Genomic DNA, 144,179 nt, shown 5'->3' with positions numbered 1-144,179 from the left:
TGTTAGGATCTCTGGTACTTGTTGCTTTTTATATCTCCCAACTAATATTAAAATAATGGGATGAAATTTCTCATGTGGCAGAATCATGCAATGCACAGATGCCTGCACCCATGACAACTAGAAATTAATAATTATATCTATAAGGAAACTTCCATTAATAGTATTTACTTTGAAAGGTAAACATGTTTCAGAACACATTTCTGGATCAAAAATAATTTTATTGTGTCAAAGAGAGAAGAAAATATAGTGAAAATACATCATTATCTTGGGAAATTGATCCCAAATATAAGGTGAAATTTCTATTTGGGGTTTTTCAGAGCATGAAAATAGATTTGAAAGAAATAGCCATTTCCTGGAATGTTTGCAGGTTTGATGGATGCTGTGTCTACTCCATGGGAGTGAAAGGATTTAATCCCTTACTGTGTGAAGGAAAATGTTCTTGCCTTGGAAGTTTAAGAATTTAAATGTGTTCATTAACAGTTGGATGAATCTCTAAGTAAAAGACCCACACAGTCAGTCACTTCTTTGGTGGGAAATGAGCCTTTTCATTAAGAAGAGCAGGAAGACTAGTTCTAGCTCTGCATTAGATCAGATGGAAGAAATTTGACATGGCATTGTGTATCATTCCCCTTCGGGTTTGTAACAAAACAGGCATGCCCAGAAAAGACAACAGTATGACATGTGTATATTTGAAATTTATGAACTAATAAAATCAGTCAGTGACTACATTTTTGCCTGAGTGCTGAGCTGCTGGGCTGTAAGAATTTTCAGAGGATAAGAATGTGACCAAAATCTGATCAAAATCTTGGCCTATTAAAGACTTAATATATAATCTACCCATCTTGATTAAGGTCTCTGACATGCCTTTGGAAGATTCTGTCTCTTCAGAAAACCAACATCACATAAATGTGAGAGGAATCAATATGAATTCTGAGAATTTTCTCTCTTTTACTCTATGGGACAAGGAGAAGTAGGTTTTCATTTACTTTGGGGTTTTTCTAGTGAACAGAGGAGTGCAGTCACTACAAGGAAAATTCTGTCTTATCTTCAGGACTTCTAGACCAGGGCTATTCAGTTGCTGGAATAATTGTCTTAAGAAATCACAGTTGTAGCACGAGTGCAGTGAAACTGCATATGCAAAATTAAAACCAATTAATTATTACAGAAGCAGTGATACTGCTTAAAAAAAAATGGATAGCTGCTTAGAAGAAAAAGACACAAATTAGTCTCTACTGAGACAGAGCTGAAGCTTGAGGTCAAAACTCAGATTAGACACCAGACCATCAATCACAGGAGAGAGCCATGGGGAACAGGCCTTCCAAAGTTTCAGCTGTTCACAAAGTGCTTGTTTAAAGAGAGAATAAAACTGAGCTAGTAGTATAATTTTCAAATCTGCAGGCTGCATGACACACCACTACTTTTGGCTCTGAGGGGGCCATGTGCCAAGTTAGGAAGACTGAGATGAAACAAGAGCCCACATTGACTTCTGGTGAAAAACTGTTCTTTAATTCCTTTCATCAAGGCCAATCCCAACAATACTCTACCATCCATCTGGACTCTCAAGGCTGAAAAACTGAAATCACGAATAGATGTAAACATAGATTGAAAATAGAATCCATGAGCTCCCATTTAATATCTGTATACATTGATGTTGAGAGCATTGCTACATCTGTAGCCAGTGATGTTTAGTCATTAACACAGACTCCTGCATCCCCAGTTGAGAATACAGCACACTGCTTTAAGTGGCAACTTGTCTTCCTGAGCTTCTGTAGGAGTGTTTAAACTAATCCACGTCTCAGGAATCAGTTCAACAGCTAATAAAAACACTCTTACATTCCTGATATCTTTATATAGCATTTTTCTTTTCCCTCCTACTTGAAATTCTGATTAGTAAGTGGATGGGACTTAAATATTTCTAACTATATACAAATTGTTCAGAAGTTTCAGAACTGTCAGATTTTAATTCCTTTTTCTTTTACCTCCATTTTATCTTTGGAAGCAATCTCACAACTTCCACATTTTCCCCTGCTGTGATTCTCTGGTTTGTGACCTGGGTCCTCACAACTCCTCTGGTACACTTAGTCTTTTGTGGGAATTGGATGAATTTACAGGAGGTGTGCAGAATCTATCTGCTGTTGTTTTCTCAACTCAAGAGATACTTTCACAAAAATGGCCACCAGAAAACCCTTCCTTTGGTGGTCACTGTCAAGTCACTGTCACTGTCACTGTATCATGAATTCACTGTCTCTTGACAGTCACTATTTGGTTACTATCTGCACATGAATGCAAACAGAAAGATTTCCCAGCTAAACAAGCCATTGTGATCATTTAGTCTATCTGTAACTCAAAACTGGTATTCATCAGAAGGCTCTGAAACATAAACCAGTCACTATCAGGGAGTTAAAGCATCTGTTTAACCCAGTAATCTTTATTTAAATAAAGCTTCACAGGTTTTGCAATTTACACTGGAAAATTATCTGGAGCAGAGGCTTATGCTCTTACCACACAGACTTCCTAATAATTTTTTCTGTGTTCTGTCACAATGAGCACTGCAGTGCCCTACACAGTGGCACACTCTGCAAAAGTATTTTGACCCAGGCAATCTTTGTACCCATTGTCACCAAACCTGCAGGTAAGAAATTCTGCTCATCTCCTTGTCTAGAAATATTCCCTTCTGTAAAGGACTTATCATAGGCACCTAAGAATTGACAAGTGGTATTTGTTGAAGCCTTTTTTATTAGTATTTTTCTTCTTTTCTGTACAGTTGCACTGATGGCAGATTCCCACTGTTAAATTTTGAGAGAGTCAGAGAAATGACCAGATTTCAAAATTGATTCAAATTAGTTATTACCACTTTCAGATTTCTGTCATTGGAGACTTCCTGCCCAGTATAGTTGTTCCTCTGTTGCTCTTCACATATTTAATTTATACATATGGATCTTCAGGTTAGAGTGTTTCCACTAAACAATGTGGAAAAACACACAGAGTGCACAAAAAGTGTAAATTATTTCCCAATTTAAAAACACATCAAATTTAACTTATTGAACATCAGCTGGAACTCAAAGCTTGAGTCCATATTTATTTTTTTAAGCAGGGCAAAGTTTTGAATAACTAAAACTAAGCATTTCAGTTTGGAGAAAATTTTACACCCAATTTATAGGTTTTTGAAACTGGAGGCTTGCCACAGAAGTGCTAGCAGCCAGTTAATTTTTGTGCCATGAGCAGCACTACAATTAATTCAGGCAAAATCACAAATGTAAGCCACAGCAGAGAAACAGGTGTTTACTAAAACTCACTGTGCTAGACTGCTTAATAACCTCATGTTTCATTCTCTACAACTCCTCTTAGAAGGGCTAGCAAACATAAAAGCTGCAGAAAGTGTGTTCAATTACATCCCAGCATCCCATCATATAACAGCCACCCCAGGAAGATCAAAAAATAAAATGGGCAGCTAGCATCCCAGAACAAATTACATTTCTAATTAACCCCATAGATGGAAAAAGTATCTCTGTGGTAGTTTATTGTATTAATTATCTCTCTCTTACCTACAGGATATAGACAACTATGGAGGGTCATGCTAAAAACAAGTAATCAAACCAGCCTTCAGCTCTTAACCATGCTTGCAATGTGATATCTAGAAATTTGTTTCAACTCCTGTAAGCGTATTTCCTAAACTTTAGGACCATCAAAATTTTTAGACTGGATCAAAAAGAAGAGATCAAAAGGAAACTAGGTTTTCTATCCGTTGTATATGTGTCTTCTGTCTTTCCATTTATTATTTTCTTGTAGTCAAAATTTTATTTTTCTTGTCTTTGTTTTGAATTGTGGCAATGTCCTTGCTGTTTTATGCTTTCTCCCTCTTCCTTATCTTATTGGAAAGAAATTTTGCACCCATAAAATGATTCTAATGATTGGCACATGTGTTACTATGTAAAAAGCTAAAGTATCAGAACTTCTATTTTCTTTTATTATATATAAACCAGGTCTTTCCTTAATAAAATGAAACAAAGAAAAAAAAGAAAATAAAAGAAAAATAAAAGAAAAAAGAAAAAAGAAAAAAAAAAAAAAAAAAAGAAAAAAGAAAAAAGAAAAAAGAAAAAAGAAAAAAGAAAAAAGAAAAAAGAAAGGAAAAAAGTGAAACTCCCCAACTATATATTAGTTGACAATATTTCCCTTGTATTTTTTTTCTGTAGTCTTTCAACATTAATAGATTATCATTTCCACAGAATGAAATCTCTGAATCAGAGTCTGAAATAATTATTCTTGTGGATTTCTGTGTAATGTTCACTTTTTGAGAATTATACTCACAGCCAACAAAATACACATTACCTGACTTATGCTGCCAAATCAAAACTACTCACCTGCAGATTAGGTAGGATGTACCAAGATTATTTATGTGTTTTGCAATCCACAGGGAAAAACCACAAACTGAGTAGCTGGACAGTCTTGAATAGCAACTCTAAGAAAATTGTTTTAATTCTTCTTTAAGCATTATGCAAGGAGGAAGAAAACACCCAACCCTGAGGTCTAAAACCTCAGCCAGCATTCAACTCATGTTGCTTCAATCATTGCTGTGGAGCTGTGAGGATTAACTTTGAAATGGATTGCCAGCCTGAGGATAGACTTGCTGGGGGTGGGAAATGTCAGCAGTACAAACATGCAAAAGAACTATTGTGAAGGTGTTACTGCACAAATTATAGCATCATCATATTATAGAAAGTTGAATTTCCCTTTCTGGCTTGTATTTATTTTTTAAAGTGTGAAACAATGAAGATTTTAAAAGTACAGTTCTTTCCCCATAAACAGACTGTTTGTGATTAAGTAACTTGGACTAACTCCTGTTTCCTTTACTAATGAGATTAGTCATATTTCTTTACTGGCCTTGGTTCAGAAAAGCACTTAAATATGTGCCTAAATCCTACTGATTTTGGTAAGATTTACACATGTGCTTAAAATTAAGCACATGCTTAATTTAACTGTTAAATTGGGAATATGAAAAATTGAAGTAATTTACTCATCCAATACTGTGATTTCAGTAACATTTTGCCATGTTAACCTGCAACATCAAGTAAACCTGATATTTTATGATGAGCAACATGGGACCAGATGCTTGCAAACCAATTCCTTTAAGAACACTTTTCTCCTGAGACTGTGGACTTTCCTCCAGGTAGCACGGAGCACTTCTCAGACTGTACTGGAAAAAAAATTCAATGTATGTATTGTACTGGTCTTACTGAAAGCCATGTTTCCATTGAAGAGGATGACTGTAGATAACATATATTACTCATTGTGTCTTTTCCTTCCTACACCAAGATTTCGTGCTGCTTCTCTGAATTCTACAGTTTGCTGTGCATAAATATTCCCCCTAGCAGACTCTTCTGGAGATAAGTAGACAGTTCATTAGATTTTATGTCATACTTACAGTATCTGAAATCTTACATCTTCAAAACATTTTAGTAAAATTTAATTAATTAATATCTCTGCAATTATGAGTGCTCATGAGAAAAGGTCACTGACGACACACTGCCAAGGTTCCAAGTGGTTATCACAGCTTCAAAGAGTCATAAATGCATGTTTTCAAAACTCTCTTTTCTCCTCAGACTACTTTGCATGATGTTAGGAACACTTAGCCTCACCTTGGGAAAGGCATACAACCTTTTAAAAGCTTGACATTTTTGCGCATCAAAATTATCAGTAGTGCAGGAGAAAAATATAAGTAAAGCTGTCTGAAAAATTATGGCTATGTAAAGTTCCTTCCTCAGAGAAACTTTTTGGAAGAATATCTGTTCATATACTATTTCAAGATACTTAGGTAAAAAACATATTTTTAAATAAGCTCACAAAAGTAATCTTTAGATTAAGAATTCTGACTAGGTTCTAAAAAGCTGTTAGAATCGCAGTGTATTTTTTTTTTTTGTTTGCCATATCATTCTTAAATGTATTCTCTTCAACTGATGTAAAGACTCAAGTAATTTTTTTGTGCCAGAATTTATCCCATACACTTGTTCCTTTTATAAAAACCTAACTGTGAGTATAGTTATGTAATAAATTTTATTATGTAAGCTCTGTTATGTCAATGAGTTGAAGTGTGGCATTTTGACCACGACCAGTCCCAAAGACCAATTGTTACTTTGCCAGAGAATCAGAAGGACTTCACTTTCTTATACACAAACACAAACACACACAAACAAGCTAAAGACAAGAATCTTTCTAGTTTGGTCCTCCTGTACAGAAGCTCCCAGTAAGTTTCCTGGTCTCATGGCACATCTCATCACAATTTTCCTGCTGTGAGGTTTTCCTTGGAGCAGAGGTGTTACTTGACATTACCACGACCACAGGGTACCCACCTGTGATTCTCTTTCCACAGCTGTGAGATATAACTTCATCTTCTCTCATTTCCCACCAGCAGCAAGCTGTAAGTACAGAGAGAGCCTTCTGAATCTCAAATTAGACATCTCTTATGACTGCATTATCTGGCAATGTATGTAATGGATTTTCAAGAATAAAATAGCATGGAAACTGAGCATTGTGAAGTAATGCTGCAGAGCTGTAACCTAAATATCTTATGAACTTCAGGTGTCTTTTGTAAATCAGCTAGCCCCACAAGGCTGAGTAGAAGGGGTGGAAAGCCATATCGAATTGCATTAAAAAGTTTCAGAAGTCTCATTTAACGTAAACAATGTCAGTTTGTTTCTTTTCCTAGGTACCTCATCCTTTCAGTGGATCTAATGAAGTTTGGGGTAATTTTTTTGTTCCATTCCTAGGAAGTAATCTTGCACAAGCTAAGGTAACACTACCCCCTTCTGTTCACACTGGAGCTAAACTCAGTCAGCCACACATCCAGCATAGCAAAACACAGGTACTCCAGTATTATTTACAGAGCAAATAGAAAGAATGGATCTTACAGATACAGCTTAATCGTGTAATTTGAACCATATATTTTTGATTAAACTATTTGGGCCATTCTCAGAACTAGCTTATTACAAGAATTTTTGAGTAACAACTTGTTAAAGTATCTGAAAGAATTGCAATTTTGTTTTAACTCTTCAGCATGAATAAATTCAAAACTTAATTAACAAAGCATTCATTTGGATATTTGAGAGCAATTTTTGTTATCTGCAATCATTTTCATTTCAGTATACCTCTTCTGAACCTCTGTCAGTGCAGTATCTCTCATGATTTGGCACTGAAGGTTTCTCTGCTTGTGAGGAGGAAAGAATCTTACTTTTACACCTTCTGCTTTACAGGCTCACTGTGATACACAGAAAATTCCTATTACTAATACATTATACTCAGGAAGGTTCCTCCACATTAATTGATTTGTGCTTTAGATTGATTAGCAGTCTGGTGCACCAATGTCACTTCAAATTACTCTTTGACACAATTGAATCTGATGCCGGGGTTGGTTTTATGATGACTTCTCTCATTGAAAGCAAGAGCATTGAGCAGTATGGCTCCCTCCATCCGTGGATGTTCATTTCCATGTAATGAGCTAAAGCAATGAGCTGAACTGGGGCTGAGCCAGGTTAAATATAATTTAGCTAAAACCAACTCTGTGGCTGTCAGCTTAGGGAAGTGAAAAAGGTCACAGTGCAGCTGTGTGAGCACAAATTGGAGGAGAAGCCCAGGGGCAGGGTTGAAGAAGAAGATGGGTGTGGGGTGCTTGCAGTTTTTGCTGCAGAAACTTCAACAAAGTACTTCTTTGAATAAAAGTTTTCTTGGTATTGCTCACATGCCTTTTTTTCCCATGCAGAATATAAATATCTCAAATGCTAAAGGAAAATTAAGAACATTTTGGGAATTTTAAGGAAATCACAGATAAAAATAGCCTGTGTGGATATTTCTAATGTTATTTTTTGAGTGCTCACACTGTTGTGATTTCACTCCTTAGGTCTGTTTTTCAGATACCATGAAACCTGCTGGTATCCACCACCCTGTGTGACAAGGGATGGAGCACAGCAGAGTGTAAGTGCAAATTAAATGTGTGTTCTGCCATGGCTTCTAGCACCACAGCAAAAGAAGAGCCCAGATCAACAAAACAAAACAGGCTGTTACAAATGAACACAAAGAGGAGGGATGGTGCTAGGAAAGGGAGCAGCTACTATTTCAATGAAGAGTTCAGATTATCTCTGCTTGCCATGCTGATTTTGGGGCACTTCCTCACCCACCAACACCCCCCAGAGGAGTTTCTCTGCTCTGTAGCTGTACATGACATGTGAAATCAGAGTCACTCTCTTCTTGCTTCTATAAGGTGAATCATTTGTGCTGCCATGGGATTTCTATACTTACTGGAAATAAGTCAAGCCATGTCCCTCCATGAAATTTAAAGGATTTTAGGCAAGACCCAGCCTGAACTTTTTTTCCACTGCTTGAAGGTAAAACATCTCAGACTTCACACTGATTCTATGTCTGGTTTTTAAAGGATACACTTTTCCATCCTTAAATTTGCATTTTAAAAATCTAAAGGCACTGATTTTTCAAGTGTTCAAAACCTCCAGCTAATGCAGACAGATTTCTGGGTTATTCATGCACCTGATAGAAAAGCAGACTTTCTCTTATGGTTCAATATCCAGAAGCTCTTCAACTGACAGATTTTCAGAGCTATTGTGAGGGCCATGTTGAGCATTCTTCAAAATTACCATTTTTGCAATGAATGGGATATGAGTTTGGATTTTTAGAAATGTTTTTAGCATGTTTTTTCTGTTATAGCTCCTGAGCTCAGTAATAACACTCTTAAGTGTCATTTGTCTGCCTTTTAGTTGTACACTGTGCTGAACAATTGCTTCTGAAGGCCCAAAGGTGACCTCAGGTTTTGATTTCTTGGCTTTCTGCTATGTCCAGCTGCTGCAGACTTTGTGAGTGAATGGTAAAGCACCTCAGAGGATGTGCCAGGGATTGCTGTCTGGGTTCTGTATACTTGCAATCCATATAGTCAATATATTCCTCAAAACCACATGTGCCCCATGCTGACACACCTGTTTGCTCTATGCCTCTATTATTATACACCTGGACCATGTAAGTGGCATAAAGAAGTTACAAATAACTCAAAATGAATAAATGCACTCCTGTATGGTGTCTGCTTTCCTACTGAAAGCAGACAGTAAGGAAAACTTTCCAAAGAGCATCACCATGTTTTTATCAGGTTCTGGAAGTAGAAACTGTGCACAGAGGTTTCTGCCAACCTACTCTCCACCCTCACCAAAGACCAACGAAGACATGGTTTCACAGGTTAGGGAAGTGAACTTCTTCTCAGGCTAGGCTGTCAAAAAAGTATTGAAGACAGAATGACCCACGAAGTCCTCATTAGGGCAACCCCTCACTGTGCATCAACAAGTATAGTTGACATATATATACAGAAGTTGAAGTATGTAAAGAAGACTACTCAGAAAGCCAAGCACACTGAAGAAATTATTTCACTTCATTTCTATCACTTCTTTAAGCAACTAGAAAACTTGCCTAAAAGTAATGAAGAAGAAAAAAAAATAAGTCCTGAAGTGTTTCCAGATTACATATTTTTTTTTTAATTTAAATATGCTGTATTGGATACTCAAATTAATTTTCAAAGAAAATTCTATTATCCACCAGAAAGTATTTAAATAGCATGAGAGATTATTTGTTTAAAGCAGAGCAAAAGAGGTGTTTCAAATTAAAAAATATAAAGATCTTAAAAATGTAGAAATGTGTCAAAACAGAAAATCTATTCCCTTTTAATACCCAAGCAGCTTTTGACATGGTTCCTTACTGAAGATTCTTTGAAGTAATTACACTGTCATGGGCTTGTATAGATTAAGCATTAACTGAAAGATAGAAAACAGAACAAAAATAGTTGGTCAGAGGAAAATGTTATCAGCACAGACCCATAGGGTTCCTGTGGTATGGCCTGTGCTGCATGACAATGATAAATGTGCAGGAAAAGTGCATGGTTACAAGGTTCTCCTGAAGTCACTCTTGTAGCCACATCAGTTCTGAACTGGCAGACATCAAGCTGCTATGTCATGTCATGAATCAGAGTGCCATGGGCAACGTGCCCAGCTTTGCAGATGGTGTGGCTGAGAAACAGTAGCCAATTTTTCAAAATATATTGGCATACAGTTTCCTGGTATAGGCAAACAAAAGTTATCTTTAAACTTGAATTTTACATCTGACTAAATGAATCTGTACAAGAACATATTCTTACATCTGTGGAGTTAATCTTCTCACAAATAGGAATAACTGCAACTTTACAGTTCCTCATGTTGAAGACTCTACAAAATCTAGATGCATGCTTTGTGTCCTGTGTCCAAACTTAAGCATGATAGAGATCAGGTCTCAACCTGCACACATGTGAGTGAACCAGCCAATATAAGCAACTGTGCAAGCAGCCAATGTCAGCTGGCATGCAGCCATTGCAAACAGTCAAAAAAATCATTTCTGAAATTTGCTGCAGACACAAGCCAGTTTCTTCTCGCCAATACTTATTGGAATCAGATGTGGCTTTAGCTTGAAAAACTTATTTTGCAGGTCAGTTACAAATAATTCCTGTGGATTCAAAAACATTTCTTCCCGTTAGATTTTCCTTACATACCGCTATCATATAAATGTACCGCACTTTCAGTTTGGACCAAAACAACCATTGAATACATAGATTTTCTGTTGAGGATTTCAGAAAAAGAAAGGAAAATAAGTAAGTTCTTGTGACTTCATCTCAAAATTTTACCCAAAGGGTTAACTAGCTGTCTTTCAACAATGCCTTCCTTCTTTTTCGCTATGGACAGTTTATTTTCAGACGAATGAAGATGGTGAAATGAATGTATACAAAAGAGAATTCTGAAGCTTTAGTGTGCCATTTTGTTACTTAAATTAAGTAAAGCTCTAATAAATTATTGTCAAGTTCAAAAAGAATTGCATTTATTCCTTTGTGACCTCTTGTCAAACTGTGTATAATTCTGCTTCCTGTACAAGAGCCACCTGCAAAGATAAGCCTTTTTGCATGTCTATATTCATTTGGAACAAAATAATTCAAACTGGTTTTTGAAGCATAGTTCTAGCTTTTCTGCTTTTTGGTGCTTGCAATGTTAAATTTTAAAAAAGTTATCTAAGAAGATAGATTAGAGTTTCTAGACTTTATTGTTGCTCTGAGTCATTAGTTGCACTTTTAAAAGGACATGCATATTTATAAATTGGTTTACAGATACAATTATCAAAAAATATTATGTTCCCAATAAAAAGGAAAAAAAAGCAAACCAGGCAATGCAGAAAGGCAAGAAAACTGTGAATGATCATATATCACAGTTGATATTATTACTGTGATGTTTGCAACCATCATCATAGTAGGAAGCATGTAAAAGTTTGCAGAGATATCTATTGAGTGGGTTGACACAATTTTATCTGATGATCTGAGAGACCTACATGGTTTTTCATGACCCTCAATATTAAGGGTGATTTAAACGCTGAGGAGACAAATCCAGTGATATTATCTATATGAGCTGGACCTCCTCAAAACACACTCAGGATTCTGACCTGATGAATCAAGTGCATTTTGATTCATTTTTCCCTCTTTACTGCACCCAATTCCATAGACAGCATAATAGGGTTGTAGTATGAAGAGATATCAGATTCTAATGGAAAATTTAATACCTAAAATTTTACACTTTAATGCACTTCAGCATTAAAATGTGTTATGATATCATATAGGCTCACAACTAAAGAGCAAGAATTCCTCTAGGACTTTTTCATGAAAATCTTTAGGTTTCCTCTTTATTGTTGATCTTTTTAGATGCTTATGAATAAGGATATTTTGGCCAGAAAAAGAAACTGCTGTAGGATTTTATAGCTCAATCATTCAGAAAATTCTAAAAAACAGAATATGATTATATGTAAGTTTTAAGGCCAATCTTTAAGACCACTTAAAGCAAGGGCTCTTCATTACAGTATGTTGGAAATCAAACAAGGGCAGAAAACATAATGGCTGAATAAAGCCTGCTCCTCAAAGTGAGAAGCAAGAAGGAAATGCATAGCCAGACTTTAGTTTTGTGTAATAGTTAGCCTGCATAAGAATGTAAAAAATTTGCTCCCAAAACTTGATGTTATAATCAGAAGTTTTGTGCTCTTGTCCCATTTTCCAGTTGGAAGAAAAAAAAGTATTTTGTTTCAAAATTCTCTGTGTAAGAAAAGGAGGGAATTTTTAAAATGGAATCAATTACATGCAGTTGAAAATACTGAAAAATTATACTCAAAGCTTCTTACAACACCTTTCAAGATTTCAGGTGGATATTTCAGTGCAGTTGCAACAGGACAAAAATGAAAATCTGGATGAAGCCTCTTGTTATCTTTATGTGTCAAGCAGTTCATTTTTTAGTTCCCAAATACAGCTTCAAAAAGGTCTTTTCTGTCAAAGGCCTGTATTTATGCTTTATTTGTTGCAATATCTTTTAATAGCCTACTATTCATCATTTCCCTCTCCATAACTTTCTGAAGCTTCTCCCAGCTCTCTGTCTCACTCCGTGAGAGGTTTGAAAGGCAAGATGAGATAAGACACGTTCACAGGCTGTTGGGTAGGTGGGACCACCATCCACCCAGTCAAGCAGCACCCAGCTGTTTACAGTGGTTATCATTAGTCAGGAGTTAATCTTTCATGGGGCAGCAATGCTCGTGGTTCCTGCCCTAACACGTTCGGCACCGCGCCGCTCTGAAGGGGCTCCTGCTTTTGGCACACTGGGGAGAGCAGCACTTTTCCAAAGGGAGGAAAGGTTGTGGGATAAGATTCTAGCCCTGTTTTTGGAAAATTACAGGTCTCACAAAAGTACCTATGAGACAATCCATGATTCCTTTGTTGGCCTTTGACCGGAGTGCATTGTGGCCACAGTGTCATTCTGCATGCTTGCCATGACATGGTTTTGCTTCAAAACTGGCAGTCCTTTGAGGATTTTGCTGGTGGCACAGATTCTGCCTGTGTTTTTGTCACGGAATATGCAGAAGAGACAATGAGAAGCGCAGTTTTAAAAAAAATTGAAATATATCTAACCATAAAAATAACGTTCTGAATTTAGAACAAAATGAACATGACTGTTGCAGAACATTTCATCTTATTTAGTTGGTTCTGTTTAATGCTGATGTCACTAAACCATAGCTAAATTCTCATCTGTCTCATTTAAAGTGATTTATTTTTTCCTAAATTTGTTTGATTCAATATATCATTTTCTCTCTGTAAGTACTGTTACTTGAACAATTTTTTTCATAAACTGCCTGGCATGATACTGGTTGTTTCAAATACTCTAAAGATTTTCAATAAGAAATGAAAAAAGAAAAATTGCTAAAGAACCTTCAAATGTATTGATAATATTATTTCCAAATATATAGGATTATTGCAGTATTGGCCCAAATAAGAAAATTTTATTGAAGTACTAATTCACTTTAAGTACTAAGAAATTTTAAGATCAACACCGTGCTCATCTATATGGGATTGTACTAGACACTGAAAAGCTGAATATTTTTCTGAGATACATCTTTAATATTTCAGTTTTCTGGATGTTCTCCAAGAAATTGCCATCTTTTTAGGACAAATCACTTTTCCTCCTGGCTGCAGAATACGCCTTTTTTTTTTTCTTGTGAAGGATCTGTTTATACCTATGGGTTAAACATTTCACAATTAATTAATGGGGGATTTTTGCTGTTGTGCATACACTGTATATTTTACTCACACTTTCTTAGAAGCATTGGGTAGAAACATCCTCTTCCAGGCTAGTGATCAATTCTTCTTTCCTTCAACAGCATTACATAAAATAGGTATCTATCTCAAGAAACTGTGGTTAAATTAGAAGGATAATGAGTCATGATTTAGAACGAGATCTAATGAAGATTTTAAATACCTGGAAGTTCATACTGCAATACTTAATATTTAAGTACAGTTAAACATCTTATTAAATTGAGACTAGGCAGGTGAATGCTTATTACTTTTGCTACATATCTCTTTCAAGCTCACTACCTAAATCATAGGTTTATTTCAGAAAACGTAAGTATATTTATCATATTTAGAGAAGGTTCAGATTCCAGTGAAGTGTAGGACACAGAATATTATATAGGATCTGCCTGGAGCAATCTGTGCCTGATGGTAGATCCACTTGTTTTCAGAGGTGATGTGTGCATCTCTTCCTGCTTTGATCCATACCCCAGAGACCTGCCTGATAGATGACAACAGCATTTCCTTCTGAGAAATTAGTAGGTTCTTTGTCTTTTAAGGCAGAGATATTCTGTTCAGGCATGATCAGTATTTGCCACAGAACCAACATGCTCATGCCTCACTGTCATCTATACATTACCACAGATATTATACCAGATGAGCTGACTAACTGAAATTCATGTGACACTTATGGGCCCACTAATAGGGCTTGTCCGGATCCCCATGGATGGCACCCCATCCTTCAAATAAAAATACTGTAATTTGTATTGAAAAATTGCAAGCAAGGGTAAATCTGAAAAGTGTGAGTTCAAAGATTAAAAATAGGTGTGATTTGGTAAAAGTAAGGTAGGAAGCAAAGGAACTTTATATTTTTCCATTTATTTTCCTTCCAATTATTGCCAAATTCCTAATTTGATGATGGAGAGTAACTCATAGAAAATCTATTTCATTAATAAAAGGGTTGATGTTCTTCTATAACAAAAAATTTCTTTCCTTGTGAAAGATCACTGCTGTGAAAAGTCATCACTGAATGTGTATGCACGGTTTATCATCCACGGGTTTCACTCTCACCTAGTCCTCTAAGTTCTACAGAGAAAAACAAATGCAAACCAAGTACAACAGACAAAAATATATTGGTTGTACTTATTTCACATGTACCAGAATTTCTACCTCCTTCTAAAAAGGTGCTCCCTAACTCATAGAGTCACAGCATTAGATGAGTTGGAAGGAACCCATTAATGCCATCATAGTCTAACTCTTGGCCTTGCACAAGACTTCCCAAGAGTCACACCATATGCCTGAGAGAGTTTTTCAAATGCTTTTTTGAGCTCTATCAGGCTTCATGCTTTGGCCACTGCCCTGGGGAGCCAAACATCCTCTGGGAGAAGAACTTTTTCATGGTATCCAGCCTAAATCTCTCTGAACTTAGCTTTAAGCCATTTCCTTTCACTACTCACATGAGTGAAGAAATCAGTACCTGCCTCTTTTCTTCCTATCCCAAGGAAGTTGGAGACTTCAATGAAGTCTCTCCTCAGTCTCCTCTATCCCAGACTGGACAGAATCAAATGCTCTCAGCTGCTCCTCATATGTCTTCCCCTTCACCATCCTCATTGCCATCCTTTGGACACTAATTGCTCCTGTGGCACCCAAAACTGCCTCCAGCACTGGAGGTGAGGCTGCCCCAGTGCAGAGCACAGCAGGACAATCCCCTCCCTTGCCTGGCTGGTGATGCTGTCCCTGATGCCCCCAGGACACTCTTGGCCCTCCTGGCTGCCAGGGCACTGCTGGCTCATGTTCAACTTGCCATGGACCAGAACCCCAGGGCCCTTTCCATGGCACTGCTCTGCAGCCTCTCTTTCCCCAGTCTATACACTAAACCAGCATTGTCCCATCCCAGGTGCAGAATCTGCCATTTGCTCTTGCTAAACCTCATGCAGTTGGTGATTGTTCATCTCTTTGATCTGCCAATGTCTCTCTGCAGGGCCTCCCTGTCCTTGAGGAAGATGACAGCTCAGAGTGCACATATGCTGTGCACAGGATATAACTCCATGAAAGCCATTTCTGTAACCACCAGTCAATACTTTCAAGGCACATTAACCTGCACTCCAGCAGTTACATCCAGGCTGAGATTTCCTTGACATTTGATGGTGCTCTGTGAATGCAAATTTCTCACATAAGGGTATATCATAGCTATGGCTTTATTATTCTTTAGTTGTTAACAGCTAGTTCATTTTTCCCAGGACTTTTCAAGACACACAAGCTAAGTTGATAGTTCCATTCATCTCTTCTGTTAATCTATAGAGTTTCTTTTTGCAGTTCTTCCGATGTTGGTTGTGTTTTATGAGCTCTCGAAGGTATCTAATAAGAGAATGAGGTTGTTTCAGACAGTGTTTCAATTAACTCAGGATATTTCTAAAAAGCACTTTCTTCTGTGCTCTTTTTCTCTGTATCAGAAAATTTACTCTCAGAATTTCTATAAAATTAAGGGTGTAAAAAAAGTATGCTTGTTGAAGCACAAGAAACTACTGATACCACCTTGGAAATTTTGAATATTGCCAACTACAGCTACTGACTGTTGTGGTTGCTAGTTAAAACTATTTTTTTATTGTTAAACAGCATCACTGCTGTGATATAGTAATGGGGTAACAGCATTAAACCAACAAATTGTCTTTTGCCTCACCAACCCCTTCCAAAGGACTTACGGGAAGGCAGTCAGCCTGAACACAGGTAATTAGCAGCATGCAAAAATCCATATTTGGATTTTTAAAAGATTCTGAGACATCTTTTCACAGATCCATAGCAATTCCAGTGGAAAAACAGTAAAACTGCATCCAACTTATGGATTTTAAACTAAAGTATTTGTTTTAAGTTAAATTTCACAGCTTTTGAAATTCTTTCCCTGTGGAAATGGTGGCACATTGATCTGTCCATTTTCAGGGCTCTGAAAGGTGCTCATTGCTATTCCCAGGCTCCTGACTCAGACAGTGGCAAAAAAAAAGCATTTCTAATTTATCCTAGAGTAAAGAATTTTGCTTAAGGCAGATTTTGGTCACTCATATGTAAGCTGTCTTGCAACTATGTTTAATTTACATAAAGGTCCCCTGGAGACTTATCTAAATATACCTCCTTTACTTCAGAATATAAGATAAACATATGCTTAATATCTTTTGGCCCATATATGGCCCAAAATATTACTTCCATTATGTTCATGTAAATCAAATGCAATGAAAATATGTTTTACCTGGACATACAATAAATATTTAGTGATCAACAGACTGTATCTATCAAAAATGTCAGAAGAAAATGTTATCCAAAAAGTAGCAACACATCATGAGACCACTTCACAGTGACGCAGGGGCTGACCTGTCAGTCAAAAAGCATATTTTTCCTATGAGTTCTGCAAATTTTTCCCTTGCACAGTATGCGCATTAGCATGCACCTGTATCACTGCTCAATAACCTTTTTTGACAACATTTCAAAAAATATTTTTTTTAAAAAAAATTGAAATATATTTCTCAGTATTCTTGGAATAGTGGGAAAGGATAGACTGAATAAATGGTTAGTTGTTGATACTTGTGGAGCTCTACACTGACATACGTAGGAATTATTTTTTCAGTTGAATCTCAGGAAGACTTTTGAGTATACAGGAAATATTGTAGCAAAATAACAAATTTACAGAAAGTCTAAGATTTTTAGAAAATCTCAAAGAAGTTAATAGAAAAAAGGCCTAATAAACTGACATTATTCTGCAGGCAGTGGATCTCCAGAAATGAAGGAGAGTGGAAAAAAGACAGATCACAAAAAATACTATTTAGAAAACAAAAAAAGCAGAATCCAAAATTCAGCAATACTAGTCTATACTTTGATGCACAAAAGCACAATCTGTATAAAATCTCCTCACTTATGAATGGAAATCCAGAACATTCAGACTTACACAGTAGTGAAATTAAGCTCTGTGTATGTAATTGTGTGCATTGCAAATGAAAGTCACTTGTAAATTATCCTCCCATGCTTTTGGGAGACTTAAGCTCAACTTTATAGCCAAACTTCAAAGCAGAAAAGTTATTTATGGATGGTCTAATACACTTACAAAACTACTGAGGAGAGTTTAAAAGTTTTATCAATTTTATTATAATTAGATAATTGCAGGAAACCCAGCTTTACTTCTTATCCAAAATCAGACTTGAAAGCCTGTGCAGGGCATTGTGAATCAATCAAGATATTTGGGAGTTTACCAGCTACTCAATAATTTTAAACCCATTATTCTTGTGATGTACACACTCATTTTCTTAAAAGATAGTAAAAAAAAAGTTGTGACAAAGATTTCTTGAGCATAGAAAGCAAGAAAATACATTTCTCAGGGGCAAAAAGAAACCCTTTTAATATCTTTCCTCTGCCCTTTGTAGTTCTTTTATAGTGACCTTAACTTTGTGCACATTTCTTTGTGAACATTTCTCTGTTCTCTGGATTAGATTTGGTGGTATGAACCCATTGCTTTGTTCTATTACTGTTTTACTTAAACCCCATGGAGAGTTATCTAGTCATAATATTCTCTAATTAAAGTAGCTCACATTTACTAGGTCTTAAAAACAGGCTTTAAAAATCCAGTATTTGAAAATACTTTTTCAGAGCCAAAATTGACAAATGTTTTTTCCCAAATGGAACCTTGTAAATATTAAAAGATTCAGTTTCTACTGGAAAACATGATGTGTGTAAAATTAGCCAAGTTACTTCAGTTGCTAGGAATATAAGCAGTACTAAAGATTATGTTTAGTGTGGAGATAGTCTTAGAAATCAAGACAGATAATATTTGAAAGGTATTTTGAACATGTAAGTGAATGCCCATACACTTTTGCAATCTTTGCACATGTATCTACACAGACATAAGCATGAAAAAATCATGCATAAAGATGATACTTTCCAGTTTGTATTGTGGATATACAGAAGGATCATAGAATCACCTCTTTGGAATAGAGCTCCCAGATCAAATCTAGCAGTTAGCCCAGCACAGCCAAGTCTACTGCTAAATTGTCTTCCAGTGTCACATCTACACATCTTTTAAATACCTCCGGGTTATCACTAGTGAATCTGGCATGATCCCTTTCCTCCTTCAAATAAATGAGCCTTGATCAAAAATCCCTTTCCCCCTTTGAAACTGGTGTTTCTTGTCTGTTGCCAGCAGGCTTGTGACAAGTAAGCTGAGTCATAATGAAAGAACCTCAAATTCTGCCAGTGACACCAGGCTCAGAGGCAAGTAATGATTTGCTGGGTCTCTGCTTCCTCCCTAATCATTCCCTGTGACAGGAAGTAGAACACTACTCTCCTTTAACCAGTTGTACCAAGCCCCTGAAATCTCTTCACTTCATCACTGCCTACCTGATAAAAAAATAATGAACAATAATCTGAGGGCTGAACCATGGTAGGAAGGTTTCTCTTCACATCTTTAACCAGGCCCCAGGGAGTCAGCACACTTCCCTAAGAAATGGATCCACTCAGCATATTGGGCCTTCTGTCCTCTTGAGAAGGCAGTCTCCTGGTATTCTGAAAGTAATTTTTCCATTCTCTTTTTTTAAGGGGCTCTTTTTTTCTGTGCAGTCACTCGTCCTTTTTCTACCAGTCACTTCTCAAAGGTCGTTCAGACTCAGGTGGGGCATAATAAACAGGAAGGTGAGGGATTCTAATAAACACATTTTTGTTGGGTCTAGAAACACCTGCTGGGCTGCTAATCTTTTTCTTTCAAATTTTAAAGAAATGTGTAAGCTAGTACAAATCAAGATTAGAAATGCCTCATTTTAACCACTCATATTCTTTCAGTCATATTGTTCTGGGTTGTTTGGGTTTTTTTGTCTGCTTGGTTATGTTTGATTCCACCCTGCATGCCTTGAGAAAAGATTTATGGCTGAAACTTTCACCAGTGTCCTGTCAGGAGTGACAGCAGGATGTCTTTTGTACGTCTGTAAAAGCGAGCATTCCACGGTACTAAGTGCTCTTTGACTTCACCAACTGGACAGGACTAAAGAACATTCTATCTTATAACCTTCTACCTCCTGGTTGAGCACACCCTGATTCACAACTGCTCTAGGCTGCAATACAGGATGTGGCTGAAATGTGTATTCCATCACCATCTGTTGAAGCTGGGTGGGTTAGTGATTTCTTATCTCTGTGGCATATATTATCTGCTAATGGGCCATCTTTAAAACAATATGGGGCAATCATCTTTATCTTTTCCACAACCCATCCTCCCTCCAGGAAGAATTCATCTGCTGCTGGGTCATTAAGTCCCACTGTATGACTGATAAAATTACATCATCCCCTTGGGAGATGCTCCAGCCAGGGAGAGGAGCCAACCCTTTCCTACCTAGATAAAAACTGAGATTTTGGACAGCAAGTTACCTTCTTTCCACTGGATTCCAGAGGAAAGCCAGACCTTTCCACATCATCCCTGGATCTTCAGAGGAAAACTGCACCTTCTACAGCAGCACTGCTTCAGCTGAACCACATCTGCCACTGCAGGAGGACTATAACCACCATTTAATGGGACTGCTACCAGTACCCTGACTGACAGGGTGTCAGGTTGTATTCTGACTCTGTCAGTGTTTTTGGGTTTGTTCTTTGTAATACTGTATTTCTATTTTAATTTTCCTAGTAAAGAACTGTTATTTCTAATTCCCATATTTTTGCCTGAGACCCCCTAATTTCAAATTTATAATGATTTGGAGAGACGGTGTTTTATATTCTCCATTTCAAAGAGAAGCTTCTGCCTTTATTGGCAGACACCTGTCCTTCAAACCAGGACAACAACACAGAAGGACTTTCTCTGAAGTGGCTCACATAATATATGATAGCTGCACACAGCAAAGGTTGTTGGGCAAACTTGTTTTTGACAGTCAGGGAGATCCAGGCACTGCACAGGTTACTGAGCACAGACCTAGAGCCCTCAGCTTTTGGACCACTTAGCTGGACACATTCAAGCAATGGGTGATGCAGCAGTATACATGTAGGAGAGTGAACAATTTTATGATTATCTCCTTCTTTTGGCATGAACTTTGTAAGATTAATAATAAAAGAATATTAGACTCCTGAAAGGGCTTTTTTTTGGTACTGAGCTCTCTGTTATCGAATAAGCATTTCAAAGAGAGTTATATTTATTTTGTTTCAGCTCAAAATAACTTTTATATCCACAACAATTTTGGTGCTTTCATTGAGTTTGGGAGGGGAAAATGTGCCTCTCCTGGTGAGCCACAGGAAGCAACATAAGTTAAGTGGGCCAGGAGTTTAAACAGAAGGAACCCCTCTAAAGACCTGTCCATGGAGGACTTCCTGTCTCACATCAAATCTCATCCTCTGGAACTTGATTTAAAGGCTTTTATGTCTTCTGCTCCTTCTGATACTCTCCCAGCTATCTTAAAGTGAAAGTGAGGGGAAGACTCACACACGTGGAATGTTGTTTGAAGGGTAAGGTAATTTGAGGAATTTAATTTCCTTCCTCATTCACTTAAATTGAAGTTCTTCAGCTCACTGTTTTCCAAGAACCCCAGTTCCTGAGTTGCCATAAAGAGCGTATCACAGCACATCTCTGTCACAGAAATGTCAAAAAAGCACTATTAGTTAATAATTAGATTTTGCCTTTGTTAAATTGATTGGTATTCAACAAAATATTTCTTGGCCAGTGACCACTGCAATCAGTACTTTTTCAAGTTACTTTTCTACTCAAGACTCACTCTCTTCATTCAGTCATGAAATCCTATGTTAACTTTTACAGTTTTAAAAAACAAGGTATATTTTTCTAATCAGTGCCATTGCAATCTTACTCTCTGAGCATATTTCTTCCCAGGTATTAGAAGCATCCAAAATGTTCCTTCTTCCAGTTCCAGTGCCATGATCTGATATTAAAATATCTCTCTTCCCAGTCCAGACAGTGTCTCAAGACAGATTTTAAAGAATTAAAATAACCACACCAAGAATTAATAACATAACATAACATAACATAACATAACATAACATAACATAACATAACATAACATAACATAACATAACATAACATAACATAACATAATTAATAATTTCCTTTTTCTGCTGTTCCCAGCCTCTCTATAGGAAATAATCTTTCTTTGAACATCTTTGTATAGCAAAAAACATCTTATGTTAATCATCTTAAAACATCTTAATGTGCCCATTAGGCAAGAAGAAAGAGAAGATAAATTCCATGTCTTCTTGCAAGATAATAACTGAGATTTTATTTTCATTTCCAGAGTATATACCTAAATGTCATGTTCCTAAATCTTTTTATACAAATACTTGTTGTAAGGAGGAGATCTTCAGATATTTCAGGTTCTTCATATATCAAGTGGGTAATGGAGAAGGTGAATGTGGGTGTGGAATATCCATGTGGATGTATTCCCTGGGCACAAATAAAGGCACTATATCAGGCTAATGAGTGTGGGAGGGAAGTTTAACATTTCTCTGATTTCTTCATAAATTCACATCTGAAGCTTTTTTAATGTTGTTTTATTTCTTTTAATTATGTTATCTACAAATAAAACAAGGTATACATTAATCTAATAATTTATTGGATAAGAGTTTCGTTATCCATACATTATTCTACATATAGGTGTGGGGAAGGAAAGTACTTTTTTCTACTGATGTATAAGCAGAATAGTGAATTGTAAATTTTTTCCTATATTAAAGTTATAGGGGAGAAAATAACCTGAAAACTTATATTTACATGAAATTCAACAATCCACAATGATATGGGACTTAAGAAGGTTATTTGGACCTTCAAGACAGGTCAAAATGCACATGCCACGAGGAGAAAAATTCTGGTTGAAAAATGGGGTTTAACATCATTCTGTACTGTGTGCAAACTTGAAAGTATTTGTTAGAAACAAGAAAAATATATTTTTATCATGGGAATAATTTCAGTTTAGGAAATAGCAGATCTATTGGGTGATAAGTATCTTGCCCTAAAATACCAGTAAGTTTGTTAAATTTACATTCAACTGTTACTCATAAATAGCAAGAGAGACTGAACAAGTCTTTCAATGTTTTTGATAATGTATTCCCAGTGGAGGAGTGTAATCATTGTGCAATGAAAACTAATGCAAGAGAAAAAAACCTACATCTGACAGTCTGAATAATATGCTTATTCACAGAAAGCATCTTTAAGATATCCTTCACAGATCATTAGCTTCATGGGATTAGGAATGAGCCTGCAGAGATCTGGCGATGATCCCCCTCCTCAGGATGCTGTAGCAGGTATGAAACCCTTCCCAGGCCATATGGTGACAGAGGGCAGCACTCCTTCCCAGGGGCCTTGTCAGACCTAGCCACAATCCATTGTCAGGCACAGTTGGTGAAACCTGACTCTCACTTAGTTTAGTGAAACAGAAGTCCCCTTAAAGATAGTATCAAGAGAACAGCGATCACACCAAATGACTTCCATTCTGTCAGTCTGACACTTTTCTCACATAATCCCATATGTGGTTACCACACCATATATATGCTTCATTTTTTTCCTTCTAAAAATTTTTCATATTTATGTATAAATATATGTGCAAACTGGTATCTATGATAAAATTCTTCATCCTTTTCACAATTCATTACTCCATACATACAATTTCAGTAAACTAAGCGACGGGAAAAACAAAATCTTAATATGATCCTGTATTATTTCTGTGTTTCAGCAGAAAGTCTAGTAAAAATTCCTCTAATTTTTCCATCAGATATTTGGATTATTCCATCCTGTAAAATTAATTTAAAATTAATTATGAGAATATATACATTCCATATATCCCATATGACATGCAGTCATATAGAAAATACATTTATGATTTTTTAAAAGCAAATACAATGGCTGAATGTATACATCATAACATTTAAAATAATTCATATAATAGATTCTTCATAAATTGTGGGGGGATTGGTGTCGCACAAGAGTTTTATTCAAGAGAATACTCATTTTTCTCCAGGAAAACTGCTGATAGCCTTGTGTAATACTGAGACCTCAGTCAAGTGAAGCATTTAAGGCTGTGTTTTGTCTGCTGCTTACAAGTCCAACACAAACTGACTTTCATAATCCCCATGTGCTGCCCTGAGGTATTGTTCATGTTCAGGATATAGCTGACAAAACTTTCTCTCACCAGTGGTTCACTCCACCATACTGACAGCAGCAAAAAAATACAGAAAGGCATGACAAATACTTAAATCCAGCTAAAATTAATCAGGAGCTCAATTAGGCAGAAAGTAATTACTGAACCTGTAATTTGACTAGCACACAGTAGCAGATGTTCCTACTCTTGCATATAGTGCCATGGGACCTTTAATTAGCTGAAAATAGCCTCGTATTTGGAATTCCCTTCCCATCCTATTGGTCAATAATACTTTTAGTTTATTGAACTGTGGGGCCCATGTGTTTTCCTCTCACTGCAAGATATTGGGGAAACTCTAGTGCATGATGCTAAACACATTTTACTTCAGTTACCACATTTTTTGCAGAATTAGGCTTACAGGTAGGATTTACTGTGGCATAGTTTTTATGAGTTATCAAAAGGCTAGACACAAAAATGATCATTTTGAAAAAGACATCATTCCTATTTTTGTAAAACCACAGTTTTAAATGTCGTGCTGGAGAGTGCACATCTTCCACCATATCCTACATATCTTCTGGCAGAGGCAGAAATTCGGTGAAGACTCACAAATACCAGTTGCTGAATCACTAATCCTTCCTTTTTTTCAGCACGATAGTTTCCCACTGAAAATTTCTCTATCTTCTTTCTGAAGAAACAAGTTGTTATTTTTCTGTGTCCAACAAGCTCTCATACTGCAATGATGTAGCTTAAAGCCTCATATCAAACTAAATACCTTAAAATAAAATAAAATACTATTTGAATAAGGATGGGTGGGGTTTTTTTTCTTATTTACCTGATTTTCTCTAGAAAACAAAGTCCTGTGTTCACTAAATCATATCTCTGTTGCCATGGAAATCGTGAAGATTTTACACCTTGGCATTTTGACTTCATTTCTGGATCATATAGGAAAAGGAGATAGAACAGGACAAGTTGGGCTAAGAGGGCAACACAATGATTTAAACAAAAACATCTCTCATAATTAAACCAAGATGTCAAGGATATTCATGGCAAACACAGAAAAAAGTGAGCTGATTTCAATGGAAATATGAAGCACTATAATATAAGAAGGTTTCTATTTCTATCTTAGGCCTTGAAATTATTATAAATTGCACAAAAGAAACCGCCACTTTTTTCTGATTAAAAGCTTAGTAATATTATCTAATCATATTTTATCATATTGACAGGCCATGGAAGAGTTGCCAAAGCAGGTTAAACCCATCTTTCAGTGGATTAATACTCAGGCCAGTTTTAGCCCAACAGCATTAACACTTAAATTATTTTGTAGAGTGGAATTCTATTCTTAAGATCTACCTTAGAAAACTAAGCAAATTTTAAATTTGTGTTAAGTTTTGATTTGTATTCAGCCATAATACAAGCAAATAACATTGATTATCATAGTAATCTGCTGTTCTAATACTAAAAACAACATGAAATAGAAATGTGTTCAAAATCATCAGCAGTTATTTAAATTAGCAAATATGGAAATAATTCCCATGAAATCTCTTTTATTCCTTCATTTAAAATAGATTTTGGCAAATGAAGACAGCAAATTTCTTTCAAAAAATAAGAATGCATGGGAGCCATTGGCAAAGATAATATGAAACTGTGATTATAAATAGGGAGAAGATCATTTCATCTGGGTTAATCACTTGTGTTATAAAAGAACTTCTATACAATGGATTACTGACTTGAAAAGACATTGAGCAGACCACAAAGAATTATTCTACTGAGGTTTATTTCTCACACTGACTATATGCTCATTAGTGGACATGTATTTCAGTAGCACTGTCCTACTTTTCTCAAGAGTTGCCTCAATGTACAAAGTATGGAAAATAGGGATCTTATTTCAAGTTCTTGAGCCAAGTCCCACATGGGGCAGAAGGAGGGAAGCTAGATGTGTATGATTGAAATGTGGTGCCTAAAGAAGACATGGGGAATTGCAGATGACATTGGAAATTAGACTGTATTGTGAACCACAGGATGTGTGGCCTGGGGGTTGTATTACTTAAGAATCAGTAGCAATATTTATGCTGGGGCAGAATATCATGAGCTTTCTTGATGGCATTTTATCCTAAATGTCAAGCTGAAATATGTGGCATTGCTCACCATATTGCATGGAAAGAGATTTCAGTTGTGATGAAGAGTCTATGGTAGGTCCACGGGAGTTGTTTTGATCTTTATAAAGCGGAAAAAAATGAAGACTATCAGAAACTGTTTTAAATACAAAGGACAACACAAGATACAGCATCAAAGAAAGGAGTAAGTCATCACCCACACTAAAGTCATCTTCCAGTTGTCCACTGGACAGGGAAAAGGGTAAAATATCTACTTACTTAGCGGAGGTCTACGTTATGTCCAAAAGAGGGAAGAGCCTCCAGACCCAGTGGCCTACAACAGCATTACAAAAAGGAGGTATGTATTCTGGTTTACAATCTGAAATACATAAATCCACTTCTCATAAGGTTGTACAATGTCATGAGTGAATGCATGGCAATACTCCTCAGTGCAGTCCTGCCAGCTACCTCTGTGCAATTGGATTGGATGTGATCTATGGAGGTTATCCAGTCTAATAAGAGAATAATATCCAATTAGAAGCAGTAATAGATTAATTTATTAAGCCAGACCTTTTGAGCAAATCCTAGAAGCAGAAGCTCCTCTAAAATCCTGGAAGCTAATTCCAGTAATACTAAGCACAAGAAAATTTTCAGGAGTAGTCAGCATGGCTCACACTTGACCAATTGGTCATACTTGACCAATTGACAAACCTCTATGATAAAGAAACTGCCCTTTTGAAAAACAGTGGACTGCTGAGATATTTCTTGACACTGTCTCACATAAGATCCTCATAGTGAAGCTGTTATTGTAGAGACTAGTTAAGTCAAGAGGGAGGTGGGTTGAAAACTGATTGCATGTTTGGGCCCAGAGACTCATGACCAGTGTCTCAAAGTCCAGCTGAAGGTCCTGTACTCCAGGATTCAAAACTGGTTCAGTCCTGTTTAGTATCTTCATTAATGATCTGGATGAGGGAACAAAGTATATCCTGAGTAAATGTGCAGATGACACAAACTGAAAGGAAAGGAGCAGCTTATGCTCCAGAGATCTGTGCTTCCAACCAGAGGGACCTTAGCAGGGGGAGAAATGGGCTGCTAGAAACCTAATGTGGCTTAATGAGGAGAAGTGTAAAGTCCTGCACCAAGAGAAGAACATACCCCATCACCAGGGTACGCTGGGGGGCACCCAGCTGGAAAACAGAAAATGACATGGAATTGCTGGTAGACACCAAGGTGAACACGAGCAAGCAATGTGCCTTTGCTGCATAAAAGGCCAATAGCTGAGCTGGACTAAGCAGAGTATTGTCAGCAGACTGAGGAAGGTGATCCTTTTTCCCTACTCAGAGCTGGAGAGCCCACATCTGGAGTACTGTGTCCTGTCCTGATCTCCTCAGTATAAGAGAGAGATGGAGCTGCTGGAAAGAGTCACAGAAATGACCACAAAGATGATAAAAGGGTTAGAATACCTCCTACAGGAGGAAAGACTGAGAGGTCTAAGACTGCTTAGCCTGAAGAACAAGAGCTACAGGGAGATCTGACCATTGTGTATAAGTACTCAAAGAAATAGAAGGAGCCAGGCTCTTTTCAGTAATGTGGTGTAATCAGACAAGGGACACTGTGCATAAACTGAAGCACAGGGGCTCCCTCTAAACATCAGGAGACACATTTTAACTTTTGGGATGGACAAGCACTGGAACAGGTATCTCAGAGAAGTTGCAGAGTCTCCAGTCTTGGAGGTATTAAAATATCATTTGAACTCAGTCCTGAGTAATATTCTGTAGGGCGGGGACTTGCTAGAGCAAGGAGTTTGGAACAGATAATCTCCAGTGGTCCCTTCCAACCTGTGATTCTCTGAAACCCAGATATTTCAAGCTCTCTTTATATGCCATATAGTCCAGCTCCTCAATTATCCTCGTGTCTCTTCTCTGGACTCACTCCATTCTGTCAGTACCTATACACAATATAGTCTTGCCAACAAAAATAGAGTGTGTTTGCCAAAGGTATCTTCCTTGGAAATTTGATTTCTTCCTCCTCCATTCTGTGTGAACATAAAATAGCATGGTCGAAGAAATTTTATGGTAGTGTATAGAAATTAAAGTTCCCAAATATCAAGGCCCAAATTATCCTTATGTGATAGAAAAAAAATATTAAATATTTGGAATGGTCAATTTTCAAATATAACAAGGAAGTTGTATTTCATGAAGAAAAGAGGATCTCTCAACATGTGGTTTTATCAAGGTTCTTTTAATAATTCCATTTTTAACCCTCCTGTGTGGAATTATTTTATTTTTGCCTACAAAAATGAGCCCAAATAGTAGTAACTCAATAAGCTTGTCTTACAAGGCGTGATCTCTAGTTTTTAGAAATCTGGCATTTCTGATACTACTTAAAGGTGAAAGAGGAAAGGTCATCACTGGCATTACTGCAGAAATAATCTTACCAGTGGGAATAAAGAGAATCTGCCTGCCCCTCTCTTGGTAATGTTCACCACTGCACTACAGAGCCTGAAGAAGTGTTACCACCTCAGCCCCGTCCTTTTCATTCACAGAACCCTGAAAGCAGAAAATGAACACAAGAGCAGCCTAAGCTGCTGCTGATTTGTCCTCCTCAGATTGGATAAGCAATCCAATACCAGGGAAAGCCAGGACATGGAGAAAATAGGCTGTAGACCAAGTGTGCATGTGATGTACCTCAAGCCTCATAGTTAAGCTTGCTCTAGCAACCACAAATAAGCATTTAAACAGTCACTTAAAGCTGACAGGCAGCAGATGTTATCCTTTAAATATGAACTTTCTTTTAACAGCAAGATTTCCTCTGAAAGATGATTTGAGATAACATCAGAGACCATTCAAATTATTTTCAGTATGTTGCCACAGCATATCACCAGAAGTACTTTTAAGATATTTGTGCTGCCACAAAGAAGTAGCAGTTTATCATATGTTACTATCCAAACTGTAGCAATTAAATTATCAAGCATTCATGCACATCCAAATTTACAATTCATCTATCATTAAAAAGATACAATCATCCAAAAGCCATTTAATGGACTTATTCCTTCTTTGATTTGTGAACTTGCATTATGTCTTATGAGATGTTCATAGCCAATAAGCAATGAGGATTTCAGGTCACAGTATCATTTTTTCATAAAATTAATTTCTTACATGTCTTCCTTAAGCACAAGAACAGTCTGATTCTATTATTGAAATCTCTCCCTTCTGCTGTTTTTCTAACAAATGGAATCATGAAGGCAAGGATAGATTTGTGTGATTTTATGAAAAAAATTTTACAACATAAATGTTTTACATTTTATGGCGTATATAAAACAATTAAAAGTTTACAGGTCCAACCTTGATCCTGCGGTCAAGACATTCTGAACCTTATTTAATAGTGCCAAATCAAGCTGTATTTTTCAAAGCATCTGTATATAAGCAGATACATATAGGAAAAAATTCACCACATGACCAACTGAATGAAAATACATATACTGAGAAATATGGTAAATATTTGGTTCATATTGAACTATTCAATTGTCTCCACTTACTAAGTCTGACAAATGTATTTATTTTGTGGATCCATGGTAGATATATCCTCATCTGATTCTTATAAGTCTGCTTAAGTCTCTTGAGTTTGTGAAATATCATTTAGGTCAATTAGATGAAGTGGAATCAAAATAAGTGTTCAGTGGATAAGACAAGATACACAGAATAAATGTGTGCACAGATTGTAAAAAAAAAAAGGAAAAAAAAAAAAAGAAAGAAAAAAGAAGAGGAAGACAAAATAGACTATTTTATTCTAGACATTAAATCCTTGCTGCTCACCTGGATCCTCAATTTTGGTCCTTAACTCAGAAACTGATTAGGGGAATATGATAATTCAGGAAATTAAGCAACACATGCCGACTAGATTCACAGCAGGCATTTTTTCCAATACAGCAACTGGCACAGCTGGTCTCCAAGTGCAAGTAGTGGCACAGCACTAGGTCCTCCACTTCAAAATCACTCCCCAGTATATCAGGCATTTCATGCACTCCAGCCATGAAAAGAAAAAAAACAACCAACAAAAAAACAGGAGTCTTGCACATGATGTACTTTTTTCAGTTGTCTGCTCAAGTGGATGAAAAACTGCTGAAAAAGACATGTTTTTACAATAATGTTTTTAACAAGCTGCTCAAAAGATATAGGCAGAGTGCATTCTGACCAAGGTGACCTACAGTCTGGATCTTGAACACATAAAAATTGTCCAAAGAGTATAACACGAGTTATAAAACTTGTGAGGATAAACAGGTTAATATAGAAAAGTGGATGTATGGGTATTTATACCAAGTTTAGCTTCTGTCTGATGTCATGGATGACATATATGTCAGTATAATTCAAAAGGCTCTTTGTGTAAGTAACAAAAACATGTGTCTTCTCCAAATGACAGGGAGAATTTTCAAATGTTATTTTACATTCCACCACTTACACAGCATCCCAGCCAGTGCCAGAAGATGGAATTGTTATGAATAATTCTTTGCAGAAATGGTTACATAAACTTCTCAGTGGTGTACAGATGAGGGCTATGACAAGCTTTACTTCTGTAGACATACAATTTACTTGGAAACCACTCATTGAATCAATTGCACTAATTTTTTGCTTCACTTTTCTAAGGGTATCAGCATAACCAATAACCTCAAGGGATGCTGCAGTTATCTGGGAAGTCCAATGTCTTCAAAGAGAAAATGCTAAATTTTGCATATTGCTTTAATTTTCTCCGAAAGGATGATCCTGGCTCTTCAGACATAATGTGAAATGTGAAGAGTTCTGTGCTGGATTACCTCTTTTTCTACACATTTAAATTTCGTTATATTTGAAGAACGTAGTCATAGTCTGGAATATCAGCATATCCCTATGAAATTTATAAATTTACAAAATCTACTATCACCTCCATTTGTCTTGACTCTGGCAATGGAATGGCAGAATTTATGAATGATTTATCATTATGAATGATTTTTTGGATCTCCTTCATATCAAAAATCCCATGTCTTATTGAACTGTGCTACCTTGCTTAGAAATATTTCCTGTTCTAACACTATAATTCAGAAAATGGCATCTTTCCCTAAAAATATTTTTAGGTGCTTAGAAAAAACCAAAGTGTTTCCTTGCCATTACATGTAATAATGACTATGCAGAGTATTAAATGAGCACTCAGAGCTTAACGATTTCTGTGGCTGTTGTATAAAAATGAAAACTAGTATAACAGCACTCAAAAATATGGCATTTGCTTTTCTTTACACGTGAAGTGTGCTTTAGAGAACACCTACAGAAGGTATAGGCATTCAGTACCCGTGTGTGCTGAGCTGAGCTATATGAATTGAGCTGAAAGTTGTTTAGATCTTCCTATGAAAAATGAAAGTCAGTGTAGGTACAGGTCTCCTGTTCTCATGTAGGTCCTTGCTCTCTGGGACAAGGGGAAGGTGGTGGCCACAGAGCCAGTGCAAAGCCACGTTTCTAAAAAAGTGTTGCAGGCTGGAGTTTGCCTCCCAAAAATGGAGGTGAGAGACAGGTCTCATTGCAGGCACTGTGCCTTCATCTTTCTTCTCCATAGGAACAAAAACAGATGGAGAAACACCTGGAAAGCCACATGCTGGCATGTGCCAAACTGCTTGGTTCACTGCAATTATGGGAAGACTTATAAAACTCTAGACTACGTGGGAAATTTGAAAATTAAAGCACAGAAGCAACTTATGAAATTAGATATACACAGGGTTTTGCAAGAGGAATAAGAGAGCATTTTGAGTAGTCGTTTTGGAGAGACAAACCAACAGATGAGACAACTCTTCTGTCTTTCCTTAGTCCAGGTTCTGGAGAGGTAATTGGTGTATTGTTACAGCTTTTGGAAAATAGGTAACAGACATCACCCAAATTTTCCTTCAGCATAGTTTACATACTTCCCTTGACCACAGCTTCAACAGAACACAATATGAAGTTCATTATTGAATGTGGTATTTGTACTTCCTAGTTACTCTCCATGTTTCAGTATCCAGCCTTAACGAAAAACAGTTTATTTAATGTAGTTTAGGATTAGGCTTAGTCTTTTTTTTAATATTACTCCATAAAAATACATACACATTGAGAAAAACTGAAGATTTTCAGCATTGGAATTTTAGATAAATTAGCTGCTAGTGGCAAATTAAGGTTGCAAACTTGATGTCACTGAATCAATGACAGCTTTTGGGAATTTTCAGTGAGAAGAGGATAAGACTCCTACACTTATTTTAGTAGTTGCTTAGGACGATTAGAGACTTAAAAAGACTTTTAGTTTTACTTTCAATATTCATCTGTGTTCTACATAAACATCCTTTAAAAAGTCTACTTTTAAAGCCTAAGTAAGTATCATTCCTTCAAATGATGTGAATTAGTTTAATTTATATACTTGTACTTCTTTTTCTTACACAAGCATATTACAATCCTGGCTACCCAGAATTAATTTTTTTATCCAGAATTTATTTTTTACTAGATTTATGAATGAAAAGTAAGGTTTTTTTCTTTGTCTAAAATGTCATCATAAATATGTGTGTGTGGTAAAAAAAAAAAGTGATTTTCATTCACTTCTTCTTTCCTTGCCTTTAGAAAGAATGACTGGGAAAAAAAGTCATAGGAAGCATGCCCTGATTTTATATAAGGTTATAATAAATCTGGGTTATTTGCAGCATTTGGTTTTGCCATATAATATCATCTACCCACAAAAAGCTTGTCACAGAACCCAGACTTTAGTCTCAGAACTTATTTTCATGCATTTTCTAGTTTTTTTTTTGTAAAGGGAGAAGCTCACCAGAAAGAGGTATGACCTCTGAAAAATACAGCATGTGGATAACTGACCCAAAAATCACAGTACATTTCTGATTGAGAAATCAATAACTGCTTGTCAACAGACTTTTGATCTGGATAAGGGGTTTTTTTGTTTTTTAAGAGAGAAAAAGCTGATTTGTGAAAGAAACGCCTTTCATCTGAGAAATGTAAAAATCCTCCTAATGAAAAGAGTGATTTCATTTTCAGACCATGAAGAATGTCTTTATACAAAAAAATAGTTTCAGAGTAGAATTTTTTAAAAGGCAAGAAATTTCATAAACTGTTTTTTGAATTATAAGTGGCAAACTTTTAATAACAAATTGCAGATGTCTGTTTGGTTGGGGTTTTTTTCTGTTCTTTTACCAATACCAGTTCACAAGAATATCCAAAAGCATTGTGAAGATCTGCTGTGACTTTGCTGTGCAATATATAGCAAAAGGCAATTACTTTGCCAAAGATAGAGAAGAGAATAAAAAGATTTAAGAAAAAGCTCACCGTGCAGCATACAGAAGAGACGAGGAGTTGCAAGGGCTGGTAAAGGAAGAAAGTGATAATTTCCACAGGTATGAGAAAGAGCAACATGATTATGTGAGCTGAAGAGTGATGTCAACAAAGATCAGGAGTGGTGACAACTGGAAGCTCTTGGGGAAGGGATAGTAGTTTTCCCACTCTTCAGTTCCAAATGATCAAAGGACCCAGAGGTTCTGGTATTGTGCTGGTCAGAGAATCACTGACCAGAACCAATTGATAGACTGACCTTGCACACACTATTGCACTGAGCTGAGAAGGAGCTAGACCTCACTGTGGCCCATCTGACTCTACTCAGGTTTGCCCTTCACAGTTAACTGAGTATTTACTGTCTGATCCAATCTTCTACAGACATAGACTACTAACTTGTTTTATGACATCATGAACTGAGCAACTCCACTTAGTAAAAGCAGGCTTGGTTATGTTTTTGTCTGAGGTTTGCAGGTGCAGTGGAGAAGACAAAAGAGACCCAGAGAGAAGTGAATAATAAAGAACAGGAGCTGTTAAGTGAGAGAATATCGGCAGAAAAGTTTTCTAACTATGCTGAAAGATTCTCTTTATAAGGACAAGAAATATTATTACCATACAATAGGCTGGACTTCTTTTCTTTAAATAGACTCTGTGGAGAGAGCTTTTAGAGACTCCTGAGTATCAGCATCATACTTATGTTGTATCACACTTAATACTAGCACATTTGAAAAGGCACAATGAGTCACATACTGAAGTGTGCTCTCCCCCTTTAGTTAGACCTACAGCAGTGTAGAAATTAGTGTGATTTTCCTGTATGTGTTTCTGTTTAGGCAGTTGGCAATCGGGAGTACTTTATAGAGGAAAAATGTTTTATCTGGCTCAGTTGTTAATATAAAGCATAAAGGTAGCACAAAGAATAGCTTTAATTTTAAGCTGAGGAGGAAAAAGGTATTTAAGGTTTCTATCAGGCGACACCAAGGCAAGTTAAGTGTAGTTTTACTCCAGCTCATTTGACAGCCTTTGAAATCAGAAGTTGTGTATTTAGATAATGAGGCATATCACCAATTGCAACCAAGCCTTTCTTGCTGCAACTTCGTACAGATATAATTGTGCCACAAAGGTATGCTCTAATTATGCTAATCATGATGCCTTGGCATTCACTCAGAGGAGTCACTCTGTATTCATCGAGTGCAAGAAAAGTGTCAGAACAGCATGCTGCTACTTGGTTACCTCCTTAATCGCCCACCAGCTTCTGTCAAAGGCTGAGTGTCCTGTTCCCAATGCAGTCTGTCTAATACGAGTTCTACAATTATTTTGTCAGTGTGATGGCTGAAGGGTGGTCTGCAAAGACCCTGGTGCTTTTCTAATTGTGGGTGGTATTTGGCAGGCTCTAGGACACTAGAGGAATATATTGTAATTTTTATCAGAATTTAAAGAAAAAAAAAAAAAAAAACCCAAAGGGGAAAGTATTGAAAATTGCAGCATCATATCCAGGAAAGGACAAAAAAACCTAGAAAACTTTATATTCCACTGCATATGAAAATCGCTGAAATTGGCTGTCTGCGGTACAGTTGTGAAAAGTATGTTTATAAATATTCATAAGGGTACTAAACTCTCTGTAATGAAATATCATTTTACCTGTCACAAAACAATGAAGTTCCTTAAAAAATTTGAGTATGGTATTAAATAGAAAACCATATTTCTAAAGCAGAATTTTAAAGCACAATATTCATAGGAGACAGGAGTATATTTTCCAGATACAAAAAAAATTTGAAATGAAAAAATGTAGTGATTTGCCAATATCTCAGTATTGTTTTCCGTCATGAGAGATTTTAAAAGTCTGATTTATGTATTTCTGCACACCTATACTGAGGATTAAAGCTCCTTTTAATGTGCTTCAACAACTCATAATATTCTATAAAATCATGTTACATTAAATCAATAATATTTATAGATTTCATAAATCTATCAGTATTTCAGCTTGTCCTCATGTGAGAGGGTATTAATCTTCAACTTTCGTGAAACAGCTTAATAAGCCTATCTTAACACCAGGTTGATTTGTAAATGCAAATTTTATAGTAGATTGGATATTCTCCCAGAAGTCTGAAATAAAACCAAAGTAATACCATAGGGAAAATAAAAACCCACGACACATATCTTATTTTCCTCCAATTTGGTGACTGCATGAGATCAGAAAATATGTGGAGAATGGTGAGAAGGGAAACAAAGTAGAATCTAAGCTACTTTGAGAATTGGCCACTTCATTAAGAAATGTTTCCATGTTTTCATCCTCCCTCTTTCCACAAACAGGAAAAATTTTGTCTGTCTCTTAATGAGGCTCCTTTCACAAAGTGCAGCTCAACCCTGAAATTTGGAGATTTTGCTTATCTCTTTGCTGCAAAAAGAGAAGATTTTTGTGTGTGGTGGCTCAACTACGTTTCTGACAATTTCCATCTAGACTGCAGAATTCAGTAACATTTTTGTAAAGTCGTAAAGGTTAGATGAAAATTCAGCTGGATACAGAGGATTTGATTCACTTTTGGTTTCATTCAAGTTTTTTTTGGAAGAGTCAAAAGTCTTCCAAACCGACTTCCAACAAAATTTGTATGAGACAAAATTCCTCTTCATTCAGCTGAATTTTCATCTAAGCTTTACAACTTTACAAAAAGCACGTATAAAAATGTTGCTATATTTATGTTTAAAATTAAAGCATTCATTATTTGTTTAAAAATAATATTTTTTCGCTCAAATAAGGATTTGTTTTTTCCTTTTGTCTATGCAGACAAGTCAACTGTCAAGATAAATACTAAGAACACAGCAGAAAAATATGTTAATCCTCTATTTATTCATCTCTACAAGAGATTTAAATAGAAATTTATTATGGATATTGCTAGATTCTGAACAGGAGCCAAACTAATTCTATAAAAGTGTTCTCTCTACATATTAACTACCGTAAACATGCAGAGATTCAATCCTATTTACTTTACTCTCAAAATCTGAGAGGATCCTGATGGATTTTTGTAGGTTTTTGGGGTTTTTTCAAAAACATAAAACAGAATAAAACTCACGAATCATTTTGAGTAGTTGCTCTATTTAGTCAAATATCAGAGGTATTTCTGTGAGGGTATTTTAGAGATTTCGGTTTTCCATCATTGTTTAGCTCTTACTTGATTAGAGATTTTCAGAGCAAGAAGTAACTCCTAGTAATATAAAGCATTTTTTAATATTTCATAGTTTCTCTTAGTTTTTACTTAACCAGGGAACTACTACAATGGCAAGTATGATAATGCAGATATTATAGTATCAAATACAGAAAAATGTAAATATAATAACATAAATGACAGTTTTATTTAGTCACAAGTCACATTTTTAGTCTAGGGGAAAAAATCAAGTTGGAATCAAATTCTAATCAATGAATTTGGGGTTTTTCCATATGACCTGGAAAGAGTTATAATATGCTATGTTTTGTACTAAATAAAATTTTAATATTACCAAACAAAAGCAGTTAGAGATCATTACAGCAACCCCAAGATTATGCTAATATTGGGATCAGAGTCTGGTCAGTCTGCTTGACCTGGAGCTAACAGAGAATGGAAGCCTTGTGCTCTGTCATTATTGAACCTACCATAGTTTTTGCTTAAGGCTTATTTCTAGTATAGAATAAATAAATAAGTAAAATTCATGGGTTTGCATGGAAGAATTGTGCTTTTTAAAATCAAAGTAAAAATCAAATCAATAGTCAAATGTCATAGTATTAAAACTATTTTTTTTAAAAAGGAAGAAAAAACACAGCCCAACAGATTTTACCACATTTCGCATTAAAATTATGAGGAAGAGAAATTCCTATTTTTCAGTATGATTGATGCATTCAGACTGCTGAGAAACAGATGTTTTGTGTTTTTCTTTTAGTCAGCCCAGCTCCATGAAAATATAGTCCTACAAATATTCTCTATGCAAGTATCTTTTTTCTTGTATTATTTTGTGTTTACTGTTACAATTGGTCACTAGCATGAAGTTCACAAGGTCTTAGTCAATGTTGAAGGACATATTTTTAAAGAGCAGAATTATTTGAATGAATGTTTGTAGAAGACTAAAGTACATCACCACAATAAAATGTATTGTGTTCATTTAATTAAACACATGGGCTAACATAGGGTCAATGGGATGAAATGGTTTCATTATATGTCAGTCCCAAAGCAGACTTACTTGGATATACTGTATACCATGGTGGAGGTTTTCTGCATTATTTTTCAAATCTAAGAGAAGTTGCACTGAGATTGTCAATAAACAATTATGAATTTTGCCTCTTTTTTCTATACTTTCATTGAGCAGTATTTTTACAAAGCTGTAAAGCTCCCATCTTCTCTGAGGAATGTATAGTAGGAACACTCATTGTAGTCATTTTGGCTGCTACTTTATGGCAAATATAAGCATGCATCAGCTGGATATAAGCTGGAATTGAACCTGGAAAGGTGTGCAAATAGCAGGAAGGGTTTCTACAGGCATGCAAACCAAAAAAAGAAGGTTAAAGAAGGTGAATCCCCTTTGATAACACTGTCAAACTGGTAACAGCAGATTACTAGAAGGCTGAGGAACCCACCAAACCTTTTATCACTGTCTTCAATGACAACGTTTCTTCCCACAAATCTTACATAAGCCTCTGGGAAGGGGTGAAATGCATCCCAGAGCCCTGAGCAAACTGGCTGATGTACTTGCCAAGCCACTCTCCATGATATTTGAAAAGTTATGGCAGTCAGGCAAACTCCCAGGTGACTGGAAAAAGGAAGATGTCAAATACATCTTTAAAAAGGGTATAAATGGAACAGATCCTCCTAGAATATCGGCTAAAGCACATGGAGTGCAGGGAGGTGATTTGAGCACAGCTTCACCAGGGGAAGTCCTGCCTGACCAACTCAGTTTTATTTATTCTATGATCAAGCAACTCCATCAGTAGACAAGGGAAGGATTACAGGTGCCATTTATCTGGACTCTGTAAAATTTTTGACACTGCTCCCTACAACATCCTTCTCTCTAAAACTGAGTTTTATTCAATGAGTGGGCTGTTGAATGGATAAGAAAATACAGCCCCATCTAGAGGGTGGTTGTCAATGGCTCAGAGTTCTGACAGATATCAGTGACAAGTGGTGCCCCTCAGGGATTAATTAATTAATTGATATCTTTCATAACAGAGATGGAAGGATTGATTGTACCCTCAGCAAATTGGCAGTGACAGCAGGCTGAGCAGTGTGGTGGACACACCTGAATGATAGAATATCCATGGGGCAAGGTCCCATGAACAGCCCCAGCCCAGCCCCGCCCAGAAGGACTTGGGGGTGCTGTGGGTGAGAGGCTGGACATGCCCCAGCCATGGCACTCACAGCCCAGAGAGCCAAACGTGTCCTGGGCTGCATCCAGAGCCCCGTGGGCAGCAGGGCAGGGAGGGGATTCTGCCCCTCTGCTCTGCTCTGTGAGACCCACCTGGAGCACTGCAGCCAGAGCTGGGGTCCCTGCACAGCAGGAACAGGGACCTGCTGGAGCCAGCCCAGGGGCTACCAAGATGATCAGAGGGATGAAGCACATTTCCTGTGAGGAAAGGCTGGGAGAATTTGAATTGTTCAGCCTGAAAAAAAGGGTTAGGGGTGACCTAATTCTGGCCTTCCAGTACCTGAAGGAAACACTCAAGAAAGACGTATGGAGAGGGACCTTACACAAGAACATGCAGTGACAAAATGGGGTGGAATGGCTTCATACTGAAAGAGAATAGGTTTAGATTAGATATTCGTAAGAAACTCTTTACTGTGAAGATGATGAGGCAATGTAACAGAGAAGCTGTGGATGCCCCATTCAAGGAAATCTTCAAGACCAGGCTGGATGGAACCTGGTCTAGTGGAAGCCCACAGGAGGAGGGTTGGAATAAGATGATTTTCCAGTGTAAGCCGTTCCATGATTCTATGATACAATATATATCAGTGTTTCTGTCCCTGAGGCCCTTCTTCATCAAACTGTGGCTTGATTTGGCTTCATCATCTCCTAATGCTCAGTGAGAGCCCCAGAGAAAAACTATAGATATGTCACACAAAACTCATTCTATCTAGACCCACATTAATGTATCTTGATACGAATAGCTGTGTATAGACTGAATACTTCACCTGAAGTGGTTGCCTCTGCATTATTAAAATCACGTGTATTTGTTTACTCTCACACTTCAAAGTGAAGTGTTTGGAGGAATATGAAGGGATGCCCAAGGATATGTGTTCCATGACAGCTGGATGCAGGAGCACAAGCACTACAAGTCCCTTTATCCCTTTATTTAAGAGCACCCTGTGAGTGCTTGCTGCCTTAACCTTTTTAAATGAGCAAGATATAGAAAACAAAGATAGAAATTTGTATATCTGATGTTTAAAACAAATAAGCTTAACTTTGACTGAAGTATGTTAAAAGAGTTATTTTCAGTGCATTCATTTTTCATTTTACTTAGCCTAGCATGTAGTAGCCATGACTGGGGGGGAAGGATACTCTGTTGCACATAATTAACAAGAGTTTTATTTACAGTCTTATAAAAGTTCTTTTTTTATCTGGCCTGTCAGGAAGACTAATTGTTGTGTTCCACCAATCAGGATGCTTACGTATTATGAAGATGAGGAAATATTTTTTTTCAGTAATAAATGAGAAAGGAAAAGAAATCAGTCTAGTTCTTGTTGGGTAAGTGTCTTCACGTTTATCTAAGCCTGAGTGCTTTACTGTAGGCAGCAGTTCAAAGCCTAGAGGCTGAAGGATAAGTCTTTCACACTCCCACTTCCTGATTTCAAATAAATATTATTCTTCATAGAATTCATTGAGCTAATCCTCAACAGCTTTCTGCAGAAGCCAACTGGTGAACTGACATTTAACCTACTGTAGGTTCAATTCAACTTCTTTCACCTCTAGGTTTCAAAGTATCACCTAAAATAAATGTCAGACATTTTTTGAAAATACTGTGAATATTTAAGAGCACAGAAATATTTTATTTTTCTCCTATTGAAAACAAAACACTGCTTAAAAGACAGCTCCATGCTGTCTCTTGCCTGTGTCAGCAAGGGTCCCTTACTTCCCATCCTCAGATTGGAACTGGAAGTCCCAGCCAAAAGGGGAAGTTTCCAACCCCTCTTGACTCTCCATGCAAACTCATTTACAAGACTTTCCCAGGGTATGGCCAAAATTCCCCATTTCTTTGAACAAAGAATGACACTAGCTGTCTTAAATATGTCTGTATTTTTTAGCTGTAGATATTCAAATCTTACCACTTACAAAATATAACTTTTTTTTTTTTTACTGCCACATTAAAGAGAAAAATTTATTTTTTTATGATTGCAGGATAGTAGGCAAGGGTCCTGAAAGCCTTGTGATGCTTTCAGGGTTCATTAGATTGTTTATAAACATTGTCTCCAGTGTCATGAAACTCTCTTCTGCACACACCACCAAAGCTGGAGCAGACAGGAGCAGACTGCCCAACTTCATACTTAAAAATTGTAATGACTGAATGCCTAACCTTCTCTAGGCTATCACAGCTATACATTTCCACAAGATGAAATTCAATTTCCTAAACTTGCACCCTGTATTTTAGACCTTGTTATAATCTACTATCTATTTCTGACCAGTACCACCTTTTACTGAGGAGAGGAAATCCCGCGTTTAGACATATTTCACTAGCCCCTGAGCCATTGCCACAGAAATTCAAAGTTACCATGCAGTTGTGTACTCCTGGCTTGGACTAGAAATAGATCTCAGGACACAGCTGCCACAATTCCTCAGGGACAATCATCCCTTTTTGTGAAAAGATTTGGGCTTGGAAAACCAATGTAATGGAGGAGTCTCTTAGAAGGCCAACAAGAAGTCCATGGGTTAATATTAGGGATCTTCAATGGAAAACTTTCCACATGAATTTAAAAATTATTTTCATCTGCAACTTCATTGCTTCAAATTTAATCAGTATAGATCTGGAGCTGCTGTCTGTTCCTAGAAGTTAACTTGCTCAATATGTTTACTCCCAAAGGATCTAAAATTGTGTTTCTCTTTTAAGGTTATCCATATCCATTTGGTTTCAAGTGCACCATTTCTCTTTCTTCCACAATTGTGTTTGTTCCATGCAAGGGCTTCCTAATACCTCCCTCACTTGTTTCCCATTGCCCTGAAAGTGTGGGATTGACACATTCACACACACAAACACACACATACACACAAACACACACACTTATAGCTGCTTTTCATTGTGGTTTACTGTGGGACATCCTCTTTACAGCTTGGAAATTTTCAGTGTCTTAGAAGAGCTTTGATGGAGTCTAGTACGTGCTTTGGAGTACATGAGACAGAGCATGCAGGGCTTGCAGCTGTATTGTTAAAAAAAGTATGAAATTACAAACTTAAAGAATAGGAGTCATAGACTATTTAAAATACACTCTACCAAGTACACCCTGTGTGCTTGTCACATCAGTTGGTCTTACTTCATCCCTGCAATTCCAAGAAAAATGAACCGACACATTCAAACAAGTGAATAAGGAAACAAAAGTTGAAAGAGCAGAGCCAAAGCAGCAGAGTAGACATGCTGCCTGCATATGTGTTCTACTTGGGCAGATCTGAACTTTTTACAGTGTCAGGAAATCTTAGATTTGTGACCAAAGTGTATTCTCCTAACAAATCTGAGTTTGAAAACAGCCTTTAACAAGGAAATAAACAGCAACTGAAAGCAATGCAGTTTCTTGACAATATATCCCTTACTAGAACAGCTCACAACAATGCTTTTCTATTTGTTTTCCATTATTCAGGATTTTATCCAGACTAAGCAATTTGAAAAGGCCTGCCAATGACTGGTGGCACATAACAGAAATACATACATCCACTGTAAGTCACAGGTTCATTTTATTCCCACTGTACACATGATAAGACTTTGTCTTTCTGTTTCCAAATTCCTAAAGTGGGTACATAAAATAATTGAATTTAATCATATTTGCACACACAAATATTCCTTTTTGGAAATATTTGGGCAAATTCTTCTTTTGTACTCACACATGACATTGCAGTGAATGCATAATTTAGTCCTTATTTTCAGAACAAATAGCCTGGAAAAACTGCATGCACAATTGATAGTAATTTGAGTGTGCAACCTGAGGTTGGAGCTTATTAACATATTCATTCTGCCTAAGATCTGTGTGCAAACTCAAAACATGTTGTCTCTTAACAAAAATTGTGCCAGGCAGCAAAAGCAGCATGAAGATTATATCAGTGCATGGTACAACTGAGAATTAAACAAAATGAAGGAAAGGAACACAGTGAAGTGCAGAAAATTATTTTAATTCACCATAAAACAAGGACAAAAGCTTTAAAAAATATTTTATGGAAAACAGATTTTATTACCATGATAAAAAGAAACATTTCATAATTCTGCAAGCCTTCTAATGGATCTGTCTGAAGTTTTAACAGCAGAAAAAAAACCTAGCCACAGTAGAAAAAAATATTTAAAAAATTAACCCCGGAAGTTTTATTTATTTATTTATTTAAGTAAATTAAGTTGCTGATTGGAGAATCACAGCACCTTTAGGCTGTCCATCTCTAACAAATTCTACATTCTCACACCCATAGTTTATGGTGCTAATTTTGGCACCCTGTAATATTAAACTTTATTATATTTATCCAAATACTATATAATTCTGCATCCTGACCATTGGTGAAGTAAGAGCTAAATCATCCATAAAGAAAAATCATAATTGCTTTTTCCCTCTACCAGAAATCAGGACTGCAGAAATATAATAATGGACATCCTGATATAACATTGGCATACATGCACAGAATGAGAAAAGGGATCTGTCATATGGAAGAGAATTCCTTAGACAGCCACTTGTCTCGTGTGAGGGCAATGGCATCATACAATTTTCTTAATTACTATCTATGAAATGAAGAGAGCACGGCATCAGAACATACATATGCAAAATAAAAGAATATAGTAACATTTACAAAATGTTCTCTGCATGCTGTCACAAGTACACAGACAAAATCATAAAATCTTACACAAATAACTGACAAATCAAAGAAACTGCTAAAAGTATAAATTCACAATGAACCAAGGTTATGTATTTAATAGTACAGTTTTGCAGAGTATGTCTTTCAGCATTGATGCATTACATAAGAGGATTTGACAAGGTTACAATTTGTGTTACTAATGGAAATTCTTTTCAAGAATTAACCTTTAGGCTAAAAAGAATGACAGATATTCAAATACTCTCGAATGAGTATTTGAATTGAAAATTTCTATTCATTTTTGCTCCCCAACAGAACTTCCATCCTGCATTGCATTGTGTCATACACACAATTGAATTTTTAACAGCTGCCATTCAAGGGAGATGCAGAGGACCATTTGAAAGCAATATTTTGCTCTGTGTGACATCTCATTTTTTTCTTCTCAGAAATCATAATTTTTTTACACATCTAGTAGTCCTCCTAACAGGAAACCAGCTCTGCCTGTCATTTTGATTGGGGAGGAACCTTGTTTTCCAGGTCACTGGCTTGAATTCTGGAAACAAGATATTCATGAGGGACCTGCGTGGGGAATTTACATCTCAGTGCAGAGTTTTCCTCTCCATTTGTCAACATACGAGGTCAGTGAGCTGCTCTCTTGTCAGGGGGAAGATAATGGCTGCTGCATTGCCTCCCACTTATTACACACTCAGTGCACCTGACCTTCATGTGAGACCCCCAAAGCATTCTGATTTTTGGCTTTCCTCATAACCTAACTCAAGCCCCTTTTCCCACGAACCTACAATCTGTGACTTTGGGTAACCCTCTTCTGTCTTCATCGTATTCCAACACTCAAGTCCTATTGCTGAGCATTCCTTTATTTCACAGAACTACTGGATACTTACAGACAGACTGTTACTACAGTAAAAACTCTTATTATTTGCTTTCTACTTTCTTTAAGCATGATTATATTATATTTCTTGTGCCTCCATGTATTTTTCTCAACTCTTTAGAGTTTAAAGAAAGATAACAGCACATGCTTTTATTCTGAGCTCCTGAATTTGGAAAAAAAACCCTGAACCACCAAAACAACCTATGTACTTGTTAATATAAATCTGTCACCCTCATATATACTGTTATGCTATCATGTATTAAGTTTTTCTCATGTTAAATATACATCAAAGTCAAAAAAAAAATAGATATGAGTACTGATCCTTGATTTTACTAAGGCCAGATCTAAAACATATAGAAGTAAAAAACCCCACAAGACTGACCACAAGACTGCCATTTTATATTGCTTTTCTTTGCTGGTCCTTAATTCATAGATATTTTCAGCATATTATGTGAGCTGCTATGTTACCTGTACAATGACAGTGAAAACTGTAGGACCAATTTCATTTCATAGCACCAGAAATGCTCATTTAAGATTCAAATATCTCTACCACATGAAAGACACCCCATAATGAGGAACTGGCCTGTGCACATATATAAAGAGATAGTGAGGAGGTGGTTCTGGAGGAAAAGTAAATAAGTCTTGCTATAATGAGACTTGAGGGATTTTCATTAAAACCAAAGTAGTTTTCTGGTTTTAAAAATATTATTTAAAAATTCAGACTTGATTTTGTCATCATTCTAGTCAATATTGTTTCCCACTTCATATGGCATTTGTGTCATTCATTGAAAAGTGTTATGGTTAAGCAATTCATTTCATGTCAGTGCTCTGCTCCAGAATTCTACCAAAAGCTCCACACATTCTTAGCATGAATGAGTCTCCAATTAGTCTGTCTCCAGAGTAAAAAGTCCATTGTACTGGAGGAAAAGATTTTAAATTGTACATAAGCAGCAACTGAGGAAATGAAGGTGAATAGTTAAGTGTGGAGACTTAGTTGACTTATGCACACAACTTTTCCACTAATTTTGGTTTCATAATAAAAAGATTCAGAGACCTAAGCACAAAATTTATGTCAATTAATGTATACATAACTACCGTTATACCTGCTATTAAGATTTATAATTCTTCTATTAATTTTAAGAGTTCAATCTGTTCTCCACAATTCCTATTGGGAAATTGACTTTTAGTAACTGTCACACTAAATGTTGTCTAAGCCAGAAAACTGAGCCAGAAAGGTTACTGCTCTGTGATACTGTTAGGATGCTTCAATATGAGCCTTTGTAATAAAAGCATTGCAGAAAATGACAAAAAACAGTTATATCCTAAAAAGCAAGAACAGACACATAGTTCAGGTTAAAAATTCTACAATCTGCTTTCCAGTCTAATTTGGTTCATCTAGTCTGGGACAGAGTTAGTAAAAAGATTCATTATAGCACTGGCTCCAGGAAAATTTGGGAAAGATAGAATGGAAAAATGCAGTTTGCCATCACAACTCTGATTCATGGTTGAGTTAAAAAATCTAAACCCATATCATTGTGGATTTAAAAATCTATTAAAAACAACAAATCGGTTCATATTTCTTAGATTTTTTATCAGCTGTTCAATTTATGTTTTTGAATTTGAATGCTTTTTAAACTTAGTGACAGGAGTCTGAAGTGTGCATGGTATTTACATTTTCAAAGAATCTGTGAGAATCCAACAAAAGAGATATATTTAACTGAAGAGAAAAGGATTTATCTGGAAAACAAAACATTACCAGACACTAAATTAGCATTTCAACAAGAAATAGAGTGTAACTTCGTAAGTCAGTATAAAAATAAGATTACTGTTTTGCATTGAGAATATCAGTTCATGGCTTTATTTTCTTGCAATTATTTGAAAATAATCTGGATAACTTTACAATCAAGGTATTTCCTCTTGGCTCCCTGGTATACACCAGGCTGCCTGAGGAGATGATAGACATCCTAAGGTGTCCACAGCATAATCAGTCTGAAGAGCCTCCAGTATTAAAATTCTAACTAATGATAATCAAAAAGAAACAAAAACAATAACAAGGTTGTGCAAAAAAGCCAGCAGATAAAAGGACTACATCTGATTTAATGGAACAGGTAGATTATTTGTCTATCTGCTGCTAATATGTATCTTCAAGGTATGTGACTTTTACAAACACAAAGAGATTTCCCAGCTGTTCCTAGTGCAGAATTGACTGAACTGTACCCAGAGAAGACACTTGTGATAATTCAGTAAAAATTGTTCATCCAGATGTATGAGTATCTGGATACATAGGACAGCATTTTGTTCATCCTTAAGATAGTCAGGTGCTTTATATGTACATTAAAGTAGTCAGGAGTGATGAAGCATGCACATACTGCAGTGGACATGCAGGACCACAGGCCAGAGAGGTTTTAAGAACTGGTCAAAAACAGTTTTGGGAATATGATCCAGTTGAAAACTCTTCCTGTGGAGACACTCCTCACCATCTGGTGCACAAACAACCCTCCTCTCTGTCACAGAGATTTGATTCCCCAAGAAACATTTCTCGATGCCAACATAAGAATATTTTTAACAAGCACTGTCTGGATCTCTGTGCAACAGCAGATTTGACCAAAGACTCACAATAGTCCTGCTTCAAAGCAAAAAATTCTCTTAATAATCTAGATATATAATAATCCAGCATCAGCTAGGCAACAAGACAGGAAGTACATGCAGATTGCTGGTGATATGAATTGGAAGTCCCACATTTCAATAAAATATTGTCCTGATGGAATGGAAAAAGCAATTAGACAAGAGATGTCTGTTTTCTTCATCTGACAGTTTTGTCTCAAATCCCTTTTTTAACATAGATCTGCAAACTTCAGACCAACCTGGGAGAGCACCACTGTTACAGTATAACTTTTCTGAAAGTGTTTTTCACACTAGAGAAGGGTTCAAATCATCCTCTAAAATGTTTTTAAAATTCAAATTGAAATTAGATTCTTCTCTTAAAAGCAATAAGAGAATAACTCTTCTTCCGAGGTCTGGCTGACAGTACCATGCCCAAAAATTTCAGAAGGTACATTAAGTCCTTATAACTGGAGCAGGCAGAAAATATATATACTTTGTTTCCTATTGCTTGCCTCAACTTTCTGGGACTTCTAAAAAGCATTGAAATCACATACAGATCTGTTATGACCCAGACACAAATGCACACCCCTTTTAAAACCTCCTCTGTGCCATAACTTGACTGGGCATTAGTCAGTGGTCCAGACATATATGAAAGCCACATTTATACGTCTGCATTACTTAGGAGGAAGACACCAATGCTATTGTCACTTGGCAAGAAAAAGAGCTCCTGGAAACCATATTGTGTGAGCTTCTGAAGGTTATCTCTGGTCGGTTTTATTCAGTTCTGTTCCTTATTATGATCTCCTCAGCACAATTATGTCACCACCATGTTTATTCCAAACACCAGGATGAAACTTCCCACAAGTTTCTTTGCCTTTGGATGTCCTGAAAAAAAGCTGGGAATGGTTACTACTATACTTCCCATGGCGCACCAAAACTGGACCAAATCCACCCAAACCTAAGATTGCTGTAAAATAAAATGTTTTGCTTCATGCTTTTAGATTTTAAGAAATCCATGATAAAGTGGGGAATGACGGTAAATGCATGTGGAAAATACAATGAACATTAAAAGTACAATGTTTATTATTTGCAATAAAACCTCTTTGGCCAGCACAGTTGTACACATAAGAGCTTCAGAGCTTGATCTGGCACCACAGAAGTTTGTTCCTATAATGAACAAATACATTGGAGTATAAAAGTCACTTGTCAGTTAGAACACAAAAGCAGAAATATTAGTCAAAACCACTGAGGAATTAAACAGAGGAAGTCTGCACAATACACATAATCATACATTATTGATAACTAATAAATTATTCCACTTCAGAGAAACGAGAAGAAATGGACTGAAATGGAATGAGTTAATACTATGAATATGATAATATTTTTGAGAAATTATTTTTATTTAATTATGTGATACAATAATTAGAGTGTTAACTCACAAAATTGAAAAAAATAATCTTTTTTCCAGGGATCACTTATTTGAAGTGATTACCATGAAAAAAAAGAATGCTGTTGTAAAACAAGTCTTTTTTTCTTTGTTTCTCTGTCCCAGAAACAAATTAAGAGTAACTTCTCTATACCATTCTCAAGTGGCTTTTAGAGCCCTGAAGACAACTTGACATATTAATGGTTTGATATTGATAAGATTATTCTACTGAAGGATCAGCAAGATAAATAGAAGATGAAATGCAAAAATCTGCTCCAGCAAAACCCTAAGTCTCCCATGCATCTTATAGCTTTATGCATTAATGCATTTTTAATATCCCTCTTTCCTTTTGTGATTAGACTTGTCAGAACTGGAGCTCCAAGATCACTAAAAACTCTGTAAGACTAAAACAGTTTTCCAGAACTAGTCCTCCATGTGTGCAAAAGGAAAACCTCTTAGCTAAAGAAAAGCCATTACATTATCGTGATTTATATTCTCTGTTTATTTATTTTATCATCCTAAGGAGCACTGCAGTTTTCTAAAAAACTACTTATATATATACTCATCTGTTATCTGTTTTTCATCTTCCTAAGCATGCTAAACTAAGTGAATAGCAGTGAGGGTGCTCACTGTTTTAACATTCACCTGCATTCATCCAGGAATGGAGGCCTTTCTGTTGTTTGGGAAACACAAGTAAGGATTTACTATCCAGAGCTCCTATTCCTGGATGACAACCACTTATTGTCTCTCCAAACTGGCAACTTGTAGCTATGATAAATGGCCTTCAAGAACATTTTCCTTTTTCCCATTATTACCCATTCTGATATTATTTAATATGACTATAGGGCATCTTCACAGTTTTTCAGCAAATAGCAGGTTGCCCTTAAAATGGGAACATTCCATTGCCACATAAATGAACTTATTTCTATATATGCATGGAAAAAATCAATAGTACTAGTTATATACATATACACATAGTATATAGTTATATAGCTATATAGTTATACAATGTACACATTATCTTAGTTTTTCTTTTGTAGGGATGACTGGGACATAAGGAATTTCATCTTCAAAAAAGATTGCAATAACAAAAGATAGCAATAACTCATGAAATTTATTCCTATAAGAAAAGTTGGTGTTAAAGCACATACAGAATCATTTTCAGAAGGCAAATCTTTAAGGATTTGATTCTTTTTCCTGTCTTTCTTGTCCTGTATTAATCCCTAGAGCAGAGAGAAAAAAGAGCTGTTTTATGATAAGTTCTACACTTCTGAGACATTTAGATGGAATTCATACTACAGAAAATGCATTATACTATTTGCATCTCTTGTTTTGCTACTAGGATAGGTATAAAAATCAGAAGAAATTTTTAGTACTTTATTTAGAGTGCAACTCATATTTCTACTGCATTGGAAGAGGGGTACTGAGAAGTGAAAAAGCAGATAACTATCCTCAAAGAATGGTAAAATTGGTGTTCAAAAAACTCGAGAATGTCCACCCCTGACAATGAGAGTCAATATAAAAATCAGAAAATTCATTAACTAGTCTCCAAATAGTGAAAAAACCCAAGCTCTTGATGCTTACAGAACACCAATAACATGCTATCTATCCTGAAGAAGGGATCTGAAACCTTCCCATTTTATTCAAAACTAAATTTACCAAAAATCAGAAGAAAACGGCTTTCAGATGATAATGGGTTATTTTGCTTCAGCTTCTAAAACCACAATCCAAATAATTCCACTTATTTTAAGAGTTTAGGTGAGATATTATAGCTTCATGATACCTTTGCTGCAGTAAAAAATGTAGAGTTTCTCTGTGTCTTTTAGGTAACTGTATAATTCTAAAACAGCACAATCTGCAGAGGTGAAAATAGATAAGGTGAAATCATTAATATGTGTTTAATATGATGCAGGGAAGGAGAAATACCTATAGCTACTTGCCAAAGCAGAAAGCTAAGAATTTATTTCTTAAATACATTGGTATAACTTTTATTCTCTTTTTGCATTTTCTTTTGTGCATCACAGATATTCATTGTGCAGTAGGTGCTCATGTAAATAAAAACAAATAAAAGATAAAAATTTGCAGATACATTGTCAAAGTTTACAGGAATACACCACATAGTACACCTAGCAAAGAGATAATTAAATCTGTCCTAGCAGACTTTGTCATAAGATCACAGAATATTCTGGTTTTAAAGGAACCCACAAAGATCACAGAGTCCAGCTCCTGGCCATGCACAGGTCACCCCAAAAGTCACACCATGTGCCTGGTGTGACTCTTCTTGAGCTCTGTCAGGTTTGGTGCTGTGACCACTGCCCTGGGGAGCCTGCTCAGTGCCCAACCATCCTCTGGGTGAAAAACTTTTCCTGATATACAACCTCAACCTCCCCCAGCTCAGCTCCAGGCCATTCCCTTGGGTCCTGTCACTGGTCACACAGAGATCAGTGCCTGCCCCTCCTCTTCCCCTCACAAGGAAATTGTAACTGCAGTGAGTTCTCCTCCAGGCTGAACAGACCAAGTGACCCCAGCTATTCCTTTTACAGCTTCCCCTCAATGCCCTTCTCGTCTCTGTTGCCTTCTGATGCTCTCTGATACTTTAATGTCCTTTATATCTTGTATTTCATTTGATCCTACATCCTATAGTTGTGTACATTACATATTTAGCCAAGTACATAACATTTATATCTATTTTCCTACAAAGCCACAGTTCACGTTTTCTGAGTAACAAAACATAAAAAACAGACAAATTTCAATAACAAAATGAAGAGTATAGATTTTTACAAGGTTTCAAACAGTAAGAAAAGTACTTTTCTCCAAAGTGTTCCAAGATCTTGAGAAGTAAAACAGATAAAAATGCATCACCATCAAGCAGCTAATATCTGTCATCAATAAAGTCACATTTAGATGCTCTTATCTATCTGAATTTTAGTCAAGCATTTGCTGCAGCTCCATAAGAGAAATATTTAGCTAAGCAGAAGAAGAAGGAAATCAGTAGAGAATGCTTGTGAACAAGGGAGATAGTGACAGTTGCACTGAAAGCAGAAATACAGAAAAGGAAATCTCTATGAAAACAAAATTTTAATTAGCTAAAAAGCTTCTAAGGACTTTATGTGGCCTGATTTGAAATACTGGGGAAATTCTAGCCACTCAGACCAGGATGGGGAGGATGAAGAGAAAGACAAATTAAAAAAAAAAACCAAAACAGAAAAAGTAGAAAGTAGAAGAGAAGCAAAGGAATATCTCAAAGGAATATGCTCAAACCATAGAGAGGTAGAAAAGTAGTGTAGTTAATTCAGTCTATAAGAATAAACATTGGGAAAGTCTTTGATTATCAGTAAACTCCTGAGAGAAGAAATTACTAAGCCAAAAGGGTAGTGATCAAGCATATTTAGGAATAGAATATATAAATAAAATAAAACCTGCAGAAATGTATCATTCCATTAAAAAAAAAAAAAATTAAAACAGGAAATTTAGCAAGTCCTTGCAGTAGTATGAGATCAGAGTGAAGTGACTGAGAGAGGTCAGTTCAGTCTGAGATCCCATGCCACATAGGAGAACAACATCCTGTGAACTGTGGTAACAACAAAGATATTAGATTTTTATTTTGGCAAATGTACTGAGATAGGATGAGAAATAGTTTCACATTTCTGACATTATAAAGCAAGAAAGAGATAAAATGTGCTAAAAACGCCTGTTAATTTTTGAATTGTTTACTACATGGCTTTTCAATATTTACAGCATACAGATGTCTATTGTTACAGACAACCCATAAGTCTGTACGAATGTCTTCAACTTCCCGCATAAGTGAATATGGTTTGTATGTGTGGAGTTTTTACTGACAAATAAAGATATAAGTTTGCTAGTGATCCTACACAGGGAGGAGCTTTTGACTCCCTCAAAGGCAGAGACCCCACAGGAGACTTGAACATATCTGAGGGCTGTGAAATCACCAACTGTACAAAGGTTAACATAGGAAAGGGGCAGATTCTGCACCTGGGATGGGGCAGCCCTGGATGTACAGACAGACTGGGGAATGAGAGGCTGCAGAGCAGTGCCATGGAAAGGGCCCTGGGGTTCTGGTCCATGGCAAGCTGAACATGAGCCAGCAGTGCCCTGGCAGCCAGGAGGGCCAAGAGTGTCCTGGGGGCATCAGGGCCAGCATCACCAGCCAGGTAATGGAGGGGATTGTCCTGCTGTGCTCTGCACTGGGGCAGCCTCACCTCCAGTGCTGGGGGCAGTTTGGGTGCCACAGTATGATGAAGTTATTAAAGTATCAGACAGCATCCAAAAGAGGGCAAGAGAGACAAAGGGCCTTGAGGGGAAGCCATAAGAGAGCAGCTGAGGTCACTTGGTCTGTTCAGCCTGTAGGAGAGGAGATTCAAGGGATACCTCACTACAGTTACAATTTCCTTGTGAGAGGAAGAGGAGGGGCAGGCACTGATCTCTGCTCTGTGGAGAAAGCGACAGGATCCAAGGGAATGGCCTGAATCTGTGTCAGGGAGGGAGGGAGCTGGGAGGATGGGCATGGAAGAGAGGGGAGCTTGAATATTAGGAAAAATTCTTCCCCCAGAGGGAGGCTGGGCACTGAGCAGGCTCCCCAGGGCAGTGGTCACAGCACCAGCCTGACAGAGCTCAAGTGTTTGGATATTGCACTCAGGAACAAGGTGTTATTCTTGGAGTGACCTGTGAAGATCCAACCACAATAACCATGAGTTGGACTTGATGATCCTTGTGAGTCCCCTCCTGTGGTATTCTATGATTCTACTAAACCAGCCAGTCAATGTTTTTACAGGAGGAGTAAACGGCCATATAAAAGAACCAACCCAGAGAATTGGTGAATTTGGAAGTAGACATTGTTCCACATTTTCTGACCCTGCTTAATATATTTTGCAACTGCAAAATATTGATTTTCCTATGTGCCAAGTATATGTGTTCATAAAAATGAAAGATTTATATTTATGGTAACTAACATAATTAAATAAAACTTGTTGATACTTTCTTGCCAACAATAATTAATAACAATTATTGAAAATTAGTAGGTCTGTTGCCAAAAGAATTGTAGGAATTTTCTTTTGTACTGAGATTAAGCTTCCTTGCTAGCTGCTTTATCATTTTTATACCATCTTTACTCCCACTGTGATAATTTAGAACTTGTTAGAGCTTTGTGATTCAAGGCAGCCTTTTTTAAATTATCTTTATCTTCGAACAAAACTTCATAATTTTTTTCCTTGATATAAGATAATTATAAAAATAGTGATTTTGGAGAAAATCAAATTATAAAATGAGATTATTTACACAGCTCACTTTATTTCAAAAAACTGTAGTAGTGATTAGTCTATATTAAGACTAAAATAACTCTGACATTTCATTTTAAGAGAAAAAAACATATGAAAGAAAGAAGAAATCTACTTTGAATCACAAAATTCTGCCACTCCTCAAATTATCACAGCAGGGTAAAGATGCTCTTTCCCAAAGCTAGCAGGACACCCTTAGTCAATTTTCTACAGGGAGAGAAAAAAGCAGCATGTGCTCAGACACTCACATATTCTTAAAAGTGTAAGTTTGTGATGGTGAGAGACTTCATAACACATTACTAGTCTCATGAGCCACTGAGTCCTGGGGATTGGTAAATGGACTCTGAAGCCCTCCACTGCTAAATTCCTGCTAGGAGCTGCTTTTGTTTCTCAGGACAAGACATCTTACCACCCAATGGCTGTGTGGTCAACTGTGTGAAATGCATTGGTGGCCTCAGTTCAGATCCTGGTGGACAAGTAATTACTGCTGCTGTTGACCTGCAGGCTCTTTTTCACTCCGTTACACAGGTACAAACAAGTAATTCCAAGTGAATTGAACTAGTGTAAATGCAATTAGATTCTGGCTCTTTAGTGCAAGCCTGTTGCAAGCCTGCATATGCCAAGTTTCATGCAGTTGTGTCAACCTAACCATCTCCCACACTAAGCAAAGCCCAGCATAACCAAGGACATCCAGACTGTTATGCAGAATTTACATGGATTACAATCTCACTATAGCTCTACAGGACCATTTAGGAAAAATCTTCAGTCTACAATATGTAGTGAGGATAATGACGATTAGCATTAGCTGTTAAATGCACATTGTTAAGAAGAATATAATATAATCTAAATTATATTGATAGTTCTGAAATCTCAATGTTGTAACAGGCTCTGAATTTTCACTGTGAAAAAATCAACATCTTAATGCAGATGTAATATATTGTATACGAGATTAAAAATACCTTTAAAATAACAGAGAAAAACTGACATTGGATCTGGTTTTGTCATATGTTTTGTCACTTGAGTATGCATGAATTTTGTCACTAGAATATGTATGAATAAATGCTCACTCATATAAATATAGTTTGAAATACTGCCCTCATGAATAGACATGGATTTATGTAGCTTTGAATTTATAACTTTAACATTTCCAGAAACCAAAATTAATTTCTTACCTATCAAAACATTAGATATAATAAGAAAAAGCTAATTAAATAATTTACTTGGGATCAATTCAGTGAATTGCAAAAGATGCAATGTAAAGCAAAAAATATAAATCAAGCAAGCTTCTCTTATCTTCCTAATTCCAGAGACCTATAGTGTAAACAAAACCAGGATATTCGTAAGTAATCTGAATAGGAAGTTCCTGGCAGAAGGAGCTTTCCAGTTAATGTGTTCAGATTTGTCTGAAACAAATGAACAGTTTTCAGGGCAAACCTGGAGATAAGAAACCAGCCCTAAGGCAACAGTTGGGAACGTAAATTCAAATATTTTCTCTCTCTGATGAAAAGCACATAGCTGAATCTATGCTCCTCATGAAAAATGAAAACAAGTATTAGGTTTTTCATTTGTGAAACTCAGTTTCCTCCTTTTGGTACTACTCTCTTTCTGGAAAACAGGTGAGAGAATGGGGAATCAGAGCTTAGTCTCCCAAGGACAGGTAAGAACTTGAATGGCCACTGGTGGAATTCCTGCATTCATGCTTATTTTCTACCTACCTTTCTCTTTTTAAACTGCCAACTGCATTTTGTAAGGGTTCCAACTTGCCCATCCTGTGGGATGGAAGCAGTTTTCTTCACACAACATGTTCATGGGATGAGGAAGCATGTTCTCCTTGCCCATCATGAAAGGTACATAGAGTAGCACAAGCTGCTGCAGCAAGGCATGCATGGAGGTGAATGTGCTAAAATGCAGTGAGTGCCTTCAGTGTCTTTGTTAATAGAGGTTTAAATCTCTAGCTTGACATTATTTGAATGTAGTTCTCTGTGGTTTAATTACTACTGTTATTATTATAGATACAGTAGTAATTATCTCTTCTTAATGTCTCATCATGTTTTGATCAATTCACAAAAAAGTTTACTGTAAATATATGGTTAGGTAACATTAAAGAAAACATGTAATTATGGAATATATAATCAAATACTTTCTAAACAGTTGTATATTTTCCAACAATTAAATGCTTTTTAAAAAAATAATTAATTGGTTTTTAATAGGCAATATTCGGCTTGTGAAGCAATGAATATATAAAGCTTTATTTGTTGACCTCAAATTACTTTACTCCGGTTATATTGATAACATCTAGGTTTCTCAAAAACCTGCTGGCACAAAATCTTTTCAGCTTTATTAATGATTCAGATGGCAGTTTCTGAAGAGACAAGTTCCCACAGAGAAGGAGCACTTGATTAATGACCTGGAAACACTTTTCCTTTTCAGCTGATTAAATAAAATTGACTGGATTTTTACATTTTTATAATAAAATGACCCGCAGGGCTGAGATGACACAGTGAAAGCAGCATGTTCACTCTTCAACAGATTTTTATTTTGTCACTTGTAAAAATGAAAGGGCTAACCACCCAAGCAGAAAAATGCACTTTATCACTGTCCACTGCCGACATGCTGACAATTGCTGCATACAAATACAAAAACACCAAGGAAACTAGGCTGTGTTTACACTCAGCCTGATTTTGTCTAATGATGACAAAAGGTCTATGACTTCTTGGGGTTGGAGTGATACTATTTAATTATTATGCAAAATAGATTTATAACAACACTACTGGCAATCATAAAAGGCTTTATAATATGGTCACTTAGAAGTGATACCAAATATCTTTCCAGAAATTTACGTATAACAAGATCTTTAGTTTTCTGAAGCAAGATGGTAGCTATTGTTAAGCAGCAAAATGAAAATCTAATGCAGTTGCCAGCTAAAATAATTGGAGAGATTGCACTAGCTATCACAGAATCCAACCAAAACCTAATTTGCAACAATTAAAAATAACAGATGAAACATCTTGTCTCTAAGCATACACACCACAAGGGCAGATGAGGCTGCTATATGCCATAGCTTCTGTGCCTAGTCTGCCTGAGTAAACCTCAGTTTAAGAATTCTTCATCTCTTCTGGGCTTTTTGTTTTGTTGTTTCTTTCTTTGACCCTGCCCTTCTCATACAAGCACCCAGCCTGATAAAACAATCAATAATTTCAGTCTGAGTAAGTAATCAAAAGTGTTTTGTGCTCTCTTAAAAGCTGTTTGTTTGTCTTCCTAGTATTAATCTGTGTCAGTATCTATAATCCCTTGTGGGTTCAATGGGCTGATATAAAAGATCTATATCTCATATGAAATCTTACATCCCTTGAAAACTGAGCTATCTTATCCTAGACTACTGGGAGCAGTCCATGGTTGACCCCAATAGTGTAATCAAGCCCAAATATTGGCTGAGAGTTTTAAAAGGACTCAGGCAAGTACACAGCAATAAAATGTGGCAATTGTTAATCCCTGTCAGTTACCATATCCCTGAGCCTTGACACAGCAGTAAGCCTGGAGTAACATCTAAGGAAATGCAAAAAATATACAGTGTTTCCAGATCTACCTAGGACTGCCTGGATTATTGTATGCATGCAGTTGGCATGTAGCTTCTTTCTCAAATTTAATATCAAGCGTAAAGAATTCTGTGGTGTCTTTTAAAGATTATTTCTCCTAAAGAGGATGAATTGTATCACTCATCAGTTATCTGTTCTGTATCTGAATATCAGAGAGGCTTACAGTCTTTGAATCTGCAAAGGACAGAGGTGCACATCTTTAACAGAATGAAGTTTTCATCTCCAAGTTGAACCACTACTATAAGGTCTTACAATTCACTGGTTAACTGTAGCACATAAATATGTGTGGTTTTAAAAATCCTGATGTTTCTTTGCTTTCCACATGGGTGGTGTTGTAAGCTTAGACAAGGCAATTGGTAGAACCAGTGCACTCATAATAGTGCTGTGAAGAGTAGCGTAATTAAAATGATTTTTGACATCTATTCATTAAGACCTAGGATTTCTAATATACGTGTCACTTTTGCACAGGGACTATTTGCATATTTAAGATAATAATTCTAGTATTTTGTAAAATGGAGTTTTTACTCTTTTGATTTTTAAACAGATAAGAGAATAGCTACTCTGGCAATGACTTGACCTAGTCTGCTTCTGTTTCAACTAGAAAGTTAAGGCAATGTAATGAAAGATAATGCAAATACAGATATAGATATAGATATAGATATAAATGTGTAAGATTAAAATAACTTTGACTGGTATTTATAAGCAAAGTTTACCCAGTTTGAAATAGAAAGGTTGGATAAACCAATTCTTGAAAGGTCACAAAGGTCATACTTTCTCTAAAAAAAACTGCATCAAAATGAAATTGCAAATAACCTAAGGAAGGAGAAGCTGAAGTGTTGGTTCTGCTAAGCCTGGAGAGATGGGCATTACACATATTTAAGTTAAGGCAGAATTACAGAATTCTCATCTGCTAAACCCCTTCCCATCCATCCACACTGGCAATCATACTCATGAATAAAAGGAAGCACAATCAGTGGGGACATAGAAACCATAAACATTCTTCAATTAGCTCTTTTTCTGTTATAAATTAAAACAACCATGGTAATACCATGCAAAATAGTGCTCAAGTATACTTAGCTTTCCACAAAATTCCTGCTTACTATTCAGGGTGAGGGGAGCCCAAGACAAGGTAGAAGAGACAAAATGTCAGGTTGGATGTGAAATGAAAAAGAGGGGGAACCATCTACCACAGCCAGGTACCACTGTTCTATCAGCCCATGTATTTCCACTCTTGGCCTTTGGTCTTGATAATCCAAAGGAAAGGCATTGAGGCAGGAGGAGAAGAATGAGTTTTAACAGAAGTCTTTGATGAAGACAGAGCAAGAAATATTTATTTGGAAGTACAGACTTCCAGAAATTAGGGATACTAGTTATGTGTTGTTTCTACCACCATACAAATCACATCCCACCAATGGAACATACTAGGAATTGTTTCTTGCCTGTAGGTGTGTGGCAAGAGAACACAACCACGGAAACTCAAGATCAAAATTTTGGGGCCGGTATTTCCAAGTACAAACCATGATCCTTTATTTCCCTCAGTAACCAAAGAGATAATTGTTAATTTTATCAAATGGAGGAAAACAAGGCATTGCATTTGGCATGAATAATTGCTTTCAGAAGAGCAGACTGTGAAATAACTGACTGGATGTCAGATCAGCAAAAAAGGATTCAATGGTTAATGTGAGTCAATGGTTTCATGGCATTGCTCTAAAAGCAGACCTTTCTGTGATAAACTGGATCTATGTGACCTTCAATGTCCCTTTCAACTCAAACAATTCAATGTGGCCTTTAACAAAAGGAGTGTATTTTTGGATTCAGATTTGCTGTGTCAAGAGAAGCATTCTCAAATGGGAAAAATCTAGAGAATGGCAGTATCAATGGTCAGAGAGCCAGTAAAATGGTCTTGGAAGGGAAGGGCAGAGAGAATAAGATGTTTAGTCTTGAAAAGAAAAACACTGTGACATAATGCTTCTAATGCATTTTTAAATATATTCCATAGTTGTTGCAAACAAGAATAATTTATTCCTTATGCCTGGGTTAGATGATGTAGAAGGAGTAAAATAGGCTGACTACTAGGAAATACTTTCTAACCATGAAATTAGCAAAGCAAATGGATGAGCTATCTGGGAAGATATTAACTTCTCCTCTATGAGAGGAGACTCTTTCCTTTGAGGAAAAATTAAATAAATGTCCAATTTTAGTATTAGGCTAAAATAATGAATGCTCTTCCAATGTTAAATCAAAGAAGACACTCTTGTCTATCTGATTTTCGGATTAAAACCTACTTGGGTAGAACTTTTTCTTGCGTAAGGAATAAATCAGATTTTGCAGTGACTTCAAAAATGTTGAGATTAACATTAACAATCAACATTTTTAACACAATGAAAATTAATTTTAGGCATATCTATATTTTTCCTTCTTAGTCCAAAATGCTTTGCAGATGAAGAAAAGTGTTTCACTAATAAAATCACATATTCACAAAATAACAGAATCACAGAATGTGTTTGGTTGGAAAGGAACACTGAGGGATATTTGGTCCAAGCTCCCTGATCATGCAGGGTTATCCCAGAGCACACAGCACAGGATTATGTCCAGATGGTTCTTGAATATCTCCAGTGAGAGACTCCCCAGCCACTGGCAATCTGTTCCAGTGCACAATCACTCACACAGTAAAGAATTTCTTCTTCATGTTCAGATGGAACTTCCTGTGTGTCATTTACTGCATGTTGCCTCAGGAGCAGGAGCTGGTTCTCAGTGCCATGGTCTAGTTGAGATGTTAGAGCATGGATTGGACTTGATAATCTCGGAAGTCTCTTCCAACCTAGTTATTCTGTGATTCTGTGAATTGAGGGGCAGAACTTGCTGAAAAGGAGACCACCCAGGATCCCATTGTCCTTCTTGGCCAGAATGTCACACTGCTGGCTCACAGACAGTTTGGTGTCCAATAGAACTTCCAGACTCTTCTCTGCAGAGCTGCAATCAGGCCACTCCCATTCTGTACTGATCCATCTAAGATTTTGAGAAAATCAGAAAATAAACACACAGTAAGAATCTTAGAAGTTGTGATCCTATGTTTTTAATCTATGAAGTTTTCCTTCTAGTGCTCACCCATAGTCTTAAAAACACCGTACAGAATTTTCTCTTATTGAGGCATTCTATTATTGAGGCAGGCATTCTAATATTGCACAGACGGGTATTAATCTACAGTTAGTCTGTGGAAACCACAGAAACCTTGATAATCTAGTTGTCATTTACAATAAATATTCAGTGCAGAGATAATTTCTGGTAATTGTCATCAGCATTTGTGCCAAAACTCCACTCATTCAATGAATACTAATTTAGTCTGTCTAAATTGTCAAGTAATATTTAGGCTGGAACACTTAAAGAGCAATTGAATACATAATTTCAATTGATTTCACATTGCCATTTCACTTTCATCTTTCAAGTGGACATGCATCTTTGAAAAAGATCAAAATGAATACCATGAAATTTGCTGTCTGATTATATGCAGAATTTCTTTCCAGTAAGTTATTCCATAAAAAATGGTAAATACAAAACAGCCTTACTGATTTTTCTTTTTTTTTTTAATTAATTAAAACTTTTAAATTAACAAGATAATACTTGTTTGAACAAAACAGAAATCATATCAAATAACCAAAAGGGAAAAAGTGGATCCATTCCAGCCTCAATTTTTTATTCAAGTTTTGGCTTGAGATCAGTTTTGTCATCCATATTTCAAATTTTAATATTTGACTTATCAATATTTGGGGAGGAATACAAGATATAATGAGCAACAAGTTTAGTCTTTCAACATAGCATTAAACATCAGAAGCATTAAACATCTGTTATAAATTCTGTACAGACTTTGTCCTGTGACTAGGACCACCATCCCTAGTGTTCACCTGCTAAAAGAGAGAAGAAAAATCATGCAGACTTTCCCATTCAACCTCATTACTGGGTCCTCCTGGCTGCCTTGTGTAATTATCACAGCCAATTCAACGTGCAAAACCAGCACAATCATGATTGAATTGGACACAAAGAATTGTCAGTTCTGGTGTACTGGGTCTTGTCATCTTATTCAGAATATGTTCAGAATATCAGATTTAATTTTGTGTATTGACCACTATACATATTTTTGAGCAAATATTTTGAGAAAAAATGCCCTGGTGAATGTCAGAGGAAGTTTTTTACTCCACAATACAACCAAAATATATTCAGTGGATGGAAGAGAAACAGTTTCCTTTTAAGATCCCACATATATTCTATATGGACTTAAAAGAATGCAGAACTAAGGCAAGGTATTGCTCCCTGAGTATTTCACATCTCTTGTAGTTTTCCATCCCTTCCCCAGGCACTATGCAGAAAGCTTAGATAATTAATCAAGAATCAGAGATTTAACTCCAAGTCAAAGTCTTAGTTAAGTGAAATGTTTAGCTGTTCCATGATGCTTGATTTATTGTAACATTAGAATGAAAAGAGAGAAGTCAAAATAAAATGCAAGAAAAACTAAGTAAGTATTCTTTAATCTGCACTTTTTAGGGAACTGTAGCAAAAGACAAATGTCTTAAAAAGTTCAGATTACCTTCAAATACAAGAAGTGCATTCCTCTGTTCTGCTAACTCAGTATTTTAGCAGGCTGCAATCAATTTAAAGCTTTCTAACTCCATATTAGAGTTTTCATACTGAAATTTACGGCATTAAAAAATTATTTTTCTGTCTACATAACAGAATCTCAGCTCTGTAAACCCAGTATGAAAACAGCATATGACCTCATTCAGGACAGAGTAGGTGACAAGGACAGCAGAGGATGGCATTGTAAGGGGCATGATAAGGTTCATTGATTATGGTACGAACAAAAAAATACCTAATTTAGAATTAAGTCTTTTTTATTCACTTATGAAGAGAAGTTCTCTGTGAGACCCTTCATCTTTAGATTGGTATTTCAAAGTATTCTGACTTGGGACATCTGGTATTCTTATTTTTTAAGCAAAACAAAATAGTACAATTTAAAAGACTGCAAATATCAACCAGTTCAAACCTCAAACATAAGAAATAGCTCAAGAGATAATTTTGCATGTGGAGGTAAGTTTTCAAAACAAATTCTTTGCTTCTGAATATGGAATATTTCAGCTATGTAGTTGTATAAGCCAGGACTGTATAGTCTGGGAGTGCATTGGCTAGCTCAGCTCTGCTGTCATATAAATGTTTCTTTGTGGATTAAGCTTTCCATATTAACAAGCAATAAAAGATGCAGCACCTACAATTCATCTGTTCCTAAGGGTTTTAATATCTTTTTCAATTATCATTACCTGAGATGGCTTCCACCAATATGGAAATACATATTTCAGTAGGTTATGCTTTTCAGTTTTCTGTTTCTCTTTGACAATAGTTTGCAGTACACTTATTCCTTTGTGCCTCAGTCTTATATTCTAAACATCTGACAATGATGTCTTGATATATAATACTAAACAGCCTGGACAAAGAAATAGGAAAATATGAGAGAAATTTCCTACAGAATTACTTCTTTTGTACAAAACCCTCACTTCTTCTTAACAAGTGTACTACTTCCCTCCTGGCTTTTTTTGAACTTCACTAACTTGACTAAAGGTAAACATCATAATTTTACTCTTGAATTACATCAGTACATACCCTGGTGAGTTTATGCACGAAAACTGAGATCCACCCATCCTGATATACCAAAATGTAAATTTTCTAAGATGCCCAGTACTTTCCCTGTGAAAAGAAAACTTTAATCAATACTGCTCATTTTACAGGATAAGCAGAAACCAAGTACTTCTTTCTTTTTCACTCCTTAAACTGCCTGCACAATCCTGGCACTTCTAAAAATTCATATTAATTTTCAGTATATATCTACGATCATTTGATCCAGTGGCTGACATACAAATTTTCTGAGATAATTAACAAAAAATAATTATTGCTTTTAAAATGACAAAAACTTATATGTCATAATGTCATTTATTTTAATTTTAAAGATATTGAAACAATTTTATAGTATGTTTTGCTGAGAAGTTTACATGCTTCACTAGACTTTTTATTAAGTTGTGGAAAAACCCATTTTATCTTGCTCATGAAACAAAAATAGTCAAGAAAATAAGATAAAGGGACCATTCTGAATAAAACAAACATTTGATGTTATTTCCGTATCTTTTATTCCTTTCCTTCAAATTACATATATTTAAGTGTCATTTAGGAATTGTACTTTGCTATAAGAAATTTAGTATCTTCACTAAATGCAAAAAAAAATTTCACAAAAATAAAATTCGCAAAAACCTCCAAGCCAATAAACAATTTTGAGCTGCATGAATTGCATTCCATCCAGCAAAAAAGAATACAACATTTAGTGCAAGAAGTAGATTACCACAAGGATAGGTTTTTGATTAATTTACCTGGCAAAAATTGTTCCATTCATAGTGCAATATCCAGATGTCAGCACTGTGCTTAAGGAGACTAGAAATATTTTAGTTGCTGTGAGGTGCTTCCTCAGTCAAATATAAAGCACAGGTCTGCACAGCCAGGCTCACATTTTAGCTTAAAAGTAGTTTGCATATGCACACATGCAAGTCAGAAGCCACATTCACACATGACCAGTTAGATCCAAGTTTCAAGTCTGAAATGTGAAGGACAGGGTCAATATCAGTGGCACTGAAGGTGGGAATTCTCACCTCAGAGCACATTTGAAGATGGGCTTGGTTGAACAGGGACAAAAATGAAATTTTTCTCCCATGGATATTTGCAAACACACCCTGTGAAATGGACATGCACGTGCAGACAGTCACATTCACAATTGATTAACATTCCATATATTAATCTGTTAAATAGTTCTGCTGTGCACAAGTATTCTACAAAGAAACAATTACAGATTTGCTGTTACCCTAAAGTGTTACCCATTGCTCTTTCAAAGGAAGTCTAACACTATCAACATCAAATTCAATGGACTGGGAAATTTTCGATGTCTAAATGATATTTATAATATTGGTACTGCATTTCTTTTCAGTGATACAACACATGTGGCTTCCTTTTTGCATGTCTCTGTGTCTGTTTAGCTGAATAAACAAATTATAAATCCTCTTATAGAGTTTATTCTCTTTTTCCCTACTGTTTTGAACATTTAAGAAATATCACTTTAAATATAATTTAAATCATTTTATTTTGCTATGAAATACTAAGAAAATACTCCAAATTGAGATATCACTAGTCAGCTACCATCCTGGCCTTCATTCTTACCAACTGCTTTTATGTGAAGGGCAGAATTTTGGGCACATATACACTGGCAAGGGGCAAAATTTAAGGAGGTTCTATCCTCTCCATACCCATTAGTGTTGATTTCTGTAGTATGTCTCTGTATGACATGGTGGTGTTCATCCCTGCCTATTAATTGAGAAGATAGTAAGTAGATTACTGATTAATAGAAAAGATATTTTTTAATTTTTCTCTTGATTTTGTATGTCTAGCTATATAGAATCATAAACACAACAGAATTAAATTGCCATTAATTTAGTAAGTTTAAAAATATGAGGGACTATGAATACTTTAAGCTGGGTGTACATTTAGTATAGATCTCTTTTGCCTTTTTGTCATGTTTTCATGGACTCAAATGCACAGAACAGAAGATATTAGAATGGTTTTACTTGCACAGACTGGTCTGGATAAAATGTAGTTTTAAGCATACAATTAAACTAATTTATGTTTAATCCATAGAAATATTCCTGGGGCCAACTGAAGCCAATGAAGCACACATAAGGATATATGCAGGAGGTAGATCATACTAGTGGAACTACTGAATACTTTTCTCTTTTGGAGTGTTCACTCTTTTCACAGTAGATGTTCAGTATTTTGATCATCAGTTTAAGCAGTCCAAGGACACAAATTTTGGCTTTGCAGTAATGCCTGGAGGCTAACACATTTCAGCAGAGCAAGGCCATGAGGTTCAAGCACAGAAAGGTCTATCACAGATATAACACCATGTTCAGAAAGGGGAAAGAGCAGAAGAGGGTGGAACTGGTCATTTATCAAAATACCTATTTGTCTTTTTAAATTTCTTATCCTCATGACACTGAAGTCCCCTCTAATGCAAAGTAGTCTATGTTCCTGAATTATGCATAATGTTGTCCAATTATTTGTACAGAAATCCATATTGCTGATCATTGCAATATCTGGGTCTCCAGAATAATTTACTTCCATTAATCTTCAAATGACTGTATATGAAACAAGGCCTATCTGCTCTGGCAAGCATAGCTAAATTTGCTCTTATTCACTTATTCAATATTTAGTCTTCTTGACAAAGCAATACTGAGAAATAAAAATGGTGAAGCAGGAGGTAAAGAGTGTAGACATGTATCAATATGCTCACTGAGAGAGAATAGAAAAGTATCACCTGTAATTTACTGTTTTCCATCTCAGTCTTGGACTGTTAGCCACCTTCAGGCTACTTTAATAAACAAATATTTAATATTCAAAGACATACTTTTGGCAGAAGACTCCTGATTCTGGCAGCACTACAAGTGGGTGTCAGCTATGAGTTGCCCCAGTTCTCTATGCAATACTTCAGAGATCATTTGGCATCCCTGAGTAAGTGACATGTTTCAAGTAGCAACCTTGTCCTGGTTTGAAGGACAGTTATCTGCCAATAAAGGCAGAAGCTTCTCTTTGAAATGGAGAATGTAAACCCCCTCTCTCCAAATTATTATTATTGAAATTAAGGGGCTCTCAGGCAAAGTTAGGAGTTGGGAGTTAGGAATAACAGTTCTTTACTAGGAAAATTAAAATAGAAGTACAGTGTTACAAAGAACAAACCCAAAACACTGATAGAGTCAGAATACAACCTGACACCCTGTCAGTCAGGGTGTTGGTAGCAGTCCCAGTAAATGGTGGCTGCATGTGGCAGATGTGGTTCAGCTGAAGCAGTGCTGCTGTACAAGAGTGCAGCCTTCCTCCAAAAGTCCAGGGATGATGTAGAAAGGTCTGGCTTTCCTCTGGAATCCAGTGGAAAGAAGGTAACTTGCTGTCCAACAGCTCCATTTTTATCTAGGTTGGAAAGACTTGGCTCCTCCCCCTGGCTGGAGCATCTCCCAACGGGATGATGTAATTTTATCAGTCATACAGTGGGACGTAATGGCCCAGCAGCAGATTATATCCTCCTGGAGGGAGGATGGGTTGTGGAAAAGATAAAGATGATTGCCCCACCTGGTCTTAAAAATGGCCCATTAGCAGATAATACGTGCCACGGAGATAAGAAATCACTAACCCACTCAGCTTCAACAGATGGTGATAGAATACACATTTCTGGCCACATCAACCCAATACAAATCTGTATTCTCACCTCTAAAGAATTCTAAAATATTGCTTTTAAAGAATTCCAGTGATTGTCAAGAAGGTTTTTATGCAAATAAATAACTAACAATATTGTGTGCACAGTTTTCCTGTCAAGAATATAGGCATTCTACATAACTACTAATTGTTCTCCATCTGTTAACCTGCTTACGGGTGATTTTGTTTTAGTTTCAAGGGGAAAAAAATCCACAGATAGAGATGTCTCTGCCCTTTGAAATGTAGAGATATCCATATCCATATGTATGTTGAATTCAAACTCATTCATATCCACTTTACCCAGGATGCTTCCAGCAGTTTTCCTGACTATCTGTTGAAAGCGAGTGCTTAAAACATATACTGCCATTCTGAAAAATAGGGTTTTGAGAAATTAAGAAAAAATAGCTCTGTAAACCTGATGCATTACTATTGTTTAGGCTCTAATGATGATAACTGTGCTCTGGATGCCTGTTATTGTGAAGGAAAAATTATTTCTATTTATTCTAACCTTCCTGTTGGACTGTCATACAAGATTAAAATTTTCAGATAACACGGAATAATAACATGGAAGTGTGGAGAAACTTCTGAGAAAGGATTTGATAACTGAAAAGTATATTTTTGATATAAAATAAAAATGTCTCCATAAAATTTTTTTGAATATTTTGAAAATTTTCAGTCTCAGTATTTAAACACATATTATGTATACTAATTCATGTCTTGAAGAAAAATAAGCCATGCTATTTATTGCTGGTTCCTTTGGACACCTCACTACTGGGTATTCAGTGTCATTTTAAATGAAAAAAATAAATTTATCTGTGCATGCACAAGGCGTGAGTTTTCCTGGCTACCTTCAGTAAATTTTTTAGGTAAACAAAAGTGTTTTATAGTGGAAAAACAGGAAAAAATAATTCTAGAATTTTCATATGAAATAGATGATGGCAGTTATATAACAGAAATGTATTTGCTAATATGGATTTAATAAATAAAAAAAAATATTTTATGAGAATGATATATAAAAACATTGCTGAAATTAAGATAAAATAGGGTGAAAGAAAAAATTCTGGAGCACTTAGCAAAATAAACAGCTGATTTAAGGATTTGCAACTCCCTCAAATTTGGTGAAACATTTCATTTCTAAAATGGAAGCTTTCTGAAGCTTTATTACACTTACACAATGTCATATTTTTGGCTATAAAATTTTTCACATCATTCAAATATCCCAAGGATTACAGTATTACAGTATTACAGTAAAACTTCAACCAGGTTCGTATAGAGAAAACATTGTTACCTGTGTCAAATCTACTTTTTTTTCATCCCTTGAACTTTTTAATATCCCAGAAAATTAGAAGGGTGTATATATTTGATATTTTAGGCAAAGTCATAATTTAAAACTAGGTTGGGTCATAGCTGCTGGTATGTGCAAAGAGTTTCAGACATTATATTTCAACAGCTTCCACACACTGTGAGTCCTTTAAGGAGAAGAATATCTGTTAAATAAGAGATTCACCAATCCTAGTAACCCATTTCCAAAGATTACAATGAACATTCAGGAGAGAGTTGTAACAAGTCAGTGACTTTTTCTACCATTTGGGAAGCTGGACTACACATACCTGAGTTGAGAGTCAGTGAAGCTTTTTCTTCTCACTCCGGTGGGCCAGGATATTGTGGAAACAATAATGTTATTAGATAAGAGCCAGTATCAGTATCTTTTCACTGTTCTATGTGGCAAACAAAGACAACGAATTCTCCACTGAGAATAAAGTTGAATTAGACAGCATATGAAAGGAGTTCAGGAAAAAAAACTTTTTTTTTCTGAATGCTGCTTTTCCAGAAAAATTTGTTTGTTTACACCCCTGAAAGGAGTGATCCTTGGTCTAACACAGAATAGGACAGTGTTGACAAAATACATACCAACTGTACTGGCAGGAAGGTACACACTTCTTTATCTTGATCTTCAGTTAAGAGTCAGTATAAAAAAAAACCATGGATATAAAAGAAGGTCGTTAATTTCTAATCAAAACAATTATTCATCAGGATTAAAGTTTAAGAAAAGCTTGATTTAAAAAATGAAAAAGAGGACTCTAAAGAAGCAAAATGTGGGAAAACTCGAGGGTTGAGGGACTTCTAAGAGCAAGATGTGGACCCTTTGATTCATTTTGACTGAAAATCATATGCAACATGTACATCAAGCAGAAAACAATGTAAAGAAATTTAAAGCTTTAAAATAAGAGGGATTTTTTCTTCTCTTCACTAAACTAACATTATGAAAAAAACCAGTAGAAAGATTCTGAATTTTAACAAACCATGAATTATTATTGAAAGAGACAATATGCTTTATTTTCTGCCCTGACTTTTCTGTCCAAATTTATGTATGTGGTCAATAATTCCAAAGTGAACTACAAACAGTAAATGCTGAGTAAAGCCCAGACAGGTGCATATAAAGCATAGAAAATAGAAAAATTTTTGAAAGTTTGCATTTTTGATTTACAGGATTGCTATATTTTGAAGTGTTTTGAACTGAACTTTGATGAAAAGTGAATGGAAGTATATTTTGCATTTCAGTATCCTCAAAATCCCTTATAACATAGTTTATTCTAGAAATCACTAAGTATATACATTAACTTTCAGGAAAGTAAAAGCAAGTAAAGTTGCAAGGTAATAATCAAGTAAAATGAGTGGATGTGTGTTGCTTTTGCTTGAAGTCACCTGGTGGGAGGGCACGAAGGGCACAGACACCCAGACACAGGTTTTTTTTCTATGAGAACTTCCTCTGTGAGTTTCTGGGACCAGTCTTAAAGCTGATTTAATAACTGACAGCCTGGAAAACCAATTAAGAAGTTACTTCACCTCCATGAATCACATTGGTAAAAGTGAGAACTTGCTCTTTTGGCTTCTGGCTTGTGACCAGGTAAGGCTGGCCTGGCCCGGCCCGGGCCCGCTCCCCACGAGGCCTGGCAGGGCTGGGGGAGCCGCCTGGGCCCTGTTTTCAGCAGGGGCCCCGATGGCCAGGGGAAAGGAAACCTTTGCTAAGATCTGAGTTTCCCCCAGCGTGGCCGCAGCTCAGCCGGGGCCCTGCCGCGTCTCGGAGCAGCCGTGGGGAGGGGAAGCCCCGGCTGCCCACGCAGCCTGGGGGAAACGCAGCTGGGCTCTGTTCCAGCCGAGCCCCCTCCCACGCCTGCACTTGGCAGGTTCATCCAGCGTTCCCCACGCAGCCTGCGTGGCCTGGCACAGCTCCTTCACCTTCTGTGTGCAATTGTAACCCTTCTAATGCTCGGATAAGACTGCAGATCTCCTGACCTCCCGTGACTGAGAGGAATAGAGCAGAAAGGATACTAGAGTCAGTGAAGAGCCAAGTTTCCAGATGGGAAGAGATTGAGGAGATGAATAGATTGGCTGAAAAAAACTTTTTGTAAGATTTGAGATGGACTGGACTACATTGAAAATTTCTATAAATTGTGGAGAAATAACATGGGTGGTTGAGAAAAGGATCCTTTGCCCCTAGGGAATGAGGGAGTCTCTGTTCTGGAGAATGGAAAGATGAACAGAGGCATTTGATGAAAAAATAAATAAATAAAAGAGATTAAATAGAACCTTTGCTTTTGAGCAGGTTGCTTTAAAAGTAATACCTCATGAATTGACATGATCCATAACACAGCTCTGGAAAGACTGTGAAGATGGGAGGAGTTACACGATTTGCAGATTTTCCCAGGCAGATGGAAATTTTGAAAGTGTAGACTCAAGAGAACTTTATTCTTCTCTTGGAAAAGAGCTCTATGGCCAAAACAAGGAGGAACTGTCTACAGTGAACTGAAATGATTATTTAAGTGAAAGACTGACTGAAGTGTGTCTGTATATTGTTGTTAAGAAATATAGAAGGTGGGGGTGAGGAGGGAGTGATCTGGAAATCTTATTCTGAATTTCTTATTTTCTCTGTGTTTATTAATAAATTTATTCTTTATACCCTTTTAAGTTTTAAGCCTGCCTTGTTTTTACTCTTAAATCCTATCTCAAAGAGAAATTGAGTATATTAAAATCAGCAAACCTATGTTAAACCAAGACAATGTGTCAGATATAACCAAACACTCTCAAAGTTTTGGCTTGGTTCCTAAATTATCTGCACAGTAATCTAATATGTGTTGCTTAAAGTATTCTTCTCCAGGACGCTCTTCACTGTGGTACATGTCACCAAGAGGTCATGTATGCCTGCATTTTATTTCCAAAATAATCTGAGAAGCATTACAGAAGTTGAAGCATATTTAGAGTTATAGGCCTCTATGATATTCTCATATAATATTCTCATATTTTTGAAATATTCTGAAGACCTGCACTGAAGTCACAAAAATCTTACTTATAGGCCAGATCAAAATTTAAATGGAAGATGACAAACTGTTTTGATCAGCATAATGGCTGCTGCTTCAAATGGATGGAAATATGTTTTCTACCTCAAAGTATTTTGGTTTTCCTAGTCTGCCTGTCAAAGATTGTTAAACTGATACAGTCAAAATACATAACTGTAAACAGGCACAAACAATATTCAGAACAAAACTTCTGAATTCTAAAATGAAATATTGCTGTATTTTATTACCATCCAAAAGATAGTTCCACAAATGAAGTATTAATAGTGTGTTAATAGTTGCCTGTGTTCTTAAAACTGTGGATTATCACAAGAATAGGACAGAGGAATAATATTTTCATACTGTAGATGTATGTATTTTTTTCTAAAAGTGCAAGGATTTACTGCTCATAATTTTAAGTTCACTGTCATCTCACAAAAAAAAAAAAAAAAAAAATTTCTTGGCAAAATAGTATGCATGCTTTATACTTGCAATGTAATTTATTTGTAATTGCAAATTCTTTCTATAATAAAATTATGGCAATATAAAATTGGAAAGTACTCCAGAAATTCATCTAACTCACGCTTTAGTCAAGTGGTAGATTCAGATAGCCCTTTATCTCAGACCAATATGATGCAGAATGTACAAATTTGTAGTTTTTCCAATAAAGAAGAGATGCCTGGAAGACATCAATGTTACAAGTAATGTCTTGTTTTACTCTTGTCCAAACAAGAGAATTTTTCAAGCATGCCGTGACTTGGTATGCTTGGAAAAAAAAAAAAGCCCAAGCCAAAACTAAGTGTTCAGCTTTGAGTCTGCTGCCTCCCTAAGAAAGAATCAGTCTACCAGTGCAGACATTGGTTAGTGCTGGTGACTGTGAAAATAAATCTGCAACATTTTTGGATGTTCAGTTTTGAGGTAGGTCTTTGGGAACACACTTCTCCAAGACTGCCTGCTGTAAATGTCCTAGGCATCATTCATTTTTTAATAGCTGTTTACTTGAGAAATCTTGTTATTTCTTCTAGAAATTAGCTACCTATCTATTTTAGCCAAGGGATTCTGTAGTTTCCACAAAGTGGTGTGTGACCTTCTTAAAGCTTTTGGAGAATGGATCCTTCCCTTCTGCTTTCATTGTTGATTAAATTTGCTTTTTTCTTTTCCCCTGTTTTGAAGTACATCTACAATCACCAACAAAGTAAAAACTATTATGCTAGATGTAAAGACAATGTCTTACTATTTTACAGTTCCATTTAAAAGCAAAAATAAGTCTCCATTATTTTTCTAGCTGTGGTTTTAGAAAGGAAAGCTGATAGGAGTAACCAACCCCAATCATCAAGTGAGTAACCAAACCCAAATATACACCTGTGGGTCGTTCTCCTGGTGAGTGTTTTTATCTTGTCTTTCTATTTCTTGAAAATAAGAAAGAAAATACTGGTGAAAAACTGATCCCTTTTAAATCCATGGTTCAAGCATAACCTGTTTGTATTTCCAGATAACACTGGAACAAACAAAATATGTTTTCTACATTAGATGAGGGGTTTTGCTAACTAAATATTTTACAGTAATTTTTATCAGCTTAAAGAGTTGAATGATCTTTTTACTTCCATTTGGAACTTAAGCTTTTACTAGATCCAGTAAAAAATAGTAGGTCAGAGGATGAATTCTGAACTGGACTGTAATGATTTCCTTTTTATTTTCCAATAAATCACAAGCAGGTTAGGTGAACATAGATTGAAGGAGTAACACATTGAGATCCTTTCCAAACTTAAGTATCCTATCAAATGAAATACAATAGATAAACTCCTAAGGATTAAAAACGTTTTCATGACAGATTATCTCAGGAAAAATGATAAAAAAGGAACTTTCATGCATTTCCTTTCATGAACCAACAATGTCAGGGGTCTCAAAATATCTATCAATATGTTCCAGGGTTACAGTGGTGGTATTAAGTGGTAAACTTAATAAAGGGAAGAAAGGACAGGATCATTCCCAATAGAATTTGATGTCAACTCAAGAAGAATAGAAAGGTATAGAAGTTGCTTAGAAGAATTTTGTCAAAATATGATTAATTCAGAGCTTATTAGGGTGAAGTTATGATAGACATGCTACAAAACATATTTCCTGGGGAACAAAAAGGAGAAAATAAAATTCAATAGATGTACCAAATTGTAACAGTAGCAAGGAAACAGTTTTCTGTCTCTCCCCTGCTAAGCAGAGTGCATTGGCAGTGAAGAAATCAAAGACCAAGTATCATCACTGAAAACTCAGCTGACTGTGTATATGTTGTCTCTTGAGTGCAATCACTATACATGTAGGGAAGTAGCTTGGGTATGAGAGCAGGCACACTAACCAGTTTAAGTGCTTTTTTGTGTTTTTCTGCTAGCAAGTAATTCTTTTGACTTTGGAAGGGGTTTGCCTTTATTTTTTTAACTAGGACAATGTTTTGTATCAGTATTTGCTGTTCACAGAAAGAGCCCATACAGGACACTTCAGTATGAAGGATTCATAGTAGAAGCAGTATTATCTGGGTTTAAATTAAGAAGCCATTATTTTTGAGACAGTAAAAATAGTTGTGGGATTTTTTTGCCTTTTGATTTTTTTTTTTAATTTCAAAATCTTCCTTTCCCACGTTCACACTTAGGAAGAATAACATTAGTGGCATTTTTTATTTTTCTTAAGTACTTATTGTTTATTTCTATCCATTATTAAACACAGCAAGCATGATTTATTTTATTCATATCTAACTGAACTCATGATTCAATAACAATCCTTCTGTGGAATTTTGGTCAAAGCAATGCCTCAGATTAATTCTTACTGAAATGTAACCGTCATTTTTAAATTGCTACCTTATACAAAAGTACATTAGTAAGCACAAAAGCTTCCTACAATTGAAAACATGCATCTTTTTTGCCTTAAAAATCAGACAAAGCAGAAAGAATATTTAATATGAAAAGGTTTAACATTAACAGTCAAACACTCACATAACTGTGTATACATGAAAGATTCCTGTGTAGGTGAAAAAAGTTGAAATTACTTGTCAAAGTTTTACTTGATGGTTCTAAGTTAAATGTCGACATTTACCTCACAGCATATTACATTAACAGTTGCCCTGTTTAAGCTGGGATAGAGCTAATTTTCTTCTTAGCAGCCAGTACATTCAGTGTGAGAATCATGCTGGTGCCTTGGAGATGTTTGGGATGTTGCTCAGTGGTGCTCACCCTAAATCCAGGACATTTCAGTGTCCCCTGCTCTGCAGGGATCAGGTGCCCAGGAGGCTGGGGGAGCATGGCCAGGAGAGCTGACCCAACCTGGCCACAAGGGGATCAAAGGGATATTCCATACACAGGGATGAGCTGGGGGCAGCTGGCTGGGAGTGGTCACTGCTGGGGAATGGGCCGGGCAGGGGTCAGCAGGTGCTGAGCAACTGCAGCACTCGGCAGCACTCCCCTCTTGGGGGCTTTATTCCTCTGTCTTTTTCATCATCATCATCACCATCATCATCATCATCATCATCATCATCATCATCATCATCATCATCATCATCATCATCATCATCATCATCATCATCGTCATTATCATCATCATCGTCATTGTCACTATTATTATAGTTCATTTCACTTATAAAACTATTTTTATCTCACCCCTTCAGAGTTTTTTTCTGATTTCCTTGCCCATCCCACCAGCAGGAGGGTTGTGGGAAGTGAGTGAACGGTTTCATGCTGTCCAGCTGCTAGTGGAGGATAAATCAGAGCTCAGCAGTCTCTAACTTCTAATAAGGTCTTACCAAAATGCATCATTAATAAACTGTGAGAAGTTTACTGAGTGCTGTCCCATAAGTAATTCTAATGCTTAAACATTCCTTTTCAAACTAATTGGGACTATCAGTTCACAAAACCTTTCATGGAAAAAGACACTTGTCGTTTTAAAATTGAAAGTGAGTTTCAATCACCACACTGAAGAATGTTATTGTAATCACAATCCATGTGTATTCTTCCATTTCTCAAGATATGTTTTAATTAGGATGTGGTCCAGGTTCCTTATATTTATTAAAACACAGATACATTCTGAATCAGGTGGAGAATTCCAGTTCTGAATTCCAAGATAGAGTATGGTTGTAGAACTCCTATAAAGGACTGCCTAAGTTCTAACGAGAGGAAACTTGTGGCATCTTACTTAAATTTTGGCCACAGAAGCGCACTGCAGGATAAATGAAATATAATAAAATTGCCTAACAATTCAACTTATTTTTTTTTTTTTCATTTTTACAAAGGAATTGGAATATGTTATTTCATCTTTTAAAGAATATTTTAAAATTTCAGTAACTGAAATTTTTTTAATCCTTTGCCTATTCAGCATTGACTAATCAGAGAACATATTTTCTGCTTGTAGCCACAGTATTTATACTACTATATACCTGATACAGAGCCAAAAAAAGATCTTATTTCTAATAATATTTGCTAAGCTATCAATTTCCTAAAAACTTATTGGTATCTAGGTTCTATCCCAGCAAAATTTATATCAAGGGTCTGCAATGGAACATGATAAAGCACACAAAAATATACTTTCCCTATTTTCTCTCCAGAAAAGGAAATTTCTGAGTTCTCACATTTGTTTTATTCCCCTTTCTGTACAATATTATTGTTGTGACACCTGAGTGCCATATGAACCTTTGAGCAATGCTTTATTTTCATTCAGCACTGCAATATCACTCCTAAAAGACCTATAAAGTAAAGAAACATAAAGTAATTTCACAAGCATTTTCTAATATCTCACAAAAATAAAAACTTCACATTGATTATTATGATAAATCTGCCACAAAAGCACTGACTGTAACTGAAATATTATTCAGCCTCTCATTTGAAGACATAATGATGGTAAAAAATATTTTCTATATTCACACACATACACACACACAAAGAGACAATAAAGATTCATGTGATTACAGGTTAATTCTTAGAAACTACTTTTTTAAAAATGGGCATTGTTGGAGCCCACCAATACCAGATCCTATTTTGGTTTAATAAAATGCTCTTGCCAGTATTATCTTTGTAGCCCCCAGAGTGCTGCATGGGAACTGCTGAACACTGCTAGACCACAAGAAAACCCTTTGCCAGTTAATTTCTTCCATGCTTTTCCAGAAGTGGAATTAGCTTTGCATTGGTGTTACAGGGAACAATGCTAGAAAACAATCAGTTCTCAGAAAGATGGCACTCAGCCATTGCAGTTGTTTGTCAAATTTTGTAAGCTGAATATTATGCAAAATGGGAAGTCAGATTTAATCTCAATTTCTAGCTAAGCTTTTGGGTGAGGAGTTAGAGGTTTTTGGTAGATAAAACCTAACGAGACTTCTGACCTCAGATTTAAAGGAATAAAATGTATTTTTCATTATCAATATTTGGATCCACTCCTCAAATATTTTATCAAAAAAGAAACAAACAAAGCAAAGTTGAGTTACTTGAGTCCCTGCAAGCCCATATTCTAACCAGTAGAATTTACTGTCTTTTAAAGAAATCTCTGTTAACATATAAAAGTTGTCATAAACAAGATGATGATTCGCTTAAAATAACTATAAATTAATAACCAATAATAATCCTTTATATTATATATTTATTAATATTATTAGTTATACAGAGAAATAGTTATATAGAGAAATTTGACAGTATATCATCAAAGAGACTGGAATCAACAAAACTACTGAGGCAAGAGTCCAATATTCTTCTAATAGAAGACTAGAGAGAGCTGACTTGGGAGTCAGCAATGGAGAGTGAGGGGAAAAAAAAATCAAAAAATATATTTATGTCATCCATCACCTCAGCAGCCTGGGAGCTTCAGAGAGGTCCTGGTAGACAATAAGTTTGCTTCTCCCTGAGAAAAATATTGAAAAATTTACCATTTGCTCTCTCACTTTTTAATTCAGCCTGCTGCATGGGAAAAGGACAGGCAAAGGTAATGTGGATTTTATTCCTCTATCATATCTCTAGGAAATATAAATTTCTCAGTAGATTGTAAAATGTTCTGGTTTTCAGATAGTGGCTTAAAATGCTAAATAATGCAAAAATACATAGTCATATATAATACAACACAACAGAGTTGCAATAGCCAGAATAATTCCTATGTAATTTTGACTTCACATCTTGCATTTCTTGCAAACAAGCTAAATTCCATGCTGATAAGAGTGCAGTAAAACTTTATACCTTGAATTTCAAGCCATGCATCTACAATTGCACCAAGAGCTTGGTAAGCCAGTCAGCACAGCCTGTGCTTTTCTGTCTTAAGCTGAATGACAGACAAATGTCTCCAACCATGCGGGCTCATTAATGTGCAGCCAAAGCCACCGCACTGCAACCTAGAAACAATGCAATGCAAAAATGAGACCTCTGAAAGCCTGTGTAACCCAATGAGCACGTCTACCACGACCTGTTAGTCAAATAAACAAGCAGCTCATTAGTTTCTTATTGCTGGTCCTAAATGCATGAAACTCTCTGAGAAAAAACAAGGCATGATAGCCACAATCTGTCTGGCTCTGCTGAATCCAATCAAAAGGACTTGGAGAGTACATGTTGGTGCTGTGAGACTGAGGAATGCAAGTGGAGACACAGGGGCTGAGGAACCCTCCACAGTCTGTTTTGAACCTGCTAATGTGCTCTGCTCACTTAATGGCATCTTATAAAACACCTGGTCTCAAACACTCAAATATTGATTCAGTATATGGAAATCTGCTATTACACTACTGCTGTTTCTAGGAGCAGCTTATATAAACAGAGCTGACATGATTGTGCCATATGGTTTTATTTCTGGAGTGCTTTGACTACATTTCTTAGGGGGAGGGGGTAATTGATTGGAGTGATTTATAGGTCCCCCTCACTTCCTTCACGGTGGATGATGACTAAGCTGTATAAGCCACGAATTTTGGTGTCCAGGTTCATAAGGGCTGTTGGTTAACGGTTAACCTAATGACAAATCTCTGCTGTGCATTCACGTGTGACTCCAGTGAGTGGGTGATAAGGGCTAAATCCTCCATAGAGTACAAATGTGCAGGCTAAAAAGGAAGTATGTTTTACAGGCTGTGTGTGCTTTTACCATGCCACATTTACCACACATTAGTGAAGGCAAACACAGGGAAATGAGGGGGTTTGAAGGGACAAATAAGTTGTGGTTTTTTCACAAATAGCAGTAACAACTTGAATATTGTACCTCGGTAAAGAGTGAAGATTCAGACTCTGGGTTAGGTTTAAAACTCTGAGGAATTTAGTCAGCTTGAAGGTGCTGTTTGTCCTGGCATTCCTTCCTCACCAGCCTGACTCTCAGGCCCTGATCTGTCAGGCTGTCTCAAAAATCTGACATATTCCTGCCAAAAGTGTTTTATGATTTGGTGGGTTCAGCTATATCAAGATCAACGATCTGCAGAGTCGTGGGAATATGAAAATCCCATGTGACATGAACTGGGTTGCAAACAGGAAGTGAAAAATATGTACATAACTGCTTGGCTCTCCTCTTCCTTTGTTCTGTGTATCTCCATCACAGACATCTGAACCCTGAAAAATGGTTTTGTTCACCTGAGTTTGAACTACTCCTTATTCTCTTCACAGGCCTTTTGCTCACATAGCTCTCTGGGAGCACTTCATCTCTATATTTCCTCTAAAGAGTTACAAAATAGACAAGACTAATCAGCTACCAGAATTACAGAGACACAGCTGTGCAATTGTCTGCTTGCACATACTGCAAATAAACCATCTCTTAAATATCTGTACCACTTCTGTATTTTGGATTGGTTGCATTGTACCTATGCTGGGAACATACTAGATGGTCTCGATTGCTCCTCATTTGAGGTTGCTAATTGTACACCTGGTACTTATCTCTTGTCCTCCTACCTATGCAGTTTGTCAGACATGGGGAGGGAGGGGCAGCAGCACTCTTATGTGTGGAGCTGCTTAGGCACACTTGGCAAGGTTAAACCTTGGCTGGCCTGTCCTGCTTTACTTTCATATCATGCAAGTTCTTAAACAACCCTGAATGCCATATTGCAGATATGCAAATCACCAGATCAGATTGGATTAACAGTCCATCTTGTTAAAAGCCTCTTTTTATAGAAATAACAAATGTTTTAACAGAAATAACCCTGCAATAAACAATTTTCCATGTTTAAACAAAACATTTCAATCAGCACAGTGGCATTTATATTTTACCAGGATGTAACAAGTTCTGCTGACTCATTTTGTTAGTGAAGGTTATTTCCTTGTCTTACATTGGAATTAACTGATTCAGTGTGCTTACATTTATAGAAAAGGTTGAAGAATATGTGTTAAATTCCTTACCAGTACTCATCATTATTCATCATTTACAACGTTTGCCTTTCTAGGTTGGTTTTTTTTTTTTCTTCTCCAGTGAGATCTATTCCGGATCTATTCCGTTGGTCTATTTGGAGGTTTGGAGGGGGGTTTGGGGGAAAAATTTTCTAATTTCTTTATTAATCCTACTTTGAGATTCTGCCAACTAGTAATATATACTTTTCAGCCAAAAGTGATGAAGGCTGAATCCAACATTAAATATTAATGGCACTTTTCTTATACATGGTACATGGATTTTAAAGCCTCTTATATGCTTCCCTAAGCATATTCTTCTTAGTTATTAAACTTTTAAGCCATGCTAATATTTTCTAATAATTTTAAGGTGGTACTGTAGATGGAATGGGTTTAAAATGCAAAGGAAACAATATTTATTTTCAAACTTCTCGTGTTTTAATATCTTGACTATAAACTTCAATGAAGGCCTTTTTTTGTCATTTCCCACTACCTAGCCAAGCAGCAGCAAAACCATCAGATCTTTCCTCTCCTGCACATCTAAAAACTGTTTACAGATGTAGAGAGTCTGCTGACTTTCCCTGTGTGGAGGTGAAAACTAGAACAGTGCTTCCCCATTAGGAAAACCTTGCTCTCTTAAGGCTGTGGGGTCACAAACAGAAGTCTCTGACATTTCTTCCACGCAGTTGTGTGTCATGGGCAAATCCTTCATATGTATTCCTACTGCTTTTCTTCTACTCCACCATTCCATGGCTGAGCAGATTTATCTGATGGGCTTTCTGTACTGAGAAGGAAGCAGTGAAACCAAGCAGGGAAGCTGAGCAATCTGAGTTGCAGCCCTTCTAGGGAGAGTCTGATAGAGGATGATGCACTCTGCTAAGGGTGATAACCATCTGAGGTGTGGGGAGAGGGACAGGACAGACTGTGTGATGCTGCAGGGTCAGGACAGCTGTTTCACGTGTGTGCCAGCAGAATAAGCCTGTCCAAGCCCAAGCTGTTTTGTTCTTCACTAATACACCTGGTGCCAAGCACACTTAGCTCATCCACTTTGTGGAACCACAATATCACCAAATTAGTATCCCTCTAACAGCTTGCCAACAGGAAATGCAAGGAGAACTGCATTTACACCATACAGAGCTTGTTACCCTGCCCTTGCTGATCCCCAGGCCACTACTGAGGAGCCTTCTACAGCAAAGGGAGGAAGCAAGGCAGGCGTATTATCCGTAAAGTTTGGTGTCATACAAGGAACAGTACTGGCAGTGAAGTAATGATGAGAGAAGCATTAGCAGAGCATGAAGGGAAGCACAGCAATGAGTTGAACTGCAGTAAATTCAGGTGGCCAGAGGCAGTCTGGGTGGAGAAAGAATTCCTCCTGGGAGACTGGACTCTTGCTGAGATCCTGCTTACTCTCGAGTACCCTTACAGGAGATTCCAGGGGTCACCCCCACCCTCGCCATCCCCACCAGGCACCCACCCCTGTCCCATAGCAGCCATCAAGGGACCTCAGTCTTGCTTCATGGTTTCAGTGGGTCTCAAGGAATCAACACATCCAAAATGTCACCTGGGCTTTAGCATTTATCTTTCACAAAGACAAATTAATTTGAATTTATGTGAAGATGTAAATTTTACCAGAGTGTCAGAGCTGTGTCCAAAATTTAAAATGTTTGTAGAAAGCCTGGTGATTGCTTTTTTCACAGCAAGATCTGCCTAAACCAATTCCCTCCCTTCCTTATGTGCCAGTGTTCCAGTGTGAGTTGTACCTCCAAACTTTTGGTCTCTTTTTCCCCTGAAATGCCCTGCACCTATATATTTCTAATATGGTTTTCACCATTCCACAGGTATTTCTACTGCTTCTCTCTTAGACCTTTTGTTTCTGCAGAGTACTTTGGCTCAGACTATGGCTGTCTGTGCGGCCAAGAAGCTCACAGAAATCTCAGAAATGAGATTTTCGAAAGATAGGGAGATAAACAGAATCAAGTATAGGTGTGCATTTAAGGGAGAAGCATGAAAATGCCTCCTCATCATCTAGTGATATTCAAATATGAGGCTTTAAAGCACTGAAATTCACATAATTGCAAACAAAATAAATTAAACCTGAAACATTTAATACAATAAAAAGAATGTTACATTGGGGTATGAAAACCAGATGAGCCTAATCAAACCCTAACATCTTATCTTGGGATTTTTAGAAATCCTTCCTCCTCTCTGCTTGATTTGGTTTTAGTTTAAATAGAAAAACAGATGGAGGTCAATGTTTTGTATTCAGTTTAAATGTGACCCAGGGGTATTTCAATCTCTCTAGACAAATTGATTTCAAAAGAACCTAAGTGTTTAGTCAATATCTAGTGGTGATTATTCATGGGCTTTCTGGTACCAGCAATTCTCAATATAAAATTTCCCATCATATGGGGTTGAATGTGGATTCCAAACAATGCTTATTATTTAATAGGGATTTATAATATTTGATACAGGATTGATGATTTTAATCACCGTAATTCTTTTTATGAAGACTTTAAGAAAATATTTCCTTTGGCTGTGGAGTATTCCATTCCAATACTCTTCCAGAGTATTTCACCAAAAAATACATTAAGTTTTTGTTTTGTTTTTTTTACTAGGAATAAACTAGTAGCTGATATTCTTATAAAAGAGAGATAATAAAGTGATGATTTTTTACATAACATAACTGACAGAACTCTTTTCATGCATGAGTCGAAAGAACACTGTCAAATGTGTGTGTTGTACAGAACAAAACAAAAACATTTGAATGGCTGGCAGACAGCCTCCTGCACTTCTCATGTTAATTCCATTAATGTTCACATCATTCTGCTAGCATAGCTTGTAAGTGTGAGGCAAGGTTCTGAGTTCTGTGAGATGTATTGAAATAGGATGCCTATCTGGGGAGAGAAATTTGCCTGATTTAGGAGTTAATTTTTACTTGCTGAGGTCCAAGTCATTACACAGGTTACTTGCTTGAGTCCAAGTTTAGATAATATCCACAATATACGAGTGGAATTCTATTTTCACTCTGGAGCTTTAAAGCAGCTGAGGGGATGTGGAGAACAGGTGTAAATCTCCCTTACTACCAGAGGTAGACCCAAACTGCCTCACATACTAAACTGCAGAATATGTGCACCTTTTGAAATTGGGAGGTTTGGCTACTGTAGCAAGAGACAGTTTGTAAAATATCATTGTTTTCATCTTTAAAAAGATGGTTTACCTTCAGAACCACGTTGTGTGTTTGGCAAGGAAAGGGCAAGTAACAGCAAGGCAGGCATCAGATCACAGCAAACTGCCCTCCAACCTCAGGAAATCCCAGGAGACCCCAGGAAAGACATCTGCTCAGTGAAAATGCTTCGTGTCAGAGCTCCATTCTCCAGATCAGTGCTCTTTTGTGATGATTATATTTCTGTGTACTTATTTATGCTAAAATGCCATCATTCCTCTCTATAATGATGGATAATAAGGCCAACAGTGGAAAGCTCACCTAGTGTTAAGATCAGCAACCTAGAAGCTTCCTGATCCCAGGTGAGAGTCTGCATCCCTTTGTTCCAGTTCTTTGCTCTAAAAATAGGACAGCAGAACAGGCCTTTTTTGTGAACCATAATATAGATACCAAGTGCTTACTGACAAGACTTCTGACAATCTCATGTGTCAACAAGAACATTATAACAAAATGTCATATTTCTGAACCTCTGCCAGGAAAAGAAGTCAAGGTTTCAAATCTTGTGTTTCTTATGGTTAGTCATATTTATTTAACATCTTCATGGGTCAACTTTAAAAACTAATGAAAAATACATTTGTCTGGAAAATAACAATTAATTTCTTTTTAATATGGAAAACTAAACCCATTAACTTTCTGGGTTTTGTCTCCAACCTGCCTTCCTTCTTTGCAGTTCACATTCAACACAGAAAGACTTTAATATTTGTATAACAATATATAATTATTAAACTGTATGTCAGATTGTAGTCCTTCCAATAAATTCTGTTTCTAATCTAGATTTTTTGATCACTGTTAGCTCCCACTAGAGAGGAACTAGGAAAGAAGAGCCTTCATGAGCACCATAAAAGTCAGATTCTCAGAATAATTGATGAAAGGGGCTAAAAGTATAATTTAAAATATATAATACAATAAATCAGAGTTAGACGGTGGTGTAATAAAATAAAGCTTTAAAAGGGGGAAATGCAAGATAAATAGGTGCAAAAACTTCTGCTAGTGGAGTATTTTATGCTGCTAGAATAAATCTCCCAGGGATAGTAAGGAATCATCATCTGTGGGGTTTTGCACAGCGAATGCACAAACTCTTCTTGATATTCTTGAATGGAATGATCAGAGATACCTTTAAAAAGTACTTTCAATACCCTGGCTGTTCTGTCTGTTTGTCAGAGAGTATATATTTTTCATTGGTTGTATTGAAAATCATGTCAATTTCTTAAAGTCAGTTTTTCCATCCCTGTGAAAACGTAATTTTCCAACTTCACATTAAATGGTTGAATTTATATGCAAATCCAGATATAGCTATATATAAAAAGTGTGTGATATTTGTAATCACTGTGAGTAAACTTGTTTGTATCTGTTACTTCAGGAAAAATAAATTAAAATGGGTCATTGTATCAGAGTGAACACCACTACAGTAAGGTGAAAGGTTTCTCATCTTTAAAAATATTGCCCTTAGTAAGCTCTCCTTAATGTTCTGTTGTTCAAATAATATGAATAGAAGTCATACTTAATTTTTTACAACATTTACTGTGTTTATATTAATACTTTTAAAAGTTATTACCTTTCTATCCTACATAGGAATGAAGAAACTGAACTAATTTGCAATTTCTTAGTTGACTGGTGAATTGATATGAACTTTTTATTATTTCTTTCCCACTAAAATAAATTGGGACATAGAACCTTGCTATTATCTGGAAATAAAAGCCATAGCCAAAAAATCTGTAGAGGGTGGCATGTGATGGGAAGAAGTTTGCTCTAAATCCATCCATTTTTGTCAGTCTTCCCTAAAGATAGAAAAAGTTCAAAGAGAATGAGTGAAGCACTAAATACAAAGCCATACAGGGTATAAATTAATCGGTATATCTCATTTCAAAATTATTTCAGATGCTTTCAAATTCAGCAGCATCTTTCTGTAACCTGAGAGTGAAAGCGAGTAAACTCTGCTGCATCTGTTGCATTTTCTGTATTTAAAAGTAAGAATTATACTGAAGTAAAATTATATTCCAGGATTTATGGTGCATTATGACCCAAGAGATGTGCATTCCTTGGATGTGACACTCCTGTAGGGTCACGGAAGGCTCACATAAAGCTCATGTGTAAAGCTGTCACAGAGGTTTCCATATCACTCCCAGGAGAAGCAGGGCACTGCTGCAGCTGGAACCTGGCACAGTCCTCAGCTGTTCCCTGGGGACACTGTCCTCCTCAGGAGGATTCAGTGACATACCAACAGGTCAAGATAACAGGATGACAAAGAAAGCTTCAAACCAGCCTTGAAGGTACACACAGAATAGAGCAGAGAACACGCACCTAAACCGCTGTGCTAATCCGGTAACTGCAGAAACCACCGGCAACAAGTGGAGGACAGAAAGTCTGTCACAGACTTAAAATCCTGTAATTGTGCCACTGGAGAACACCTAGTTTTGATTAAAGACCTTGTGCTCCTCTCTGTGTGCAGGGTCAAGTCTTACACTGTAAATATTTCATCATGGGTAACCAGTCTTCATCTGTTTGGAAACCTGATTTCAGAAGCAGCAAGAAAGACTGAGACGGTAAAATTTATACTTGATGTAACTCCCTGGCAGAAAACCAAGGATAAATTTGGCCCATGTGTATGAATAGAAGTAACTAAAAATGTGCAAGTGTTACAGAGCAAGCTAAAGCAGCAAGTCAAGGGAGAACAGAGGGCATCAGCTTGAGAGGTAATCAATATGTGTGGGAGGCTGGAAATGATAAGCAACACCAATGTCAACAGAAAGTCAGAAGCAGGGGGAAGAAAGCTATCACTGTTTTGTATAATAAAAACTTTCTCTCTGCAACCACCAGAGCTTGCCTTTCATTATTTAATTGCTATGGGTTATATTATGCACTTGACTACACTAATATGCAAAAGCAGAAGGGATGTGGGATATTTCAGACCTTTTTTTAGGCTTTAATATAAAGTTTTAATATCCCATTTTAATGGAAAAAATCTTGGTTTGCAGTTCTGATTACACCCCACCACCCATGGCCTCAAAAGCAGGCATTATTTGTTAGATGGTGTGTACAGTAAGGGCAAGGCAGCTGGAGAGACCATGTACTGCCCCCAAAAAGGAATGGACAAACAGGAAACCAAGATTGCAACTGTCCTGTTCCAATGTCAGTAATTTCTAATAGATGAAAGATACTTTTAAATGAATGAACAAATATCTAGACAGATCTAGCCATGGTACACATAAGTCCTTGCAAGTCCAGAAGTAGAAACAGATTAAAAGTTCATTGGTCAGGGGAAGACTTGGGCTGAATATCTCATGCTTTTTTATTTTGGAAGTGGAAAGGCCAACTTACCAAGAAAGAATCATTATGTAAAATTAATATCTGGATTCATTGTTGCCCAATATTTTGTGCAGACATTTATTCACACAAAATTAGCAAAATGCAAATATAAGCAAGGTATTCACTATGACAGTTTACATTTCCTAACTCAGCAGTTTCTATGCCTCCTTATAATGTGTTTTAGAACACATGAAAAAATGGTCTTTGTTATTCTACCTGACAGAAATGTGCATATCCTTTCAGATCTTAACTGTTCTACCAGGTGCTTTGAATACACATGTACTTACTACACCAATGTTAGGTAATCATACACATAACAACTGAAATTTATTTTGATAGTTTAAATGTATGATCCATATGACCGCCCATTTTTGATACATTCTCTATTTTTCTTAAAAAAACCTGACCAGTGTGTTTTCCCATGTATGAACTAAATTACTCTAGTGCTTGTTGGTATTTTTTTAACAGTGTACTACTAAAAGACTACACTGTGTAAAGGGAAACAGGTAAGTCCACATTTTAGCTCACTATTGAGATGCTTTTGTAGTCATAGTGTTGTTGCAGCTTTAGTGCATCCTCCTTTTTGAAATGCATTGTCTAAACAATAGTATGGTCTTTTTGTACCCACATGCAGACCAAACTCTTGGTCATTTGAATTCCCCAGTGAGAGGCCCAGTTCAAATGCATTGCAGTCTCTGTTTCCATATTTACTCAGGTCTTTTTGCAGCAGGTTGTGGTGCACAAACATTCATTCCAATGGCCAACCTGCATAGATTTGGGGTGAGATATGGGAAGTTTTCTCAGATTCCCCACTTCACTCGAGCAGTCCAGCATCTTTGCTACACTTATCATCAGTGAGCTGTTTCTTTATGTGTGTCCTCTTGACTTCATCTTAGAACAATTGGAGAGTTTATGGAAAGCATATGGAAAGGAGGAGACAGAAAAAATGGAGAGAGATTAGACCATAAAAGAATGTGTCTTTGCTTAAGATTTAGATATCACTTATTTCAGAATCTCTTTTACATACTCCCCCAGCCTCCCCTCTCTCTCCTTGCTGTCACTTGGGAGTATACCTGAAAACATAACCTCCAAAAGATCATGCTGCATCCTGATTATTTCCTGCATGTGCACTTTTAAACACTGCACAGCACGTTTTGTCTTGTATGTTTGTTTAATCCCAAAGCTGATTACGAGGTGTTATACAAAAGGCAAAAAGTATAAATTTATCTTGAATTTGCCAGTCTTTTGGGTATCCATCAGTTTGACTGGCTTTAGAATTAGACACTTAAGCTTCATTCCAGTCTGATTTACAGGCCAGAGTTTGTGGTGCATCCCAGTGTATTTTAATTATTTGTCATTATCTTAAATTTTTAAATGAAAAGTGTTCTTTAGTCCCACCTGCTATTCTGAGCTGCAAAAAGTTTGTTCTCCTTATGAAAAAAAAAAAAAAACAAACAACAAACAACAAAAAAGTGTTCTTTTTTGGTTTGTTTTTTTATTTGTTTGTTTGGGGTTTTTTTTTTTTTTCATTTTGTGGTGTTTTGGTTGGTTTTTTTTTTTTTTTGGTTTTAGCTTTTTTGGGGATTGGTTGGCTGGGTCTTTTATGTTTTTTGTTTGATTGGTTTTGGGTTTTTTGATTGGTTGTTGGTTTGTTGGGTTATTTTTCTGTCAAAAATTTAAGGCTTAGAGCTACTCTGTGTATGTTCAGGCCACTCAGATCCAAATCCATGCTCATTCTCTTTGAATAACTACTAATCCAGAAGAATATAAATAATTTTAATTTCTCTGTCCACCACAGCTCATGACCTTAAACAAAACTATTCTTAGGTATTTTCAGTAAAGTAAAAATTTTATCACAGGATCCAGTTTAGACTAGTGAACTGCAGAAACTGCAAGAATAGCTCTTGAAGATCTCTTAAGATGTATGTGAAAAACAAAATCAAATTTATGTGCATGATATTTCTAAAGAAATACGTTCTGCCACTACAGAATTTTAAGGGGTCCACAAATCTCAAAACAGTAGTACCCTACCATTTGTGGGTTGTATTTTCAACTTTTTCATTGCTAAATTAAACAACTTTCTGCTAGAAAAAATCCCACTGTGGCTTTATCATTGACTTTACCAGGAACAGAACCAGGTCCAAATGTTTTGAGGATTTTGTTCTTATGCACATTGATGGTGGTCATCTTCCTACAGTGTTTTAACTTTTTTATTGTAATAACTAAGAATTTGCTAATCTAACTGAAAGCATCTCATAGAATATTTTGGGGGTCTCCTGAGAGAAACTAGGGTCATAAAAGAAAGATAAAAACACAGATTTGTTACATGAGCAATAAGTAGGAGGCAAGAGAGATCTTAGAAGTCTTGGTAGAGACAGATATCTGCTGTATGGGACATGGTAATCTAAAGTGCATTATTTTGAACTTTACAAGGATTTAAAGTCCTCTAGAAATTCAAAATGCAGCAACATCCCAAAAAAAAAAAAAAAAAAAAAAAAAAAAAAGGGAAAGAAAAAAAGAAAACCAAAAAACAAAGCAGGGCAAAACAAAATTCAAATTGTTGATTTTATGGAGATATTGGCACTAATCTACTTGTGAAACAACAAAAGTAAAGGAATTATTTCACAAAAAAACCCTCTTACTTAAAACCATTGCCTTTATAGTATTATATGACCTCCGGAATAGGTTCTTCCTTTTTATATTTTTAATAGTTATTTCGTTTATCAGAAACGGCAAAATTATGAAATTTTCATTTGTTTCACCTAAAAGTAAAAATAACATTCCTGGTATCTAAGTTATAGGTCTTCCTTTGTTTATATTTTAGAATTATTCTTTTGATTCGTTTAAAATCCCCTTTGAAATGCTGAATATTAGAAAGGCAGCACAGATGCTGATTCTGTTTGCAATGGCCTAAAAAAGTGCAAGCTTTAATCTGATGTCTAGGCTGCATTAAAAAAATTGGATTGAAAAGGATTAGATTAGATTAGACCTTCTGGATTTAAAAATGTTAAAACTCCATTTATGCTTTAACATAATCTCCTTCCACTCTGAAGCCATCAAGCTGAGCTCTGTCCCTTGCAAGTATTTATTATTATTATTATTATTAAATTTGCTTCTTTTTCATTTTAACATCCTAGTTTCATATTTGTAATAGCAAGAAATCCCCTGAGACAGATCTAAAAGTTGTTCCTGACCTGGTGAATGGAAGGGTAGGCACATAAACCTCTGGCTTTTATGATGATTTTATGTATTTGTGCACAGTCACAAATGTAAATATTAATAGCTAGTTTTTAAAAAGCCAAATAAGAGTGAGTGCTTTTAAGAACTTTAGAGGCTTGTGAAAGAGTGGCAATGTTTAACAGTACAACAACTTATTTACAATGCATTATTATGAAGAAATGCACAGTTTAAAAAGCAATCATGCACTTTAGTAAATCTGAAGTACCTATTACCTACAGCATCTCTAATAAAAAAAACAACCAAGCAATAATATTTGCAAGCTGCTCATGGTACTTCAGAATTAAGATTGGCCTTTACTTCTCACATAAATAAAACCAAGATATTGTTTGGGGGTTAAGGTATGGCAGCTCTCAGAAGCAAAATGGAGTAATAATAATATCCTTCCAGAGATCCAAGCAACCTTTACAGTGATCAAGATGATGATGATACTGCTGAATTTCTGAGCCTCCCACACTAGGGGCAGGGCTATCAGATTTATCACTTACTCTGTACTGAAAATATTTCAGGCAAAACAAAGACAATTATGACTATCAGAGATTACTATCTGATATATGTGGGAGATTATAGAATGCTAACTCCTACATGAACATATTAAGTCACTGGCAACATTTCTGCTCTGCTATGGTGATCAAGCATTTCTTTTTGCCCCTGGAGCTCTGAAAGGTCGTGATAGATCATACCACCAAATATGCCTTAATTTGTGCCTCTAGACACATATTCTGGTGAACATCCAGAGGATCCATTATCATGATTTGGTATGACCTAGCAATACAAGAAGATGGGTGCTGCTACCAGAAGGGTGGTGCTTACTGAGCTGGGCTGGAGATTCCTCAATTAATTCAGGATATCTGGGAGGACATAGCAAGGAACTATGTTTGCTGTAATTGAAATGTCCCACTGATTGGTGCATCTGGCTCAGGACATTGGAAGTGAACTGCCCAAACCAGGCTGTTGTGACACCAGCATAAAATGTACAAATAGTCTGATCAAAAATGCCTGTTCTCAATGTATACACCTCTATAACGTTGTCCAATCTTTGTAAGGCTCAAAGCTGTCAAGAAGGTGTAAATAACTGAACACTATTTTCCCTTAGCACCATCAGAGAAACTGAAATATTTTATGACTTTGATAGGTATTTTTTATCTTAATCTTTCTTGTTTTGTATACTTTTCTGACAGCCACATTTAAGAGAGATGGTTTATGCTCAAAGTGTACATCTGAGTATCTGAGCCAGATTTCCTCTAATAAAGACTGGTTCAATTTCATGAGTTCATTTTCATCATCCCTCAGAGACAGCTCCTTGCTGCCCACACATTCTCCTTTATGTTAGTATTGCTGTGTTAGTTAATACAGAAATCCTGTACTGCCATCAAAATATGAGCAAAACTGCAGTGGCCCATGAAGCTTTATCTCCCATGTAAAAATCAGCTACCAATTAAAAGTCATTAGGATTAAGGGTCCCATTATAGTTCCCATTAAGAGAGCTGCAATTACTCCCTCATAAAATGTAGAAAAAAGCTGTGAAGAGCCACAGGAAAGGTGTATCATGCTTCATCCAAATATGATAACATGATAACAAGACCAAAAAAATGTATTATTTGAGGACTAAGTTACCATTGATTTATAAAAATCATTAGTTTTAATTCAGCACTGATAACTTGTAAATTGGGACAACTTGAGGAGCATTTTGTAGAAAATTTATTTCTTGCTAGTTATCACAAAATTCAAGAAACAGTCAAAAACTGCTACCAAAAAGACCACTAAAAGCAGTCTAGAAGTTCTCTATTTAGAGGCTGAATCCAATAAAATCTGGACATTTTTCACCTTCTGTTCAACTCTGCAGTCAAGAATATGACAGAAATGAAATCTCATTAAAGGGTGAGCCAAAACTTCTGCCTGTAATTAACCATTAGTCCAAGCAGCAGAGACGGAGACACTGGAGAGACCTGGACCTCAGGAAACCAAATCACAGCCCTGCAGTGAGAAGAGAAATGTGGATTCTGAATGAAATGCAAGCAAATTGCTGTAAAGAATGTCAAGAAGATTGTGCAGTTTTAGGGAAGAGTACAAAGCCTACAGTGCCTTGCACACTACAGAGATAGATAGTCACACATTTTCCTTGATTAATTGTCTCTAATTTCAAGATTATAAGGATTGTGTCGGATCCATTTAGATTGCTCTTGACTTCAACAATTTCAATACTGATTTTCATCAGTTTAAATTGTAATTGCTTAAAATTTTCACTTAAAAGAAAATTTATCAGCTGTAACAATATTCTATGGGACTATTCAAATTTTATATTTCAATTAAACTCTGACTTGATATTAAATTCAATATACTCAAATTTCAGTTATAATATAAAGGTTAGAAAACAAGCACCACAAGTTAGCACAATACTGACTATTTATGGTTTTGATTAAACCTTTTTTTTTTTTTTTTTTTTTTTTTTTTAGTTTTAACAATTGAAATTGCAATGTTCTTATTTTGTGCTTTTTTTGGATCAAATTTCCTCTTTTATATTAATTAAGCAGGGCTCTTTCACTGACAGAAGCACCAGAGTGGCACAGTTCATTCTCCCAAGAATCTGGGTACCAAAGCCTTTAGCATCAGCTGCTGCTGAAGATATTTCCAAATGATACAGTAATGCTGACCTAGAGTACAAACCACCAGCCTGGACATATCTTACTAAATTTTGGCAATTCAATTGCCATGAGAAAAAATTGTCAGGGATTTGAAACAGGCACAAACAGTGTGGAAGATGTGACTAATATCATAATAGTTCTACACTAGTAAATGTTTTGAAAATCATTTAGGCAATTGGATCAAGTTATTTTGTCAGTGAAAAATACTTTCTATATAATTGTATTTTTCTTCTCTAATATTCTGTTATTTGTGATTAATTGTGCAATATTCACTATGAAATATTTAAAATATGCTAACCTGTATTTTCTATATGTTGAGTAAGAAATAGGATATCAATATAAATAATTTTATGGAATGACAAAAAAAAATATTTAATTCCAGTTTCTGTAAAATAATATACCCTTTTCTAACTCAGCTTTAAATCCTAAATTGATGTGATTATTTGACCAGATAGACTTAAATCTTAAATTAAGTAGATAGAAAGCCAATATAACAAGGTACACTTGTATCAGTACGAAGCACTGCTATTCTGTTTTGCAAAAAAAACAAACCAAAACCAAACTATTTTCAAAAAAATTGTGGAAAATTTGTGACTCCTTTATATGATTTCTGCAAGCCAAGTCAATCAATGTATACCATAACCTTGTATTTTGTTATCACTATATAGACTTTGTAGAACCAACAGTTTTGCTTGTACATAACCTTGAGGCTGTGCCCTAAGGTAGACTGTCAGGGACTGTGAATAACTCTTCTTTTCACATATCCTTACAGCAGAATAGCTAGCTGGTTGAGGACTGCAAAGTTCAACTGGTTAATAGGCTGAGTAGGTCTTTTCTAATAAGGAAAACAAACGAGAAAGAAAGGCCTGCAGGAGGAGTCTTAGGAAGTGCCAGCACCAGACAGTGCTGTGCATCATGTCTGAAAAGGCCACATAAACAGATTTCCCTCAGTAGCCTGCATGGACTCTCTCATGAAATCTCAACTTTGGTCTCAGAAGTGGGGAGAGGCTCTGACTTCTCTTTGTAAGTGGGTCAGTCAAGCATAAGTGGCACCTAACCTAGGGAGATATTTTAATTCTCCATCACAGGGGATCTAGGCTGTCAAGGGAGGTTGAAAGAATCTACCATCTCTCTGAAGTGGCAAGTCCAATTCCCTCCCCTGGGCTCTGACCAGTCACCCTGAGTAGCACTGAGTGCCCAGTTCAGGGGAGCTGGTCCTGAGCAGAGGACAGTGCTTGGAGGCTGCAGGGGAGCAAGGCTTCGAAATTCCAGCCATGGAAAGCCATAGGATCAGCACAGTGGAAACAAAGCCTTTGTGCTACCATTCTGCTCTGTTAGAATGCTGGAATAACACAGCTTTGGTATCAAAAAATAAAATCTAGGAATATTTGTTAATTACAGGGTCTATGAGGGAAGCAATCTCCTCAGCATGAGCAGCCCTAGGTGTAATATAGCAGCCTATTAGTAAATCGCATTTCCAACTGAAATGAAGAAGGAAAGATAATTTCTTTTTCTGATTCTGTCTCACAAAAGTAGAAAAAACCAAAATATTTTTATAATTTTTTTTCAGTGGTGCTTCCTGGTTTAAATGGTTGAGTATTTTTTCTTTCCTTTTGAGTCTTAAATGAGACTACAAGTTATAAGGAGAATTTAAAAATCAGAGCCCTGTGATCCTTCAGCAAACATCCAGACTATTCAATGTATGACAGACATATTAGAGGGCCTCTCCACTTCAGCTTTCTAAGACTTATTGGAGAGCTGTTATCACAGAAATCAATAGAGGAAGAAGTATCTTCAGTCAATGCTGTTCACCATGATGGATCTCTGGAACAAACTAAGATTTTGAGGAGAACTCTTGAGTGCTCAGGATAGTTATTGCAATACCACATATTTTGCATTCACACTTTTACTAAGCTAACAATTTTTTTTTCTTCACTCACATTGTTTCTATTAAATAGAATTCCTCATCCCAATGTGGGATTTTTTTCCCATGATAAAATGGCAAAGAAGGTATGAATCCTAGTGGTTTTCCCTAAATCTTTGGAAAGGGCACTTAACAGCAGCTTCACACAATCAGACTTAAGTAGATCTAATAATGAAGAACAACTAAATTATAAAACACATAAACTCAGCACACATTGCAGCTACTGTGTTTTTCTCTTCGTGACAATTTGCACCTGTGTCTGCTATTTCCTTTTCTAGACAAGTCTTTCCTTGTCTGCTTTCCAAAAGAACCTTCTTTGCCTGTATTAGTTCAACTGTTAGTTACAATTACATGTTTTTATTGTCCTCTTGTCTTTTATGCATATGTATATCTATTTATAGATGTAGTTATATGTGTATATAAATGTTCTGCTGAATTTTCTTTCCCGCTATGATCTGTTGATATGTAACATTCTCTGAGACATGCTTTGCACTTAAGTGTGTTAAATTAAAATACAATAAATCAAAAATACATTAATCACTTTTTAAAAATCTTATAAATAAGAACAATAAAAAATGAATGTTGTATTTTGTCCTGTGACTCATTCTTTGACAATAATTCTTTGGTGAAAAGAACTAATGTACTGGAGAATCAATAAGCTTTCAGACATACTACATCAGTGTGTTTCCTTTGTTGATCTATATTTTCATTATTAACAGTTTATGTCAAGAGTGGCCTCTGTCTAGTTGGGGTATTTTTAATTTATTTCATCACTGTGGAATTTTTGACTGTTTGAGGGATCTTAGGTAGGACAACAGAGTCAGAAACCAAAATTAAGACTAATGTATTGCAATTAAGATTGCCCAACTGAATAACTCGGATGCAGGATTTAATTGTGGTTTTTTTGCTTGTGATTTTTTTGTTTGTTTTCTTCTGTAATAAACTAATAAACTTGATTGAATTTCTGATTCCCATTTCATTCTTGTGAATCAACTATTCACAGGTTGTTTATGTTTTGTCAAGTGAATGTTATTGATTTGTCATAAGTCGTAAAGACAGAGGGAGTTTTGTTTGCTAGAGAAACTCCTCGAAGTCATTGTTCTTTAATAATTACATTGGAATGGAATCACAACTACCATGAAATAATGTTATTTGTAATTTAACAATATTATGCTTACAGAGCAAAGAATGCACTTCAGCAGAGCTAAAATAGCAAACTTTACAGATAAGTAGAACCTGATTTAGATGTGTGGATCAACCTCCTTATTTCAGTATATCCTGAGAATATATTCACAATGTCACAGTGTCCATATAATTTTGCATTTTGCAAAAGCAAACTACAGCACAAGACCTTTCTATTTCACATCAGCCCCTAGTCTGACTGTACCCTGCACATCTTGCAGCTGAAGAACCTGTTATAGAATGACATAACTCTACAAGAATTAGAGTTGGAAGACCTTTAAATGGCTATCTAGTCCAAGTCCCTGCAGTAACCAGGGAGCTCTTTGACTAGATGTTTGTTGACTAGATGCCACACACAGCTAGACAGGACTGCCTTTTACCCTTGGCACAGAATTGCAGGTCCCTCTTGCCGCTGCTGGTTGAGGTCTTGCCTTCTGCAGTGCTGCTGAAATGCACAAAGCTAGTCTGGGCCAGGCAGGCTGCACCTGCCTCAGCTTATTGACACCTGGCATGTAGGGTCTGGTGAGATGAAATATAGTTTGTAACTTCTCATTCAAGGAGCAGTGTTTTTTCATTCATAGGGAAGAGTAGGCAGTGGGTGACTTGCCCTTTGCTCTGAGGTGTTTCCAACTCAGTAGTATAAAAATAGCCTTTACTGGTCAGTGTCAGGCTCATATCTAGTGCAAGAAATTATCATCATCCTGTATGATAACTTTTGCACAATACAATCAATAAGGACTACACCCTGTAGCTAACTCCTTCACCAAGTCTTTGTGATTGCCCAACCTCGCCTACCATCATCAAGGGCATAGAAAGCTTGGATTCTCTTTCACTGGCCAAGCAAAGATGGTCTGAGCTGTTCTCCCAAAAAGGCATATGGATAACTCCCCCAACAGTTATAAGAAGGGCTGAATTTTTGCCTAGAAACAATTTAGTCCCTGGTGGGGTGTTGCAATATTTCAGATATTTACTGCTCCAAACCAACAATCAGAAACATTTGCAAGATGATAATCTGTTACTATTCAAGAGATGAATCCTAAATGCTCCTGTTTGCAAGGTCTGAGACTAAACAGCTATGCCCTATACAAAAGTTCTGACAGTTTTTGTGCAATTTTTAGATTTCTTTTTCTGCTACACCAGAACTTTGATAATTAGTGCTGTGTATTGCTTGCTTGCTGGAAATTTTATTATTTTTGTGTCCTTCAGCTTACTCCTCCAAATTTCCCAGAAGTCAGAAAGAAGTGAAACTTTCTAGTGCATGCAGTTATTCATTAAATAATAACCTATTTCACTTTTTATGTTTCTGCACTTGCACTAGTTTTCATTATAGACTAAAAAGAGATCAATGGATTGAAGCACCAGTACTGTAAGCCTGCCTATCACTTTGCATTGTGCAAAGATTTAGACAGAAATAAAATCCTTTCTTAACTCAAGATGAACTATTTTGCTTCATCTGTTAATTCCAATCAGATTTGTGGCGTGTAAACAACTCACATATCAGGTCTAGTCTGTCTATACATAAGGCAAGGACTGCCATGGCTCTAACTGCTAGAGTAATAATGTTATTTTTAGAACATCACACACCTATAAGCAAGACCCCTGGCCTTCATTTTCCAGTCACACAACTTTAAATGAAATATAAACAACATGCTGGAGAGAAAAAGGAAAGACAAGGGTAGATATTAAGGTAGAAGGAAGTGACATGCAAATTGGGGAAATAAAGAGTGGGAAGAAAACAGTGGTTCACATTTCATTTTGGAGAGAAGGGAAATGTATTCCAGCATATCCACAGTCCTTTGATGTATGCACTTTATGTCAGCACTTCTTCCTTAGGGATAGTCACATTGTGATGCTTAGAAATACATTTAAGCTTTTATTTCACAAACCTTGTAATCCATCATTTCTTCTCCCTGCATTCTTTCTCCTTTCATTAGCAACAGTTAACTAAATCATCCTTGAATAACTAAATAGCACTCTAATTAGACAGCATAAATTTAAAATCTCTGAGTTGCCACCAAATCCTAAAAGGAAATAAAGTCTGGAGGTGGCAGAGTTTTGAGAATAGACCCATATTTTCAGCACTTCTATTCTTTGGAAGGTTTCAGCCTTGCCAGAATGATATGCCTCTGTGATTAGCAGAATTAAATACCTCAAGTCCCAGTAGGATACTAAGATGAACACCCCTCTGTGCTTTCACAGGCCTTTATCTGGGAGCTGTGTTCAGAATACAGAGTTCAGTGTAAAAATTCACTTCAGCCATGGTCATAGCAGTGCCTAGCATGACTCAGAGGTTTAATTGCTCACCTTGGGTAGCAGCAAGTCCAATTTCTTTTTCTGCATGAGAGCTCAAAATCTAGAAGTAAATACTGACCAACAGGTAATTGGCTTTTGATTCAAACATTGACACGTGTCTCAATAGCATGGCAAAGAAATACAAACTAGACATGGAGAACTACCAGGGGTTTTGGATGGCCTAATTAGAAGGACCCTAATCCATAAAATAAATTTTCTACCGTTTTACATGCATTATTATTTAGGAATATTAACAGTGTTTTGAGTAGAAAAATTATTAAGATTATGAAGGAAATAAGATTTAAATAATATCAATCAAATCAAAAAGTGGTTTACTAAAAATTCCAGAAAATAATTCATTAAATTTGTGTCCCTTCTTCATCAGTTTTCTGATTAAATTTTTAATGTGTCTTTATCTTTTTTCAAAGCATTTACTACTACTTTGACAGGCACCTATATTGTGTAAATGCAATATACAATTTCATTGTATTAGATTAGTAAAATTATTCTTTTTATTTTTTGTTACTCATACAGGATTTAACCTTTTATATAAAGAGTGATATACTGAAATATAATTTTTGTAAATTTCTGAAATGTTTCTGATTTTCATTATTCAATGAATCTGTAAAAAGCACAGATTACAGAGTCATCACTACTCGTTCTAATGAGCTTAGCTGAAGTACACTGTCATAAGGGAGCAGTTCCTTTCCCACCAAAATTATCAGTTTTTTACTGACTCCAAAATGGTTGAAGAAGAGACTATGTGTCACTTGTTTTTCTTGTCTCTGTACAAAAATATTTCCCATTCAAAGTATTTTACAGGTCACTCAGCTTCCTGTTAGGTCATTTTCATCTGCTACTCCGATGATACTTGAAGCTTTGCTAAAATGGAAAAACTGAGAAAACACTATACTGAACCTTGTAAGGTAAACTGTGTTAGCAGGCATACAAGGATCTAATGCAGAAATCTCACAGTTTTCTAAGTGAATCTAAGTTAATGGAAAATCAGACACTTAGAAAATACCTCTAAGCAATGATCTCTCCCTAATGCAATGTACTGGAAGACCTTAAAAGCAGGGGTTTTTGTTCAATCCTGGATTCTCCATACCAGTAAAACATCTATAGATTTTAGAAAAAGGTATATCAAGTAAAGAATTTTTTTCATCATCTTCTTTGTATTTGCACATATCATGAAAGAAATAAACTTTATTCAAAAATCTAAGATTTAACAAAACTATACATTTTCTCCTCACTACAGGAGAACAAAAACATTATTTTTAAATTTTGGCAGAAGCAAGAAGAATTAGAGACACGCATGTGCCTTTTGGGCTGTGATCTTCTTGACATAGTGGAGATGAGGTGGGATGGTTCCTGTGGCCTGAGTGCTGGAATGGAAGAATACAGGTTCTTTAGGAAGGGCAGGCAGGGGATGTGAAGAGATGGTGTTGCCTCCTATGTCTGTGACCAGTTGGAGAGCACAGAGCTGTGCTGGAGTGGGTGAGGAGGTGACAGACAGGTGATGGGTCAGGGATAAAGGAGAGCACAGAGCTGTGCTGGGTGAGGAGCTGACAGACAGGTGATGGGTCAGGGTTAAAGGAGAGCACAGAGCTGTGCTGGGGGAGGAGCTGACACACAGGTGATGGGTCAGGGATAAAGGAGAGCACAGAGCTGTGCTGGGGGAGGAGCTGACACACAGGTGATGGGTCAGGGATAAAGGAGAGCACAGAGCTGTGCTGGGGGAGGAGCTGACACACAGGTGATGGGTCAGGGATAAAGGAGAGCACAGAGCTGTGCTGGGGGAGGAGCTGACACACAGGTGATGGGTCAGGGATAAAGGAGAGCACAGAGCTGTGCTGGGTGAGGAGCTGACAGACAGGTGATGGGTCAGGGTTAAAGGAGAGCACAGAGCTGTGCTGGGGTGGCTGAGGAGCTGATACACAGGTGAAGGGTCAGGGATAAAGGAGAGCACAGAGCTGTGCTGGGGTGGGTGAGGAGCTGACAGACAGGTGAAGGGTCAGGGATAAAGGAGAGCACAGAGCTGTGCTGGGGGAGGAGCTGACACACAGGTGATGGGTCAGGGTTAAAGGGAGGGTGGGGACAGGAGGCATTGTAGTGCAGGCTGGCTGGCAGGAAGGCTGAGCAGATGACACTCTCTAGAGACAGATTTGAGCATCCTTGTGTTTGTAAACTCTGGTCCACATGGTATCTTCAACCTCCATGAAAGCTGTTGGAGGGAAAACAATCCAGCAGGTTCCTGGAAATCATTGATGATGACTTCCTTCTTCTGTGAGCAGTTGAGGAGAGAAAGTCCTCTGCTGGATCTTGTTCACATCACAAAGGAGAGGCAGGTGGAGAATGTGAAGCTCAGGGCAGCCTAGTCTGCAATGACCATGAAATAGTGGAGGAAACAAAATCTTTAGAGCAGCAAAGGGCGTACATAGCAAGTTCACTGACCAGCACTTCAGGGTAGCAGAGTTTGGCCTCTTTGGGCCATGGGATAAAGCCCTGGAGGGAAGAGGAGCCCAAGAAGTTTGGTTGATATTCAAGGATCATTTCCTCCAAGCTCAGGAGGAATGCATCCCTACAAAGAACAAGTCTAGCAAAAAAATCCAGGAGACCTGTGTGGATGAAAAATCAGAATCTACAAGGAAGCCTGTAGAGAATGAAATCAGGGAGAAATAGTTTGTAAGAAATAAAAAGAAGCTGTACATGTAACCAAGAATCAGGTTAGGAAAACTAAGACATTGATAAAATTAAATCTGGCCAGGGATGTCAAAGGTAACAAAGAAAGCTTCTCTAAGTAGGTGAGTGATAAAAGACAGGGGAAAGTATGGGCATTCTCCAGAAGGAGACAGAAGACCTGCTTCCCCAGGACTATGATACTTGCCTTGTTGCCTGTGTTCACCAACAAGTGCTTCTGCCACACCATCCAAGTCACAGAAGGAAAAACCAGGGACTTGGAGAATGAAGAATCACCTGCTGGAAGGGATGCCATGCAGAGGGAACTAGACAGGCTTGAGAGTTGAGCCTGTGAAAATCTCATGAAGTTCAAAAACACCAAGTGAAAAGTTGTGCTTGAACCGGGGCAATCCCAAGCGCAGGCACCGGATGGGCAGAAAACGGATCAAGAGCAGCTCTGAGAGGGACTTGGGGATGTTGATGGATGGCAACATCCAACTTAAAGCCCAGAAAGCCAATTTTATCCTGGGCTGCATTCTGAGCAGTGGTGAGAGGGGGGATTCTGCTCCTCTTTTCCATTAAGGTGACCCCACGTGTAACACTGCATCCAGCTCTGGAATACTCAACATAAGCAGGACACAGACCTCTTAGAGCGGGTCCAGAGGAGGGCCATGATTATGACCAGAGGATTGGAGCATTTCTCCTAGGGAAACAGGTTTAGAGAGTTAGGATGCTTAGCTTGAAGTCTCCAGATAGACCTAGAAGACGCCAACATAAAATCTGAAGAGCTTTTGCCAGAGCAGGTAGTGACAGGAAACAGGGAAATGGCTTCAGACTGGAAGAGAATAGGTTTATGCTAGATGTTAGGGAGAAATCTTTTCTGTGAGGGTGGTGAGGCACTGGCACTGGTTGCCCAGAAAAGCTGTGGATGCCCCATTCCTGGCAGTGTTCAAGGCCAAGCTGGGCTGGGCTTTGACACTTGGTATAGTGAAACGTTCCCTGCCCATGTCAGGGAGGCTGGAACTAGATGATCTTTAAGATGTCTTCCAATCCAAATAATTCTATGGTTTTATGGATCTATGATTCTAATATTGAGTGCTGATTGCCAAATGAAGAAATTTCAGGGAAGACTGCATATTTATTTAAGAGTCCTACATGTCTTTCTGTCATGTGAAACAGGCACATGAGCTGCATGTATCATCTTGGATTTACTACATCTATACACACTGCCTGCATACATTGAGTGATCACGTTTTTGAGTGGTGCATACACCAAGCATTTGAAAATCTCAGGCATTTGCATGGAACTGGGCAGTATCAAGGGCAGTTGTTGAAGTCCTTTAAGCCTTGACTTCACGATGGAGTTATTAATGTAGGCAGTGTTCCTGCTTCACAAGTAGCCAAATTAAAAGTGTTCATTCAGATAAAAATTCACAGATGAAGTTGGAATCATAGACTTATGAAATGTTTTGGTTTGCAGGAGATTTTAAAGATCACCTAGTTCAATTCCCTACCATGAGCAGGGATAAAGTTGGTTATTTAAATTCTGTTGATGTGAAAGTTCATGTGACACTGTGGGGCTGGCATCAAACATGAGTAATGGAAGCTGGATATGTCATACAGAGCCATCTGTCATCATCCTCTCATCCAGCACTTTGAAAGGGAAATGCTTTAAATTGTTTTCTTATATATATTTCACAATTGGATTAATAGTTTATTCTTATTTGTTTGGTTAATGATAATTTATTCCACCTGTTTCTTTTAAGTAACTCTCTTGGTTGAATATAGTGTAGAGCACAATGTATTTTCTTCAATTGCATCTTGCAGCTGGACTAGTATAAACAAACATATTTATGCAGTATTAGAAAATACATTTCTACTCAATTCCAATCTATTCATTAGGAATTAAAAACCTTGATTGTAAGTGCTAATTTTCACTTAATCAGTGATACTGAACACGTTTGGATTTTTTTTCTTTAAAAATTGAAAAAATAATCCAATTCTAGTGAAAATTTACAGGTCTGCAGAGGCTAAATGGTATGACTTTGTTTTACAGTGATTTTTAAAATCTATGAAAATTGCAATTACCAGTCATTCAGATAGGAACTTCAAGAAGGGATTTATACATAAAATAAATAGTGTGAGAGTTGTCGCCTTAAAATTAATACTTGGGAACAGCAACAACTTTAATTCAAGTTGCCATTTATAATTGGAAACACCACATTTGGAAAGTAATAATCCCATTGTGTGCACTTCATGGGAATAAAATCACTGATGCTGCAGCTCTGAAAGTGTTATCTAAAAAGAAGTAAATTTTTTCATAAAGTTTTTTAACTGATTGTTTTCTGTAACTGCCAAAAAAAGAGGAAAAAAATATGGCCAGATATATTGGTTAAATATGAATTTAAGTGTTGATGGGAAATACAGAAAGTCCATGTAGATTTCATTCCAGAATTATAAAAAAAAAAAAGTGAAAAAGAGTGTTGGGTTATATTTTCCTTTCCATGAAGCCTGGGAAAACCTATATCTTCCTCACCTTTTTGTGGTCACTTTTCTTTTTATATGCCATGAATAACTCGGGAAAGACAGCCCTATTGGGAGGAGCAGGCTGAGGTGTAGGACACTGCTGCATTTTTGTGCAAGCAGCTGAGGAATTACAAGTAAATCATGTATCTCTGCTCCAGTTCCCTTTCTGCGAAGCACTGACTGCTTTTACCTTTCTGTCCTTTTTTTAACCCCTAGAGATTGTTTATTCCTAAATGATCGCCTACTGCATCTTGTGCAAAAAGCAATGAAACTCTGACTTTAACTGGACAGGTTGGATTCACTGGCTAAAAATCACAAGCTGTCCAGATTTGCCAATCTTAATTCAGTAACTTAGTTTTGTAAATAATGAAGATTTAAAGAAAGAAATATAAATTAATCTCAGATTATTTGTCAATGATTTTTAAATAAGTAATGTGTTTCTCTGAGTGTTGAATCTTAATCTAGTAAATTGCCAGCAACTGAATATGAGCCATTGGTAAGTGTTATGAAACAAATAGATTTATGTTTTCCACTACTCAAAGATTATTAATCTTTCTTTAGTCAGTCCTCTCTCATTTATGAAGTGAAACCATCAATACCTTCCACAGTGATAACAATCTTTGAAATGTGTATGCTCTAATTTTTCACCTAGATCACAGAAAACTGAAATTTGAAAGACTCAAAAAAAGGTCAGTAATGGATGGAATAAAATATCTCCATTTCCAAAACAAATAAGCAGTTTGTTTTTCTTGCACTAATCAGTTGTACAAGACCACTGTAAATGTTAGTTCTGCGAAAGAGGGAAAAAGAAGGAAGAGAAGAGAAGATAGCCCAGAGGAAGAGAAGAAAAGATAGCCCAGTAAAACCTACACACATAGGTTGCCAGTTTTCCAGGACACTTACCTTTCAAGTGCATGCTGCACTCTTTCACCATCCTTCTAGCTTTTAAACTCAAGCTCTTTATGATGCTAATGAAGAAAGTAGGCAGCAGATGCTTCATCTTAACCATGAAAGAGAGGGTAAAGTGTGACTCTGGGTAGTCTTCAGAAAATGAAGATCATGGTCAACAGACACTTGGAAGATTAGCTGTGTTCAAAGCACATTCAAAAGTACAGAGGAACTCATTAATGTTATTTCACATGGATATCTTCCAGGATTAAAGAAACAAGATAAAGTTTATGTTAGTGTAGAATACAAGCAGGCTACTAAATAAATAATTTAATCAGGTCAATATTTTTCTCTCATATTGTAAAGAACCTCTCACTTTTTGTAATGTATTGTTTTGCTGTTGTTGTTGTTGTTGTTGTTGTTTCCTGTGGAAAAATAAATATCTGAGCTCACTGAGCAGGTATGTTTGTTGCCAGCACCTGTTATCTGCAAGCTATGATACAGGCTCTGTGAAGCCAAAGAACATTAAAAGTGGGCAAGCTCTTCTACTCTCATGATAATTAGAAACAAGATAGAAGAAGTGCAAGGGGAAAATAGAGAATGGCAGGATATATTTTGAAAGATGAAAGGAACCTAGAAGAGCAGCAGTCTAATTAAACCAGAAGTGGATATGCTACAACCAGAGCACTCTTTTGTAAATGATGCATCGTTAAAAGACATTAAAGCTTCGTTCCTGAAGAAAATTTGTTACTACTAAAATAAGAGGAGAAAAACATGAGAGAGAGATTAAATTGATGTTATAAACTCCAACAGTCAAAGAATAAAGGTAAAGGGCTGAAAGAAAAATACAATTTAAATAAGCTAATTCTGGAAGACATCAGAGAAAACAAGACACAGATATTAAAATACAAAAAATAGCGAGTCATAAGAGCTAAAATGTTGATAATAATTATTTTCATATCTTCTATTATCCTATTCATATAATCAAAATATTCTTCATTAACTTGACCAAGGAGGTGTCAGAGCACCCACATTTTACTACTGCTAAATATAGAGATAATTTATTGATGCGTGAGGGCAAGAGGGGTTAACTTTTCAAAAGCATTGTGTTTGTTACTGTAACTTTTAGTTATCCAACATTTTACTTATAACACCTCCTCTGCTTTCCAGGGGAGCTATGTACTCCTTATTACACCTGAATTCTGAAATATTTCTTGTGGCACTTTTTAGGCCCATGGCATTACTCTCTGGTCAGAAAAAAAGAGATGCATCCACTCTCAGTAGCCAGTTCTTCAGCAAATGTTTTACCCTGTGATTTCCACAAGCCCATGGAAAGGTCTGAATATGTGGTTGCTGCTCTGGCAAGTGGTGTTTGAAGAAAGACCAGACCTAAGCTGAGTTTAGACCTTTTTAGAAGGGCAATATTCTTTCCATGAGCCAGGTTTCTGGAGAGGTGGAGATGATACAGTCAGTTCAGAAATCCTGTGTAAGATCATGCATGTATAGTTAGTCTGTAATCAGAAATAACATTTGTTAGATAGTGTGATGACCTATTCTATATTCAGATCGTCTTTGCAGGAAACAATAATTGTTATCATATTACAGGGTAAATTGCATAAAAGAAGGGAAGGAGGAATAAAGAGAAAAAAAAGGGATTATTACTCTCTAGGTGGAATTGGAAGAAGTCACATATATGCCCTTCCTATGCAGACACCATGGGAAATTTAATCTCTTTTTTGTTAACTGCTATGTAAATTCTGTTCTGACAGTTTCCAAATAAATTTACTTTCAAATGTTATTTCATATTCAGTTTTAGAAATTCTTATGGAAGTACCAAAACTTGGGAAAACACAGTTGTCAAGTATTGTTCATTATTTTAGGATTAGCTTCAAGATATTGATTTGGTAATTCACCATGTATTAAACATAAAAAAACTCTAATAAGTATATAACTCTCCCAAGTATGAATGGATACAGGTTTGTGGTTTTTTTGGAGTTTGAGTTGTGATACACTCCTTTGAGAAGCTTCATTATCTTCCATTTCCTAATAGTTGTTACCTGCATAACTTTCACAAGTGGGTATATTGTTAAACTGTCAAATAAGACGTGGGTAAAAAACTGGGTGGTGGCTGACCCACATTTGAAAAGCACAGAATCATCCTCCAGCCATTTCAAGCAGCAAAGTGGCAGCAGAACACACACATGATTTTCAAGCCTCTGAAAATTAACTCTACCAGCCCTAGGAGGAGGAGTACTCACCACCTAGCAGGAGGCCCAGCACAACAAATGTAGGAGACCAGAAACTGGCAGGCAGAGCCTTGGAGAGGAAAGGGTGCAAAGGAGAGAGGAAGATTTTAACAAAAACACAGGTAGGCAAGAAAGAATAAACTTTAGACAGCACTTCCATCACTAAACAATACAGGGAGAAAGAAAGAAACCTTTCTTCCAGACCAAATGGACTCATGAGAAACTCTGACAAAAAGAATCGAGACAGAAAATCCAATAGCAATGAAGAAATGCAGCTGGGGTCAGTTCATATTGTGCAACAGAGGTGAAACAGGCCATGGCACAGACTGAAATTGAAGTCAATTGTGGGAGGAATCAATTCCTTCAGTGCTGCACTTATTGATATTAGTTCATAAAAGTAAAAGGAATTTGTTCTCAGATAATCCATGCCCTTGTTTTGTTAATCTGAATGCTGAGCTGCAAATGTTACTATTTTATACTTTAAACTGGATGCAGAACCTTTGCCCAAAGCTCTTTCTTGCACTATGGTGTAAGGAATCAAGCAGTTTTCAGTGAAGCAGTTCTATGTACACAGAGGTGTAAGTGAAAACACCATTTGACCCACTGAGTATATTTCCTGAGGATTCATAAGAATTTTCAAAATTATGATTTTTTTCCCCAGATCAGTAGTTTCAGTACAGCAGAGCACTCTACTTTACTCTTGTGTAAAGTGAATGCTCAGTGAAAATTAAAAAGTATTATTAAAGACCAAAAAAGTTTCCAAATATTTAACTTTCAGAAATGCTTTCAGAGAACTTATATTTAATTAGAAATAGATGGCATGAATAATTTTTTAATTATTTTTAACCATTTTTCTCCAAAGGAAAAAATACTATCCTGCAGGATTCATTTATAACCTAGTAGAGTCTATGAAAAATGAAATAAAATTTTAAAATAAATACCAAAACCAGACAGGAAGTTATTTATGTGGCCTTGGATCTCCTCAGAATGTGCATCTTCTGTAAGTGGAGATCAATCTTATAAAAGTGGCATTTTATTATATAGAAGATTATATTATAAAATATAATTCTCAAAAATGTTATTCAAATTCTATCTCTTCTTCTCATTCTTGGATGCAGGGGAAGAGGTTGATAGGAAAGGTGAGCAGGAATACACTTTATGGAAGTATATCACAATCTAAAGGGCATTACCAGCTAGGGGAAACCTAAATGACATGCACCTTAAAATGACATATAGCAAGTCTTTCAATCTAAAGATCTCCATGAAGTTGACATTTCTGGTATTAAAATCTAAAGCTTTTCCTGGTGCCCTGTTTCACTCCAATATAAAATAATATAGCTGGGGAGTGGCAAAGACAGTTAATGTTACAAGTGACTCTGTTGCACTGTAGTTGTGGGCAATCACTACATAGTGTAACTTATCATGGAATAATTGATTGGCCTGGCTGGAAAGGACCTTAAAGATCACCTAGTTCTACCCCCCTGCCATGGACAGGGGCGCCTTCCACTAGACCAGGTTGCTCCAAGGCTTATCCAGGTTGGCCTTGAGCACTGCCAGGAATGGGGCATCAGCAATTTCCCTGAGCAGCCTGTGCCAGTCCATCCTGTCATGTATTGTCACTGCATGTTGTGAATAGCCTCTCTCCATCTTTCCTGCAGGCTCCCTTCATGAAGGCTACAATCAGAATAAACTCCTTTTCAGGCTGAACACTCCCACAACTCTCAGCCTTTCCTTATAAGAGAGGTCCTCCATCCCTCTGATCAACTTTGTGGCCTCCTCTGGGCTGGCTCCAGCAGGTCCCTGTCCCTCCTGTGCAGGGACCCCAGCTCTGGCTGCAGTGCTCCAGGTGGGTCTCACAGAGCAGAGCAGAGGGGCAGAATCCCCTCCCTGCCCTGCTGCCCACGGGGCTCTGGATGCAGCCCAGGACACGTTTGGCTCTCTGGGCTGTGAGTGCCATGGCTGGGGCATGTCCAGCCTCTCACCCACAGCACCCCCAAGTCCTTCTGGGCAGGGCTGGGCTGGCTCTGTTCATGCCCAGACTGTGCTGATACCAAGGATTACCCCAAGGCAGATGCAGCACATTATACTTGGTCTCATTAAACCACAAGATATTTCCATGGGCACCCTTCTTGGGCTCGTCCAGGTCCCCCTGGATGGCATTCTCTAAGCACTTTATGAAACTTTACTTTTGAATTTATTATTATAGTCAAGTAAAAAATAGGCATAACCATCAGCAAAATCTATTGTTCAAAGTACTTAATGTTGCCACAAGGAATGCAGTTCTATGGATCTTGTACAGAGATTCAGATTCCTTTTTTCTTTGTGTATTTGCATTTGGCCAGTGCTGGTATAAATCTGGGTTGTGCTGACGATTAATATTCACTTTCAGCTGTTGGCTGCCTTTTCAGTCATCACAATTAATTCCTGGTTTAATATAATTTCTAGAGTGTCATAGTTTCACATATATATGATAAATTAGGTAGACAGACAAATAGAGTTAGATAGATAGATAGATAGATAGATAGATAGATAGATAGATAGATAGATAGATAGATGATAGATTAATAGATAGATAGATCGATCAACTGCCCTAATAATGGTTCCTTATTAACGTTGTATAGGGTGTGCTGCTATGCCTGGTCAACGATCAGCTACTTTGGGGTGTAATACTGGAGACTGTGGCACCTGTCTTACTCTCCTTGACATGTTCTGTAAAGGAACAAACATCAGTGGCCATTCAATTGTGCTTGCATTCTTTGGGGATACAGCCTTCAATGAAAAGACCACACTCAGATGATTTTCCACTTTGCTGTGTGAAAACAGGAGACTTGTCATTAACCAAACACAAAAGGAACTAAGGTCATTAAATGGGCCCAGCTAAGTTCTTTCATTAACTGTATTCTTAAAAAGGACACAGATCATGAGCAGCTTACTGTTGTCCCAGTGGATAGTTCAAAACTTGCAATCTACATTAAGAGGAAAGAAATGAAACCGAGAGGAGAGGTACTTAAAATGCCTTATTACCCTGCATTGTTTCAATAAAATTTATTGTTTCTTTGCACAGCTAGTAAATGTTATCATATCTACATTTCTTAGTTACAAATCCACTGCTGATGTTCATAGCATGTCTCCTGCAAACTTAAGGCTGGACAATTTGTCATACCATTAAACCCTTTGGACAGTTATGCCTCAGGGGGCTCAGTCAATCAACAGCAGTAGAAAAGAGATGCATTTCAAATTTTCTTATTTATAGGACTTGAATAAGCAATGAAAGTGGGTGCAAAACACTTTAGAACCAAATGTACCATTATCATTATAACTTGCAATCTGAACATAGGACATTCAAAGTTGAGAAAATTGCTTATGTTTTAGGAGACTCAACAGAGTTAATCGGCAATCAGAGATCTCTCAGCTGATATGCAAAACAGGAATGGGGAAGAAGGGCAAAATGCCTGGGAAGATGGTGGAGATGAACAACAGAAAGAGGTTGTTCAATCAGTAATATCAGCAGCAAAAGGTGCATTAATGCACTTATCATCAATTTTCTCGTGTACATCAGCAGGGGAATGCCCACAGAGACCTGGGCTAGAGCATGGTTATACCCTATCCCAACAGGTGTCCAAGTACTGCAGATAATGTTCTGTATTGAAAAAGGCAAGACAAAGCACACAGTGCTGTAAATTACTAACATCCACGTGAGATACTGGGATGACCACCAGAAGACTAAAGAACAACAGTGTGTGGGATATTTGACCTGATAATTCTGTGACTGAGATCTCAGCTTCTACTGACAGATTTAACTACGACAGATTTAACTATGACTGAGTTTTGAGGCCACAGCATTAGAAAGAGAGCCAGGCCTTGGGTTTCTGGCTTCTGCAAGACCATTTTATTCTGTATTTTCAATGCCCTGTCTGTGTGTGTATGAGAATATGCTAAATATTATAAGATGCAAGATTTGATTTTCTGTACCCCTTGTCTCCTCTGTGTTTGGCAAATGTATCCAGAGTAAATATATTACATAGAGCATAACACACTGTGAAAAGGACAGTAGGCAAATGTAAAGACCTTGCTTCTGCTGACACTTCAGTGCTGCCAAGCACTTCCACCCTTTTTACAGATCAGTTTTTATTTTTTATTATTGTGACCACCTAAAAATGGGCTAGTTCATTTTTATTTATGCACAGTTCTACTGCACATAGTTTGCACTGTTGAGGTGTTGAAGTCTGGAAGCTGTGGGTCATATTTTCAAACAATATGTATCAGTATAGCTCTAGGGAAATCATTAAGCAAAACCTTTTGTACCAGATGGAGAACAGCAGTCCTTTTCCTAAATCTGTAGCATGTGGATTGTGATTTCTAAATTGACAGCAATAACTTTTCTACTCAGCCTTTTTTCCTTTAAAACTTAGTCCATGTTAATAAAACTTAACCCATCTTAAATCACACATCTATGTGTGTCCTTACTATTTTAAACAATGACATCTGCCATTTCTGTTATTGATTTGATTCTCCCTTTATACTCCCTCAGTAAATTATTCTTGTGGAAATTATGTTTTATGACATATGTTAAGACCACACTGGACAATCTGAATATACTAGTGTAGTTTCTCCTAATTTGCAGAAATCAAACACACATCAAAGTGATTAAATGTTCAAAGCCCAAAACAAGTTTTTTTTAATCTCATTAGTTTGTAGTTTCATTGTCAGAAATCATGTTGGAATTATATGTGTAAATATTAATTCATATTTAGTAAAATGCAGATCCTTTCAATATAAAATCTTTAAATCCCACAATTCATCAGACTTTCCTTAAAATCTAAATTTAAATCCTTAAAATGAGAAGTGCAGTAAGAAGTGCTATTGACAGCTCTGTAATACATATTTTCAAATTAAATAATATAAGATAAATTGGTTTGGTTTTTGGTTTTGGAAGGGAAAGAAAGGAAAGAAGGGAAAGGTGGAAAAGGAAGAAAAGGAAGGAGGGAAGAGAAGGAAAGAAAGGAAAGGAAGGAAAGGAAGAAAAAAGGAAGGAAAGGAAGGAAAAAGGAAGGGAAGGAAGAAAAAAAAGGAAGGGAAGGAAGAAAAAAAAGGGAGGGAAGGAAGAAAAAAAAAGGACGGGAGGGAAGGAAGAAAAAAGGGAGGGAAGGAAGAAAAAAGGAAGGGAAGGAAGGAATAAAAAAGGAAGGAAGGAAGGAAGGAAGGAAGGAAGGAAGGAAGGAAGGAAGGAAGGAAGGAAGGAAGGAAGGAAGGAAGGAAGGAAGGAAGGAAGGAAGGAAGGAAGGAAGGAAGGAAGGAAGGAAGGAAGGAAGGAAGGAGCATTCTGATCAAAGTTAATGCTAAATGCTAAAAATATTAATCAGTTGCCATAGAGGTACTTTGAATACTCCCACTGATCTCAAATTTTTAAAATGTCTTTAGAGAAAATTAGGAAAAAATTTTAGTGGAGTAAAAGGTACATAAGGTCTCAGACTTTTCTATCTCACAGGAATCAATAGCAAGTTTAAAAGTGCTTTAGAGGAGTCATATAAGTATTGAACAGTTGCGAAAAAACAGTCTGTTGGTTAAGTTTAAAAAGTTAGATTAAAACAGTTAATGCTAAATACATTTAAAATGAAATTCATTAAATTGCCCTAAGACTGGAATATAATCAGTTGTGAAAAAACCTGACAAATTGTGTTAAAAAGTCAGTATCTAATCACAACTGTAAAGTGTGCATTAAGTTATTTTTCAGTTATTTACAGATGCCAGGATATATGCTGGTATATGCCAGTGTTGTTTCAGGTATTAGTAGATAAAAGTTATTACCTTTGGGAAGATGGCCTCTGTACTACTGCAAGGCAATTCTTAGTTTAGAAATAAGAAAATTGCATTGAATAATTTAGAAAATATTCTGGAAAATTACATTTGAGAAATAGTGAACATGTCTTATATCTTATATATGTCTTACATGTTTACCTCCACAGAAACCACAAAGGACATGTGTCATCTACCAATCTCAGTTTTAGTGCAGAAACATTCAGCTCAAGCTTTTTCCCCAAATGTGTCTTTTGGTCTTCCACTAACTGTGTCAAATGCTATGATAACAATCATGTAAATAAACATTATTATCCTTTTATTTCTGATGGAAAAAATTATTTTCCTTGGATAAAACATTGAAGCAAGAGAAGCTGAGGGAGAAAACACCTTACAGAATTTATGCCCCCAGATCTTACCAAACCAAACACAGAAGACTGTTTCTTGATGCCTGCAGTCTGATTTCTGTCTATCAATTTGCTTCAGTTTACAAACTACACTCAAACATATCTGATAGCAATTGACAGGGTTTTACAGATGCGTAATTTGTTTTCCTTTTACTACTTCAACTTGCAGAAGACAATACTACCATATGGAAATCAATTGCTACCACTTATTTCTTGCAGTTTTAGAGAATAAGTTTCATATTCCTACATGAAGATCACAAGGAAGAAATCATGAACACTGAACACCAGGCATATTCTTTTGCCCCAACTCCCCCAGCTGCACAAACACGCACAAAATCTAGAATTGTGTTTGAAAGAGCAGACTTAAATCCCCAACAATTCTGTATACCCATAAGTAATGCTTAATATTTTTTAAAAAATAAAAACAGCAATAGGTTCAATGCTGCACTAAAAATTGGAGCCAAAGCCATAATCTAAAATCCTAAGGCATCAGCAACATACCCCAATTAATGTAACGTACCATAAAACCTCTTGAAATATTATTTCAATCCCAGACATTGAAATTGTCTAATGCTCTAACTATCAGAAAAGGAATCCAAGTTTTTTTTCAAGATATTTGAGGTAACACCATAGCATGAAAATATGGCCTTCCATTTATTTTTCTTCTCTGTGTGCACTGAACATCTTTCATTCATATTTAGTAAGGAGGTATTCCCCAGGCATTTAAAATTCATAGCCTAATTCCAGTTTGAGATTTGATTATCCACCTTAATCCCATTAGACAGTGATCTTTTAAACAGCAGGAAAATTGCTGACAAAATGCCACCAAGAACATTAAAATTCCATTCACAGGGGGAATTTAATATTACAATTAGTTGCAGTAGCAACATAAGCATTGTAATTGTTTACATTTATTTAGTTACTGAGTGAGAATTTAAAAATACTGAATTAAATGAGCAATTGCTCCATAAGTGAAAAAAAAATAATTAAGAGTGAAAGCAAGACAACTTCAAATTTTAGCAATAAGACTAACTTCCATTTGCTTCTAACTTAGATGATTTTAGTCTAGTATTGGAAAATGGATATTTTCTTCTCTGAATAAATGAAATACAGGTATTTCTGTGAGATTATATTTATAAAAAAGAAATATTTCCTTCTGGAAATGTGTGGTATAAGGGTACCTGAAGTATTCCATCATTTGGGGAATCAACCCGAGAGTAAATGCCTAGGGTCCATTTTAAACAGCTGTACTGGAAAGGATGTGAATTGTTTCCCTTTACTGAATCTCTGGTCTTCTTAGTGACCAGTTTTGGTGTTTCACATGCTTTAGTACTTGACTTGTCTGTATGGCATCCTAGGACTGTATGACAGCCTAGGACTCTATTGCTACAATTTAGGCCATGACCTCTTTTTCTGTCCATCATAGTTATGGACAGTACATTTCTCCTTCCTCTGTGCATATCTGAAGGTCATTACGCTCAAATGATGGAATGGGCAGACAATAACCTCATGAGCTTAACAAAGGCAAATGCAGTGTCCTGCCCCTGGGGGAGAGTACCTTCCTACATCTGCACAGTCTGCTGCCCAGCTGGCTTGGCAGCAGCTATACAGGGTAGGACCCAGTGGATAATGTCTTAAAAATGAGTTCATCTTTTGTTTTCCTAGCCAAGTCTTCCCATAGATGTGTTTGTGTGTGAAAAGGAGCTGCTGAGAAGACACAGATCGCTCTCCTGGTGTGTGCAGGGTGGAATGTAATGGTTCAACAGCTACAGAGTCAAACATGGGAAATTCCAGCTGGACATACAGCCAATTCTTCCCCTGAAAATGTCTGAACACTGGAACAGGTTACTTATTCAGAGAGGCTGTGAAATCTCCATTATTCCTGCAAGTCTTGAAACCTCAGCAGGACAACGTCCCAGGGAAGCTGATTTAAGTCTGAATTTAGCCCTGCTCTGTGCACTTCTGCAAAGTACACAGTCTTAATCATAACATTCAGCAGCTTGTAGCAAGTGAATTAAGAGACAGAAAATCCAAAAGCTTTTAGAGGAGAGAAAAATTATATTAATACACTGGAAAACACACTGGAAATGGACAGGGTGAGAGCCTTCTCACATACTGAACAAACACATGGAATTGAAATAGTACAACAGTACAAGAATTTACTAACATATTTCAAGGTATTTTTATTCTTAATGCACCATTTGGCATCTGACATCACCTTGTAGTTGTGCCTTCTATCCTTGCTAGCCCTTCCTACACACTTTTCTATAAAATATATTCCAAATCTGCAAAAGTCAGCATATTGTCTCATTATGCTGCTTTTTTAAAAAGAGTCACTCTAGATTTGGAAAAAAAATCAAAGATATCCTAGAGTTTTTAAAAATTCCAATTTTTTTCTCCTTATTAAAAAGAGAGATATTGCTTTTATATTCTTATATGATAGTATATTTTTTTCTTTTTTATTCTACTGTGTTTAAAGACTAGCTACTTTGTTAATAAGCATCCATGCAAACAAGTGGAAAATTAAGTAGCTGAAAGGAAATTCACAAAAGTATGTGTGTGTGCAATTGTGAACATCACAATGCACATTCACAGCCATGAGAGTTAGTAAGCCATTTCTATGTGGAGTAGCAATGTGAACAGTAATATATTCAATAAGTTATATATATCTCCGTTATTTTTCAGATTTTTTTCTGAGAAGAAGCATTTTGGAACCAAAGTATTAAATTACAATTTTAAAGTTATAATTTCCTCCCTGCTTTTTCTAGTCTTCCTTTCTTAAGGTGCACTTTGGTTCTACAAGCCCCTTACTATACTGTAAATCCAGTTCCATACAGCAAAGAATATTTTTTGTCTGTTTCCTGCTCGTATCTTTGGGGTGGGGAGGGCTGTCTATTTATATTTGTACAATGTTTTCAGTGTTAGAGGAAAGAACAAAACGGGAAATTGCATATTGGTGTAGAAGAAACCGTGAGAGTTTTTTTTCTGAACTGCACAGATTATTTTTTTTGTGTCTGCTCTGAATTGCATTTTACCAGAACTGGAAAAGGATAAAGAAAACATCTAGCATACAGTGACTTCCTCCTGTTAACATTTTGAAGGGTTGCTCAAATGAGTTTTCATTCCTTCCCCAAAAAATCCTTCCTGTTCATAACAGGTGCTTAAAGATGTGAATGTGGGAAAGGTCTGGATCAGCCTGCCCTCAGTGACCACTGCTGACCAGAACTGGAAAGCACCAGATAGGCAGACATTTGCTGCCCTCTTTTGGAATATGTAAGTGAGGATTCAGAGGATGATTCAATGTGGTTTTGTTTTTGTCAGATGTTTCCCTTTGCCGCATTCCTCACAATCAATGAATTTATAGTCAACTTCTTCGTTTACTGACTTAAAAATTCATCGCTGAGTTAGGTATTTAAAATTCCATTCAAACAAAAATATTTTGAGATGGATTTTTTAGGTACACATGTCATTTGGATACACTGCACACATTCTTTAATAACTGAATTATTGAGCATTTATTTTAATGGATAATTCTCATATTTTTTCTATTCATTTTAGTAAAATTATTTTATGCAAGTTTGTGAAGTATATGAAGTGTCCTTGAAAAACTAATAGAGTTTTTCTTTCTATTTTAACAGGAAAAATAATTTGTAGAGAGTGATAATGTCACTTTATGCATAATAACTATTCATTATTTATTCTTTATTGATTCTGCCTTCACTTTGACCTGACTGACATTTCACTAAATATAAGAACTAATAAACTAAGAATCACATGAGAGGCCACATAAAATTTTAATCTGAAATATTACAGAAGTCTAATTACCTTATGAAAATTGTCACCACCTACCAACATAGCAAGGAAATTATCAGAAGCCCATCAGAGACTTAAAGAGGGGCATTAGGACAATAGAAACAGGATATAATGCCCATCAAGGTCATCAGAACTGTACCAGAAAAAAATGGCTGTTTGAAAGAAAGCAATGAGGAGCGTTTTGAAGCAGTTATGGTAGTAAATTAGGGAGCTTCTACTAAGTAACATAGGTTGCTAAAGATACCATCATTCAATGGACAAAGGAAAGTCCATTTACACCACAATCACTGTACATACGAGTTAATCTGTACTAATATTTTTTCCTGGCCTTTTTTTTCATCTTTTAATCTTTTCTGTATATGACAAAAAATAATTTTGCGGTTGTTGAAATTTTCGGATATGAAAACCCCAATGAAATTAAATGAGCCTTTCTTCTTCTTAAAAAAATACTATCCTATACCATTTTAATACAGGATAACATTTCCATTGTTGTGCTTTACTGAGCATGCTAGGTTATAAAAACATAATTGGACAATTCCTTTTGTTATCAAAACCTCTATAAAAGTGCTTTATTAAAGACAACTCTAAAATAAATTCTCTGTGTTATATGACAGGTCTCAATCTGCAAGCTAGATCCAGAAACCACAATTTCCTGTGTTTGGGTAGACACTCTTGGACTTTCATGCAACATCTATTTTATATATAGACCAGGCTCTATCAAGCTCCAAATTCTAATCCTGCTGGGGGTTTAAAATTTGCGAGAGTTTTTTGAACTGTCTGGTTCTGAGTCAGAGAATATAGTTACTAAGCTGTGCAGAATTAATAGCACTACTGGTGTGACTTCTGTCATTGAGACTACTAAAGTAAGTTTAATTTTGAAAATTATTTGTCAGCATCATCAAATGCTATGAACAGCATGATAAGGAACTACCTTTTAGAAATTAATATTTTAGAATATTAATTGACAAATATATATGTTTGAATATATATTGACAAATTTGGCACATTCAATGCAATCGCTCTACAACTGCTATTCAAAAGAGCAAAGCTCTTACTTATTTTCAAATCAGGGCTTACTGAGAGGAAGTTAAAAATATACACAGAACTCTAAAGCTTCCTTGGATTATATAGAGTGCTAAAATATTTTTTCTCCATTACTTACCAGTTTATTAGGCTTCAACCTTAGAAATATTTTGTCTTTGAAATACAGAATTATAGTTATTCATTATATGGGTTTTTTTCAGTTTAAATATTTTTCTCATTGCTCAGAGGGACCCAGGAGCTAGGTCAACCCTTACAATTACCCTGTCATTTTCCTTTTTGATTCTGGACCTAGTAGGAGTAACAGTGTTCCTTTCTGTCCACTTTAAAAATTTTGAATCATTTTATCTCTTCCATGATTTCTTTTTTGTCACAGTCTTTTTTGTAGTTCTCAGCTAACAGACTTAATTAAACTAGAAAAATCAAATCCAGATTGAGGATATTGCTAAAATGCTGTTTTGGAAAACCTGAAATACATTTTTATTGCCCACTACCTGCCCATTAACTGCATTTATTTGTTATTTACCTGTTTGCTACTAAATTATGCACACTGTGTGTGCACACATACTTTAGTTGAAGCAATTCTGACCAAACTGTGTAAGTCCATTAACAGTACAGATCTTAAAAAAATTAGTGTGTTTTTTTTCATCTTCTACAGAAACTCAGTGAATAATGTTAGCCTAAGCCTACCTAGTGAAAGAAAGGAGCACTTCATTTACCACAAATGCAGTTCTCTCTGATTGTTCTAATTTTTGAAATCAAGAGAAAATTTCCCTACAGTTAAAAAAATCTGACTAGGTTTAAGGGGACTCTGCAATGATTTATTAGTTTGTCAGCCATCAGTACTAGAAATCTACTGAAGATTTATCATCTGCTCTCATATAAAATTATTTTTATTTATTTTTTACTTCTATTTTACCTGCAGTCAGGAATTTGAAAACTTTCTCAGCAATAATAAGAGCATAATTTCTGTCAGTGGCACTTCCAAATATACAATCAGTCATTCTCATCAATAAACTATGATGACTTTAGAAAGTGGTATATGGGGAAAAGAGTATAGAAGCCACAGCACTGACAATCTCAGGCAATAGATCATTACAATGTCCTCCAAGGCCATCAGTGGAATGGCTCATCTACTGTCTTTACAATTCCCCATGTAGCTATTCAGCAGAACTGATTGTGATAAAGGATTTGTATAGGTTGCATTAGAGTTTCCATAAAAGATCTTAATAGCTTATGTTGTAGTAGGTGTTATAACCCTATTTTGAACATATCTTTCCAACTACACCTGCAAAAATCACAGTTACACTGCTGCATTGCTAAAAAGCAGACATTTGTGTTTGCACATAAAATCAGAGTGTATGTATACCTACACTTAGAGACTTTGGCTTTTTCCTAGAGTGATGATGAATGTCATAATTAAAGCAACAGCATCTATAGCCAGAATAGACTTATTATTTACCTGACATGTTCAGATTTTATCTGCTGTCATTCGCCAACTGTAACATGAAACTTTCTAAGCATGTAATAACTATTGTATCATAAAATTATATCTTTATTTATGTGGTCTGTAAGCCTTCCATGTTCCTATGAAGAGGTTTTTTTTTCCCCCCCCACAAAGTAGTTAATTGTTGGCTTCACAGTTCAATTTCCTTATACAATAAATTGCACGCTGAATATAATATAGCAACAAGATGTCAATATTCATGGAGACATAAGGATACCACATACACTATAAACTTGAACCACCTTAGCTCTTTCAGTAATGTGTTCGTATCTTTAGGGTCATACCTTTTAGTCGTCTCAATAACCCCAGAGAAGTAAAAAGACATATATAGAGCACTTCCAGGAGACACATGATGAGTTCTGTTTCATACATGCAGTGTGAGCTGTGTCTCTCTCCAGAGATCTTCAAGGGTTTAGGATAATAGGAAGGCAAAGAGAGACAGAGAGAGGTGAACCACAGCTGTCGGCTTTTTTATTCCTAGTTCTGGTTTGCTTAAGGGTTTTAAAACTGTCACTAAGATCAAAAGCCTAGCACTTAAGACAGCCCTCAGGCAGTCAAAGAACAACACTTTCATGTTTAGTGCCTCCCACCAGAATTCATAATATACAGGCTGCCTATCCTTTTGTACTATTGCAGCATTTCCTAATTGGGTATAATGGATACTAGTAAATGTAATGTAATCAGACTTCCTGAAAATCTTCTGTATCTGCCCATTAAAAATATGTGAAGATATATGTCAATATACAGAGGAATACAATATCCATGTAGTTAACTTCCAAATGTCTAGTTCTGTTCAGCTACCCTCTACAAAGGAGACTTCACAGGACTGTAGGTTCTTCAAATCTGGGAAAAAGTCATGCCCACAAAATTCTTTGTTATTCCTGTTCTTCTGTATTGGAAACCTGTCTTAGAAATTAGCTGCTGACCATCCCACTTTGAAACATAACTATCAATCTCCATATGAAGATGCATCTGGATATGAACCACAGATACCATCCAGAGAGGCTACTGGATAAAATCTCTGAGACATCCACTAATCCTATTTGTAAGAACTCTTCCTATCTGTTGTTGATTTTCTGTTTTTTTATTGAGTGCTACTCACTGGCAGGTTTCAAGACAAAACTCACATTTAAATAGTGGTGAACCGTATATGTGTTCTCTTAATGCAACCAAACATAAGATGGATATGTAGAGAAGATTGACAATTTCTTGAAGGCTTTTCTTGGCCTGTATTTCTGACCCATTGTCAGCAAAAATAGGTTTCGAACAATATTCCCAGAAAGAAGATATTTTAATTTCCCTCTGAAGTAAACCATTTCAAAATAATAAGCAAATTACTAATGTCAAGAACTTCATCTGCACAAAATTCTTCAAAAAATATTATTCCAACAGCTAAAATTCTCAGAAGTGTAGAATATTTTAGCATTATCATAATGTTTTTTGAAAAAAAAATTAAAATAATTTTTTTTAAAAAAAGAAAAAATTAAAAAGAAAAAAATTACAGGCAGCCAGTTTTAACATGGCATTTGAGTACATTGACTATGTTCTAATTCCTGGTAAAGTGTCTTCATCAGAAGCCATAGAAAGTGCACCCCATGGAGCAAACAAAGTAGCATTTATTCAGCTCCATGATGACATTACCCTGGTCTAGCCTTGGCCACTCATCTCCTGGGTCATTCTGAACAAATTGATCCATTTTTGTCCTTTTCTATAAAACAGACAATGACATTAGCTCCTTTGGGAAGCTCCCCAGCTTCTCCTGATAGAAAAGGTTGTTAGGCTGTAACTTACAACCTCATCAGAACCAAAATAATTTCTTTATTGATTGTCATTGAAAGTAGCTTTTTCGGGACTTCCAGTTTTCCTCCTAACTTTCAAATTTCCAGTCATTTATGCCGACTCATTTGTCTTCCTGTGTATCTGTATAGCACCCAGTATCAAGATATTTGCAACCTGATGGAGTGCAACAGGGAGCTTAATAGCAGTAAAGTGTAAGTTTAGACAGGTTTTTGAAGTCCAATATCAGGGTGAAAATTTTTTTACAGAATTTTGACATTCAGAATAACTTCTCAAACAGGGAAGGTTTTCCCATTTCAGAGAGGTGTTTAACCTCTGCGTGGAACTACGTTTTGGATCATGACAGCCTTTTGTCAGCGCAAAATTCTAGTCATTGTATGAAAACTATTGATGAATCCATGGTAATTGAGATACAAAATCTATTTCAGTGCCTTCCATTTTCAGTTTTGTATGCGTTTGCCAGAGTTAAGTGTTAAGAGTTAAGTATCCTTGCTGACTTATTTCCGTCATGACATGTTGGTTGCAATGTGGTATAACAAGCTGTGGCACAGTAACCCAGTACAATCCAGTGAAACAAGGTACATAGGAAACTTCACTGGAGTGCTCTTTCTCCCTTCTACAAAGATAACACCACCTGACACCTACAGTACTCTCAATTTGAATGAGTAGGTGACACTGCAAGGCAAATGGAGCTATGATGTTATTTATTACAGGACTTGAAATGTGTGAAGTACATTTTTCTAATTCTACACAGACAAACAGAAAACAATAAACCATTCAGGTAATATGTGAAACAGCAAAACTAAAAATTTCACAGTAGTTAAGTAAAGGAATTTTCTTGTAATTTCATGAAACTTTAAACTAACCAAAAATGTGAGAGAAAAGCTCTGACCGTGTCTTTTCTGTACTTCATCATAGTAAACCACAAATCATTATTCCCTTAAAAAAAAATCTCTAAAATTAAATCCAATTATATGGTTACAAATTAACACCTCCAAAATACATAGTTTTAAGATAACTGTGTGAGAAAATGTTTTACATAACTGTCATAACCTTTGAATCAAAACTCTTATAAGAGATTATCATACTTCTAATAATTTTAATAAAGTTCCAAGAGGTTTATACATTTTCACTTAATTAAAAAAAAATCCATGTTTTGGTAGATCTAGGTGTATTTTCCTGCCCTGCTTTAAATTCCAGATATGTAAGCTCTTAGTGTTTCCATTCTCCACTGCAAAAATGGAAGAAGAATCCTATACCACTGCTGTCAGATCAGGCGGGGTCTAAAGGACAGTAATTTCTCACCCCTCCTACTTGGTGATGCCTGAGTTTCTCTGAACAATGTGCCTGAAATTCAGACGTGACAAGGAATGGAGTACAGCACAGCAGTGCTCAGCCTCACCCTTGCAGAATCTTTCTACCACACTGCATGGCTGAGGGAGTTACATAAAGCCAGAGCATGGCTCAGTTGAGAGCCAAAGCCAGGGAAATGCCCTTAAGGTCTAGAATTTGCAAGCCCAGCTGGCATGTAAGTCTGACAAAACTGTCTCTGACCCCTGAAAACACCATAAAGTCGTTCTCTACCTTTTCCAAGTCCTGAGTGACTGATCCTAGCAAAACCAGTCTCTCTATTGCAACTCCTTTTCCTACTTATGCTTAGTTTTATGCTTGGTTAGATATTAATTAATTTGAGTTTGATATTTACATAAGGAGAAAAACACCCCTTTCTTAATAAAGGGTGTCAACAATTTATTCTTCAAACATTCATCATGTAATTTCTTAAACATTCAAAACATTTGGATCTCACAATTGAGTGAATCCCCAATTATCAGCAATTATTAAATTTGTGCATGTGCAAAAACAAAGCATATAAAGAAGGAATTTGCATTTAAACTATTTGAAGTACTCAAAAACACCTTTTGTAAATTGGCGAGAAAGAATTTCTTCTTTCAATTTTCAGAGCCTGAAAACATCCTGGACACATGAAGTGAGTGAAGAAGTGCCCATCTTAGCATTCTAGACAAGAAGTCTATACACATTTTTTTACATGTAAGTTGAAAGCAATGTCAGGTGCATTAGACTATAAACTCTAATAGAATTGTGACGTTTAAAGCTATTATATCTGGAAAGTACCCAGTGTACCTATTGATGCCTTTTATCTGTATTCATGATTATTACTGCTGCAGTCTGTGTTATAAAAGTTCTGCCTGATGGTTCAGAGCCTTGTCATGGAAGGCACTGTACATGCAGTGTGGTAAAAGCTTCCAGTGGAGACATGTGAGAGGCCACTAGCAGTGCTAACAACCACAAAAAAGACAAGATGGGAGAACTGGAGTAGGAGCTCTAAAGAAAGAACATTGTGTCATGTGGCCCAACTGTAAAATAGAAAAATTGCATGCAATTATTTTTCCAAGCTGAGTGTGATGATGTGAAAGGGACGAACTAATGATGATGCACTCTGCTTGTTAGAGGTATTTCCTTCCTGCAGCTCAAGGTTACAAGTGCTCTTTGCTTGGCTGTTTTTTCTTCCTTCCACTAGAAATGTGATGGTTACAAATAAATTCTGTAAACAGGGAGTTAATAACACTCCAAAGACATTATGAAATAATTTTAGTTCCTAATGCCAGACATTCAGTCTTGGTAATATTTTTTCCTGACTGCAAGCATCCTGTATTGATTGATTAATTATTCTACCAATGAACTAACAAATATTGACCTTATAGAGTTGAGCAGCATTTAGCCAAAAGTCAGTAATCTGCATCGATCACTTAATGGAACATCAAAGCTCAGCATCTCTGACAGTTTTATGTCATTCAGCAAAAATCTGTCAATGTTTTGATGATACCTTGACCTTTCTTATTAAGCATCCTTGGAAGAAAACTAAGAGCAATAATAAAATTAAACCTGTGGATAATATTTTGTTATCTATTTTGAAACAGTCACTGCAATAGAAATGCTTCCTCCAGATTTACCTACAGGGTCAGCCTGTTTTTTAAAGACTAAAAATACCATTTTCTAGTTCTATAATCAGGCACATTTGCATGATATACCAAAGGGACTTTATGACATCAGAGTATTACGAAAAAAAAAAAAAAAAGGGGAAGGTGCTGGTGTATGTATTTGGGGGAAAAAAAAAAAAAAAAAAAAAAGGAAAAAAAAAAAAGAAAAAAGAATATAAAAGAAAAGAAAACTCAAACCCATGATTTCAGAATAGGACCATGAAGCCTCCTCAATAGCTCAGATCTGTCTGTGCAGCTGCTGCGGCAGCAATTCAATCCACCCTGCCTGTGCACAAGAGCTGCTAACATCACTGATCAGGTACACAGAACAGGGTTACTGCTGCAAGCCCTGGGCAGACACAGAGAACACCCTTGCTAAGCTTATTTACTCTGCTTCTGGGGTATGTTTTCAACCTCTAAACCTAGCTAATGTCCATTTTCACACACAGCAAACACGGCAGTCACGTATGACTGAAAGCACAGATGAACCCTGAGGGGATTAGCGAGAGGCTGATGATGGGGATGGTTTCTTGCACAGCTTCCCTCTGCAGAGAAAGTGTCCAGAATGTGGCTGGCACCTCAAGCCAGCTCCCCTGACTTTGTCAAGCAAATGTCACTCATTAGGATAGTGAAATACCCCGAGTTATATAGCTACCCCAATATTATTTTCTGCAGAAGTAAACTTCAGTTTACACAAAGTAAATCCCAAATCCATGAGTGACAGGAGCAGTGGAACAATGACAAAGGAAGCATCAAAGTTAAACTGGGATAGAAGGAGAAGGCTGAGGATTATCACTTCAATTCCTTAACCCCAGCAGCTGAAGTAGTTCCTCCCCTTGCAAGAAACAAGCCTAGGAAATTCCCTTCTCGTTTTAAAGAGGGCTCATTCTAATCTTCTTGCCTTTATTATTCAAGTGTAACTTGCCTAAAGCAACATGCTGTAGAAAGCACAGGCATTCTACAGGCATTCTACTGGTATTTATTTATCTAAGTAGCTCATGAGGTTCAGGCTAGAGGTGCCTTCCCGGCTCTGAATCTATTGCTTCATTAGGCTGGTTTACAGAAAAAACTAGTCCATCAATCCCTTACCCTAACTGTCAAAAATGTTCCTTTTATCCCAGCTTGAAATGGTTAAATATACACTGCTGTGATGTCTCCTACTAATACTGTAGCACAAAGAAACATGTAAGTAGGGTCCACCTGAATTCTGAGAAATGATAGAGTTCTACTGAAAGCCAAATGAGACAAAGCAAAGAATTGCAGTCCCAAAGCTTGGGAAGGCTTTCATCACAACAATCTGGGTATAAGTGTTCTGATTCAGCCCCCTGCAAATGTTGCTATTGGAAGTCACGATTGCTATCACAGACGTGTCTTAATGATCATTATTTCTTATTCACTGGCACAATAATTCGTAATTTCAATTCTTCTTGTCATTTCACTGGGATCTTTTTTCATGAAAAAGCCCTGAGTTTGGTGAAATCTTTCTTTTTTACTAAAGTCAAGTCACATCCAGGTTGGTTTTTTGCACTGAGTGGCTGATTTTTACTGAAAAGAAAATTTTTCAAGTTGCATTGGTGAATATTTCAAATATTTTGCCAAGAGAACATTTTAAACTGGTTGCCAACTAAATTGCATGCATGAGTTACCAAGAGAAAACGGCACAGTTCAATAATAAATTAGATTATACAGCATTCAACTTTTATATCTGCTAATGACGTAGCCCAATTTTGGGCATCCAAGTAAGAAATCAGTAACGAGCAAGTTTTAAAAATTTAACGCTAAGAAGACCTGAGATTTTTGAAAATTATGTCATTCAGTGTCTCAAATCCATCATCACACATACTTTAAAAATCTACCTCAATTTCCTCAGTACAAGTCATTGCATATAATATTCCTTTGTAGCCTGTAGTGCTGCAAGGTAATTAACAGTTTATGAAAAACTACAGTGCTGTAGAAACCCACCTTATGTACTAACAGAGTATTAAGTAATATCACCATTTCCTGCATTCCAGCTTAGGGTGTAATAGTCTCTTTCAAAGCCTTTTCTACTGGAAGAAAATCATAGATAAATGAGCTGTAAGTTCATTACTCCTGTCCATCTCCTAACCTTAAAGCACAATGAACTCTAACTGGTATTATCATGCATAAATAGTAGAGGCTAAACACACTACTGTTGTTTAAAATTCAGATATATTCTTTGTTCTAGTTGTTCAAAATCATAAGTCTATTTCTTATGATATTCAAATTCATTGTGTGTGAAGACATACAATTCCCCATTTGTTTGTTTCTATTATACTAAGTAACACACCTTATTTAAGAGTTTTATCTGAAATTACAGCATGGAGCAGAACTCTGGAAACAGACAACCTGACTTCCTAAATTGTCTATAATCTAGAATAATAACTAAGCATTTTACCACACACAGTATAGATGAAATTGTATGCTATTATCAGTATCTGGAATAAAGGACACTATTTGTCTGCTGCCCTACAACAGATATTCATGTCTGCACATTCACACAGACACACACACATGCACTTCCATCTACAGAACTGAAGAGATATTATTTAAAACCACTTCCAAATGATGGAGGGTTTTTTTTCATCACCCTGCCACATTTAATATATGCTTTGTGCACAAAAACTATATCAAGTAGGGAACTCAGTTGAAAATAAATTGTGCTGTTGTTCTTTTCTTGAGTGTTAATTTGCTTCTAAATTTTCTATATGTACCCTCTTTAAAATGGTACATTCTGTTTCTATTTTACTGTATTCAGCAATCAGTGTCAATTACTCTTGGTAACCATGGCAACAAGGCAACTAACTGTTCTTAAATCTTCATTTGTCCACTATTTTTACAAAATACTATACAGTTAAGAATGTTTTCTTAATAAATACATAGTGAAAAGCTGGAAAGAAGAAATGCATAACCTCTTTTAACAAATAATATATTGGCAATATATTCTGCAATATAAACATATTTTCTCTTCCAGATTTAAACATTCTTTAGGAATTAACCATATAGTAATAACAATTTCACAGTTTTCAGAATCTTCAAGACTATACTCAACGATTTTTTATTTCTTGTCTGTATTTAATACCTTCCCAGAAGACCTGTGGAATCTTTTCTGTTATTAAGAGCTTACTCTCTATAATAGTCTGCTTCTGGATGACTACTAATACCATAAGAAAAATAGCTAAAGACCCCAGCACAAGTTTAGTTCTCCAATTTCTTTTGGCAGCCTCAAAGGTTAGCAAAGTATACAATGGTAGAGAATAATTACAGATGCTTCTGTGATTCTTATGAGCTCCAGTCCAGACATAAAAAAGACTGTGATATTTGTGTAAAGAATCAGGGACTTGATATGGGCAGATCAGGGCAGATCAACATGCAGCAAAACTAAAAAGTGTCATGCCATGAAGTGGGAAGACTGGAGAAAAGGTTTTGTATTCTGGTAATCATGGAAATCTGTGCTTAGCTATCAATGCAGCAAACTGTGTAGAAGGAAAAAAGAAATGAATGATTGTGTGCATCTATTCTGTTTGGAGACAAGAGAAACCAAATTTCCTTTTCAAATAAAAAGCACTGAAAAATGTGAGGTATTAAAAGGATTTCATGACCAGTTTTTGTGGGGTGAACTCCTTAACACATTGATTTTTAATGATACAATAAAGTAAGCAAGCCTTGTTGTGATGTGTGCAAAAATATTTCCTTATCGCAATATTTTATAGAAATACACAAGTTGATGCATTTCTCCTGTTTAATACCTGACACTATGAATTTAATGCTGCAAAGTCTGCAGTCCAGTTTTACTTTTCTCTTCTTCAGCCATGCTCTTCATACCACTGCGAATTTCTCTAAAAACGTTTGGTCTCTTTTCACATAGTGAGAACAATACACACACACACACACACACACACAGACACACACAGAGTGAGAACAATACACACACACCCACACCCACACACACACGCCTTACTAGGAGCAAAATTGTTACTTTGTGCACATGAATATAGGAAATATCAGTTCGTGAGATAAAGGGCTGACAAAAAACTATAGGGAATTGAAGCTGGCCTTTCAGAATGGAACTTTTCTTAGCTCTAAGCAGATATTTCTGTACTCTGTCCCTAGTAAATCTCACAGAGGTTTGGATTTGATTAGTACAAAAGGCACATGTTGCTGCAGTGTCTCATGAAACCTTCAAGTACTCAATAGACAGTGTCATAGCTGCCCAGCAGTCCTTGTACAGTCTCATTTTACCCATATCAGATAAGCAAATGGAGAAACCTGCACAAAAATGGAGCACTCTGGGTAAAGGTGGTGATAGACATGAAGATTTGTTATTCTCTCTGCTTTTTCAGATTTGTATGTTTTTAATTTTTTTTTTTATGATTATTGAAAGCAGTTGTTAAGTCAATGAAAAATTGTTTTGCACAAGAAATTCCAATCTTGCATATTTTTTTACATAAATTTGGACATGAAATAAGCTCTTGCAAGTTTAACAATTGCTTTTCATAAATATGTAGTCTAAATTCAATCCAGCTGGGAATGAGCACCCAGTTCTTGCAAAACAGACACTTCCTACTGTTTCCTGCCTTCCTACTTCTAATTCTTACCAATTTCATTGCACTAATTCTTCCAAATCTAGGTGTAACCAGGTCTCTCATAAGACTTTCTTGAATTTACCCTCATCAAAAATTTTCTCCCTGACATAAGAATTAAATAAAAATGTATTCTGGTAATTTTTAATTTCTACTTTATGAAAATAGGGTTTGTTTTCCTTGTCAACCCCCCGCCCCCCACTTAGTTTTTTTCTTTTCCCAAAGGGAAGTGAGTATCTATGATGTTGTCAGGCTGGTTACCAAGATTACTATTCTACATTTGGGGAACTGAAAGCAATATCAGTATTTTCCATCTATCAAGTGTTCCCTTATGTAACGTTTCAAGGAAAATTTTACAACTCCTGCTGGGGTACAGCTGAATCTCTTTCTATCACTGCATCTGAGAAGGAATGAAATTTAATGGTAAAATGTACATTGGAACCAAGAAAAAGACCACTATAATACTGTCATTGTCATACCATTACAAGGATTTTATAATGTACAGCTACTGCTTTTCTCAATTGACATCATGTAGGGCTCAGCTAATGAAATGAGACATGGAACATAATGCACCAACTAGATGCTGGACAGGAAACAGTAAATGGATCATGAATCCAGCCCCCCTAGCTAAAGCAGTCAAAACTCTGAATAGCAAAGAGACTAATGCTTTTAGCCATTTTCCCTTCCAGTTATAAGCCATAAAAATCCAGCACTGAAGTGTTTCTGTTATCTGGCTGCCCACCCTATTGTGAAAGCCGTGCTCAGAAGACAGCCATGCTCAAAAGCATTTGTTTTAAAATGAGTCATAGCAATACAATAGAGATGCAACATGCAGATTAGTTCAAATCCATTGCAGAAGCTGTGGCTCGCATCAATATATTCCAAAGTACAAGAACTGCTCACAGTCAGAGACAGTTCATCCTTTCAAAAGAGAAAAGACAGACATGGGGAAGGTCAGTGTCACCCCAGATCCAAGCAAGATCATGGAGGAATTACTCCTGAAAACTATGCTAAGGCACATGGAATATAAGGTCGTGATTGGCAATAGCCTCTTCACTAAGAGGTAAATCATGCCTGATAAATTTGGTGGCCTTCTATCATGTGGCTGTGGCATTAATCAGAAGGGAAAACACACCATGTAGTTGCACTTGTGTATTTAACACACTATATCCTTGCTGCTAAACTGGAGGGAATGGATTTGATGGATGGACATCATAGAAAAGGAATTGGATGGATCGTTGCACTTAAAGAGATGTGATCACTTGGCCTGATGCCCAAGTGGAGGCTAATGACATTCCTCAGGGTCAGTTTTGGGATTGATGCTGTCTTACTTTTTGATGACAAGGGCAGCAGGATTGAGTGCAACCTCTGCAAGTCTGCAGACAGCTGTGTGGGGCAGCTGACACACTGAAGGGAAGGGATGCCATCCAGGAGAACCTTGACAGGCTTGAGAGGTGGGCCCATGCAAACCTCATGCAGTTCAACAGCAGCAAGTGAAAGTCTGCACTTGGGTTGGGGCAATCCCAAGCAGGCACAAGTACAGGTTGGGTGGAGAATGGATCCAGAGCAGATCTGAGAGAACTTGGGGGTGCTGTGGGTGAGAGGCTGGACATGCCCCAGCCATGGCACTCACAGCCCAGAGAGCCAAACGTGTCCTGGGCTGCATCCAGAGCCCCGTGGGCAGCAGGGCAGGGAGGGGATTCTGCCCCTCTGCTCTGCTCTGTGAGACCCACCTGGAGCACTGCAGCCAGAGCTGGGCACTCAACATAAGAACCAAGACTTGTTAGAACAGGTCCAGAGGAGGCCATGAAGATGACTGGAAGGCTGGAGAGCATCTCCTAGACTGAAAGGGTGGCAGGGGGTTTCTGATGGGAGAAGAGAAGGCTCCACCTAATAGAGGGCTCCCAGTTCCTAGCAGGGTCCTTCAGGAGAAGCTGGAGAGGGATGTTTTACAAGGACAGATAGTGATAGGGCAAGAGGGAATGCTTTTTAATTAAAAAAGGGTAGGTTTAGATTAGATATTAAAAAGAAATTATTTACTGTGAGGATGGAACTGGTTGGCCCAAAGAAGTCTTCTTGACCAGTTCTTGTGAGTGATCAAGACCAGACTGTATCATAGAATCATGGAGTATCCTGAGCTGAAAGGAACCCACGAGGATCACTGAGTCCAGCTCCTGACCCTGCACAGGACAACCCCAGGATTCTCACCATGTGCCTTAAAACACTTCTTGAACTCAGATCCCTTCCCTGGGGAGCCGATTCAAGAGCCCAAGCACCCTTTGGTGAAGAAACTTTTCTAAGAATCTGATCTATGCGTCCCCTGAGACAGCTTTATGCTATGCCCTTTGGTCTTATCACTGTTTACCAAAGGAATGTGGCTTTGAGAAACCTGATGTAGTGGAATGCCTTGCCTCCCATGGGAGTGGGTTTGGAACTAGATGATCTTTATGATCTTTTCCAATACAAACCATTCTATGATTCTATGATAATAATGTGCCAAAGTAAGTGAACAGATAGAAATACTTGGAGTTAATAATGATTAACTTGTTGCTACAGTTGTTCTTTTCAACAAATTTTTGAATTTAGTAAACATACCAGCATTGATAAAATTTCATCCCCTACAGTGAAGTGGCTGTTTTTAAAGCAGCAAGTCTCCTGCTACGTCTCTAGCTCTTTGGCTAAGTTGCATACTATAATCATCAGGCTTCTCTTCTCCAGTACAGGAATAAACATGCTTTAGAGTACTGCTTTTTTTAGCAAAAAAAGGGTTTTATTTAGAGCTCTTCACAGGCTGAATGAAACCTTCAAAGTTTCAGATAACTTTGAGGTATACCTATAGTCTATCTACAGGAATTGACAGTTTTCCTGGAGTACTGGAAGAACATTACTTTTTTCTCTTCAAGCACATATAATTGAGCACATAAAAAAATAGCAATCTGTCTTTAGGCCTCTTCCTAAAGCAATTGCTGAAGTTCACAAAAGAGAATAAACCAAAGCCAGACCTCCACAGTCAAATTTTTCAGTTATCTTGTTTTTTTGTTGACTAAAACTATCAAGATCTAAATTCTCTTCCAGGAGGTCCCAGACAACATAAATACAATCTCAGTTTCCTCAAAGTTAAAATTAAATGCTTCAATGCTAAAGACTTGTCATGGTTTAAACCCAGCTGGAGATGTAACACCACACAGCCCCTCACTCAACCTCTTTCTTCTCTTGCCTCCCACCCTGGTGAAATGAGGAGGAGAATCAAAGAAAAACTTGTAAAAGAAGAAGAAAATGGTCAGATAAGAAAAGTTTAATAATTTATACTAGTGGAAAATGCAATAAAAATGGTAAATAATAGTAGTGATTATAAAAAGGAAACAAACAGGTGATGCACAATGCAGCTGCTCACCACCAATGGCAGATTCCCCTTCCCAAACCCAGATCTGCTGTGTTTCCAGGTGACTCTCCCCAGTTTATATCTTGGGCATGACTTCCATGTGTGGAATATTCCTTTGGTCAGTTCCAATCATCTGTCTTAGCTATGCTCCTTCACAGTCAGTTTTGGGATTTTGGGGAGGTTTTTTTGCATACCTCCTCACTGGCAGAGCATGAGACAAAGGAAGGAAGTTCTTGACTTAGGATAAACAAGGCTTAGCAAAAGCCCAAACATCAGTGTGTTATCAACATTCTCATTCTGAATCCAAACCACAGCATTTCAGCACCTACTCTGAAGAAATTAGCTTTAACCTAGCTGCAACAAGGACAAGACCTCGTTAAACTCCTTGATTTTTCAGAGGTGGCAAGAATATAAAAACTTAAAAATTATTTGTGTAAAAACTCTAACCAAAACGCTTTCAAAACCTGAATCTTAACTAGAAAGAGGTAATGTACTGCTATGTAGAAATAGTAATGGCACTGCTGATCATCCTGACTTACATATATACTGCACTTTCCTGAAGGCTATAAACTTTAATTTGTCCCTAGAGCTAATTAGGGGTGAGAAAATGCAATTCCTCTGTTAATAAATCTCTCTCTGAATAGTGTTTTTTATACTAAGATAAATCAAAGACAAATAGCACCATCATACTTCTTTAGAACACGTTTTATTTTGCAGAAGAAAAATGTGTCTTCCTGAAACCAGGGAAGGTTTTTCTTTCAGAGAACTACCATGTTTTCCTATGCTTCTGAGTTATTTGCTCTGAGTTTAAGCATCTATATTAGCTTTTACCTTCCCAAAATGTGTTAACACACTTAACTGTATATTTTCCATAGTATTGCTAGGATTTTTCAATATTTGGGTTACTAAATTTTACTTCTGCTGAAAACTAAAACAATTGACTTTTGCAGCTTGCATTTATATTGTCTAAATTATATTTATGACACATTTGCTGTTGGGGCTTCACTGCAGTTTAAAAAGAAAAAATATTCCCAGTGTCCATAGGGTTTTTAAATTTACCTATATTAAAAAAAATTCCACAGTGCTCAATTTTGGGCTGCTCTGAAGAATGCAGGATAATCGAATTTCTCTAATAATGTATTTTCCACTTTCTTTCTACTCCTTTATATACTGTTACTAGGCTGAAATAAAGCACCATTTTGTAATTATCAAAATAAAGAGCAAACCTAAATTGTGTTTCCAAGCACCAAGTTCCTATACTTCTTTTAAAATTAAACTGTAGCATGCATACAAACATCATATAAAACACTCTGGATGAACACTGTGGTAAGGGCGAGTCACATCAGAATAGTGATTCTCTTTTTCATAGAACAGTGCTTCTCTTTCATAGAACAGTGATTCTCTTTTCCACAGAATAAGGATTCTCTTTTACATAGATAGGCTGCTAAAAGGCACCAGTGTCTGATCACAGATCTATGTAACATTAAAATCTGTGTAAAATCTCACATTGTCTTCAGTACAATACACTTTTGGTTTCTAATTCCATAAATATAAAGCAAATATGAAATTATAAGTTACTTGAAATATTTAATTCTTCAAATTTAGGTAATAATAAATAATGGATGGCTTACAATGCCTGAACAGTTTATATCATATTCCTTATAAATATGGTCTCTGAGATTTGGAAAACTCAAATCTAAAAACAGAAGTAGTTTTTTTTAAAAATGAAATAAATCTTTAAATAGTGTTTATAAACAGAGAAATGCAAGTAAATAACAAGTAAATAACTCTTTTTTCCAAATTACATTTTAGAATATGTCAATTTGTTTCATATATAGTTATGTTCATGCATAAAAGTAAACATATCAAGGTTGGTAAAAAGGATCAATTTGCAGAATTCTCTGCTTACGGCATTTTTTTAATCTACTCATATTAACAAGAGTACCTAATATCTTGATCCTAATTAGCTCTCAGAAAACTGTAACCGCTTCACAAAGACTTTCTTTATTTCCTCAAAATTGCATGTATTGTGTAGATGTCCTTTTGGGATTTAATGATCATTATGAAGAGTCGGGACATATGGCACTTAATTTTTTCTGTGAGTACTGACCTAATTTCCTCTTATTAGGAACTCCTTATCAGATTGAGATGGAGTCTAACCTCACCACTGAAAAACACCTGTAAGATGATTTGGAGTCATATTACTAATAAAACAGCAGACAAAGATTTCCTCCCTAGAAAATTAGCATTTCCATCCATCTCCGAAGGAAATGACAGGAGGCAACTCCTCTGCATATCAGATATGCCAAAGAGAAAAATCCTATTTCAGTAAAACTGGGGAGTAACCACTGAGATAATTGAATCAGGGTTATTATGATCACAAGAGATAAAAACACATTAAACAAATTAGGATATTTTACTGTACAGTATATGATTTAAAATTCACATTTTCCCAACAGAAGGTGATCCATGACACCTAAATATGGATGTTATAATGCTAACAAAGTTTTAGATTTCAAAGCATAATTAAACTAAGAGGAAACTGTTTTTGAACAAATTATGAAATAAAACTTTGAAACTTTATGCACTTTTCATGTTATGTTTCTTTCCACTTTTAAAAATTTTATTATTAAATCAATCCAAAGGATGAAAAAAAAATAAATTAACCTACAGTTCTGGAAAATCACAATTTTTCTGACCATTGAAGACTGAAATTTCTACCCCATTTTCCCTTATTCTTGCACTAACCAGTTTTATTCCTTTTTTTTTTTTTCTTTTTTTTTTTTTTTTTTTTGGTCACATTTGCAATAATTTACACATTATATCTCTCTTCGTTTTCTTCCAGTGCTATCACACTTTTTATTGTTTGGCTTTTGGTGTTGTGGTCCAGACTGGCCTTTTCTAAAGTTCACATCATGCAGTTTAAGGTCCCCAGCCATCTGCTATGCTGAATGTTCTGAGTAAACTCATGATACATGGAAAATGCAAACATGCAGAAGATGGCTCTTTCTGGTGATAGAGTGAGACATCTGAGAAAATAAAAAAATAAAGATTCCTTTCCTATCATTCAAGAAGCCCAATGCTCCTTTGGATCATCTTAGTTTTGACTGTTTCATTTCAAAGTGAGAATCATCACTGGAAGACAGACAATATGTCAGCAGGAGCCTAATTATAGGGAATCATAGGAAATATCTTGAAACATCTACAATATTCACACAGGCTGTGCTCAGTTTCATTGTCTCAGCACACTGGTATTTCCTTTTGGTAGCTAGCTCTGCACAGATTGTAAGAGTGAGAACAAAATGGGAAATTATTTGGCTCATAATTGTGTTTCTCTGAAAGCATCAGACTAAAGATACCTGGCTCCTTTTTAGAGGTTAAGTTTTAGGTGCTCCTTCTCTTCTGCATGGGGAGGGTTTGGCTGTTTGTGATAGGATGAGGAGTTTTTTCTCTTCCAAGCAAATATATTTCCCATTATATATACACTCATTGCTGAATAATTAGGATGCAAAAACTACTGGGAATTACTTATTTATATTTCCAGGTAGTTGATGCTTCCTGGTTTTATATGCTTCAGTGTTAAGTACAGAAAGAGACTACAGTTTCACAAATACCTTCACATTTCACACTGCGCTTAAGAGTCAGCAAAGACTAAGGCAGAATTTTGACTTCTTTATTGCTTATATTGTAGGTTGTTTATATATGTTAGCTGGCTGAGATAGCTACAGACAGAACATGGCTTCTATCCTAAAAATCAAAGTCAAGGACAAAAGTGTATTACAAAATAAAAATAAAATGTCATGTTTCTTGGAAATAAAAAGAATAATACAGTTTATTTTCAGAGTTAAGAACAGCAGTTGAGGAAATAATAAAGAAATGCAATCACCAAAGTGAGCGATTGCCTTCCTTTGTGGCTACTTCCATCAAGAACAGTAAAATTAGAAAAATCAGGAAAAAATAGAAATAATATCTTGATGATAAGGTACCATAATATTAGGTGGCAAGAATAATTTCACTTATAATTTGTTTTGTGCTTATCTTTATGTGACTTAAGAATAATGAAAAAATACAAAAATAATAAAAGAACCACTCTGAAATGGGTAATTACATGATAATGGGTATCAATGGAAAATACTCCTCTTCTGGGTCTTATTCCGAAGTTCTATTCTCATTATGTTGCAGTTTCCAGTTCTGTGACTGTTGGTGCAATTTTAGTCTAGTTAACAGAAGAATTCAGTTCCTTCAATGATGTGTAGCACAATTCATATACATTTTATTGCTCTGTGTTTGTTCAAAAATGCAAAGGAGTGATGATCCAGGAGAGAAAGCAATCAAGAGAAGGCTAATGTCCCTGATATCTCCAGTATGGCCTAGATCAGAGCTCAAGACTTCTCAGGAAATAAATTTTTGGAAGTTAATGATCATAAGTTCTCCTGGCAAGCTGCCTGAGGAACTCAGCTTGTAACCTGAAAATTCCCATATCCATTTCCTAAAAAAAAATGTACATTCATAGAGCTAAAACTTTGCATCATCTCCAAACTTGGTGACTCTCAGCTGATAATATCTGCAAACACACTTATAACTTGGTCAGCACAGTGGAATTTATCCACACTTACATATTTTTGTGCTGGGTAGTGCAGGGGCCACGATTGCCTCAGGACCACGTGCCAATCTGCCATGTCTCTACTTTCCCTCATGTTTGAATAAAGTTCAGACTGTTCTGGTGCATAGGGCAAACAGGTAGGTGTGTACAGCAGAGGAAAAGGAAGATGTTCAGAACTAATGATGCAGCAGGTTAAATCCTACTGTTTTCCTCAAGTTAGATGGTTTAGTTTCTCTAGCGGCCACCCAAGAACCAGAAAAATAAATTTAAAAGTAACCTGTATATATTTCCTTTTCCTCTTTTGCACTTTATTCTGGCATTAGCATCTCAGGTCATAAGTCAGAACATTTTTTTGATCTCTACGTGAGAGAAAAAAAGTATTTTTATGTAACTATGTATGCATTTTGAAGAAAATGGTGTTTTGCAAACACACAATTTGTAATATTTAATTACAAATTACACACTATGTAATACTTTCCATATACTTTAAATAAAAAGCAGTACAAGCAAGAAAAGGCATACATTCCCTGATGCAAATATCTGAAAACACACACTCACAGAGAACACAAGCACCTGAGAAATAGGAAGGAAACTGTGTCAAGTGAAAGGGAAAACAATGCACTGAAGTTTACTTTCCAGACAAAACAACACATAGAGGGATAAAACCTGACCAAACCAACAAACAAAAAACTCCATCTAAGATAGATGGCAAGAAAAACAGATTTCCCCACATTCTTGCCTCACCCAATTCTTTCTAAGGACCTGATGTACAGAAGTATAAACAGAAACAATTATGTGCAAATTAGCTGAATATCACTGATCTGATCCAGCTGAACCTAAGAACATGGCCTTTTTACACTTCATTCATATTTTAGCACTGCAATGAAGACTAAACTGCATTATAACTAAAAATGGACTAACAAAGATTTAGAAACATAGAAAAGAAAATAATTTTGGAGCCCACTGCCTCCTCCACCACCATATAAACCAGCTGTGCCCAGCCACCTCAATGGTCCTAAAGGTGATGCAGAAAGAAATTTTCAGAAATAGTAATGAGTCACTTCCAGTTAGTCTAAGCTATTCTATAATTTTCTTCATCAATTTAAAATAAACCACTATGTTTAAACTTTGGAACATAATGGTATTCAAATTTCAGGATATAAATATGGACCTATGCTTTTAAAACCTTTACTGACTGTCCTTTCTTATGCACTCAGGTGAAATTATCATTCTTTCCAGTAGGATAGGGAAAGGACTAAAATACCCTTCTGTCTTAGTGACTTCCACTTTCTGTTCTGTGCCAAAGTAAGGCTTCAGGACTGGTCTACTAATGCACAGGAATGTGTTAGGAGCTCAGCACAAGAATTACTGTGTGAAATTATAAGACTGATGTTATACAAGAGGTCAGACTAAATTATCATAATGGTCCCTTCTGGGTCTTAAAACCCATGAATAATCGGTGTCTCCATCCTAACGTAGACTGCTACTTCATCTAATCTAGTCATCATCATATTTCCTACAGAGGCTAGCACCTGAGATTTCAGTGGAAATCAAATCCCCTTTCACCCTTTTAATGTAACTAGATAATTGCATAAGGGAAGAAAAATTTCTTCCCAACTCTTGTATGCTATCATACTGTAAATGAAAGTAAGGTACTTGTTTCTTTTCTTGAAATAAGAATGTTTCATCCCATTAAAAATGTAACATTCTTTAACTTCATAGATGGTTAACACATACATCTGGATCCAGCAACTATTTAGTTGATACTGTGGGGCATTTACGAACCAAAACTTAATTGGGAGTTTTGTGCTGAAGGAAAATTTTCAGCAGCAAAGTAGTCAAGAATAGTTCAGCTATAGTTCATGCAATCTTTTCAAAAATTCATATTAGAGTACAGCTGCAAAGAAATGGCAGCCTGAATCTGAAAAAGGGTGTCTTCCCTGGTGTGTCACAGGGTCAAGAAATCCTGTACCAAAAAAGAATGCAGAGCTTTGCTGCAAATACTTGTGGTTTTCCTTTTCATGCAACCTTTTTACCCAGTGCTGGAACGCTGCAGTATCACACCCTCAAGATGAAGTATGTTAAAGCCACATGTTGAAATAAATTTTAGCATTTACAATTCTGTGAAGACAGGAGATTCTACGAAACCCATGCTCATACAAGGAAGAGATATAAGAGCCTAGAAACAGTTATAAGATGAACTACCAAATTAGTCAATTGAACAGGGAGAGAATGTTAGTCAAATGAAGCAAAATCCCAGAAGCATCCTTCTACCTTTTTTTAAGAAAAATTCAGGATGGATGATTAGCTCTGTAAAGTCTTTAGCTCGTTCTCTCAGGTCTTAACCCTGGGGATTAAAAAATGTAATTAATCTAGCAAGATTGTTCAAACTACACAACAAACATCAGAGCTGTAGTGCAGCTGCTATTTTTTTCAGGAGCCCTCTTATAACACATAACACCCTGATCTGCTCTAACTGTGGCTGCTGCATGACAGAGGGTCCCTTTTCCATGGCACAGAAATAACCCATGCCACAAGTTCACTATTAGAAACTCCTTTTTCATTATTCTTTGCTTTCCTGTTTCTCATAGCATAGTACTATTCAAAGCAATGGTATTTTCCTTGTATCTAGAACACAAACTTTTAATATAAATGAAGTTGCTGCTTGCACTTCCCTAGCATTTTCACTGTATCCACTGAAAAATCTGTGATCTGGAAACCACAGCTAAACAGAGCTATCAGGTGTCAGGAAATATAATTGGACTGACACCTGCACACAAAAGGGACTGGAAAGAAGGGATGAGATGGGAGCAACCATCTGGACAGGGAGAGTCATTTCAGTCTTTGTATGAAGGCCTGTGACACTAAGTATAACAACAATTCCTCAATTCAAAAAGTCTGGTGGCTTCTCCTTCCTAAGATACGTGTTTATAATTACAATGAAAAAAGCATTTCACTTCTACAGAATCTGCAGAACTGCACCAGGAAACAGCTCTGAGAAGGCGACAGGTTCCTGTCATACATTTCTATTGCTCTCTGAGCACCTCCAAATGCAGAGAAACCACTTGTTTCTTTTCTAAAAGCATGGTGATTATGAAAAAAAAATTAAAAGAGACAGGAAAACATAAATCTAAAGCTACTTTTATTAACCTTCAATAATATAAACATTTTTTTCTAACTCAAACATGGTCTCATATTTTCCAAATAATTTTATTTTCCAAAATGTTTCTGAAGTTACTTATACTTGTAAAATGTCTTACTTTCTCCAAAAATGTACTTAGATGTGTGGAATTGCTGCAACATGAATGGACAGATTTAATAATTCCCTTTTTTTTCCTCTACAGGACAAATAAAATTTGGATTACCCTTGTTCATAAAATGAATTGTACATATGTGTATGTGTGTGTGTGTCTGTGTGTGTGTGTGTAATATTTGTCTATCTGATACATTTTTTAATAGCAATTTAAGGTCTTTCTTGGAATTTATACTACAGGCATTGATTGTGAGTTATTGTCATTATATATCTTGAAAACAATGTAAATTAAGGCATGTTTTCTCTGTATACATATGTATGGAAATTTATAGATTCACACACATATACAGTCACAGAGATGAAATCAATATTTCCATAACCTCCTCAACAGAGCCCTGAAGGAAGTGACCATATTTAAACTTATTTAATGGTGATTAATACAGTTTAGATTTGGACAAATTAGTGTATTTTAACATGAAAAGCTGCCTACCAATATGCAAGGAGACATGAGATAAAAGCATCTATTCTTTCCAATATCAAGACTAGCAATTCTACATTGCAGTGCACCCAAACTGAACCAGACCACTTCACTGCAAATCACCTTCAAAATGATCCCGTTTAACAAGTGTGTACAATGAGTCATTGACCTGATCATCTTAGAAAACCATATGTGCTAATGGAGAAAAAAGACTGGGATTTAACTGGGGAAGTGAGAGAGATGGCCAAGAAAGCACAGCTGCATGAAATATGTTATAAGGAGCTTTGGTCTGTTCTGGAAACCACAGAATCAGTTGGTTTCTTTCTGCCTTCAGCCCAGAGTTCTGGGAGAGCTGCCAAAAGCAAAAAGAACTGTAGGATGCTAGTGAGGCTGACTGGAAAGGAGGAAGATATTTTATTAAAATAAAATGTTTGGGTTTTTTCTCTGAGAGGGGAAGCTGCAGAACACATAACCTGCTGGTAGGGTCATCAAATAATGGAGGAAATTTCTTAGGACTAAAGCACTTCTCCTGCCAGGTGGAAACTGGGGAAAAGATCCCATTTCCTCCTAAGTAAACAATGGTCAGAATTGTTGATTTTCTGTGCAACCAGGATTTGGCAAAAAAAAAAAAAAATTTTTGGAGAGGAAAAGCTTTGGATAAGGGTCTAGAACAAAGATAGCCAGTTAGTGGAAGGAATACTTTTGGAAAATGAACAGGAACCAGTTTGGGGCGAACAGCTACATCAAAACTGACCATGAGGACTCAGACGTGGTGTGTGACCTCTGGAGTGCTGAGTGAGGAGTGCACTGCTCAGAATGTACCACCCATGTTGGAGGTAGCAAATGACTGCATGGAAAAAGATTTATGAGCAATGGATTTGATGATTAAAAGCTCAGGGAGACTGAGGCTCCAAAAACAAGCAGAACAAAATCTGCATAACTAAATTAATCACCAGAAGACAGGTGATTATTTCAAGTGGAGGAAGGCAAGCCATGGTTTCATCCAGCAGGAGGAAGGGCAGAGTGCTTGAAGCAAACAGAGCAAGATGAAGACTGTAAGACTACTGCAGCTTCTACTTCACTTGTGCTCCCAAATAGCAAACACACTTCCACTCTCAGCAGTGATACTTGTGCACTCCTGGAATGAGTTTTGGCAAAAGTATGACACTAAAGCAACAATGGAAAATAGAAGCTATTAAGCAGTCATGCTGTTATGTCTATTAAAGATGTTATTAGATTCTAGAAGATGATTTAGAGAACATGGCAAATGTTAATTTACTGTATATCTTCTGTATATGGGGGGGAGAAGGGTCTCCTATTTTTTTTATTTCATTCCTTACTCCTAAGCTGGCGGCTGAATCACAGCTCTGTAAGAAATTGTGCAGCACTGTAAGATTGAATCTGCAAACTCTATTCCAGAAGCACTTAGTACATGCATAAATCAATTTTTTCTCTTAAAAATTACCATTTATGCTTTGCCAGAAGGAGTTACATTTAAATAAATTCTTCAGAGAGGAATTTGAAGAAGAATTCAGCTGCTAATAAACACAAGAACTATTTTTAAATAAACAGTAAAGAAAAGTATGTTTTATTGATTAATATTATATTAACCATAGGTACTCTTCAAAGAAAATAAAAATTGGTTTTTAAATAATAATTTTTAAATAAACATATCCAGAATAAGTGCCAAAATTCAGATTTTTGAAGTGTAGATACTGGAGGTTTGTAGTAAGCAAAAAACCTCTCTTAAATGTAAAGAAATAACTCTGATTTAAAATAACAGAAAAAGAAAGCAGTAGCTGTACAATCATACCTGACATCAAAAATGCCATAAGAAGTTTTCTTCATTCATAGTTTTTAGGAGTTGTACCACAATGAAAGCAGAACAGAAGTGCAGGCAGGGGGACAGAAGGGGGAAGATGGAACTGCAGGTGACCTTGACAGTGGAGGCTTTTGTCAACTAGGTACTGCCACAATCCTTTTTCATTATGAAAGCAGAGTTCTTTTTTGCTATGTGTTTGTCAGAGGAAATTCTGAACATATTTTTTTTAGTAGTTATATTGGCTAAATTAATAATTCTAAAAAATTCTAAAGTATTCCTTTAAAAAATTTAAAACTTTCTTAGTCTCAATATTCCACAAATTTCTGCCACTAATCTCAATTATTTATTTCCAACTGTATAACAAATGGCAGTGCTCTTATCTTTACTTAATTAGCTTTGATTTCTAATGTTAAATTCCTGACTAAAATTAAAAAAACCATGGGTAGCCACATGCTATCTGTAAATAAGATGAACCTGTTGTGAAAAGTTAATATGCAAATGCATATGGTTGATGCAACAACCATGAGTAATTAAGGCTGTAAATCTGTCATTGTGACATACAATAAATGCTTAGCTGGACACTTAATACAAGGGCAAATATGAAAGTGGAAATCTTGTAGATCAGTATTGTTAAGAAACCAATCAAATAATCTCAAACATGACTTAGAGAGCTGTTTACTTTAGGGGAGTTAAACCCTGTGTCTTAAAATTACCAACTGAAGAGACAAAAAAATTCAGTGATAAATCATTTGTCCATTGAGAATCACTGTCAAAATTGATACTGCTAGATAATCATCTCCCCAGAAAAAGCAAGCAATTCAGTTGCACACATTGGACAGACATTTAAAGTTATTTTGCATCTGAAAATTTTTGCAAATGAAAGGAATGCATTTGATAAGATGATATTCCTAAAATCTTTTTATTTGTGATATATGCACACCTGGGCTGGTAGAATATTGCTGTGTGGTCCACTTTTCTGCTTGAGATAACTGCTATCTATTTCTGCCAATCTTACTGGACTCATTTGACTTTTATTAGAGTTTCTGCAATATAGATAGAGCTGAGTAGGGGTAACAGGAAAGGCCAGCTCAGGCCTTGTACATGTCACATAGCTGCATCTATACACTTATAAAAAGTCATTTTCAGTGGCTGGATGAACCACCCAGTGCATCCTCTGTTAAAGGAAGTAGAGAAATTTGAGATTTCTGCAGACTGAAAATCTGTTTCTCCACATAGGCTTTTTACTACACACCTTCAACAAAAAGGTTATAATTTTGTTTACTGTAATAGCAGCAAAAAATCCTAGCAGTAATCAGAGAGTTAAAGCTGAAGTTTTATGACACCAAAAGAATTACCCATAGGAATATAAATCACCAAGAAAGGATTACTGAGCTCTAATAAAATTCTTTAATGTCCACCTACCTCTGGTCACCATGTACTTTGAGGATACTCTTCTGTCTTATTTTACTTCTGAGCATCTTTCAGGTTTTTTTCCAAGTTCACATGGGACATTTTGCTGCCCATCCAAAGGCAATGCAATGTATCAAACAGAGGTAATACAAATACCTACAAAATAATAAATGAGCAAAAGCATTTATTAAAAACTCCATTCTCCTATTTGTTGCACATGGCCTACTTGCTTACAAGAGGAAACAACCACAGAGTAAAAACATGATGAAGACTGTCTCATACCTCAGAGAGTTTTACTAATCACAATTCTGACCAAAGGTCACAGTCTCAAACCAATTTTTGCTACTGCTATCTCATATTTTCAGTTTTCACCAAAAACTTGCATGATAGAGTGCTCATACTGTTCTTTGTTCCAATTTATTGGATCTCTTCATAATTCTGAAAGAAAAGTGTATGAAGCAGCTATTAGTCATTTTGCATTTGCAGTTCTGTTGAGACAGGGAAGAAGTGACCATCAAGCATTTGATAGCATTCCAGCTTTCAACTTATATGAGAAGAGAAATAAATATATCTGATCTTTCATTTAAAACTACAACCTGATTTGAATACCACAGATCACTTACATTGTTTTCTAAAATTTCAGGATTGGTATTCATATTAAGAAGAATACATAGAAAGTCTTGCCATCAAAATATAGTGAATAAATACTTCTGCAGTGACCCAGTTCTGACTGTCTCTGATGATTCAGTACATTTGTGGTTATGTAGAGAAAAATAAATAGGTCAAAGTCAGAGGAGGTTCATTCCCAGGAAAGATTCCTGCATGGACAAGGGAGCATGAATTTCTTCAGACCAGGCAGGCATATGAGATTTCCACCATACTGACCTCCTGAATTAATCAAAAGATAATTTTTATGCCTATTTCTAAAAGCAGTGGCATTGTAGGCTGATCTCTTAGGAAAATCATAGCAAATTATCTCAGATCTGACAGTTCAAGAATCAGGTCTTCCTGGCTCTGCACATCTGTCTGAGAAAGGTACTTCATTCTCCCCAAATGTTATCTTGGCCTGTCCTGAGACTCTGAGTGTACTTAAGTGATACCAGTGTTTACAGTGTACTTGCATCCCTAAGACAGCTGCAAAAGAGTGATACGACAGATCAAAGCTCTGTGGAAGTTTTCAGGTAATCCTAATCACAGCCTATTATAAGAAACACAATCCTGTCTGACACATGGAGCAAATGACCTGTAAATGAAGCTGCCTCATGAACTATATAGACACTTCTCTGTTTTCCACACAACTTTTGCTTCAAAAAATTTAGGTCAAATAGCATTTCAATTTTTTTTTTTTTTCTAGCAGATTAAATTGGGTCATGTTCCTAGAGAAGTGGGTCATTTTTCCTTGTAAATAAACAGTTTCATGCCTGCATATCCTTAGTTCAAAGACTCCATTGTTTGTACTCAAAACTGAGCAATTCTTTTGCTTAGCCAAGAGGCAGTAATTTTTTTTATATTTTTTTTTTCCAAAGGGCAGTCTTTAGCCTAACCCAGTAAGACACATGATTTTTCTCAGTACATGACAGTAAAGAGTCTCTTTTCTGCCTTCCCATCAAAGCACTGACTGGGGACAAAATTCTTAGCCAGTATTGATTGATTTGCTCCAGTGACTTCAACAGAGCTGTTCTGGTTTATATCATGTGGGAATCCATGCTAAAAAAGATCAGTGTCCAGTGCAAAAATATAGAAAAGTTATTGCCAATTTTCTAACACACCTCAAAAGATTATTTTCACATCTGTTCAGGTGAGAATAAGGACCTTTACAAAGAGAAAATGGTGCAATTCCCTAGCTTGAACCTGTAAAGTTCAAGCCAGATGATCCAGCAGCTTAGTGAATTTACACAGGATGGTTCAGTTAAATGTTATAGCAAGAAAAACATAGTCAACAATAATATAATCTTCTCTCCCTTCTTTTTTTTTTTTTTGTTTATTTTAGTTTAGCCTTATCAATGTTGTTATCATTTATGCCATCATGGAATGAAAACATGGAATATTCTCATTCTGCTTAAATGAGTTTTCCAAGGATTGCCTAAGTTTAATTATTCTTCACTATTATTTCTCCACTATTGAAAGAGGAATGGTTATATTACCGTGTCAAATTTCAGCAAGCATAGGTAAAATAAAAATTTTAAAAGAGGATAAATTATAA

General features: G+C 36.4%; 1 long non-coding RNA gene across 1 annotated transcript; it reads right to left on the bottom strand.

Moving 5' to 3' along the window:
- Positions 1–99,020: 99,020 nt before the first annotated feature.
- On the bottom strand, positions 99,021–142,116 carry LOC130265367 (uncharacterized). Its single transcript, XR_008842590.1, has 3 exons — positions 141,989–142,116; positions 102,837–103,019; positions 99,021–99,108 (listed from the first exon to the last, which is right to left on the bottom strand). It is a non-coding gene; the product is annotated as an uncharacterized LOC130265367 (long non-coding RNA).
- Positions 142,117–144,179: the final 2,063 nt, after the last annotated feature.

The sequence above is a fragment of the Oenanthe melanoleuca genome, chromosome Z (genome assembly GCF_029582105.1).
Source record: "Oenanthe melanoleuca isolate GR-GAL-2019-014 chromosome Z, OMel1.0, whole genome shotgun sequence".
NCBI classification, from domain to species: Eukaryota; Metazoa; Chordata; class Aves; order Passeriformes; family Muscicapidae; genus Oenanthe; species Oenanthe melanoleuca.
The sequence above is the reverse complement of the archived record's forward strand: the minus strand, read 5'-3'. Positions and strand labels throughout refer to the sequence as shown.